This window comes from Pezoporus wallicus, unplaced genomic scaffold, assembly GCF_028554395.1.
Source record: "Pezoporus wallicus isolate ANWC-B61680 ecotype Strahan unplaced genomic scaffold, APGP_CSIRO_Pwel_v1 scaffold_6446, whole genome shotgun sequence".
NCBI classification, from domain to species: Eukaryota; Metazoa; Chordata; class Aves; order Psittaciformes; family Psittacidae; genus Pezoporus; species Pezoporus wallicus.
Window position 1 is genome coordinate 3695097 of NW_026636264.1, and position 144179 is coordinate 3839275.

At 41.2% G+C, this 144179-nt stretch overlaps 2 protein-coding genes and 1 long non-coding RNA gene across 8 annotated transcripts; 1 reads left to right on the forward strand and 2 right to left on the reverse strand.

The window, feature by feature from the left end:
- The first annotated feature begins 9191 nt into the window (after positions 1–9191).
- On the forward strand, positions 9192–57028 carry RDX (radixin). Of its 2 annotated transcripts, XM_057399704.1 has the most exons (15): positions 9192–9522; positions 17293–17364; positions 25273–25356; positions 29864–29959; positions 32127–32401; positions 35328–35411; positions 35866–36012; positions 38547–38643; positions 39322–39485; positions 40119–40249; positions 41061–41221; positions 42211–42303; positions 45423–45665; positions 46603–46763; positions 56340–57028. In XM_057399704.1, exons 2-15 carry the CDS (start codon positions 17353–17355, stop codon positions 56374–56376), a joined length of 1785 nt encoding a protein of 594 aa, XP_057255687.1. In that variant the 5' UTR covers positions 9192–9522; positions 17293–17352; the 3' UTR covers positions 56377–57028. The 2 variants fall into 2 exon arrangements, with proteins under 2 accessions (XP_057255687.1, XP_057255688.1); XM_057399705.1 differs by lacking the exons at positions 9192–9522; positions 17293–17364 and adding an exon at positions 22296–22314.
- A 7339-nt stretch (positions 57029–64367) lies between these two features.
- ZC3H12C (zinc finger CCCH-type containing 12C) lies at positions 64368–109630 on the reverse strand. Of its 5 annotated transcripts, none has more exons than XM_057399702.1 (6): positions 109538–109630; positions 86995–87761; positions 72943–73082; positions 71706–71940; positions 70745–70851; positions 64368–69985 (listed from the first exon to the last, which is right to left on the reverse strand). In XM_057399702.1, exons 2-6 carry the CDS (start codon positions 87687–87689, stop codon positions 68589–68591), a joined length of 2574 nt encoding a protein of 857 aa, XP_057255685.1. In that variant the 5' UTR covers positions 87690–87761; positions 109538–109630; the 3' UTR covers positions 64368–68588. The 5 variants fall into 5 exon arrangements, with proteins under 5 accessions (XP_057255685.1, XP_057255683.1, XP_057255681.1 ...); XM_057399700.1 differs by lacking the exon at positions 109538–109630 and adding an exon at positions 109261–109379; XM_057399698.1 differs by lacking the exon at positions 109538–109630 and adding an exon at positions 108961–109089.
- Positions 109631–135970: 26340 nt separating this feature from the next.
- Positions 135971–140271, reverse strand: LOC130594057 (uncharacterized). The gene is made up of 3 exons (XR_008970966.1): positions 140191–140271; positions 136236–136295; positions 135971–136140 (listed from the first exon to the last, which is right to left on the reverse strand). It is a non-coding gene; the product is annotated as an uncharacterized LOC130594057 (long non-coding RNA).
- Positions 140272–144179: the final 3908 nt, after the last annotated feature.

A 144179-nucleotide genomic window follows, 5' to 3' on the forward strand; every position in this document is an offset into this window, starting at 1 on the left:
ACTGCTACAAGATGGTGGGATGACTGGAGTGTTGGAATGGAAGGTTACAGGCTCTTTAGAAAAAGACAGGCCTGGCAGGTGGAGATGGGGAGTTGCTATTTATGGTAGGGATAGGCTGGAGAGTATGGAACTGTGTCTGGGGACAGGTGAGCAGTCAACAGAGAGTTTGTGGGTCAGGGTTAAAGGGAGAACAGTGATGGGAGACATTACTGTGGGGATCTGTTAAAGACCACCTGATCAAGAGGACTCCGTGGACGAATCACTCTACAGACAGATAGGAACAGCCTCACGCTCACAGGCCCTTGTTCTCATGGGGGACTTCAACCACCCTGATAGCTGTTGGAGCAACAGTACGGCCCGGCACAAGCAATCCAGGAGGTTCCTTGATTGTGTGGAAGACCACTTCCTTCTGCAAGTAATAGAGGAGCCGACAAGGAGAGGTGCCATGCTTGACCTCATGCTCACCAACAGGGAAGGGCTCGTTGGAAATGTGACGCTCCAGGGCAGCCTTGGATGCAGCGATCATGAGATGGTCGAATTTAAGATCCTCAGGACAGCGAGAAGAGCGTGCAGCAAGCTCACTGCCCTGGACTTCAGGAGAGCAGACTTTGGCCTCTTCAGGAACCTGCTTAGTAAGGTTCCATGGGATATAGCCCATAGTTGATATTCAAGGATCACCTGCTACAAGCTCAGGAGTGTTGCATCCCAACTAGAAGGAAGTGCAGCAGAAGGGCCAGGAGACCTCCTTGGATGGATAAGGAGCTGCTGAGGAAAATTCAAATGAAAAAAGAGGCTTATAAAAGGTGGAAGCAAGGACAGACGGCCTGGGAAGAGTACAGGGATGTTGTCCAGGAAGCTAGGGACCAGGTTAAGAAAGCTAAGGCCCAGTTAGAATTAAACTTGGCTAGGGATGTGAAAGATAACAGGAAGGTATTCTATAGGTACGTAGCGAATAAAAGACAGACTAGGGACAATGTAGGCCCCCTCTGGAAGCTATCAGGAGAACCGGCTCCACAGGATTTGGAGAAGGCTGAGGTTCTGAATGACTTCTTTGCCTCAGTCTTCACTGGCAAAGTCTCTGACCACACCACCCAAGTCTTGGAAGGCAGATGCAGGGACTGTGAGAATGAAGACCTTGGGCCCACTGTAGGAGAGGATCTGGTTCGAGACCATCTTAAAAACCTAAATGTACACAAGTCCACAGAACCTGATGAAATCCATCCACAGGTCCTGAAGGAGCTGGCAAATGAAGTTGCTAAGCCACTGTCCATCATATTTGAGAAATCATGGCAGTCAGGTGAAGGTCCCGACAACTGGAAAAAGGGAAATATAACCCCCATTTTCAAGAAGGGGAAAATGGATGACCCGGGGAACTACAGACCAGTCAATCTGACCTCTGTGCCTGGTAAATTCTTGGAGCAGATTCTCCTGGAGGGCATGCTAAGGCACATGAAAATGAACAAGGTGCTTGGTGACAGCCAGCATGGCTTCACTAAGGGGAAATCCTGCCTGACCAATTTGGTGGCCTTCTATGCTGGGGCTACAGAACTGATGGACAGGGGCAGAGCAGTTGATGTCATCTACCTGGACTTGTGCAAAGCATTCGACACTGTCCCACACAACATCCTTGTCTCTAGACTGCAGAGACATCAATTTGATGGATGGACCACTCGGTGGATAAAGAACTGGCTGGATGGCCGCAAGCAAAGAGTTGTGGTCAATGGCTCAATGTCCAGCTGGAGACCAGTAACGAGTGGTGTCCCTCAGGGATCGGTGTTGGGACCGGTCTTGTTCAACATCTTTGTCGCTGACATGGGCAGTGGGATTGAGTGCGCCCTCAGCAAGTTTGCCGATGACACCAAGCTGTGTGGTTTGGTTGATATGCTGGAGAGAAGGAATGCCATCCAGAGGGACCTTGACACACTTGTGAGGTGGGCTGATGCCAACCTTATGTAGTTTAACCATGCCAAGTGCAAGGTCCTACACCTGGGTTGGAGCAATCCCAGGTACAGCTACAGGTTGGATTGGATATAAGGAATAAGTTCTTTACTGTGAGGGTGGTGAGGCTATAATGGGTTGCCCAGGGAGGTTGTGAATGCTCTATCCCTGGCAGTGTTCAAGGCCAGGTTGGACGAAGCCTTGTTTGGCATAGTTTAGTGTGAGGTGTCCCTGCCCATGGCAGGGGGGTTGGAACTTGATGATCTTAAGGTCCTTTCCAATCCTAACTATTCTATGATTCTAAGATGAGGTGCCCTCTTACGGCTAAATTACCTCCTGGATTCAAAATTGCATCTTTGTGGGTCTGATGATGGTTAAACCTTGATATAAACCTAGTTCTGCAAATGAAATGTCAAAAATGCCTTGATACATTCTTCACTTGCTATGCTTGTGAGGTGAAAAAAAAGATTCTGTGGGTTTATCCACTTCACTGGTAGAGCTGTAGCTGGTTTTAATGACACATGCTTTGCTAGTATCAGTTCAGACTTTTTATTCCTGAATTCATAGAATCATCATATGGTTTAGGTTGGAAGGGACCTTAAAGCTCATCCAGTTTCAACCCCCCTGCCATGGGCAGGGACACCTTCCACTAGACCATGTTGCCCAAGGCTCTGTCCAACCTGTCCTTGAACAGTGCCAGTTATGGGGAAGCCACAGCTTCCTTGGGCAACCTGTTTCAGAGCCTCACTGCCCTCACAGTGAAAAATTTCTTCCTAATGTCTAACCTGGATTTACCTCTGTGAGAAGCCATTACCCTGTGTCTTATCACTACATGCCCTGTTAAAAGGTCTCTCTCCAGCTCCCTTGTAGCACCCCCTTCAGGTACTGAAAGCTGCTCTAAGGTCTCCCTGGAACCTTCTCCAGGCTGAACAATCCCAGCTCTTTCAGCCTATCTCCATAGGAGATGAGCTCCAGCCCTCTGATCATCTTCACGGCCTCCTTTGGACTTGCTTAAACAGGTCCATGTCCCTCTTGTGTTGGGGACTGCAGGTGCAGTCTCATGAGAGTGGAGCAGAGGGGAAGAATCACCTCGCTCAACCTGCTGGCCACAATTCCTTCAGAAGCCCAGAGTGCCTGTGGACTTACGACCTTGTACTCAGTACTAGCAAATTAACTCTGAAACAAGCCAGTGATTTCAGTGAAGACATAACATTTAAAATAAGAGTAACTGTACTTAGTCTCTACTTCTTTACGTGTTGTTACTGGGACTTTTTTGTTTGTTTCCAGAAGAGTTTTATGATTAAGAATTACATGAATTTAGCTAAAACCAACTCTGCAAAAATTGTCATCTGTTTTCTTATAACTAAAATTTCCTTCTATTTTCTTAATAGAAGTGGGTTGGGGAGACCATTGTAGAACATCCCCTTAAAATAAGTGATGGGGTGTTTCCTTTGGTTCTGCAGGCATTTTTTGATCTTGTGATGCTACTGGCATGCTTTCAAGAACATCTCATATCTGGAAAACACAAAACTGAACATTCTACTTCAATTTTCACTCTTTTTCTTTCCTAAATAAATATTACAGGAATTTCCCATTTTAAAAAAGAAGCCCTAACCACTCTATTTGGCTAGAGCTGAGGGAAAAGGTTGGACTTCAGTTCTGAGGGGTTGTAGAACAGGGAGACAATATAAAGCCGAGAATGCATTTTGCTGGAAAAGTTGCAACTCTCCTTCCACAGTCTTGTTTATTCCTGCTTGTTAATAAGGAAGCAAGCAAATGCAGTATAATTAGAAGTGGTCAGGACCACAGAATACTTAAGTGACTGATTCCTAGCAAAAAACTCTACTTTTTAATATCATTTTGTTTATTCATAAAGGTGTATGGTTGTATCTCAGAACAGTGTACATGCATCTTAGGGAAAAAAACAAACAACTAAACAAAACCCAAAACAAAAGCACAAAAGCATTTGGCTGGGCTCTAAAAGTTGTATATATTTTGCAAGCTTTCAAACACTTGCATCCAATTCCTTAATAATCACATTCCCTTTTTTTTCCCCAAACAGAAAGAGTCTCATCAAAAATGCTGTCAGGATTGGTGCCTTTAACCTGCCTAGTACTTTACCTCCTATTTTATTTCATTAAAAATACTTAATATTATTTTGCTGAAGCGAGTACCTCTATGATTGGGAATAACTGATTTCCGATGGCAGCAACGTGACCCAGCTACCGCCACATTATAACTAAAATAAATGCTGTCACTAAAAACCCAACACTGTCACTGCAGAACAACTTGTGCTCGTCATAATAATTGTAACTATGAATGAGATAAAAGCATTACGTGGCCAGAAGCAGTAACTACAGTTAGGTGTCCGCTGTTAGATGACAACTTGATGTACCAGTGAAGGCATGTTTGGGTAACAGGAGACAAGAGCAGTGTCCCATCTCGGATACAGGAAATCAGACAGCCCACCCTCACTTTAATTGCAGAGCAGCTTCATTTGTTGACTTGTCTGTTGTGCAATTACCAACAGTTATAAAAACAAATAATAAAATAGTAATGGTGGTTGAAATAATAGCTGGAACATAACGACTGCGTAATACATACTCTGTCTACACAAAATAAGTGCACAAATTATTACCACAGAGATGCAAATACTGATTCACTTATAATGAATTAAGATCCATATTTGACACTGTAAGATAAACACACTCCTCAACAACTGATTTTACTACTTGCTGTCTTGTGCAATAGTATTAAAACAGCCCTGATGCAGGCTGACATGACTGCAGTGTTTTTGCTGTAGCACCAGAGACTAAATACCTAAGAGAGAACCAAATATGTGTCACTGGAAGAAGTCATCATATGCACAAGCTGCTCAGTGGTAACGCCTTTGGGTTTACTTCTCACTCACCCAGCCCCTAGGCAAGTGCAATTTGTCTGCTTCTGGTGGGCAAGAGAAGCGATGCTCTCCTGAAGTCTTTCACCAGTTGGAATTCACTGGGCTGCAGGACAAAACTTTTGCAAACAACCTTAAGGATTTTCAGTGATAAAGGTGTCTGCTGGCCAGCCAAGATTTAATGTCAACATTAGCGGCTAAGCCCCTTCAGGTAGGTTATTAAAACAAAGGTAGAACAGCCTGACACCCAGCCAGTTGCCAACACAGCAGTTAGTTAGTAGGTTATCCTGACCCGTTTTTCAGATGTTTTGATCAGGCTTTCATGTGGTGTTTTCCTTTCTGTTTCCTGCATGTTCCTGAAGAGGAGGGAGAATTCCCCTTCCACATAATATTTTGCACACTAGGTCTGTCCTCCCTCATCAGCAATGCCCGTGCAGGGGAATATCTGGCTGAAGTGTCCTGGACATGGACTCTCTTCCCTGGAGCTGAGGCTTGTGGAGGTGCTGTCAACTGCAGGATCACAGTACTGAGGGGGACATAAGTGAGCTCCACACAGCCACGGTGCTTCAGAAAGGAAAAGGACAAATCCCTCCAGCATCATACTACATTTCACCTTTTGAATTTGATCAAAGCTGAGGCTATGTATATGCATGCAGTAAAGACAACTTGGATTGTTTAATGTTACTGCTGGAACCCTTACATATTTTCATTGAAATTTAATAATGCTTTAAAAAATACTTTTTGGCATTATATACACTTACTTTTAAATGACAGACAAATTTAACAACAGACATAAACACTGTTACTTCAGACATTTATTGTAATTTCACCAAATATTTAAAATATCTGTGGATTTATCTAATGACCATAAAATTCTTTCAATTCCTTTTGTTTCTAGCAAAGATTCTAAAAGGCAATCTAGCATACTTGTTGGGAAAATGAGTACGATTAATGCCTATTAAGGTAACATATCCTATTACTGTTACTCAAATACCAACAAAAGAATAAACAATTTGGTTTTTGACCATACAATTAGTAATAGTAAAGTTACCCTGAAATAATTTTAGACTAGGTAAGATATGCTTCTGTAAACATATTAATAGCTGAGTATGTGTGTGTTGAGTCATATGCATAAATATTCCCAGCCAGAGTGGCTGGCTTCCAGGCATGCAGACTACATCCATGTACAACTGTTCATGCAAGGGGCATGGTATGAAGGGCAGAACTGCACTTCTATCCAATCTGGTGTTATAAATCCAAGCTGAATTATAGGATAAAGACATCTTGCATACCATTTAAGGTGCCAAAAAATTCAGAAATTCCTCAAGGTGATTTTTTTTTTTCCTTAGTTCCCCTTTCCAAAATGCCTTGTCCAGTAAATGCCCTTGGATTGTGTATTTAGCTGTAATAAAAGTAGATTCTAACACACCACTGGGTCTTCACTAATGCTTTATGCCTTTGCAGGTGCATTGTAAAACAAGAGAAGTATTGGCCCCAAAAAGAAATCTTTACTTTCTAAAGTGATTCTAGGGTTGATTCTTCACATAGGGCAATCAAAGTTTTAAATTAAATGTTTTGTTTTGAATGAAAAGCTGTATTTTGGCATTATTGCTGGAAGACAAAACTTCCTATCTTGCCCTTATGGCATTCTTATCTTTATAACCTACCTCTTAAAGAACTTTGTAATTTGATAAGGGTATCTGAAAGCTCTCTTTATTGCCTGTAGTTCTTTCTATAGTTTCTATTTCATGACTAAAAAGAATAGTCTCTAACTACACTTTTGTTTTTACTGCCCTGCAATTTTACACCTGTTAAGGAAGCAAGGTGAGACGAAAGCCACATTATACTGTTGACAAGGAAGATAAGAATATTATTTACCTTGACATTTTTGAGCAATAATATTCTTCAACAGGGTAAGAGATAATGCATATCCTACAGTGATAATGAACAGATTGAAAGGAACTTTCTTCCACATGCTATCAACACTAGTAAAGAAACCATGTCCTACTGCAATAATTCTGTATTTGAGCCAGTTCACAATGGAGCGTTTTGGAAGAAAAGCGAGCCTCTAATTCAGTCAACTGAAGTAAACACATTTTACCTGTGCAGTGCACTGAACCACAGACAACTTCTTTAGCTGACTGAAGGACATAGGGTTTGGTTTTCTGTGGGTTATTGTTTTTTTCTTTTCCCTTGGATCTTACTCTGACCTGCAGGAAAAGGCTGCCTGAACAGGGGAGAGTACATGTAATACTGACAGTGAGCGGAACCATGAATCTGCAGATGCTGCAGGACCCTTCAGAAATTTAATGTACTGCAAAATACTCTGTTTCAAGACAGGATGCTCTTCACGAAGAAGAAAGAGAAGAAGGAGCCACTGTCACTTCTTTCTTGCAGCAAAATGGCATAAACAAAGCTAGAATTGAAACTTCAGCCCATAAGAGGAAATGGAACACATCTTTAATAAGACTGAGATATTCAGTTTCTGTGGTGATGACTGCAAGAGAAACAACTCTTTGAAATACACAGTAAAAGGTATAAAATCATCACAGATTAAACTCATTAACTGCCCCTGGAAGAAGCAATTAAACTAATTCTTATATAATTAATTTTGTTATAGTTTGCATTATATAGTTATCTAGTTTATTGGAATGTTATTTAAAATTCTGTCCAAATTTAAAAAAAAACAGCTTAGTCAACAGTTCCTCTGGGAGATCATTCCTTCTTGTTTGCCAGGCTGCTCTCCTTCTCCCCATCTCCCATTCATCCTAAAATGTTATTACTATTCTTTCTGAAACAGCTTTAATTGAAAATTCCTCTCACTTCTTCCCCAGCCTTTCTTTATCAGACGGCCAGAGGGCTAGGTGTATTAATAGTAGCTGCATGACTCAAGAGCTGGTAACTCAAGTGGATCCCTTTGCACTGAGCTTTGCTGTTTGGCCACACTGGCTGTTTTGCCACCAAGCTCAGGAAGCACCCTGTAAACAAAAAATAAACTGCAAAAGCACAGAGTGAGCTGGCACTGCTACAACCTCTCCACCCCTCAGGATTCTCCTTACTACTGTTTTCTTCTCCATCCCTGTTAGGACTGTGAATGAAAAAATGAAAAAACGTATATGGAAAAAAAGAGGGTGGGGTGTGTGTGTGTCCCATCCTCCAGTGTAACTCTTTCTCCCACCCGAGTGATGACAAAGGAGAAAGTGTCTCATCAACTGTGATTATTGCTCTCTACAACTACCTGAAAGGAGGATGGAGTGAGGAGGTGGCTGGTGTCTTCTCCCAAGTAACAAGTGACAAGACAAGAGGTAACGGCCTCAAGCTGCACCAAGAGAAGTTCAGATTGATTAGGAAAAATTTCTTCACCAAAAGGGTGATGAGACATTGGAACAGGCTGCCCAAGGCAATGGTGGAATTGCCATCTCCGGAAATGTTTGAAAACCGTGTAGATGAGGCCCTTAGTGACATGGTTCAGTGGTCCTGGCAGTTCTGGGGTAACGGCTGACTTGATGGTTGAACTCGATGATCTTACGGGTCTTTTCCCACCTAGTTGATTCCATGAAATGGAAGAGAACAGCGCTTTCCACTCGAACTGCATTCTGCATTTTTTCTTAAGGCTTCTCTTTGCTCCAGAGCCCTGTCAGCCGGAGCCTGGCAGTTCCCACCTCACCCCCGAACCCCGTCCCACCCACTGCGCCCGACCGGTGACGCTGCCGGTTCCCTGCACCATATCTGCGGAATCACATGGAAAGCCTATCACACCGTACCGCACCCGCCAGCACACATGCTTGCTTTTTCCTCGCCAGAAAAAAAAGAAGGACATGGTATTTCCTCATGGAGCTTCGAATGGAAGACATTCTCGCTGCCAACGGCCTCCCTTATCCGCGATCAGGCTTTACTGACGCTTTCTCTGTCTGACCGCTGTGCTAACCGAAGGGCTCTTTTTCTTCTCGTCTCCTTACTCACGCGAAGGAAGACTGAGCAGCTATTATAAGTAAACACGTGCGGGCAGAGCCGGGTTCAGGAGGCTCCCGCGGGACGCTCGCTCCCCAAGCACCAGCTCAGCCCTAGCGTGCAGGACGCTGCCAAAGGGCTCTGGCTAGGCCTCTGTACCACCGTGCCCAGCCGGGGCCTTGCAGACCATACTCTTCCCGCTATCCCTCCACCCTCCCCAGCAGCCTCCCCTCATGGCCACAGCATCAGCATCATCATCATCATCATCACCACCACCACTACCACTACCACCGGCGAAGCGAGCACGCCTCCTTCCGCGCCAGCGGAGCACTCACACCACTAGCCCCAAAGCCCCTCCGCCGGCGCCGGCACTACGAGCACGGGCTTCACGCCGCCTGTGGCGCAGGCCCAGTTGCGCCGCGCATGAGCGGGCGCAGGAGCAACATCTGAGCGGGGGAAAATCTGAGTGGCGGCGCGGCCGCCATATTGCGGATCTGTCAGCCGCCGCCACACTTGGCGCTTCGTCCCCGGCGGCGCCGCGACCGGCACGGCACGGCGCGGCCCCGCAGCGCCTCCTGCCCCGCTGCGAGGGGGAGCAGCGCGGCGGGGGGGTGGACACACACCTCTCTGCCCCGCCCCGTGAGGAGCGGAGAGCGCAGAGCCCAGCACCGACCCCGGGGTCTCGTCCCCAGCTCCTTACTCCGCTGCGCAGCGCTCTCGGGGGAGCGGAGCCCCAGGTGAGGCGGGACGCGGGGAGCGGCCGCACTGGCCCCGCAGGGCGCCGCGGAGAGCGAAGCGCGGGCGGCTGTGAGGGGAGAGCGGGGGCGTCGGGCCACGGGGGCCGCTCCTTCCGCGCCGGCAGCGGCCCGAGGCGGGAGCCCGCCCGCAGCCCTCGGGGGCGGGGGACACCGGTGCGCAGTAAGGAGACTTGTTGCGAGGGCGGTGCAGGGCGCCGATCGGGTCCGGGGCTCAGCTTCCGCCGCCGCCTGGGTGGGTGCCCCGGCTCGCCGAGCCCCCGCTGCCGATGAGGGGGCTGCGGGCGCTTTGTTGGGGAAGCCCCGGGAGCGAGCCCCGGCGTGCCCGAGCCGCGCAGCCCCCGCTGCATTATTCATGTCCCCGAGCGCCGCAGCTCTTGAGGTTACCGTAGACATGTGGCAGTCGGGTCGGGCAGCTGACTGTGGCGGTGTGGAAGAATAATAAGGAATTACTTCATAAACAAGTGCTGCGAAGCATCTGTTGCTGTCTATTGTTTTCAACAAATGCACAGTTTTAGAGTCCTTAAATACTGACCGACGTAATGGGCACAGCGGCCCTGAATGAGCCTTTGTGCATTGTTTTTTTCTTTGAATGGATTAATGTTTTCTGCAAGTCGTGGGCATTTGTAATTAACCTCGCTGCTTAAAGCCTAGCACAGATAAGGGGCTTTAGTTTCAACTTTGTGGCATTCACTTCTGCCAGTTTTCTTAATTTGAACGTGAAAAAAAAAAATAACTCTTTGGACTTTATGCCAGCCCCAGCTAATCACATCAGTTGCAAGGTGCTATTAAGCCTTTCCAGTCTATGCAACACCCTAGACAAGTATTTCATGTTCCTTTTTCTGGTACAGGCTTTTAAAAAGGTTTTTTTTTTTTTGTTTGTTTTTTTTAAACTGAGTTATGGGAGTGGCAGTCCTGAGTTTTAATTAATTCTGTCTTTGTGACTGGTTTGTGTCAAGCCTCGGACATGTCTGTGCATCTTAGTCTGGTTTGCTGTCATCAGAGGTGTTTGTCATCGTGTTTAGGTCACAGAAATGTTTTGAGGATGCATGTGTCTGCAGCACCTCACAAACCGAGGGATCACAGAAATACCCTTGTTGCTGTTAGCTCTTACACAGTGTTGGCACAGTGCTGCTGGGCAGTATGTGTTGTGAGAGAAGACTTGGAGTTGGTGTACAGTAACATTATGGCTGCTGTGATGAGGTAGTTTTCTTGATTGTTAAAGATAAGAGAAAGTAGTAACTTTATTAGGTTATTCAACTTACCAATTTTGATCTATTGATGTAGCATAACAGAGGCTGTGAGGAAAAATACAGTACAAGTGAGTGCAGTGTTCCCAGATAGGCAGCCTCCCAGCAAATGGCAATTGGAAGGCAGTGGCATATTTCCAAGCTTTGTGCCGAAGTGACACAGCTCTTCTATCAGATTGGGAGACCAGAGAGCAAAAGTACAACAAACAGCTTTAGAAAACACATGGAAAATGGCATGGTGTGACATGTCAGGAGCTGTCCAGAGAGTTTTCCTTGAATGCTGACTGAAAGAAATGGTGTAAAAGTGTTAGGAGAGATGACAAAAAGAATTCTGTCCTGACTCTTTCTGCCGTTGCAGAGGAGAGAATTGCAGGGCTTGATAAATTGCCAGAAAAAAAGTTGGTTCGCAGAAAATTAGGTAAAGCCATAGAGAGAGTGAGAATATGGATCCACCTACAAGATGCAAAATTAGAGGGGTAAGAAGTGCCAAAGTTATGATATTAGAAGGTAGTTCCTGGTAAAGAAAGTTACTTTAGCCATTGCCAGGATAAGTATGTGGCCTTTCTTCAGCATTCTTGCTCTGCTTTTTTAGAAGGGGTACTTCTCTTGGCAGAGGTAAAGAGGGAAGTTAAGGTATTACTACTTTCTATTGGATGTGTTGAATACATCAAAGCTGTCCTATTACTTTGTCTTGCATTGGGAGTCTGTGGGAGTAGAGGAAAGGGAGGATTTTCAAGTCTATAAATGTAAACAAAGCTTTATACAAACTTCTGAAGAAAGTCTGATTGTTGAATGATACTGATCCATTAAAGCAGCACTCTGTGTATCTTGCATGCTCAGCAAGTTTATCCCAGAGCTGAAGGGGCCTAGGTAAAGTTTTTCTTTTCAACATTGAAGGGCTGCATCTGTGGGTTAACTTTACCAGGAGGCTAATTCTTAACTGTGCTTTGAATTTAAAAGCTTCTTTTCCTTTCTGTTTTAGATGTTTATTGAGCACTCTGTGAAATGAAACCTTCAAGTCATGTAGTACAAGGAAAAACAAATACTGCATTGGCCCCAAAAGGGAGTTAATAATCTTTACACTAGAACATTTCGATTTAAGAACACTAGCTAGTGTATATGGACACTTCGGGTTTAGAAGTTACCTTTATCCTACAGAGCCACTTCTAAGAGACTTAACAGCATCATTTAGAAGACATGATTTTGAAATGGGATATACTCAGAATTTTGGTTATGTCATGAGTCTTTGTTAACTGAATTTTTAGAGAAAGATCTATTTCACTTTGAAACAGCAGAGAACCTGCACCAGTCACAAGCCTTAATTTCCATTTTTGCTGGTATATCGGATGTACATGGGAAGAATGGCATTCCTGTCATTGTAGGACGACTCAAAATATTAGAGTTATTTTAAGTAGTGCAGTTGTGGGTACTTTGAAGCTAAAACTTGAAGTTAAGGTTACTAAACTTAATAAATACTAACTATATGTAAATTGTATAGCACAGCTATAGCATACCAGTTTGTTAACTGGTAAAACTGCAAATATGGCATGAATATTCTTTGGCTGGTCTGCATTGCTTTTTGTTTTAACTACTGTGTTGGCAACTGCCAAGTTTTCATTTGTGCTTCTGAAGTTCTCAGAAACTGCAGTTTAGAAGGAACACTTGACTCTTCAAAATAAATTTAACTATAAATATGTTTAGTGTGTAACAATTTACCAGTTGTATTACATTTATTTTTCAAAGAAACAGCAAGCCTATATCAAGTATTTCAGGGAAGGGAGGATTGAGGAAAATGGTGGTTTTTAAGAAGGTAAAGATACAGTATTCAAATAGTATGTAAAACTCTGCATGTGATAATCTAGCACTCATCAAATCTCAGTTATTACATGTTACTTACAGAATTCAGCTCTTTGTTTTTCTTATTTTCGGTTTGTTGTTTTTTTTTTTCCTTTGTGAGCTAGATGGCCTGTTTTGGTCCGTCCGTGTCCCGTCCCGTCCCGTCCCGTCCCGTCCCCCCCCCCCGCCTTGGTTTACTTGCATCCCAGACAGCCTCTCTGTCAGTCTGAAAAAGATGTATGCAGAAGTAAAGTCTGTGACGAATGAACGTCGTTATTGGACTGCAGCGAGTGTGTCATTAGAGAGCTGTTAGTGTAGAAGAAGATTGCCCTGCAGGCATTCACAGGCTGCTCTGGAGCAGAGAGGCGTTCTTTTAGAAAGCTGAGACCAGTTAGTCAGGTACATTGGCCTGTAAGTTGCCTACTGCTGCCAAAGATCTAAAACTTTCAGGTATCACAAAAAAATGCAATGATATAGAACTTTGAAAAGAAAAAGAATAATAATTTTAAGTAAGCTCCTGTAAATGAGTGAGTTATATTGCTGTGGCTGAAGGTCTGTTGTCCCTGTCATCTCTATGTAGGAAAATAGAGACTGAAGCTCTTGCTAGAGCTTAGGAGGCACACTGCTGAAGAGATGGCTTCTGAGAGAAGATGTCAGATGGGGATCCCACTTTTGAGGGTTGGTTCTGCACCAGCTGGGCATCCTGCTCAAGCCTTCTGCCTCCTGTCCCATCCTCACCTGACCTCAGCCCCATGGCTGTGTATGAATGTCTCCTTTGAAACCAGCTGCTGCATGAACTACTTGACAGAATTTTGGCATGAAGCATTTTATTCACCATCGTCTTGCGAAGAAAGCTTTGTCATCTTTCAACAATTGCTTTATTTGTTGGCTTCTGTGACATAACTGGCAACATGGATAATACTGATATAAAAATCCCAACTGCCTTGTAGTGAAATGAGCTGAATTCTCAGCTCTTCGTTTCAAGAGAATTCTTGATGTTCTGGATGATTTTTTTGTTTGCTTGTGTTGTGGAACCTGCTGATATTTTGGTGATTTGGTCCAGAGTCCAGATAGTGCATGTGCTGTGAAGGTCTCAAGGGCTGGAGTGTTACAGCAGTAGGAACTCTGCAAAGTCACAAGCCTACTAATCCCGATTTGGAAGAGGCACCTTTGGGAATTTAAATACCAAAGTGATGAGTCTTTATGTCTAGTAGGTCACAAACTGGTTTCAGAATGAGGGAAGTGACAGGGCTGTCATTCCCAATCCTAGCTGACTGGGTTGTTTTTCTCTTACTTGCAGTGCCATTTCATGTGAGTGTTAAGATTGAGTAACTAATTGTTTCAAAGATAAAAATTTAATGAAACTGATAAGGTTTCATCCGCTAAATATAAATTTATTGGAAATGTGTAAGTAGCAGACATGAACCCCAACTCCAGTAATGACAGGGAGATGTACAATATTTTGGCAGTGATTTTGATATTTCTGGCAATGATTTTGGGTTTCTTCTGGCCAAATATTTTCCTTATATTTGTTTTGGTTTTAGTGTTAGCTGATGCCAGTAATTGGGAAAGATAGGGTGTTATTTTTCTATTCACGGCTTATTTTATTTCAACTTTTGCACAATTTTAAGATCTGTGAACTTGATTTTTATATTCATATAATACTTTGTTGTAATGCTTCTGTGTGAATATACTCTTTAGAAGTTGCATAACATTTTTAGTATGAAAGCACATAGGCACAGGCTGTTTTCTGCATTATATATAAAATGAATACCATGGCCCATGAATTTAAGTTGTTTGATTTTTATTTTTTCCATTGTAATATGGCACAAGGTCTCTGTGATCTGACATAGAAACAAATTCAACAAAGTTGTCTCTAAATTTATCAGATTTCTTTTTTAAAAAATAATCGTTAGAATTTTGTTTATTTACTAATTTATCATAGAAAAAGCTATTACAGGAAACACTTCAATAAAAAATATCTGGGCTGTTAATTCCCCCCCCCCTTTTTTTTTCTTGTTGCGCATGTACTGTGATGATTTATCAGGCCTGTGGGGTCTCTGGGGCTGACAGGCTTCAGTTCTATTGAGTTTTGCACAAGGATTCTTACTTCTAGCTTACAGCTTTGTTTTATTGCATGCAAACAATTCTGTAAACTCATTTAAATTGCATGTCTACCAGTTGTGATTTGATTACAGAATGACTGTATAAAACTTTGTAGTCACGGCTTAGATTTTAAAAATTACCTTAGGGTTTTAATATACATTTTCAAATAAGTCATTTAAAATTGGTTGGTAGTAGTTTAACAAACTATTTGGGTAAAACCCAAAGCAGTAAGTTGGGATGGAAGAATTTGCAGTGCCAGAATGTATGAGGGTCTGACAGTCATTTTGAAAAGTGATTGACATGGTTTCTCTTAAAGACCCCAGGGAGTAATCACTTGATAACACAGATCTCGGCTTTGTGCCATATGTTGGCATTTGTCTTCTGGAGACTGGACTTCTTATCAGTCGTCTTACTATGGCCCTTCTTTTCAATGCTAATATAACTGTAGGCACATAAGAATAGTTACACTACTTAATATTCCTTTTAGTGCTGTTTGCTTGGCACGCTTATAAAATGGTGCATGAGAATCTAATTTAGCTTTTGCATCGTTAATTAACTGAGTCTTAACTCTAGGGCTTCAATTTGTGTTCAGTTTTGCAAGCAGTGAGCCTCTGCTGTCAAAAAGGTGAACACAGGGATTACTACAGCTCAGAATCCTGCTTACTGTTAGCAGATATTAGAGTCAAGCTTGGTTTGCGTTTTACTTTCCTTCCATTTTTTTCTGAGGAGTACATTAGGGAAAGGGAGGGGAAGAGGGAGAAACAGTTTCTTCTGTGAACTGGAAATGTGCTGTTGAATTTTATCAAAATCCAGTGTTGTAAGCACCTATAAACCTATTTTCCCCCACCCTGACAAAAGGTTTTGTGATTAAAAAAAAAAAAAAAAAAAAAAAGGAGAGGAATTCCAGACAAGTCTATTCTTTTTTCTTTTTTGTCAAGAATGTAAGAATGTATTGAACAATATTTTAGAATAGTAGTCTTACTGCTGCTATCAAATGCTTTAGAATATCTGCTATAATTTAAAAAAAGAATACATCTACAGGATGTAATGTCTTTATACTAGACAAATGTAATATTGTGTATAGTTGTGCTACATTAATTATATCATAATGAATAGAAAGATGATGGTTTAATTTTTTTCAGGCTGATTTTTCATTAAATGAAACTTGCTCCATATCTGCATTATACCGTAAGATATGTATGTAATCTTTAGTCTTAACATTAATTTTTCTTTACCAGCAAATAATACTGATGCTTTTAAATTCTGTTTTCACCCTTTATCTCTTTTTTTCTAGCCCTTTTTCTCAAACATATCTTTACAGATTAGAAAAGGAAATACAAATTAAGTGGTAGAGCACCTTAGGTTGCTGTGCAAATGTTTTTAATATTTACTGTATTATTGCCAAGAAGCAAGGAAAAATAACTTTTTTGTAAATATATATAACTATACTTTGCATTTTTATTTATGGATGAGAATTTATATAAATAATTGCTTTTAAAAATAAATCGCTCTAAATATTTTGGGGGTTCCTTGTATCTTTTTTTCTTTATTTATTGTATTATTTGTTTTTAAGCACTTCTGAAAATTTTATTCATCTGATGCAGTCATGGAGTGTTATGATGCTGGAATCTCAGAGTATTCTGATTAGTATGTCACTTTCTTTTTTCTTACCATAAGTGTAATTCCAGTTAATACTATTTTTGAAGGCAATGCCATCTTTGGTACACTTTGCAGACCAGCAGCAGGACTGATTCATGGAAGTCATTACTTTAAAATCATGCGAGAAGGGAACAAAATGCTTGAGGTAGAATGAATTGAAAAGGAGGCAGGATGCTGTCTACCAGTATCATGGCAAGCAGTTTTTTTTCAAGACATAAAGCCTTTTTTGGAACAGAACACAACAGCAAATACCTTCATTACCACGTGGACATAACTTACAGACTTTCTGCTTTTTTTCCTATTTTTATTTTTTTGAAGAAAAGCTGTATTATTTTAAGTGGAGCAGGATTTTTTTTTTCTCTTTTTTTTTTTTTTTTTACTGTGGTGTACTTGCATTTCTCTTCATTTGGGAAAAATAAGCGTATCATCCCTTCAGTGAGAGAAAAGTATGCTTTTATAGATATGAAAGACAGTTTCTATGGTTTAAAACTGCGTTAGGTTTTTTCTTTGTTTTCATGATGTTTCAAGTTTGACTAGAGTTGACAGATTAAATTGCAGCTTTGGAGTTCCTTGTATGAATTTTATTTCTTAATGGTAAAGGTTTTTGATACTAGAAGATGCCTGATACCAAAAGCTTTTAAAAGAATTTGTAGCACTTGGGGAACTGTTGTCTCTTTATTCTAACATTAGTGGATTCATATTTTACAAAAACTAGAAAGGAGGCTACTGATTAGGCACCTGTAGACTCTGGTACTGGCTTAGTTGCTTTTTATATAAGGCATCTACTGAAAAGTGCATTTTGTATGTGTAGAGCACTTGTTTACCTGTCATGGAATTTGTACTGTTTGCTGTGATGTTTTGATTAATTTAAAAACAACCCTTTCAATTTTGTTTTTGGCAGAAGAGGACAAAGCATTTGTAGAAGACTTAAGTGGACAAGGGACTAAAGCAAACAAGAAAAATGCCGAAACCAGTAAGTAGCTGTTTTTTTCACTCATCTGAAGATCTAACAGAGTTTTCATGTTTTAGAGTGGTGATCTTATAACAGCTGTAGTTGTTTTGACTCTGCCCTTTCTAGATTTCATAAGATCTAATAATGTACAGTTGGAGCTGAGATAGCTTAATACCAGTGTGGAAAAAAGATCAAGAAAGCTTGGTAATGCAAGTTACGTGGAGCCTTACTTAGAGATGGGGCAGTACTTACAAACCACAATGAACTTGGAGCCCATTTAGCTGGCAGGAGGAATGACTTTTCAAGAATTGTTGACTTTGAGATGAGATGACATACAGTGGTTAATGGAGGCATTATTAGAGCCTGACTAAATGTCTGTGAGAATCGGTGGAAGAACTTGCTGCAGGATTTGGCAGGGGAAGCCAGAACATGTGTAGAGTGACTGCGACTACCACATAGGTGGCAGTTTTACCATGGCAGAGGGTGAAACCTAGAATATAAGTGTTAAAGGGAGGAAATAAACTGTTTGTGGTCTCCTGTTCATCTCACTTCATCTTCAATTTTCTATCCAGGGAAAAAAAAAAGAGCCCAAACCTCAAGCTTTTTTGCTGGTAATAGTTCTAGAATTCTTTGAAGAGATAATTATTCAGCAGCTTGATTATTTTGCTGTTGATGTAATATTGGTTGCTCAGGATTTCATCTGCCATGTGTTAAGTGACTTTTGGTTGTCTCTTCCCCTTGTATCCAGTGAGCAAAGCATTTGGAAAAGGAACTGAATTGTCAGGACAGGTTATTTCTATTCAACTTGATTGGTTTATGTAATTGCCTTCGGGCTTTCTTGGTTTTCTGATGTTTCATTGAGGTAGTAGGTTATGAGCAGGGCAGCAGATCTGTTGCACAAAGACATGTTTATTCTTAGTATTATGTGTAGACATATTCATACCTATACACAGAGCCCTAACTATTCCATGATTCTATGTATAGAAGGTTTTTGCTTTCAATCAGAAATTACCATTATAAATAATGTGTATTGCATGCCAGCATTTGGAACTGTTACAGGTTACTGACTAATGTGAACATGGGCCTGTTGAAGGGCTAGAAATTGTGTTCTGAGATTTGCTCTTGAACTACTGTCCAAATGGCCATACAATATAGTTTCTATAATTTCTTCTTTTCTCACCTGTGGATTGGGGGCAATATCTTGGCACTTCCTGAAGTTGGAGATAGTTACCTGTATCCTGCCCTTTTCTTACAGAAAGCTACACTATTAAGGACACGAAAATGTATTTGCAGCATATTGTTTTCTGACCTTTTTGATTCCTGGCTATGATAATTGAATAGTATCTTTGATAGACATTCTCAACTGGAAAACTGTATTTTAAGAGTGAAGCATAAAGCCACTGTGAGCACATGTGTTTCCTGAAGCCCCCAACTCCATGGTGCTGCAGAGCAGTGAGGTCTCAGAAGTGATGACTGAAAGAAAGGTGGCCTGAGTGAGGTTCTTTCTTTTTAAATTCTGTGACTGGAACCATGAAAATTTAGGCAGGCAGGGTTCCCTCTATTTTTAGGACCTGAGAAAATCATAGGAAATGCAGTTTTGTGGTTGTTCAGAAAAAAAGCATCTTTAAAACTGAGATAGCAGAGATATTGGAAGAGCTCACAATCCACCCTAGGAATGGAAATTTGCTACCAGATCTTAGGAGAGAAGCTGGACTCATGCTGAAGATGAGCTAATGTTTTTTCCTTTTATGAGGGGCTTTTTATATAAGGAGTTCTCATGTGCTGGGATGTTCTTGTATGTCTTCTGGCAAAATAGACACATGTGAGATCTTGGAGGCTAAATTAAAGAAACCATTAAAAAATGAAATTAAATTAATTACATTTCTTGGAAAATGTCATATGGATTTCTTCCTGTAAACTCCAGGTTGCTGTAATTATAATTAGTAATCAGTGAATGAAGAAGTAGTACATGTCAAAGGTTAAGTAATTTTATCTATAAAAATGAAACCTTAGATTTTGCTCTGGTTGCCTCTTTTGAATGGTAAATCTTCAGGAGCTTTTCCCCTATTTTTTTTCCTTGCTGCTGTAATCAAAACTGGAGTTCTGTTTTCAGTGTGTTTAGTTCTCTGCTTGCTGAAGAATAGAATTTGTTCAATCTTATTTTTGGTGTTTTCTTCCTAAAAGAACAGACAGAATGTTTCTCAGCTGTATGCCTTTCTCCAAGATCTCCCCCAAAAATAGAAACATAGAAACTAAAATTAGACCTCATTAGTTACATAACAGTTAATCATTTCATAGGCTAAGAAGATTAGGTTTAATTGACTGAAATATTAGTTACATTTATAGGGTGTATGAGGAGTTAAAATTACCAGCTGTTTTTGGTGGTAGTTTGCAGCATTTTTGCACAAGGCAGCAAGGCGTAAAGGAGAAAGCATTATGCTGGGTAGTAGTGGGTAGATGTCAAAGCTACTAAGATTAAAAAAAGAAGTCTTTTATTTTTTATTTATTTTTTTTTTTTAGGTTTGAACGTTGTACAATGTTGTGTATTCAGAAGGAGTAGATACCAGCTTCTTGAATGATATTGTATGTTTAAAATTTGAACAAATATGTACAAGATCAAGTTAATTTCTCTAAAGTGGTTGAATTAAAATACTGTAAAATTACTTTTTCCCTTGAGTTGTTTCCTTGTTGTTTTACAGGAAAATCTGAGATGTGTAGTGCAGTATTTGAATTATGGTTTGAATAGATTATTTGTTTCTGCAGCATAAATAGACAACTGATGTCAGTTTGGAGGGCTGTTTTTTTTCTGGTTTCTCTATTAGTAAAATCTCTTTGCCATTATTCTGTAGCCTTCTGTTCCTAATGCTGTTTAATCTTTATCTTTTTACCTTATCTTCATTAACTTTTCTCTTACATCTCTTCCAATGTCTGCTTTGAGGTTGATATTCAGAGTGTGATATGTGTATTTGTACAGTGTGTAAAGCAGTGGGACCAACACATTGCTACCCCCGATACAAATTATTTAATATGCAAATTTGATACAGTTATCAGCTGCACTAGCATGAAGAAACCTTTTTTTGCCATATGAAATTTCCTTATACCTGACAATTGGACTGTTTTTTTGTGGCTTTTACATGTGACTAATTCACACTGCTTGTCAAAACAAAGCAAAACCTCTTCCATGTAATTTGAAATGGCTTTCTTACTAATATTGATACCTTCTCAGTTTTGGGCTTACTGTTGAAAGATGAAGTACCACAATGAACATCTGCACACAATGGCTGAAGTGCAATAATAGGAAGTATTAGACTATTAAGCTATATTTTTTCAAGTCTTAAAGCAGTGAAAGAATACAACAAAAGTATAATTCTCATATAAAACGTGTGCTTTTAATATGTGCGCGTGGATGTTTATTGCTCCGTGTATCTTCATTGACTATATTCTTCATTGATTTTGATAAATTCCTCCACAGATAAATTACTTCAGATTTTTTTTATTTTTTTTTTTTTTTAATAAATGCTATTTTGTGAGCTGTGGCAAATGTCCTCATAACCCTTTAGCAACATGTTATCAAAACTTCAGTTGCTCCCTTCACAAAAATAACATGTATGTAGGTATGTGTTCTTCTCTTGACCATGCTAAAGTAATTTGAACCAACTCTGGTAAAATACAGGTGAACTCAGACTGCTAGTTCTGATGCCAAGGACCTGGGCAAGTGTTAAAAGTGATCCTATGTGAACCTCACGAGGTTCAACAAGGCCAAGTGCAAGGTCCTGCACCTGTGTTGGGGCAACCCCTGCTATCAGTACAGGCTTGAGAGGGATGAAGGGATTGAGAGCAGCCTTGTGGAGAAGGATTTCGTTGTACTGGTGGATGAAAACCTGGACATGAGCTGGTAGTGTGTGCTCACAGCCCAGAAACCAACTGTATCTTGGGCTGCATCAAAAGGAGCACGTCCACCAGGTCAAGGGAGGTGATACTGCCCCTCTGCTCTGGTGAGACCCTCCACTGCAGTCCTGTGTTCAGCTCTGGAGTTTTCAGCACAAGAAAAGACATGGACCTGTTGGAGAGGGTCCATAGGAGGATCACAGAAATGCCCTGACGGCTCAAGCACCTCTCCTGTAAGGACAGTCTGGAGAGTTGGGGTTCTTCAATCTGGAGAAGAGAAGGCTCCTGGGAGACCTTAGGGCAGCCTTCAGTACCTAAACGGGGCCTAGAAGAAAGATGGGGGATAGACTTTTTAGCAGGGCCTGCTGTGATAGGACAAAGGGAAATAGTTTTAAATTGACTTTTCCTGTTTCCCATTTTTGGCAGTTCTTAGTGGGTTTGTTTATTTTCACCCTTGGGGATTAATCACTATGAGGTGTAGAACCCGCTTGCTGCCAGCCCCACAGCACAGGTCTTAATCCAGGCAGGGTGCTCCAGGCTGCCTCTGAGTTGCTGCTGTACCCCACGTGCTCCCTCCACACCTCTGGCTCACCACATGAACCTTGACAGAGAATTTATAAAGTCTAAGTTACTCAATTACTAAGACTGCAACAGCATTTTTAAGTGTTTCCCAGACATGACTGCCATGGTATTTTAGTATTTAATATATGGCTAGAGACATCTAGTTCTGTAATTAGCAATATAAATTGTTAAATTGTGGCATCAAGGATAATGTTTGCATATAGCCAGTTTTTAACTTCAGGAAAAAGGGATGTTTTCTCAGGCATACTCCTATGAATTGCGGAATCATCTACAGAGTTTCTTGATTAGTTTACCAGAGTAGGATCCATAGAAGACATCTGTTCATAGTTCAGTGAAAATTATGTATGAATATACCAAATGAGACTTGTTGCAGTTCTTACCCTGAGCCCTAGCACAGCAGAAGAGGATTTGTGTTGTGATTGAGCAGTTGAAGGAATTGGCTACATCTTGCCTAGTGCTTTGTCATAGTTCCCAAAGGTTGAAGGAAGATGTGTGATCCTGGTGAGAGCAAGATTGAAAAGCAGGCATTATATGGGTCTTGTAGTATGAGCAGTGGTAGCCTTCCAGCACTTGCTTCAGGAAACCTTCATCTGTTTCTTTAGTCACCATTGCAAGAGCTCCTTCCCATTTCCATATTCATGTAGTAAAGTTGGTTCAGAGTACTTATGTTCAGATTAGTGTCTGTCTTCCCAATTTGTGGTTCAAATAATTTCCCTCTGTCAACAATGTCACATTAGAAGTGTTGCTTCAAAGTAGCCAGATACCAAGGAGCAGGTTACATGAGTGGCAGTCCATTAATTTACTGGGCCTTTGTCCTCTGCTGTCTTCTCAATTCCCTGCCTTTTTATAATGTGGAAACTTCCCTCATGACTCTTATTAATGCAGTTGATTAGCTTTATTTTACAGACAGCATAACTGACAGCAGGGGGTTGATTTTGTTGAGAGGGTGCTGTGTGATTGAGTTTTAGATAAGTAAAACTTGTGGGCTCAGTCTTAGGCTTTGCCAAAAGTAATGTTCTTATTTTCCAATGCTAGAAATAACTGAAGCTGTGAAACAATGTTCTAAGGTAGTAAAAGCTCGGTGTTTGCATGCCAAAAAATCTTCAGTCGGTCCAAATGTCTTCAAAAGGAGTAGTGTAGTAACACTACACTACCCAGTGTAGTGTTAACCTTGTGAGTCTTTTCTTAAATAACTCATATCAGAAAAGGTAACATTTTAATATTGCTATCATTGAATTTGTGACTTTCTTAGAAGAGCCAGAAGTGTAGATATGAATTAGCAATTGGGCTATATGTTAGTCAAATGCTCAAAGAAAAAGAAAATTGCTGAAAACTGAAGCAGTTAAAGGTGTATAAGTGAGCCAGTACTCCTGATGTGTGTTTGTATCTATTGCAGATGCAGCAGCCGTGTATTCAGATTTTATTTGAGGCAGTAATGTCCAGAAGTGACCAGAATCTAGACTGTGTTGAGCTAGCCTCTCTATTATATCTGTTATTGTAGTGTTTGAATATTTTAGTTCTTGTGAGGAATATAGACTTGCATGTAGTAATTCTTGTATTTATAGACTATGACATTTATTATAAGGATACTTATGTGGGAATTTTCTGCTCCAACTCTTTAGGAACTTGTCTGCTGCAATTAGTTGAACTTGCTGTTCTTTGTAGATCTCCTTCGATGCTTCTTGTTTTGGCAGTGGTGCTGTTAAATGACAGTCTTTGGTATTTAATAAAGTTACATTTTAGCCTTATCCTTTGTAATTTGCTTTAGGGCAGCTACAAGTAAGCAAGCTTCATTTATAAAATTGAAAAGCTGCTTTAACAAATGAACCTATTATAATTAAGGGGTGACCCCTAAGTCAACCCAGTGGGCAACTGGCAGATTTTTTTTAGCAGACTTGTTTAAAATGGGTTGTTCTGTTAGAGAACAATTTTTTTTTTCTTCTCAATATGAGCAAAGTAGGAGAATCTACAGAAGACACCTCTTCCTGACACACTAATTTTTTTATTTTTTCAATCAAAGTTTACTGTCTTCTACTCCAAAGCCTTCAACTCTTGTTCTTTATCAGTGTTTGCACACAAAAACAATTTGCTAACCTCCACTATCTTCCCTGCTTGCAGGTCTATAACCTAGAGGTCCTCAGACTCCCACTACTTTTGTCATGTATCCAGTTTATGGCCAAAGTCATTTACATTGACACTTAAGAAAGGAGTGAACAAGTGTAATCTGTTCCAGAGGGAAACTTCTTTTTAGTTTTCTTTTTTCACCTTAGATCTCCCTTCTGTATTCTTTTCTTGCAGAGACTTTTGCAGGCTCTCACTTCTCAAAGTATTCCACCTGGTGGCAAAATTATGGAAAATAGTTAGTGGAAATAGTTTACACAGGCATAGATCAAGTAGTGTAGGAACCTGTCATACAAGTCCTAATTTATTCCTGCTCCATATTTTATAGTAGAGAGAAAGAAATTAAGGTATATCTGTGTGCCTTTAGTTTCCTGTTTCTGGGTTTTGCATTTATAGCAAAGTAGATTTGAACTTTAACACTTTGTATTCCTATTCACTAAAGATAAATAAAATGTGATACCTTGGCAGTAGGAACAATAAGCCACTTCTCACTTCTAACAGTGGGAAGACAGAACCGTGCATTTAATGCTTTGTTTTGTTTAATGAGAATTCTCGCTTCTCTGTGTAACAGTTGAAGAGAAATCGGAACAGACTGTTGTACTTCAAGTAAGATAGGCTTCCAGTTTCTCCTAGAATATATAACTGCTTGTTTTAGAACAAATAAAAGCAAGGATTGTCAAGAGTCATCTAGAAAATAGTCCTCTCTTTTCCTAGGAAAAGGAAGGAGTTTATTGTATAGATGTGATTTTTCAGTCTTGTAGTAAAGTATTGAAAGGGATCGGTATTAAGGGCAGCTAGTTTCTATAGTTCCTCTTCCACTGATGAAAAACCTGTTTAGTAGTCTGTCCTGAGGTGTGAAAGCTCTGGTTCTGTATACTTGAAGATTGCTGAACCTCTTTATTTTAGAAAAGGCAGGGCAGGAGGCTGCTTGTCTTTTTATATATAAAGACCTTAAAATGGTATGTATATGACTAGGAACTTTTACATGAAGCCCACTGAAAGATAGTGCCCAGTACCTGAATGTCCCAGTGTTCTCTGAGTGCTAAGTAGTCAAGTCAGCTATCCCATTAAACTGATTTTGAACTTTGTTCCCTGCTTTGACCTTCAAACCTAGTGTTAAATATTATCCTGAGTATGCTTTAATACTAAATAAAAGATGAGAATTTTTTTTTTTAATTCAAATTTTTCATTTTTATATCTGCTGTGTTCTGTGTGGATGTAAGGCCATTAAAATTGTTGAATTTACTTACCATACGTTATTTCTTACAGGCTAATCACACTATGTAGAAGCATGATACTGTTATAGTATGATTTTAAATATTTTTTTATTTTTTGTAGATCAATGTCAGAGTAACCACAATGGATGCAGAGCTGGAATTTGCCATCCAGCCCAGTACAACAGGCAAGCAGCTCTTTGATCAGGTAACTCATTTATGTCTCTGTGTATGTATGTGTACAAGCGCATAAAACTATTGAGGGAATTAAGGCATAGTTTGAGAAAGCAGAAGTGTTTTCATGTAAAAAGTAATTTATATTGCCTTCACTATTTAATAATGAATGTAACAATAAAACTTCATTAAGGAAAGTTACCCTTTTTTTTTTTTCCCGAATGGAAGCTCTAGGTACTTTTTCACTTCCCAGATATTTGAGAAGTAATGTTGTCCTATGATCCAGTTTGAAATTTAAGTTAAAAAAAAAAGGTGGGGGAGAAAAAGCTAAGTGGAATAGCGAAAATTATGGCTTTAATGTTCTTATGGGTTGCAGACTCATTAGAACTACACATTCTCCTTTGGTAGTGTGTTTTTTAGGTGAATGAAAGTTCATTTGCAGTTTTTGTTTGAAATGACTGACTCTTAACACTTCTACCTCCCACCCCTTTCTGTAACATCAGTAGCACTGTGTCTTCAGACTTCGTGACTCTTTACAAAGACCTCCTGAAGAAAAGGGCTGTCCTGCTTTTTGTCTAACCAACACCACCATCAAATAAAAAGTACAGTATTCCATGGCACATAAGCCTCAGGCTGTTACTTGTCTTTTACCAACCTTTGCCATCTTCTGACATGCTGTGTTGGGTGGGGTGACATTCTGCTGTGTAATGTCTTGTGCCCAGGTAATCGGGTTCAGCCAAATTGGGGCATTCACAAATGGGAAACAAAGATCCAGCTCCGAATTCTTTTTCATTCTCTCTTCAGCTTTCTTCCTCAGTTCATTGTGGGGTGTTTGACATCTGACCAACTCTTACAATCAACTTCTAGAAGTTTAAATTGAAAAATTGTTAACTCAAGGAAAATCAACCTGCAGAGTTTTGTGAGAGGAGAGAAGTGTTTTCAACCTAATCTTAAATTCATAGTTCCACAGAGTAACACCAACAGCTGAACTGTGTTGCAAAACCAGCATGAAATTTTCAGACAAAAGTTATGTTGTTTGTTCATAGAAAGAGAATCAAATCACACTGTTACTGAGAGGGCTGGTCTTCAGGGTTTACTGTCATGTCCACCATTTCTGCATAGACTTGTTAATTACTGATTGCGGAAAATGACCTCCATGAATTTAGCTGTTGTCTAGTGCTCCTCTACATTTTTGTTAAACAACTTGTCCTCAGTCAGTGGTTCTTTTCAGCTTTTAACTGGTGTTTTCTGGAGTTGTTGATTTGTTTCCTATTGTGTATGTGTTTTCATCATCTTCATCTACTAACAGCATTTGATGTCTCTGGCTTTATCTTTTCCATTGCGAAAATCAGTAAAGTTCTTATTTATTGCACAAACACATTAAAAAAAAGTTGCTTGTATTTTAAAAGGTGTCTTAACACATTTATTGTTAATCCTTTTGTCTGTCCTGACAGTGGTCAGAATAGGCAAGAGGGATTCTCTCCTTTAGTCAACTAGTTTAGCATCTAGAACTTTCCTAGAAGAGGAAGAGCCCTGTGGTGGATATGTTTCCACACACTAGTGGTAATGGTGGGGATTGTTTTGTTGTTTTCAGTAAGGTGTTAATACTGAGCATCAGTACCTCTGGCTTACTATAGTTGCCATTCAGAAAGGATGGGAGGGTTGTCTCCCTTATTTCAAGCTATACCCCACTGTCCTTCCCAGGTATCTCAGAAGCCTCTTTTAAGAACTTTCGGAAGCTGACTCAATGAAATTCTTGCTGGGTTGTCTTTATGTGTATGTTTTGATTTGCCAAAACACGTCTATTGCTCTGGTTGCTTTTCTTCTCCAAGAAGTTTTTATTGCCTATTAATAGACAAGTTGAAGGATGTGATGGTTGTGTAAATCTTTTACAGTTGTGATGAAGGCTTTCCTGAAGCTGCTTAATGCATCTTTTGAGGCAGAATCAAACTCCTAAGTTTCTCATTCTGTACTTATTTTTCATATCACGTTACTGCTGTGCCTAAATGCTTATATTATCTTGGTACAAAGTTCCAGAAATGTTTTTCTCTTTCCTTTGAGCTGCGGCACAGTGGTAGATGATGCTCTTTTCTTATTTGTGGAGCCTGAAGTAAAGCAGGCTAATGTGTAAGCTGTTTTTTAGGGTTGGTTCACAAATGTGTGTAACTATGCATTGCAGTAGACAACTTGCCTGTGTTTAAAAAACATGCAGTGTGCATCCCATATGAAGGGCCGTAGTCAGCAGGTGAGAGCAGAATATTCTTTTGTGAGCATAAACACTTGTCTCCTTATGCCTTATGGGCAGAGCTGTTGAGCATGTGCAGTTCTTACTGCCGTCTTTTGCAGCTCAGACGGCTGATCAGGTACTAAGGATCAACTTGGACAGCTGCAAAGCAAAGAGTATTCTCAGTCATCTGATAAAGCCATAAATAGTTTGATCAACATCATGCAGGAGATCTGTGCCAAAAGCAGCAGCAGGTCTGAAATTTCTGTGTCAGGACACCAAGTTTAATGTTACTCAGAACCATGCTAAGAACAAGTTAATGTTGCTAGTATTTCTTATGTTCTAAAGTCAGTGGTGTAGGAATTCTAGGCAAAATAACTGTGCTTACTAAAGGAATCAGGTTGCATCCATGAAAATTGTCCATTCTGTGCTCTGGAGCTTGAAGGTGAAAGGAGAGAGGAGGAAAAAAGGTGCACACATGAATGATTGTTAAGTAATAATACAGGTATGCAAGGCATCAGAAGTAAGTTTGCACAACTATCTTGTGACAATTTCTAATTTTCAAAATCCTAATCTTGCAACCCAATAGTACTACTTTAAAATGGAGGAGCTTTGTGTAAAATTCTGTTTACTTCACATACATCTGAATGCTTCCATAAAACAGCCGTCAGTAAACCAGCTTGCCAGAATGGCCCAACCTGAGAACATACATAAGTACTGCCATACTGGACCTTTTGGAACCTGAGTTTAGTCATCTAATAAACTTGCTGGATATCTCTGATTAGTTGCTTATTGAATCTATGTGGACTTTTACTATACAAAAAACTTGTAAGATAATTCCACAGATTCATTATACTGTGTAATAAAAGTGCTTCTTTTGCTTTGCTTTGCACCTGCTATCTAATGATTTCCTTTGATTCTCTTGATTCTTATGTTGTCAGAAATAATTAATAATCATTCTCCATTTTCCTTCTACATGCCATGCCAGCTTTATAAACCTATATCATATTTTTCCTTTCCTCCCTTTTCTGTCAGTAGCCTTAGTTCTCATCTTAGCTAATGCCAAAAATGTCCAGGTCACGGGTCATTCTTTTCAACATTTCTGAAACCTTCCCAGTGCTGCAGCATCCATTTTTAAGATGATATAACCAGTACATATATGTATTAAAGGTCTGAGAATACCACAGATGTGTGTAGTAATATAGCAGCTGTGTGATTTTTCCCTTTTCAATGAGAACTTTGGTCACGTAATTAAAATTATTGCCTGTTACATACAGTATTTTGGTTTTATTAAATATCATCTCTTACTGAGGTTCATCTTCCTTTATTGTTCATTCACAGGTCCAGATCTTTAAGGAAGTTTTTTTTATGGCAGATTTTGTTACATCAGTTTCATCCTTTTTTGCAGATCACATGTGAAGTTGGGGTGGGGGCTGGGGCTTCCCTTGTCATTACACAAGTCTGTTGTGAAAACTGTTTGTTTTTTATTTCTCTTTAACTAGCAAATCCATAAAAAGACCTTCCCTCTATTGAAGGACAGTTTTGTTTCTTTTGCCTTTGGTGAGAGACCTGATTAGAAATCTTAATAGGAAATCCATGTATGGTTTGTCAGCTAGATTGTTCTTACCCTTTTTATAATTAACTCTTTGAAGAGCTCAGAATATTTGAAGGAAGTTATTCATTGTTTTATTACCTCATACTTGTCCACAAGTATTATTTTTTATTATAGTTTCACCAGTTGTCTTCTCTTGAAGTGGACTTACATGTCTGCAGGTCACTTAGAATCATAGAATCATAGAATAGTTAGGGTTGGAAAGGACCTTAAGATCATCTAGTTCCAACCCCCCTGCCATGGGCAGGGACACCTCCCACTAAACCCTGCCACCCAAGGCTCTGTCCAACCCAGCCCTGAACACTGCCAGGGATGGAGCATTCACAACTTCCCTGGGCAACCCATTCCAGTGCCTCACCACCCTTACAGTAAAGAACTTCCTCCTTACATCCAATCTAAACTTTGCCTGTTTAAGTTCCAGACATACTTTCAGAGTCCTGTTTACTACCTCATATTCCTCGGGAGCCGCTTTTGATACATGCAGTAAGCTGCACACTCCAATTGGTAGTTTCGCAACATGGTGCTTGAGCTTATTTAAAACTCTGAGATGAATGCTTCCCTATACCTGATGTTTTGCTACGACTGTTTTTTGTTTTTGTAAAGCTTGATTACATTTCAGTTTGAGATGGTTTCTGTAGGTTAATTACCATTTAAAAAATACCCTGTTGTGGCATTTACTGATGATAATGGATCATTTATCTTTAGGTGGTAAAAACTGTTGGTCTTCGTGAAGTCTGGTTTTTTGGGCTACAGTATGTGGACAGCAAAGGCTACTCAACTTGGCTGAAGCTAAATAAAAAGGTAACAATTTCCTAGTTTTTAGGCAAGTGTACCATTTGAAATATACTTTTTTAAGGCTTTCTGCTTTATTATTGTAGGTGAGCTATAGCTGGCTTCAAATTTAGTTGAGAAGTTGCTTTCATTTGTTTTAAATGACAAAATGCAGTGTTAATTTTGGTTGGTTCTAAAAAAAAACCTGCAAAGCTGCATCAACATTTAATTTGAGTAGGATACCATTTCCAGTACCATGGTGATGCATTCATTAGGAAAACTTACATTCGTATAATTATCCTGTTTTCATCTAGCAAAAAATAATGAGAATAAATATGTCACAGTTATGTGTGTGTATGGGGGGGCATATGTGAAGTATTTGAGCTTCAAGAATTTGTGTGTATACAGCTATAGATCTTCAAACAAGGCACTAATAACAGACTCCTAACCTGCTGTTTATGTATCTCTACTAGGTAGATTGTAGGACAATTTTTGTTTTGTTTGTCCCCAGTAGCACTGCGTGCTTTGTATTTCCCAGCTATTGGGACCCAGGTCATTTTACTTTAAATTCTATTTATGAGTTTGAATGGTCAGGTTTTATTTTAATATTGGCTGTCAGGTTATTAATGGCACTGTTTAGCATACAGAGATTTTTTTTTTAATTCATCCAAATCAAGAATGCCTTATTTTATCTTCAGTATTCGGAGGTAAATTAGTAGGGTAGTTCAGGAGCAAGTCCCACTGTCTGCATTTAATAATAATCTTTCCTTTTCCTCTGTGGTAAATCCAACAAGTTAAACCTGCTAACCACTAAAGCTGTCTCCTAGAATTTCATATATGTCTTGTTTCATAAGCAATAAATGTAGTGCTACAAATAATTTGTTAGCCCTGATGGCTTGCCTCCAGTGATTGGAGATTACAGGATTTGGTGCATCATTTGCAAAACTCAGTGAAGGTCTTCAGCAAGTGAAGTTGCTGGTGCTGTTCTGGAGCGGCAAGGGAGTGCTAATTCTTTTAATTTTGATAAGGCAGTTATCTTTTTTAAAAAAAGCTTGTAGCGTTTGATTCTTAAATGCATCATCATAAACTGGCTCTAACTTGCAAGCTACTATTTAAATGTGTATGGTAAATACAGGAAAGAGCTGATAAATCACAGAATAGATGTGCAAATAAGGTTTTATTACGTCAAGAGCACAACTAATTGTTTACTGGCGAGATTAAATTGAAGCACTGTATATAAGTCAGATGGACAATAATGAAAAGTGAGAAAAACATTAAAAATTGACAGCTGAAGTGTTGAGTATAGTACTTAACGCTGCCTTATGTACATGATTAAATGGTTGCATTATATTTACAGTTTTTGAAACTTTCTGTGAGTCAACCAAAGAGATGCATCATTTCATGCATGCTGACGAAGTTCCAGAGGGACTATTGGTCTACATAAAATTAAATGTGTAATAAAGTGCTTGAGGAATTGGGATGTTTGAGATTTACTTTGAATGTACCTTTTAACAATCACTGTATTACTTGATGTTAAAATTAGTTTAATTTTGAGTGGTTTTGCTTTAATCATAATCAGTGCTGAGCCCAAATGAAATGGAAATTTCTACGTAAGAATGAATTTTCATTGAAATTTGAAGTAGACACTTAAGATGACCACATCTGATTTCTTCACAAAAATCATAAGGCTTATCCATCCTAGAAAAATAATGTGATTAATGCAGTTATGTTTTTTTGCACAAGAGCAAAGCATGTATATTTACTTCAGTAGTTCAAAGGTTTTTAAAAGAATCCAACTTTATACTTCACTGAAGAAATGTGATGTAGTTCTTGCTAAAGAAACCTTGTTAGACGCTGATTTGTTACTTCCTGCAATGCATTCTTGGGTGTAGTTTTGATTTTTTTAGTATGTATTACAACTTTTTTTCCAGATCTTTATTGTGATAAGTACCAATTCACACAAGCCTACAAAAAACCTCTTAAACAGTCTTTGAGTAGTATTTCAAAATAGTCTGTTTTATCCAAGTCAGTGTACATGATTGAGTGCCATGTGAACCTTTAGTGAGTTCCACGGTGGCCTTGTCAGGAAGTACTGGCTTTCTGTGTAGAGGAGCTAGAGTTCATTACTGCTGAGCTAATTATATTTAATACACCATTTAGCACTCTTTTTATTTTTTTCTTTATTCTTCTCCCTCAGGTAACACAGCAAGATGTAAGGAAAGAAAATCCTTTGCAGTTTAAGTTCAGGGCCAAGTTTTTTCCAGAGGATGTATCTGAAGAATTAATTCAGGAAATAACTCAGAGACTTTTCTTCCTGCAAGTCAAAGAAGCAATCTTAAATGATGAAATATATTGCCCACCAGAAACTGCAGTTCTTCTGGCTTCCTATGCTGTCCAGTCCAAGTATGGAGATTACAGTAAGGAGATACATAAACTAGGCTACCTATCCAATGACAGACTTCTCCCTCAGCGGTGAGTGAGACTAGTTTTGCATCATCTGCTGCATTTAAACTTGATTACAGCACATTTTTTATAATTAAAATACTGGGTGATAATGTGTATTTAATGGTAGCTTTCATAAGAGTGTGTGTTTTGCTAGTAAAATTTAGAGGTCCTAATTTAGACTCTAAATAATAAAGCATCACAACCATAGGTTCCTTGAGAGCTGTTTCCTGGCTCGTCCACAAACATCTGCACAGATTTAGTTGAACAAATTTCCAGAGTAGTCCAAAATGATACAACGTTTCTAGCGGCTTGCTTCTGCTAAACTCATCTTCATGATTTCTGTGTTAGTGTATTTGATTTTCTTCAGTTTTTGATGGTTTTGTACACTTAAATTATAATAATTTCATGGAAAATAATTGTAAAGTGTATTGTAGAATATATTGCAGAAAAATGCTATCCTGGACAGAAAATTTAGGAACTCAGTTGTTGTCATTGAGTGTAGACTCATCTAATTGGTTAGGAAAAGTAAGCACCAAGATGATCGTTTTGTTTCTTTACGCAATTGAAACTCTGCTCCTGGCGTATTTTGGCACCAAAAGATGCATTGCAACACAAATGTACAAAGTTAGGCAATTTTGTTAGTGTAGATAAATCCATAGAGATGTATCATGGACAGATGTGTGCTAACTAAATATGTTAACATAAGTGCATCTTCAAAGAAATGAGAAACATGGAATAATTTAAGGTTTCTTTAAAAGTCATATGTTTTGTCTTTAGTTTGAAAACTAAAAGTGGAGATTTGATTGTTGGTGTAACTAAACTTGGGAAATTCATAGCAAAAACGCATTTCAAAAGACTGTGGTGTAGTATTGAAAGAAATGCTTCAGGTTTTTAAAAATCCTGGCTAAGAGCTTGGTTTTGGCTGTTTACTTCCTCCTTGAGACTCTGAAGTCTATACTCCTTTTACCTGGAAAAATACCCTTTGTTAGGAAGATGGGGAGATGCAGAATCAGTAAAACTGCCATTACTGAATATATGTGAGTTCACAAGTCTTGGTTTTTGCTCAGTTGTGATGACAGCCTGTGAACACTGGAGTGCTTGTGCATGACACAAATTCAAATACTTGGGGTATTTTTTTCAGTAGATAAATGTTCAGATGACTTTCCAGCATATGCTTTCAACTAGTCATATGCCAATATGCTGTGGGTGAGCACACAGTTTTCTGACAAATTTGCTGATGACAGGAGGCAAAACAGGAATAATTGTGTTAAAATGAATACAAAAACTAAGTACTTCATAATAACACTTCAGAATGATATACAATATAATGTCAGAAATGCCTACTTGTTTCCCAAAGTAGGCTTTAGCTTTGCAAAATTTTACTGATAAAGGTGACAAAAGATTTGCAGTTCATGTTAATTTACCGAGTCTTAGTGTTCACCTGTCAAAAGTACTGAATATTTCTTGGCTTAAAAGGGTGAACTAGGTAGTAGCCACAAGGCATCTAGTCTTTGAGTTATTCTGTTGCAGTAGTCTTTGTATACATTTCATCAGTAGTATTTTAAGAGAGAAGGAAGGGGACCAAGTAATGAGATGGCTATCACCAAAGACATTGTCAGCTTTGAGTATATCATAGAAACACAGAATCATTTGAGGTTGGAAGGGGAGCTCTAAAGATCATTTTGTCCAGTCGCCCTGTTCACAGGAGAGTCACCTGATGCCCCAAGATATTCAGTGTTTAGAAGCCATTTGACAGTGCCCTTAATAAAATACTTTTAACATTTGGTCAGCCCTGAAGTGGTCAGGCAGTTGGACTAGATAACCTTTGTAGGTCCCTTCCACCTGAAATATTCTACTCTAATTACAACAGGTTTCTCAGGCCTTTTCCAGTTGGGTTTTGATTATTTACTTGGATAGACACTCTGCAACCTCTGGGCAACCTGTTCTAGCATTTGACCATCCCTGCAGCAAAGAAGTGAAGAATTTTGTTCAAGTGTATTTCACTTGTGCCTATTGCCTCATGTCTTTCAACTCAAATTCAATTCAAAAAGAGGAAAATGCAAAGAATTTCTGTAGAAGTAGAAAATTTAACTCATTTTGGAAAACCCAAGTCACCATGAGGTCACAGGTTGCCTGGCAAGCTTGGGTAGTCCCCCTCCTTGGAGACAGTCAAAAGCTGTCTCTAAACATGGTCCTGGGCAACTAGCTGTAGGTGACCCTGCTTGAGCAGAGGAGTGGACAAGATAACCTTCAGAGGTCACTTCCAAACTCATCCATTCTGTGAAAGGAGCTTGGGAGCAGGGCTTTATTTTTCAAACTGTCATATGGCTACCAGTGAAAAATGCACTTCACTAGACCAAAAGAAACACTGCATTCATATCTTCTACATTACTCAGTCTGTTCCTTATTGTACTTTGCTTAAAAATATAAGGAAAAGTAGTAAGTTCTTGCTTTCCTGAGTAAACAGAAGGGAAACAACTGTTCTGACTTCCTTAGTAAGGTTATCTTGTCTCTATTTTTACATTCCCCAACAAACTAGTCTGCTAACTTGTCTTAATTACTACTTCCTCTTTTCAGACGACAGCAGAATGAAAGCTTCTGTGTATCTGCATACCTAGGGATTAATTTGCAGCACTGTCATATGGGGATTTTATAGGTCTACATCTTATGACTTTACTGAAAGTTAAGATGTGCCATGGTGTAATTTGTACATTACAAAGAGTACAGAATGTTATGAAAAAAGAAGTGATTTCATACTATGTTAGGAGTTTATTTGTTGAAATGCAAAGTTTCTGTGTCTGTTTGGGTTAGAGTTGAGCAGAGTACAGGAAGTAATGTTTACATTTATTTGATTAAAGCATATGTTACACTGGGTAACCAGACTTCTTTGTACAGCTTTAAGAGGTCAAATTGGTTATCAGTGTCATTTAATAGCAACATCTTCTATTCACAGCGTGTTAGAACAGCACAAACTGACAAAAGAACAGTGGGAAGAAAGAATACAGAACTGGCATGAAGAGCACAGGGGAATGTTAAGGTAATTATGTAAAAAGTGGTCCAAGACTTCGAAGGGTTTTTTTGTTATTATTAGGATGTATTCTGGGAGGTGGTATATTTGTTTGGAAATGGCTTTCTTTCATTCTGACCAGGGTAGGCAGTTACCAGAAGCTTCCATGAAAGCTTCACAAAGGTTTGAGTTTCCAGTTAGGTTACTGGTTTACCCACAGGATTTCTGGTAAGATTGTCACCTGGCTTTGCCACAGTTGCCTGCCTCTAAAATATATTTAGTGTTTCCTTAGCTCAGGGGTGAAAAGGCAGAGTGTGATGATCAGGTATTGGGTTCCTGAACTCTACAAATAACTGTGCCAACATACATATGAATTTCAAAGAGATTTAATTCATAACTAAATTTTACACGAATTAGTTATTCTGCAGTTCCCTTATTCTTACACTGTACTTCTGATTTGTCTTTTTTCCCCGTCTTTCATCAGGGAAGATTCTATGATGGAATACCTTAAGATAGCACAAGACTTGGAAATGTATGGAGTCAACTATTTCGAAATAAAGAATAAAAAAGGAACTGAACTGTGGCTAGGAGTTGATGCTTTGGGTCTGAATATTTATGAGCATGATGATAAGTAAGTGGCTGTACTCATTTTGCATTTCTTTCCTCTCTGAGATTATACAAAAAACACTATTGTGTATTCAGTAACATCTAGCAAACAGGTTCTCAAAGACCTTCTAATTTATGTGAAAGATAGAAAAAGAGAGATAGATGTTAAGTGCCATAATACTTGAATTTTAAAGATTAACTAGGGATGCAAGTGAAGGGAGAGTGAAGAGAAGTGAATCATAGAATAGTTAGGGTTGGAAAGGACCTTAAGTTCATCTAGTTCCAACCCCCCTGCCATGGGCAGGGACACCTCACAGTAAACCGTGTCACCCAAGGTTCTGTCCAACCTGGCCTTGAACACTGCCAGGGATGGAGCATTCGCAACTTCCCTGGGCAACCCATTCCAGTGCCTCACCACCCTCACAGTAAACAACTTCTTCCGTATATTCAATTTAAACTTCCCCCGTTTTAAGTTTGAACCTGTTACCCCTTGTCCTATCACTACAGTCCCTAATGAAGAGTCCCTCCCCAGCATCCTTATAAGCCCCCTTCAGATACTGGAAGGCTGCTGTGAGGTCTCCCTGCAGCCTTCTCTTCTCCAGGCTGAACAGCCCAACTTTCTCAGCCTGTCTTCATACGAGAGGTGCTCCAGTCCCCTGATCATGTGAAGTTGGTGAGAAACTGAACGTGATCAGGCAGTGTGCACTTGCAGTCCAGAAAGCCAACCGTATCCTGGGCTGCATCAAAAGGAGCATGACCAGCAGGTCAAAGGAGGTGATCCTGCCCCTCTACTCTGCTCTTGTGAGACCTCACCTGGAGTATTGTGTGCAGTTCTGGTGTCCTCAACATAAAAAGGACATGGAACTGTTGGAACAAGTCCAGAGAAGGGCCATGAAGATGATCAGGGCACTGGAGCACCTCCCATATGAAGATAGGCTGAGAAAGTCGGGGCTGTTCAGCCTGGAGAAGAGAAGGCTGCGTGGAGACCTCATAGCAGCCTTCCCATATCTGAAGGGGGCCTATAGGGATGCTGTGAAGGGACTTTTCATTAGGGACTGTAGAGATAGGACAAGGGGTAATGAGTTAAAACTTAAACAAGGGAAGTTTAGATTGGATATAAGGAGAAAGTTCTTTATTGTTAGGGTGGTGAGGCACTGGAATGGGTTGCCCAGGAAAGTTGTGAATGCTCCATCCCTGGCGGCGTTCAAAGCCAGGTTGGACGAGGCCTTGGGTGTCATGGTTTAGTGCGAGGTGTCCCTGCCCATGGCAGGGGGGTTGGAACTAGATGATCTTAAGGTCCTTTCCAACCCTAACTATTCTATGATTCTATGAAAGGAAAAGCAGTTCTGTGGGAACAAATGTACATTGCTTAATATGGATGTATGATAGTTAGACCATCTATATATGGTTTCTTTCTGTTTCACTCTTTCATGACTTCCTCTTCAGTTGGGATGAAAAGGACACTCAGAAGCTGAGCAAAATATCTGATGAAAAACATTTTCTAAGAGCAGTGACCAGGGTTTGTTATAGCTGTTGGAGCATGAAAAGCTTTGGTATCTAAAAGTGAAATGTTTTAGATATCAAAGAAAATAAATGAATCTTCTGTCCTGAGAAAGAGATCAAATATTCTGTCCTACTTGAAGAGGGGTAAAGCTAAAATGTACAAAATTTGAAGAAAATGAACAGAACAACAGACTTAATCTTTTGTTTCTTTCCAACCACTTGTAATATCTGCTGTCAGCAGCCCTTTCATGGTGATTTGAAGTTAAATGTGTCAAACACCAGATAACAGCTGTCAACTGAACTGAAACTTCATGCTCTCCATACTCTGTAACAAAATTCTGTAAGCCATAATTGCCATTAGATGGCAATGTAACTCCTGAAAGAATGAAATTCTCAGGAAACATTCTGATCATATTGAATGATCAACCAATTTTTGGTATTCCAGTAGTTAACAATCAAATACTGAAACATTTTCTAATGCTTGTAATTAAGATAGTATGAATCGGAAAAACTTTCTGTGCTCATGGAGAAAAATATTTATGGTTATGCAGTTGTATATACTGTAATGGTTCCTGAACTGAATTTATTTTACTTAAGATGCAAGGGGAATAAATTAATCCTGAACTCAGAAATGTTTGAACATGTGTCTTTCAACTGAGTTAAGCTGAAGTACGGTAGTGCTGAAGGTTAATTTAATTTCAGTCTTTGAAATGTCAGACTTCTCTTAAATTTAAATATTCTTTTCACAGAAAATTGTCAATAGCTTGTATCAGTACAGGATTGTGATGTTTAGCATCTATTTAATGGTAGTAGAATAAGTCACAAAATGAAGTTCCTTCTGTTACAGTGCAGTGTAATTTGTTCATTATGTAATTTATTCATTTGATGAAATAATGTGTAAAAAAAAAAAAAAGTCTACCAAAATATTCTTGAACTGTTATGTTTTGTAACTGTCACTGAGTGTGATAGTGGAAATAGAAATAGTTAAGACTTAGTGGACATAAATAAAATGCACATATTTGGTGCTTCTAATGAGAATTTCTTTTTTCTTTGAAGGCTAACACCCAAGATCGGTTTTCCTTGGAGTGAAATAAGAAACATCTCTTTTAACGACAAAAAATTTGTCATAAAGCCAATTGACAAAAAGGCCCCCGTAAGTAGTGTGTAGAATAGTATAACTTTGTAAATGAAGAGCTGTAAGGCTGCAGGGACTTGCTCTAGTGTTACAGCAGGAATAAATACTTTGGCATTTATTATTCTTATTAGTAGAGTAATCGGTAATCAAAAGGAAATTTTGTTTTTTGAAATGTGGTTGGTTTGTTTTTTCATTCTGGTTGATACCCTTAAGACTTTTTTCTTTCTTCTTTTTCAGTTTAAGTCAACTAATAAACTAATACTTTGATGTGTTGAAAAGCCATAGTTTAAGATGCTAAATTCCACACCCCACTCCCCCAACCCCCCCACCCCTGTGTTTCTTTCCTAGTCTTCTATTACAGCACCACATTTCGTGAGACTTCCTAGGTCACAGCTCTTCAGAAACAAAGTAGGGAATAGTCTCAAGTGGTTTAGAAGTTTTATGTAAAAAAAAAATAAAATAATGGTGTAAACTAGGTAACCTCTACATGGAAGAATCAGGTGTAATTTTTAATTTGCCTTGCAAGTTCCTGACAGTAGCTAGATTTATAGATTGTGGTGCTGGATTACTCAGAGGTTGAATGTCAAAATACTTGTTAGTTTAAATTTAACAAATGCAAGCATGTAGTAATGCCTTCAGCCTTGTCACAACTGTATTTTCACACTAATGGATATGTTGCAATTATTTTTTTGCTAGGATTTTGTATTTTATGCACCTCGTCTCAGAATTAACAAACGAATTTTGGCACTGTGTATGGGAAATCATGAATTGTACATGAGGAGAAGGAAACCTGATACAATTGAAGTGCAACAGATGAAGGCCCAAGCTAGAGAGGAGAAACATCAGAAACAATTGGAAAGGTAATTAACAAACTTACACAAAACAAAAAAATTCTTCTACCCTTTTAAGAAGTCATAGAATAACAGGCATCTTAGTATTCTAGAAAAGAGAGCTCCTTTTTTCTGTAATGTATAAGCAGATTTGTGGACTGTCATGGCTCACCTGTCTAAATTGAAAACCGTATCTTTTTTAAGCTTTCAGCATTGTAATAGTAGCTGTAAAGTTGTTTCTCATTATGTTTTTGTGAAACAGGCTTAACTCTCTGTTGCTTAATTCTTAGGGTCCTTTATACTCTACAGGTGGACCTTTAAAGCAAGTTCAGTGAAGAATGTCATGGCTTACCTTTTGTATATTTAAAAATACCGTTGCCATTTATAGCTCAGATGAAAGATCATGTCTAAAATACAGGTATAATTGTGGATTTAACTGGTTGAACCATAACCAAGCAGTTCTGTTCATAAACTGTTTTTCTGGACAATGTTTTGAAACAGCAACTTGGTGGTTCTTGTATTGTAAACTGAATTTTAAACATTTAAAATTACATGCTCCTCTGGTAGCCAAGTAAACTGAAAAATGGGCTACTAGCATCCTTAGAGTAGAATTTAATCTGTTTGAGGTTAAAAAAATTCCCCCAACTTTTATTAATTTTTCAGGGCACAATTAGAAAATGAGAAGAAGAAAAGGGAGATAGCAGAAAAGGAAAAGGAAAGAATAGAGCGTGAAAAGGAAGAATTGATGGAACGCTTAAGACAAATTGAGGAACAAACAATGAAAGCTCAGAAAGGTGAGCTCTTACTGGTCCTGGATTTCTTATATCTGTTGACAATGTTTAGTTCAGTTGGATAGTTTAGTTCCACAGTTCTCTTGGTATGTATAGGGTTTTCATTTAACTTGAGATATTCTTCTGCAGTGTTAAGGTTTGGTGTGTTGCAGGTATGTGTATATTTGTAATATAAACCCCATTCCTAATACAGCAAAAGTTTCAATTTTCTTTAGTAAAAAGGAAGCTAATGTGTACAGTTCAACTCAGAATTATGAAATGCTTACCATGCTGAAAACCTGGAGTTGGAGGGAGCAGGGAAATGGGAGAGAACAATTTTTAGTACTTCGTAAGTACTTGAGTTTAGGTATTTGAGTGTTGAGTTTAGCCTTTCATTTGGAAGTTATGTGCTCCTTCCTTTTCCTATTCTCTTGTAAGATTTGAGAATTTTTAATTTGAATCTTGTCATATATTAGTAAATAAATGTACTCTTACCAATTGCAGAAGTTTGAATGCATATGTACATGTATATATACATGCATTTGGCTGTTAAATTTTATTAGTAAGGTGATAATTTTCTTAAATACTGGGCTGTCAGAACTATCAGGTGAAATGAAGTATATCCAGATTGTGTCTTAGAGGGGAAAAAATGAGATACGGTGCAGACCTTCAGGTAACATGCTCAACAACAGCTCTTCTTGGCTTGAGACAGCCTTGTAAAGCTTTGACAGCTTTTTAGGTTACTTGATTTTGAGCATGTTACAGCTGTTACCTGTGTTATGTGTGAGGAAGAGCTGCGAAGTGATACCCTGTCTGCAAACTTTCCTTTTGGCAGAGCTAGAGGAACAGACTAGGAGAGCTCTAGAACTGGATCAAGAACGAAAGCGTGCAAAAGAGGAGGCAGAGCGCCTGGAAAAAGAACGTCGAGTAGCTGAAGAAGCTAAAGCTGCACTAGCCAAGCAGGCAGCTGATCAAATGAAGAACCAGGAGCAGCTAGTAAGAAGCTTTAACCCTATTTTGAAACAAATTGAAAAAGGTGCTTGAAAATTTAGCCCTTATTCTTGGTTATATCCATTTTGTCAAATTGACAAGTATGTGTAAACACAGATAAAAGTATGTGAAATAACAGCACAGATTGTTATGGGAAGGTTTTTAGAAAACTATATTAGTTTTACCAGTAGTTGCAAGAAAAAAATTCAACAACTCTGGAGCTATAGGAAATCAAATGATGAAGTAGACATTTCACACTGACAATTCTCACTACATTCTCTTTCAAATTGTGTCAGGCTTGCCCAGCTGAGAGCAACAGTAGCTTCCATCTACAGTCCCTTGGGAAGCTTGTTCTCTGACACAGGTCTGTCTCGAAGCTTCATGGTGGTTGTGGGGAAATGGTGACACTGTGGTTTGGGTTTGTTTTTTTTTTTTTCCTTGTTTCTTACCCCACCCCCACTCCCCTTCTGTTTCCAGCATTTACAGTATCTTCTGATACTCTGTGCCAGACTACCTCAAATTTAAGATTTGCATGTAATACCTGAGAAAGGCATGAAAATAGTAGAAGAAATGATTTCTCAACTATAAAACTGCTTTTGATCTTCTGTAAATTTAGAACGCAATTCTGAAGGCGAGATTTAGCTTAATAGTACTGAGATTATGATCCAGAATCATAATCTTATTGATGGAACCATTAAAGTTGTATTAAACTGAAACAGCCCCAAATGCTAATTTGTAACTACAACATGCTCTTTTCCCAGCAAGCTTTGGAAATGCAGAAGATAAGTGATTTTTTTCTGACTTACTTCCATCAGGTGAGAATACAGATTCATTTCCTATGTCATGTATGCTTAAATTTCTATTTTTAGCAGAGGAGCGATGGATGGGAACTAACTCTTTTCAAGTTGGATCAGAACAAGGGTTCTGTTTTCTTCCACTGCAGAACCATAATGATACCAAGTTAAAACTTCTACTTCATGTTTTGTTTTTTTCAGGCAGCAGAACTTGCTGAATTCACTGCCAAGATTGCACTTCTAGAGGAGGCCAAGAAAAAGAAAGAAGAGGAAGCCTCAGAATGGCAGCACAAAGTAATGAGCTCCTGCTGTGTGAAGTCAGAACATCAAAGAAACTAAAGGAGATGAATGCTGAAATCCCACTGGAAGTCCATGGGATTGAATCTCTCTTTCTGTTAGGCTTTAGAAAAGCCTTTCTTACAGGTTTTTGTTCTCCAGTAAACTGAAGCCAGCCTATACTTCCTTTAACTTATTTCTTAATTCAGGGGGGAATTCTCATCCTAGAGACATGGCCAAAGGTTTGAAACGGCTTCCTTACATATGGTGATGAAACCTTCATGTTGGATCAGAAAACATCAGGAGGGAGGTGTTTAACATTGTGTCTGGTGGTGAAAAAACAAAGGCACATCAAATGCAGCTGAGCAGTAGAATCACAGAATCATAGAATACCAGGTTGGAAGGGACTTACCTGTGCTGGTGATGCCCTTGTTATAACCCAGCATCCCTTTGGCTTTCTTTGCTACAGCAGCACACTGTTCACTCATACTGAGCTTGCTGCCCACCAGGACACCCGAGTACCTCTCTACAGAGCTTCTCCCAGGTGGGCAGATCCCAGCATGTGCTGCCTTCTTGGATTGTATTTTCCCATGAAGAGGACCTTATGCTTGTTCTTGTTGAACTTCCTATGGTTCTTGTTAGCCTACTCTTCCAGCCTATCCAGGTCTTCCTGAGGGTAGCTCTCCTGTCCAAACTGTCGAATTCCCCATTCAGTTAGGCATCGTTGGCAAACCATGTGAGGGTACTCTGGATCCCATCTTCCAGCCTATTTATGAAGATATTAAAGTGTTGGGCCCAGTATTGATCCCTGGGGGACCCCACTGGTGATGGGTTGCCAGTTTGAAAAATTGCTGTTCACCACCACTCTCTCGGTGCAGCCAATCATCCAGTTCTGCACCCACTGCACAGACACTTGCCCAGACTGTAGCGTGCTGCTTTCTCTAGGAGCAGGCTGTGGGAAACTGCAACAAAAGCCTTGGATAAATTCAGGTCGACAGTGTCCAGTGCTTGCTCCACATCAACTGAGGAAGTTACTTTGTCGTAAAAGGTGATTTGTTTTGTCAAGCGCAGTTTGCCCTCTGTGAATCATGCTGGCCTTTCCCAGTCATGTGCTACATTGGACTTGTGATAGCCCCCAGGAGGATTCGTTCCATAACTTTCCTGGGAACTGAAGTAAGACTATTTGGCCTATGATTTCCTTGATCCTCCTTTGAAATCCTTCTTGTAGATGTGGGTGACATTTGCCACCTTGGAGTCTTGCGGGATGTCCACTGATCTCCATGATTTCTCAAAGATGATGGAGAACAGCCTCACAATAACATTAGCTATTCTCTTAACACCTTCAGGTGGATTTTGTAGGAGTCAAGCTCCTCTGTTAGTTCATATACCAACCCTTCCTTCACTTACGGTGTGTCTATGTTCACCTCAATGTGGATTTTTGTTCCCAAGGCCTGGGGCTCCACAGTGCTTGTAAAGACAAAGGTGAAGAAAATGTTGAAAGTCTTTGCCTTTTCAGTGTTGTTGACTGATTCCCTTCTGTGTAACAGTGGGACAGTGTTTTCCTTCTGTTTCTACTTGTTTATGTACCTGAAGAACCCTTTCAAGACATGATTGCATATAAGGAAGAAATTCTTTCCTGTTAGGGTGGTGAGGCACTGGAATGGGTTGCCCAGGGAGGTTGTGAATGCTCCATCCCTGGCAGTGTTCAAGGCCAGGTTGGACAAAGCCTTGGGTGTCATGGTTTAGTGTGAGGTGTCCCTGCCCGTGGCTGGGGGGTTGGAACTAGATGATCTTAAGGTCCTTTCCAACCCTAACTATTCTATGATTCTGTGACATTTCTGACCAATATCAGTTAGAGCTGAGCTTTGCTTTTCTAACTGCATCTCTGTATACCCTGGCAATGCCCTTGTAGTTTTCAGTGGGTGTTCATCCATCTCTGGTACACTTCTCTTGGTTTTGAGCAGACTCAGATGCTCTTGATTAAGCCAAAGGGATACTTGCTCTTCCTGCTTCCCTTACCTTTGAAGGGGATAAACTGTTTTTGTGCTTCCAAGAGAGCGTTCTTGAAAATCTCCCAGCACCCACTAGGTGCTTTATCGTCCCTGGAAGCTTCCCACAGAATCCCTGCCAGCTGAGCTCTGAGCAAGCTGAATTTTGCTCTTCTAAAATGTAAAACCTTTGTCTTTGTGCTAACCTTCAGCGTGCTTGGGCAGATCCCAAACTCCACACTGTTGTGATCACTGCACTGAGTGCAGACAAGGCTGTCACTGACCAAGATTCTACTAAGCAGGTTTTCTTGTTTTCTGAGTAGCAAGTCCAGCAGTGCATCCTTCCTGGTTGGCACATCTGACATTTTTATGAGAAAGCAGTCCTCTATGCATTCCAGGAATTTGATGGATGACATGTTGAGCTGCTGTGTTGTATTTCCAACAAATGACTGGGTAGTTGAAGTCACCCATAAGAATCAGGTTTTGTTGACCTGAAGCTTGCTTAAGAAATCCAAATATTGCTTCGTTTGCCTTATCATCTCGGTTTGGGAGTTGGTAGCAGATGCTTACTGTAAGATGCCCCTTGGAGTCAACCCCTCTGATCTTTACCGAGAGGTATTTGATAGGGCTTCCACAATCCCCATAGTTGATTTCTAAATATGCAGGGTTCTCCTTAACCGAGCATGACTCCTCCTCCTCTTAGTATTTCTGGACAAAATCTCTAATTAGCTACGGGATATGAACAGTAATTGTGTGCATAGGGTCAAAAAGTGATTGAATGACTGGACAAATTCTCAGAAATGCTGGTTGAATATAAAATTCGAAGACATCACCTTTGATTTGGGAAGTCCCTGAGCCTTGATTTTCAGGTGGCCAGGAAAGTTGGAAAACAGTCAATATGGCTGCCATATTCTCTCACTCTACTGCTGGAAATAGCTGGGTACAGCTATTTCCAGTACAGCTGGTTTTAAGTCATTTGTTTTTTTACCCTCTATTCATATTTGGCAGTTTTCAGTGCATACACTAGCTGTGTTACTTATAAAGGACCGTTTCCATGTGTGAGATGTGAAGACCTCTCAGATAGTTTTTATTTTTCTGACTCTTCATAAGTCATTTTAAAAGATGCTAAGTACTGTTTATTATACTTAGGCTTTTGCAGCCCAAGAGGACTTGGAAAAGACCAAAGAAGAACTGAAATCTGTGATGTCTGCTCCTCCTCCACCTCCTCCCCCACCAGTTATCCCTCCAACAGAGAATGAACATGATGAACATGATGAGAACAATGCTGAAGCCAGTGCAGAACTGTCTTCTGATGGTGTCATGAATCACAGAAGTGAAGAAGAACGGGTAACAGAAACACAGAAAAATGAACGTGTTAAGAAACAGCTCCAGGTAATGAAGATTCATAGTTGTATCAAGATAATTCAGGCTTTGGCTTTTCATTTTTATTTGTCAAAATCTCACTGAAATGACAGTGTGCCAAGGAAACAGCCTTTCTATACATTACTAGGTTTATTATTAGTTTACCAACCAATATCACTCCTACTGTTCTGGAAGTGAAACAGAACATGACTTAAGTTGTGCTTTATAGGTTAAAAGTGATAGGATTTTGTCACATTGTCCGGTAAATGTTTCTAATAATTACATAATGTCCAGGACACTGAATGCTAAAACGTAATGCTTTCCTTTCTCAGTACTGAAATTCATTAAGTGCTATGAACAAATTCTTGCTTAAAAGTATTTGCATTTGTTTGCAGTTAAATGGTGTAAATGCAGAAACTGACTTATGCCTATTTTGGATTAATCTTATTTCCCTGAAATGGAGCATTTTATCCTAGACTAATCTTATCCCTCAAAGGATAATAATCTATGTTAGTGGTATCCCTTTGCCTGGTTATGTAATATCTGTTTGGGAAGAGAATAAATGGAAGCTACTTCTTTTTCTCACAGCAATATCCTAGTAGCATGTGTATGTAACATCCTTTCTGCTTGGCCAGTCTCTGAGCACAATCAGGTTGATAAACAAGAGCTGTCTTTAGTCAAGCAGAAATCGAAAAATAAGGTAATTCTGCTTTAACCTGCTGGTACCTTTCTGTTTGGATATTATGGTAGGAGGCCCACTTTTTCTAGTGTAAGGAAAGAACCTACGCTTTCTTCTTTTTCTCTGCAGTCTTTCTGATAGGCAGTGTGAGTTTCTGAGCAGCACAAGCATTTCATAGGTTGGCATTCAAGAGATCCTTATTCAAGTTGCAGAATAGGTGTTACCAGAAATTCCAGAAACATTGAAAAATTAGCCAGAGCACTTAAATGCGAATATTTTATTCAACAGGCTCTAAGTTCTGAGTTGGCTCAAGCCAGAGATGAAACCAAGAAAACACAAAATGATGTCCTTCATGCTGAGAATGTTAAAGCAGGCCGTGATAAGTACAAGACTCTTCGACAAATCCGACAAGGCAATACAAAGCAGCGTATTGATGAGTTTGAAGCAATGTGAGAGTTGTTATTTTGCATATATGTTCCTCGTAAAGCTGAACCACCAACAGAAAAAAGCAGGCCTTTGCAGATTTGATGGATTGCACCCGACTTTGCCAAAGCACTTAATACCAGTTTGACTAGAGTGGCTAGAAGACAAATTTAGGGGAAGCTATTCAACAATAAGGCAGTCTGTCATCCCTAGGTTTTTGGTGGGGAGGGTGTGGAGAATGATACCAGGGTGGTGGTTTTTTTTCCCTGTCATGTTTTCAGATTCATTGTTTCATATTTTTTTCTTTGGAAACTGATGTGAAGTATATAATGACTGTATATATTGCTTAAACATTAAGAAAGAGAAACAAGAATGGAGCTGGACCTAAACTGGATAGGTACTATCCAGGCAACTTTCCATGTGAAGTTTGAAGTTACATTTTTCAATGTAGCTACACCACTGAGAGTTTGATATTGCTGATTTTTAGGGAGGTTTTTTGTTTGTACTCTTTTTTTTTTTTTTGGTTTTCCCCACTCCCAAGTGAAATTCTTTGGTGTTTCATGTCCTGTCATCATTGATGGTTTTCTTTGCCTACCTGTTCACAAAGGTCTGGATGGCAGGTGGTAGTTCCAGGAAATATTTTTAAATGGAACACTACCTGTGGGCAGCACGGGGCTGCTGATAGGCTTGAGTAAGTATTGCTTTTCCTAGGAGATTTTTCAGATGTGCGTAATGTTCTAATGCAGCAAAAGAAAAGAAAACAAAAACAAAGCTTCGTGTGCAATTTGCTTGTAATTATTTTATTTGCAGTAGGGAGACCTGGACCTTTCTGGCAAGGGAGCATATGAAAACATCAGTCCCAGGGAGGGGACAGTATCCTACCTCACTACTATGTACATGATGACTGGTCCTTCAAACACCATGAAAAATACTCTTTAAGTCGACTGTGACTGCACAGTGATACCATAGAACACTAAGAGCCCTTACTCCTAGGATTTTGTTTTACTTTAAGATGCATTCATAGTGCTAAATACTGTCAAACTGCCTTTTGTTGAGTTTCAGTGTGAAAGCATTTTGCATGTTTCACAGCTGTAACCTGTCACTGGTATACCTATCTCCTGGGAGGGGTGTAGAATGTGCGTGTCAGATCTGGTTTTGGTTTCCAAATACAAAATGAAAGTTCCCAGAATTTGAGTAAAAGTGGTTGTAGCTTCAGTTTTCAGTGAAGCTAGTATTGTAATTGTCATATCTGACGCCAAGTCATTGCTATTAAGTCCTTTCCCTCTTGAAAAGGAGACCTTTATTTGAGAAATTTGCTTGGAAATTGAACTTTAGCTGTAAAGTTACTTCTGATGTGAACTGCAGTTATTCCTTTTGTTATACTACCCTAGTAGATATCTACAACAGAAGAACCCTGCTTTCTCTGAGGATGGTTCAGCTCTTTTCGTTTGGTGTTATGCACTCATAAATTTACACTTATCTATTAAAATTTGCCATTTTATTAAACATTTTTTTCCATGCACAGTAGGTTTAAATTTCTATGAACAGTCCAACTGAAGTTGTTTTTTTTAATTTTGTGGAGTTAAAGGTTGGCTATGTGGGGTGACATCATGAAAATAAAATAAAGATACATTAATATATTTTTGGTTTGTGGGGCTAAACATACCTGGTTGACCTTGAAGACTGATGTGCAGATGGTGTGCACATGCTTCAAAATGCTGCTAGGTGGAAGCTGGCGTTTCTACTTGCAGTGCACTGTAAGAACAGTTTTTGTTTCACAGGCTTTATACACTGAAGCTTAAGCAAATTTCTGGAGTATTGGAACAGTCTGCCATAGGAGGTGGAGTACTGTGCTTCCAGTGAGTTTTCATTTTTCCCTGGAAATTGTGCACTAACACTGATAACATCAGTTTCAGTGTTGGGGAAAAAAATACCAGTAAAGTTTATTGTTCATAAAATCTACAGTATATAGAGTAGGGCTGAATGGATTAGATCCATTTATAAAGCTGTGTGGATTTTTATTTTTTTTCTAAACAACCAGGAACAACCATTTGTAATACAGATTTTCACAATGAACAAAGTGATAATAGCTGCTGTGACCAGCAGTTGGGAACACTTACTGGTGTGGAAACACTAAGAATACATTTAATGATACTTGGTGAAGTAATTTTCCATGTTTTTTCCTTTAGCATCATGTTTTTGTGTTGTACAATTAAGCTACAATTCTACTATTTTGGATAACATTCATTGGTTAACAATAAAGAGATACAGTTAATTTCTCTGAGGTCCATTGTTGTTATTTGATGCCCTTTATTTCTGACAGCTTTATTAAATGCACTGAAACAGCCTCTTTCCAGAGCAGTTTACAAATCTTGATCATCTTTTGTTTCACACTCTGGTCGAAATGAAATTTAAAATAAGTAAATTTCAAATTGTATCCCTAGAGAATGGTACTCTGCTTAAGAAATTACCCTCTACAGTTGGGAGGAAGCACTGGTGATTGTCAGTTCAAAACAGGATGTGAATCATCAGAGCAAATTGGGTCTCTTGCGAAGAGAGGGTAATTTTGCCATCCTAGAGCTCTGTGGGTAACATAAGAACTTTCAATCACTGCCTACATATTGCTTAGCCCCAGGTTAAATGAAATTTAGTTTTACAGATCAATTTCGTTAAGCATTGAGAAACCTCAATATGTGGGTTGTGTTTTTCTTTGATACTGCAAGTTATAGTGGACAGTGCTGTCAAATAAATGCATAGCCATATGTCTCAGATAATGGCAATTTTATGGGCTTTTTCACCTGTTTAATACACTTGGAGAAGGCAGGAACAGTCCCATATAAATAAGTATACAAATTAATCTGCTAAGAAGCTCTCACATAAATTGGACCTCCTCTCACATGACATTCCATTCTACCTCATATTTGTTTAGCCTTGCACTCAGTACCAAGTACGTGACCCTTTTTGTTATCCCATATGGCAGAGTCGCTATGATGAATTAAAACACATACTCGATACTTTAACCATGCATGTTTCTAGCCTTCTGCCTCCCTCTTCTTGGAGCCCCTCCTGCTGAGGCATTAGATTTGAAGTTTCTCACTTGTTAAGAGTGCTCTGCTTAGGTATGTAACTTCAGACTATGCTTGAAAGGGGAGGTAAGTGCTTTGAAAGATTATTTTATTTAATTTTTTAAAATATGTTCTTGAGGTGGAGAGAAAAGTATGCGAGTAGTGCCACTATTTACAGGCCAAGACTAGTACAGTTACCCAGAATGCCACGATGTAAAGGAAGATATCCTGTCTTCTTGAAGTAGCTCCGTCTGCACATCAAAACCTGCATTTATTGTTAGTTTTACTATTGGAGTATGTCTCTTGTATACGTCTGCCTTTTTAAACCCAGTTTGGAAAGCATTATTGTGCTTTTGCCTCTATCGTAGGACACATTCTGTAGGGCTATTAAGTTACCTGCTTCAGCACCTCTGAGGAAAAATGAGATTTATTTTGATGAAAAATTTTAAACCTCTGAGGAGAAAGTACCTCAAGTATGTTTTGGGTTTTGTTTTGGTTTGTTTTGTTTTTGGTTTGGTTTTTTGTTTCTTGGGTTGGTTGGTTGGTTTTTTGGTGTTTTTTTTTTCTTTTTTTTTCTCTATTTTTGGGGGTTTTGTGGGTTTTTTTGTTGGTTTTGTTTATTTTTCACAAAGATTAAAATTATTAGTTCAAACCTTTTGATTTTCATGGAATCACGGTCTTGTTTGTGTTGGAAAAGGACCTTAAGATCAAGTTCTGACTCCCCTGCCATGGGCTGGGTCACCAGTCACTAGACCAGGGGTTGCTCAAAGTCCAGCCTGGCCTTGAACACTGCCAGACATAGGGCATTCACAACTTCCTTGGGCAGCCTGTTCCAGTGCCTCACCACTGTCATAGGTACTATACATAACTTAATGTATCTTAGCTGGGTGATACGATTTTCAGGAAAATGGAGTAAGTGTCAACTGATCAGCATACAAATGATGGAGAGGTCTTTGACCCCTCTCAGAGCATATTCTGTTTGCACTTAGAGATGGAGTGTGCCTGCAGCCAGGCTGAGATGCCATGCTGGCTACTCAGCTGTGGTGGCTAGGAGAAGTTTCTGGCCAGGTAGCATGTCCCTCTGCTCTGTTCCGGATCCTGCCAGTGCAGCACCTTTCCTTCCCAGAGGGCTGCTCTGCAAGCATGTGAGTTTTACACAACTGGTCCTTTTCCCAGTCTGGGGACCCAGTCAGCAGCAAAGGGCAGCTCAGGGCTGGAAGGGGTGACATAAAGGTGAAGAGTAATGGTAGAGGGCTGTAAGGAAAAACATGAACGTGGTGAGCTAGAATCCTTAACTGGTCCATTCTTTCACTTGAGTTAAGGACTCTGTTTACAGTGTGCTAGCGCAGCATCCATAAATTAACTATGTGTGGCCAATAATTTTTTCAGCAAATTCATCAGCCAATTTGTTGGAGGGACTTGCACTTTGCACTTCACTGAGTGAGCCCAGATCTACAGGCTTAAGGCAGTTAACCTGGCTTTGTTTTGATTGATGAAGTGCTGCCACTTGTGTTCACTTTACTATCTGCAGACTGCGAGCTGATAAACGGTTGCTTTGGAGTGGAGTTAAACTTTGAGTTGGTTTGCTTTTTCTCCCTTCCATGCAAAAAGATTGCTGACATATCAAATGTATATATTTCATTTAATGTGAATGAAGTGGACTCACCAAAGCCCAGAAAGCCTCCCCCCAAAACTCCAATCCTAAACCATCATTTCTTCACAAGAAGAGACCACAATATTTGCAGTAGTGCCTGCAATATTCTAAATATTCAGGAAGACAGTGATTGTACCACGTAGTTCATAGTTAAGGGAAAGGCAAAGTTAGCAAAGGGCAGTGGAGCATTTTGAATTGCTGGGATTCCATTAGATGTTTATGTTGGCTTTCATAAATAACATGTCAGAGTGTTTCTGTTCACAGCAGTAGGCTTTAGGCAGCAGAAGAAACGAGGGGAGATGGAAATGCACATCAAAGGAGTCGGCCTGGTTGGTGCAAATATTCCTAATGCATGTGTGTGTAAGAGTTAATGTTTCCTGGATAAGTGGATCAGGTGAAAAGAGATCAAGCTCAGAGGTAGGACAATTACATTGCTTTATTTATTTGGTTTTTGTTTGCTTTTAAACTACCTTATTTACAGGAGAGGAGTTGTTCTTATCTGAATATTTAGCTGTGAAGGCTTTTAGAAAGCCTGCTGCACAGCACTGAAAGGTCTTGAAGTTCTGAAGATCATGTGTACTCAGACTGGCCTCTGTATTATTACTTGCTAAATCTCACCAGAAGACGTCCTCTGCAGTCTGATAATTTTGCCTTAGATGGTTTCTGCACTGACAAGAGTGATGTACTTGCACAGTCCTAGCTGCCCCACTGCTTGTTCCAGCAACGCAAAGCACATATGTATCCATGTGAAACAGTAATTGGATGACAGGCTCTGTGACCACATATGTTGAGCTGTGTGGGATCTCATATCAATTCTACAGCTCCCTGTGGCCCTAGTTTTCATGGTTCTTATTCACCCTTGATTTCCTCACTGAACATGATACAGTATTTAACTTTGTGATCTATAACTTCAATTATATTCTACTAAACTGAGCTTCCAGTAAAGGGTTGCCTACAGTGTCAAATGTTTTCTTGAAATACATTACACTCATGAGTTGAAATAGTCACACTTTCCTTTTATTTAAGCAGCACATCTGATTAATTAATAATCTCTATGAATATGGTAATTGCAGTTGTATTGCCAGAAACAGATTCATTTACATCAAGGCTGAGGCTGAAAACTTTTCCGTCAAGCACACTTTGATCTTCAACAAAGTAAGTTGAGAATGTGAAAGTAACATCTGGAATACACAGAATACAGAGATCCTGTCACTGCTGGCTTTATTGCTGGGAACAGATTCATTTATGTTTGAGCAGATTTAGCATTTAGGGATTCGGGACAGCAAGCTTGATCACACATCAGAAAAATTTCTGAAAATAATAAATCTTTGTATCATTAATCAGCACTTCTGCTGTGTTTCCTGTCCTTCATAGCTTTTCTTCAGTTGAATTCTCATTTTGAATTATTCGATCTCTTGCGAACAATGTTTTGCACGTGCATCTTGCTGCTCAGTGCCAGCTGCTGTACTTCTCTGTGCCATTTGAAAACACAGCTCTTCCTCTTTCTTCTTGTGCATTTAGAATATTACAGTGGTGTTTTCAACGAAGCCAGCTGACTCCATCTTTAAATTTAGAACTAATACTACTACTTCTTGGAATAATCTGTGGATTAATTTTTTCTACATTTTCTCTTATTAAGCATGCTTAGTATATGGCACCTTACAGAAGAAGTAACTGTATTGGCTAGTTAACAAGTGCTAGTAGTAGTATGGAGAATGGAAAATGTCAGAAAAAAAGGGATGTTAATGCATGCAGAAAACCAGGAAAGATCTGAATCTCCGTGTTTATACACACGAGGTTCAACTTTGAACCTAGACCTAGTCATGCAGCACATGGAGAGAAATTCTCTGCTTTCATTGTGCAGCTTCTCTGTCCCTCTGGACAAGGCAAGAGGAATCACTGGAATAGGGTGGTTATGCACACTCAAACAGCAGAGCAGCTGGGCACAATTGCTTGGTGCTCTGCCTTTGCTTTTCTGCACAACACTTGTCTTGGATGACAGAATAATAAAATGGAAAAAGGCTTTGAACCTTGTCTGCAGGTCATGCTGGTAAAGCTGTACTCCTTTATAGCATAAGCACGGATATCTTTGCAAAGCTGGATACCAAGCGGCTCTTTAGCCCATCCTGACTTTAAGCAGCAGTAGTCAGTGTGGGGGAAAAGATCTCATAGCTGTCTCCATTCCTTTTAATACAGAGCCAGGAAATAAATTCTGGAGAACCTTCTTTCTAGTGGTGGCTTCTGTATGCTTTAGGCGGCCCTTTTCTTTTGTGTTTCTCTCAATCTTTGAACTGGTTCTTACTTCTCACCTTGCTTTACTGCTACTGGGGTTGTTTGTTTTGGGGGTTTTGATTGGGGTTTTGTTTGTTTTGTTGTTTTGGGGTTTTTTTTGGTCTTTGCTAGTGTCATGCCATTAATTTCATAGAATCATAGAATAGTTAGGGTTGGAAAGGACCTTAAGATCATCTAGTTCCAACCTCCCTGCCATGGGCAGAGACACCTAACAGTAAACCGTGTCACCCAAGGCTCTGTCCAGCCTGGCCTTGAACACTGCTAGGGATGGAGCATTCACAACTTCCCTGAGCAACCTATTGCAGTGCCTCACCACCCTTACAGTAAAGAACTTCTTCCTTATATTCAAAATATATTCCTTATCTCTTTCATCTGAAGAATAGATTTCAGCTTAGATCATTGGGAGCTTTTATGTAATTTAACTTTTTTTTCGGTATGAGAATGCAAATTAAGACAGGGGAGGAAGATTTTGCATAATTATTAGTTTAAAAACATTTAGTTTAAGCCTTAAGACTTAGTGAAAGAAATAGGTTGCATTAGCTGACAACTTACAGTACAGGGTGAAAACAAGAGGCAGGCAGCTTCCTATGCCAAGGCAGACTTTTTCTCAAACTAAGTTTATGGCAGCAAAGTACTTTGGTAAGATCCATCGGGCTTTTTATTTACTCATTCATTGACATTTGCTGGATTCTTTAGAGAGCACTGGAGAAGAGGCTAACCTGTATTTCTTTCTTTAGTCATATTTCCTTTAATTACTTCTATTGTGGCTTATTCTTTCAACTGAAGAGTAAAAATGCCTTTTTCTTCCCTAGTGATTTTGTACAACTGTGCTTCGCCTGTGACACTGCAGCTGGCTTTGCAAAAGTCTGTGCCTTAATGGATTAAACTATTTTCTGAGGGAATGGTAGAATAATTTGTTTTGCCTTTAACTAAGCTTGTAATTTATACATATATATATACATATAAAACATACATACAGCATGGTTAAAATGGAGATTTCTAATACAGTATTGTGGCATCATGTCTTGTAATGGCTGTATTAAAGTGAAATACAGGAGTTGCTACTGATTTTTATGTAAACTTTGATGTTGAATCATTTTAGAAATCAGTCTTTTTAAAGCTAGCTGTGTTTAAAAACCATATTTTTAAAATCTTAGAGCCTGCATTGTGAGCGTGGTTCAGCCCTCGATGACAGAATTGGATTTATTTACCTGGTTTCAATCCTCCTGCAAAAGGAGGTTGTTTCTGGGTTTCTCTTTGTCCCAGGAAGTATTTCACAGGTTTCAGTGGTACCTGCAGTTTCACTCGCTGCCAGAAGCCTGTTTCTCTTCCCCGTCCCTGGCCAGGAATTGCTGTCAGACTTTTAAAATACTAGAGTCTTTTTAGTACTTTTAAATCTTAACCACACGTCTTATTTGCTTGTGCTCAAGCCCTGGAAGTTCTCACTGACTTCTGTGCCAGAAAATGATTTGTGTGGGAAACAGGCTGTGGGATAAAATTTGACGTGATTTTCTACATGTTACATGCTGTAGCTGAGCTCATAAACATAAGAAAGTGTTATTCAGGGCTTTTTACGCTTGTTGAACGACAAAGAATATCTGGTAACTAAGTCTTTTTCCTGGTTCCTTTTGAATAGAATTCGGATTTATTAACACTTATAGCTGAAGTACTTCTCTAAATCAAAATGAGAAGTTCACACTGTAGGAAAGCTGAATTTAAAATACTGATTGTTCTCTGCCTATTCATAATGCAGTATATTTAAGGAAGTCATTCTCTAAAAGGAAAACACTTTCCAAGCCACTTCAACAATGAATTTTCATAAAAATCAACATAGAAAATGCACATTTTTGAAATGTATTTTGACACATTGTAAAGATTTCCAGCAGAGAACTTCAAACTTTAGAAGAGAAATACATTTGAGAGAAATTCTTTCTGCTGTCCTCACCTGTTCTCCAAAAGGCTCATGCAAGGCAAAAAACTGAATAAACTAAACCCCAGAGCCTATATAGCACAGGGTACATGTGATGTGCTAAAAGGAAGAGATGTCTGAAATCATACTGGCCGTGATTGAACGTTCTACAAATATGTCCTATATTTGGTGTATTTATGCACAAGGCACCTTACTTCAGCCACCTTTGGGAGCAGTTTTAACACACTTACATGTGTTGCACTCAGCTGTGTTTTGCATTAGCAAACTAATCCTTTAAAACTACTTCCTGGGTGGATTTTAGGGTAGGTTCTTTATAATGCAAAATTTTTCCATCAAAATGGTACTGGTATGTGCAAGAATTTGATTCTGGCATAGAAGATTAAAGAGTTGGACTTGTTCTTTGAGCTGAAAGTCAGTGAAGATGGGTTCTGGGTGCCCATGAGGGTCTTGGCCACAAGAACTATGTGTTCCTGAAATCATTCTTTTTGTGATGCTTCCTCATTCTGCCAACATCTTAAAACAAAATTCAGTCAGAAATTAAATTCAGAATAGCTACAGGAGGGATGTACAGTTCTTGCAATGTTGCTGCATATTTCTATTCGTTGGTTTTGTTTAGTATATTTTTGCTAAATCTGCTTGATCTCTCTGTCTTTTTGTGCAGGTTACAAAAGTACAATCTCTTGCAGCCCTTAGGATAGGAACAAGGTACAGAGCAGCAGAAGACCTGGGGTCTGCCAAGGCGTACTCTTGCACTTCTGTGAATATGGACGATTTGAAGCACTTTAAATAGGTGCTGCCTGGTCCGTGAAGAGTTTTTTGGAAGGACCAGGAAGTGCTGTTACAACATTTCATTAATGTTTGGTTCTCTCATGGTCTCTCTAAATCTTTCCTTTGTTGTCTTCCCAGGAGAAAATGAGCTTTTTGAAGTATTTAAGCTGTTGTTCTTCCCAGAAAAACAGGAAATAATACTAATATGTTAATCTTTACCATGTAATGGGATGTGCTACAGTGAATGATGTGATCCTACAAAGTGCTTGTAGGCTTTGCCCACAGATGATCTACTGTGGGACTGTATATCCAGCCTGGGTAAAGTCAAGTAAGAAAAGATACTGAACAAGTTTTATTGGTTTTCTACACAATTTCTAATAGCCTTGATGATACATGAATAGTGTCAGGTAATTTTCTAATGTAAAACTCCCAATTTACTATGTCTGTACATACATTTCCAGTGTAAGCACCCCTTGCTACTTGCCTTTTTGTACGCTACGAGGATGCGCATACTGTGTATATGTAACCACGTTCAATTGTGCACCCTGCACAAAAGCCTGAATAAATGAGTTTTAATGCTAATCCCATGAATCACTATTTATTTGATGACCACTGTTATTTATTGCTACTGAATGGGATTTTTTTTTCAGGTCTCTGAGAATTTTGATCCATTTTGTGGCACCAGTCCAGGTTAGTATCTTGTGCTGTGATCAGGTGAGCCATAGGAGGCTTTATTTGCTCTTGAAAGAAAAGATGAGAGCTGATAATTAAGGAAGCTGGTAATCGAGTAGATGGACACCTGTGTTATTCTCAAATTCAGCTAGCATCCCCTGGGAACATACCCAGCCTTGGAAACACTCATGTTCCTTGTGGTGCCTTCTTGCACAATAGCCTCCTGCATGGGACCTATTGGAGAGGATCCAGAGAAGGGCCACAAAATCAATCAGAGGGATGGAGCACCTCCTATAAGGACAGGCTGAGAGAACTGGCATTGTTCAGCCTTGAGAAGAGAAGGCTCCAGGGAGGCCTTATCCCAGCCTAAAAGGGGCCTATAAGAAAGATGGGGAGAGACTTTCTAGCAGGGCCTGTAAGGATTTAAACTAAAAGGGGGCAGATTCAGGCTGGCCATGAGGAAAAGGTTCTTTACAATTAGGGTGGTAAAAAAGATTGCCCAGGTTGCCCAGGTGGTGGATGCACCATCACTGGAGACATGCAAGGCCAGGCTGGATGTGGTTCTGGGCAACGGGATTAGTTGATGGTGGCCGTGCTCATTGGAGGGGGTTGGACTAGATGAGCTTTGAAGGTCCTTCCAACCCAAACTGTTCTATGGTTGGGAACTGTGTGGATAAATCCACTGGAGGACGTGGGTCTGACACAGCGGCTGCCGAAGCGTCACAGCAAGTACCTGGAGTCAGCAGCTGGTACCTGCCCAGGCAGCAGTGGTGCTGGTGCCCTGCAGGCCTCCTGTGGGCCTGGGGCAGCCTTGGTGCTGGCATTGTGCCTGCGTAGGCAGCCCCCATGAGGAGGGGCTGATGCCGGGGGACTGTGGGCAGTGGGGTCTCCATCCTGCAGGGTTTGGAGCCATGTCCCCCACAACCATGACCACGGAGCCTCCCCAGCCTCTGGGGCACCACTGGTTGAAACAAGACCCTGGCTCAGCCCTGGGAGGGCAAGGTTTGGGTTCAGGTTGCAGAGAGGAACATAGAATCCAGAGCTGTGGGATTTTGGGGGGTGCCTTGCACATCTAGGCCAGCGCTGGGGCCTTGGAACCGGCTTACTCAGCACTTGGGTGAGTGTTGAAATGGTTTCTGCAGCCTCCTTCTCCCTTTGTGACCCGTGCAGTGGGTTCGAGATGTTCCTGGTGTGCACCAGGCACAGCAGCCTCTGTGAATTTTCTCTCTGGCTAGATATTAAAGTGTTTCTGCCGCTACTGCCACTTGAAGCAGCCTTTGCCAAGGCTGTGTTTGCTTCAGGTACTAACAGCAAAAGGCAATAGTGCAAATACATCTTCAGTCCAACTGCAAAATGTTCCCAAGGATTTTATTGACTCTTGTGCTGCCTTTGCTGCTGTCTGCCTACGCTGCTTTTTGGCTGCTGTGCTCAGTGTTTGAAGCTCTCTGGTGACTGCCCTGCAGAGGGGGAATTGGGCGAGACAAACTGTGATGTACCTGATCATCCAGAACTGAAAACAGACCCGTGAAGAAAGTGTATTTGATGTAATGAAAGCTGTGGGCTCTTTCTCACCACCGGTCGTAGCTTTGTTCAGAATGCAGCTGCTCTCGTCTGCCTGTCACAGATCCATTTGGCTGAAAATCATCACAGTCTTCCATGTGGGGTGACGGTTCTGCCTGGGGGAAGACCACAGGACATTCCTCACTCAGCTCGGGGAAGGGGGTGTCAGGACTTTGCCCTGCTGAGGATGATGCTGTTAGATGGCAGACTGGTGTTTACCTGCAGGTAAATGTCTGTCTGAAGTGTTGTTGTAGCAGAGCTCTATGATGAAAAACGCTGTCCTGCAGGGGAGGAAAGAGTGAATTCCATCATGCTTTGAATAGCTGGCATGAAAGAGCTGTGCCTGTCTGTAAAGCAGAAAGCAACTTGTTCACCACTTGAAGTGGTGTTTTCCTTCCTTGTGCCCCTCACCTCTGTGCTGTCTCCACACTGGCGGGTGGCTCTCCTGCTGCGTGCACATGTCCATCATGAGCCTTTGCATTTGTGGCTGCAGCGGTGCCTGGGTCTGAAATCAGCCAGGCTGCAGCTGGCCTCGGCCGGGAGGGCAGTGTCTGGGGTGTAGACACCACAGGCTCAGGGCTGCCTTGCTGCTGCTCCAACGGTGAAGGGCAGTATCAAAAACCTACATTCTTTTTGGGGTTGTTTTCCCAGATTCTGTGACTGAAGTTCTGCTGCCACCCTGCTCTCCATACTTGATGTGCGTGCGATGTTCGGTTAATGTAGCCCGCGCTACATCCCAGCCCTGCAGCCTCCCGCAGCAGAGCTTGTGAGCCCTCAGCAGGAAGAGAAGGTGGTATCCCACTAAATGAGTTTTAAATGTCAAGAGGAAAGGGTTGGGTAAACAAGCTAACGCTCATTAGAAGTCTGATGCAGGTTCAGAGCAGGGTGGCAGCCCCATTTCCCGGCAGCACGTGGCACAGGAATGCTTTCTGGTTTTGCCATGCTGACATTTTCCTTTCTCTGAAACGATTTTGTAGACACGGCTGCCGGCCATGAGCCGCTGTGCTGCGTCCTGTGCACACAGAGTTCCAGCAGTAATGGAATCACTTTGTCTCAGGAGGAGCCAAGGGGCACTTTTCTTGTATGAAATAAACCAATAAACAGCTCAGCATCATCCCTCTGCCGCTCTGGAGCACCTGCCTCTCCTCAGCTGTAGTGACTGTGAGGAGGCCAGGGCAGAGCCGAGGGGCCAGGTTAGTGCCGAGGGGCACCGTGGTTGGTGCTTGCAGTCAGCTGCAAGTGTCAACTCACGCCAGAGTCACCGGCTGCTGCTGGAGCAGCAAGAGGTGCTGCCATGGTGTGCAAGGGGGCTGCGGTGCAGGATCAGGGAGGGAAACAAGGGCCTGTAGTGACAGGACAAGGGACGATGGCTTTAAACTGACAGAGAGGAGATTTAGATTAGATTAGATTAGACATGAGGAAGAAGTTCTTCCTCATGAGGGTGGTAAGGCTCAGGCACAGGTTGCCCAGAGGAGTTGTGGCTGCCCCATCCATGGCAGGGGGTTGGAACTGGATGAGCTTTAAGGTCCTTCCCAACCCAAAGCATTCTGTGATTCTATGAAACACACTGCCAGAGATGAGGATTTTACTACTCAATTCAGGTTTGTTTTGGTTTGGGTTTTGGTGGTGGTGGTTTGTCTGGTTTGGATTTTTGGGGGTTGTTTATTTTTTGTTGTTGGTTGTTTGTTATTTTTGCTTTTTTTTTCCCCCCTCCCCAGCAATAAAAGAGCATTTCTTATTCTGAAATTGGCAAAATATAAATTAAATCCAGGTTTGTGCATGCCTGGAAGCCTTGTATACGTGGATAAAAACCACATTTCCCCCCCCCCCCCCCCCTTGCCTCCCAAGCACCCTGGCATGGCCCCAATACAGTTTTCCCCTTCTGAGGCTCCTTTCCAAGGTGTGGAGTGTTGGGTCACCCAAACCACCACCACAGCTCCAGTTCCAGGGCACAGCTGGGATCGCTGTAAGCCGAGCCTGGCTGACGTAAGGAACCTGCTGGTGAACACCCAGCACCAGTGCCTTATTTCCCACATTCCTCTCTCTTATGCATCACTAGCTCATGTAAATTAATAGTGGCATTTAATTTCCACCATCCCTACCTGCTGCTCTTGGCCAGTGCAACTGCAAGGGGAAAAAAAAGGGAAGCAGCACTGTGTCAGCAGTGTATCTCCTGCCTGCAGTGCACATCTGAAATGGATGAAATGTGGTTTTCTCCTCTCCTGACCCAATCAATGCCTTTAAAAGAACAGCAACTTGCAGGAAAAGCAACCTCTTTTCTACTTAACTTGTCTGGGTGGAGGCTGCAGGTCAGGTCCCTTGTGGACATGCATGTGCGGTCTTCAGTGTCTTCAGACAGCTCTGCTCAGCCTGGTAAACACAGCAGAAGTCATTCACAGTTCCGAGACCATAGATGAGACCATCCTCTACTTATGCTTGGGGGATGTAGCCTCTGCCCTCCAAAACTGCGTTTTGCTGCCAGGTGAATAATGTGATCCTATTTTTAAAAGTGCAAAGTGTGCAGAGGATGCTATTTAATATCCTCATCTACTACTGCAAATAGAAGATTTCTGAATCAGTTATATGGAGACAAAAAGCCAGGGCTTTACAGAGAGACTTTAACCAGCTGGTGAGCAAAACTGGCAGCACTGTGCTGTCAGCAGCCAAGGAAACCTCACCTCAGCATCCATCTTTTCCTGCTGGAGACATGATCACGCATCCTGAGCCCTCCCTCTGTTTATACGGATGCTCTTTGCTCAAGCTCCAAGCAGTGATTCACTGAGAACAAAACAAACAGCACTTCAGAATATGAGGTATGTCCATGCTGTGAGCACGAGGGCTCAGCAAAGCTGAAGGTGATAGGAGCACCTGGGCCAGCAATAGCCCAGCCTGGCTCCTGACAGAAGCGCAGCAGAGGTGCCCGTTTGTTGGAGCGCAAGCAGCTTCACACCAGAGCCTGCAAAGGAGCCACCACCTAGAGCCAAGCAGCATGTCAGCGGTGGTGCAGGCAGCACTGGTGTTTCTGGGATGCGACCACCTTACCCTGTGAGCCAGGGCTTCCCACCTCATGCACTGCATACAGCTTCCCATCACTCCTCCACTGCGCTGCTGATGTGATCAGTCATGGGTCGTGCACACCATGATGAGCTCCAAGAGCGGCATCCCCAGGGATTGTCATATTCCCACCCGGCTGCTGGGGAGGGACCGTCACACCTTGCTCCAGTGCCTGCATGTGCCCTGAAAGGCAGCACAGTCATAAGGATAGACTCAGGGTGGGCACAGTAAAGCAGCACATGTCAGAGCTATGCAGAACACATTAAGCAAATAACCAGGGCAACACTATGGGGTTTGGGGTTGCTCATTCTGCCTGCAGTTTTATTACCTGACTTCACCCTTCACTGCATAGCTGGCAGGCTGGTCCTGCACCTGCATGTAGGGCTGGAGAGGGAGGAGAAGGGGTCCCAGCACAGTTGGTGTGGCCCTAGCCAGGCAATGCAGTTTGGCAAAACCGCAATTCAACAGCTCTGTGCAGTTTGAATAGTCGTTTCATCACAGATGAGAAAACTGCAGTATCTTCACATTCATTGGGCAACTATTCTATTCTGCTCTAAATTCCATTCACCTCACAAAATTCAGAGGTAGGCTACACAATGGAAGATAAATAAATGTGTAGCAGTACTTGAAAGCAGACAGGTCCACCCCTGCCCCATCCCTGGCAGTGTTCAAGGCCAGGCTGGACAGGGCCTTGAGCAACCCGCTCTAGTGGAAGGTGTTCCTGCCCGTGGCAGGGGACTGGACTAGATGAGCTTTGCAATATTTTCCAACCAAAAACATCCTTTGATTCCACTGGCAAAACATGTAAATCCAAATTCTGCTACTAACTGACTTATGTGGCTACTTAACCCCAGTTTTCTCAGTAAGCAACATCAGGGGGAAGTGACTATTAAATAGGATTTACTACATTAAAAATGAACTGATAATCTATAATCATTTCTATGTTTGAAACTGTTTAAATTTACTCAAAGCAGTTCTATTGTGCAGGCAGGAACAAAAAGCTGTCTGTAATTCACTGCTAACTGCTATCGAGATCTATTTATTCCTCTCTATGAAATAAAACCAGCCCATCAGTGAGGAAAATGAATCTTTATTTTGTTTTCTCTAAAAGCAGAATCCATGTACATGTTTTTCTGTATGGTTTAGAAGGTGGTTTTAAGATGTGAATAGTCACATCACAGAAAAAACACAGACCAACCAGTGCAGGAAGGAAGAGCCAGTTTGACAATTGCTTTATCAAGCTAGTGCAAACATTGTTTTTAACTGATGTTTTTGCTGGAGCGGACTTGAGGACAGTATCAAAATCTCACCTACTCAACACAAGTACAGAGAAAAGGAGGGGAAAAGGTTCTACAAAACACTATTATTGCTGCTGTAGCTGCATTTCTGTTTCCTTGCAGGATGTACTATGCTGGTAAAACAGTTTCTAACTATCAGTTTCATTAAGAATGTCATTCAGATAAATAAAAAGCAACCAACCAGCCAACCTAACGTGGTAAACTAGACTTCATCTGAGACCACGGGAAAAAAGGTTCTACAAAAGGCCAAGAGGTTTTGGTTTGCAAGGTGAAGAGTAGATTTTCCACCTTTGAAACACTGCGGATGGACGTGCTTAAACATCTGCATAGTTTTGGTTCATAAGTGTTCTAAGGACCACAGAGTGCAATCCTGGCTGAACAACCTGTCAGCACCAGTGAGATCTCACCTCCTTCTGGGAGCAGGCAGCTCCCCAGATGGGCTCCAGATGCGCTCCTCAAGGCCCAGCCTTCCTGCACTTCCACACATGCCAGCTTTACTGAGGGCTTCCCTTGCACCACTGAACTGGCTGATGTGAGTGTGCTGGACCCAGGCAGACGGGTAAGTGTGCAGGAGCCTGGGCCCTGCAGTGGCTATGAAGTCTAAGAGAGGGGATGAGAACTATTGCAGTCATTTATGTTAAAGTGTAGACAGAGTAATAAACACTTCAAGCACAAGTCATGACAACCCTTTATGACCTGAAAATGGAAGCTGGGAAACTATTTAAAGCATATTTGTACTTCAGAGCAGCACACAGTATTTGATAGTGCCTGTATAAAGATCTACCACATAGCTCACATGTACCCGTGTATTACTTTGTAAAGCACTGTAAGAAAAACCCAACATAGAGGAGGATGGTTCACATGCAAACAGACGTGTCCTGTGTGATTAGGTGATGAGATCACCAGTTTCTGATGAAACCGTAAGATGTACGAAATGCATTCTAGAATACGTCAAGATGAAGTCTGAACATCTTACGTGTTACCTAGCAAAAGGTTAGCTGGAACAATCATTTAACACAGATGATTTTAAGGCTAGTTACATGGTTTGTCTAAACAGGATGCACATGCATATTTAATCTGAACAAAATTCTTAAACTGCACTTCTCTGAAATTCACAAAGCATATAAAATGCACAATTTGACATTTATAAAACCTCAGCCCTTTTATAAAAACCAAAACAAGGCAATTGAGTTTTAAGTTTAAATCTATTGTTTTTTCTTCTCAGCAGTCTTAGTTCCTATGATTAAAAAAAAGGCAAAAAAAAAAATCCCAACCCAAACCAGCACTTCACCACAGCCTCGCAACGCAAGGAATAAATTAGCAAGAGTCACTGTAAATCAAAATAAATAACTTCTCCATTATTTTTATTTAAACAAACGGACTCTTTAATTGCACAGTATTTTAAATTCTCAGTAGCAGTGAAAAGTCATTTGGGCATTTTTCTAAATGCTCCAGAGAGTATGAAAGCATTGTGTCTCCTGTTTCAAGCTTTACACATCAAAAATACCTTGGTCAGACCATCAGCCGATAGAGCTGACAGATGTTTTGGTAGTCTCTTCCTGTGGCAGGATGCTGTGGTATGTCTCACCCGAGGCGTTCACCCTGCCAGGGCAGTCGTGCCCAGCCCTCTGCTCCAAGTGAGGTATTCTGGTTTACACCCAAAGCTGTGATGGGGTTGGAAAAGCATTCACCGTTAGCTATGATGTTCACAGAGAAGATCACCAACAGCTCGGTAACAGTCCACGCACTCCAAGGCTGTGGGAGTCCCTCTCAAGGGCTTCACCTGACCGGCATCCCTTCTTTTTGGGGTGTCACACAAACACATCAGGCTTGTGGCTCTCTCCAGAGCTCTTCTGCAGTGGAGGACCAAGCTACAATTCAGACATACCACAGAAAACAGGACACCTGAAAAGATATGATCTTACATCTGACTATTAGCAGTAGTCTTAAACCCACTTGCCAAGTATATGTGAGTGTGTGTATCTATATGCACACTCGTATTTGTCTGTTTAAAAAAAAAGACAAGTGATTAATACTGTCACAGCCTGGGACACTGAGCTCCAAGTTACGTATTCAAGGGACATACCTAAAAACTCTTAAATACTGGCAATGCACTGTTGTATACAAAACAATTGTGGGCAGATGCCTAATGTAAATGTGCATTCAAAATACTGTGAATCTGTACGCCACTGCTGATGTACCTGTAACAGCTCAGGACTGCATCTAAAAATACAGAGTTTCTGCTAAGTATCAAAACAACTCTCAAGTACTGAAGGCAAGGGAAAGTGTTGCCCTCTTTAAGAAGGTGGGACAGGCCTAATTCTGAGGTACTTAATCCTCCGCTGCAATTCTAGCACTCCGCTGTGGCAGAGGCAGTACCACTGCACTACCTGTACTGTTTAAGTAACACGGGATGTTACAGTTCAATTCTCATCAACACGATTACATTGACAAATGTAGTATTCTGCCAGTATCTTTGTATTCATATTTATTACTGGTGTCCTCTCTAAAGGTTGTTAAATATATAAACCGATTTCTTCATTGTGGAGGAGTTCACATGCAGCTCCTCATTTCACCATTATCACAGCAAAACCAAAGGAAATACCAAGGCCAGTGTTCTGTCCACAGTAAATCTGCTCTACCCAACAAAACAGAGTCTAAGGGGAACTAGCACATCATTGCACAACATTAAAACCACCAAATTACTCCTGTTCTTATACTTTTAAAGCGTTTTCAGTGCTTGAGTACAAAACACAGAACCTATGACAAGAATTGTCCAGCAATCAACACACTTTCGGGGATTCGATACTGCATTTAATGTACACAGTCAGTACTGACAACCCGGGACTGGGCGCTGCAGCACACAGTCCCACGTCTCCTTGCACCATTTTAACAACGTGGCTAAGCCTGCGCATCCAGTACTCTAGATGTACTGCTACATGTACACAGTAGGAAGCATTCTGATGCTCACGTGGTAGGGAAAAAGACAAAATGCCTCTGTTTGTTACACACACAATGTTTCTGCTCATGCTTAAAGGAATTCAACTTTCAGCAGAAGTAAATTCCTACATAAAAAATAAATGTAGAAACCCATTAAAACCACAAATATAACAACTGCATTATTAAAACAGCTGCATCTACACTATGGTGTAGTACGCAGTGTAATTCAATTTAAAACAATCTTAGTGTACAACTAAGATGAGACCCATTTCCCAGTCCAAACCTCAGCATCAGCACTGCATCGATCTCCACATTAAAACATGCTCTACCGGTGGCGACCAACCAAATCCAGGGAAAAACTGTTGGCAGAGGTGACAAGGTCCTCTCCCTAACCAGACAACGCACGACAGATGGCACAGAGCCCCTCCAGTATCGCTGCAGGGACGGGCAGTGGCAGATCCCGCAGAGCATCAGCAGTGGAAGCTGCAAGAGCACTACGTCCTGAATTGGTTTGCTGAACATGGTTCAGATTATTGGATATGTCTATAAGCACAATGCCCTTTAGAAGCATTTACTGTATACCTAAAACCTACTTGCTGCAACACATGGTGTCGCACAAGTAGTGAAAACGTCTTCGTATTCAAAGGTGCTTGGACATCATTTTTAGGCAGCATTTTACCTTTATTTTAGTTGAGTTCCCACTACAAAGATTTTAGAAGGAAGAAGATGCCAATAGTTTCTTGTTTTTCTTTTTGTTATGTGAAATTGCAACAGACACCTAAATAAATATCTACTGTCACTTTCCTACGTCTATCCTATGTCTGAAATCTCTATTTTTTAAATAAGGGATAAAATGTTGCCCAAAAGACTAGTTATAGTTATACATTTGTGTTTCTACTAAATCTACAAATCAAAATAGTTCTCAGTTAAAAAGATACAATTTGTATCAACAGTAAAAGGTAGTTTCTGGTTCTTCAGGGCCTTACTTTAAATTCCAGCAAGTACACCAAAATTATCAGCAGTAATAGTGTAAACTAGTGATTTGGTTTTTTAACACTGAACATCATTACAACGGATGGAAACCTAAAACTCTCGGCAACTGACAATGTCACGTAAGTACATCTGACATCAATTGCAAAATCTATTTCTATTGTATATCTCTAAAAAAGCTTACGAGGTGCTAGTAAAACCCATGACTTAAAACCAGAAATATCCCTTACTAATACTAAAACAGACTCAGTTTGTCTGTTTCTAAAACTACAATATCTGTGGCAAGAATCAGGCCTACGTGATCCAACAGGCCGAAAACTAACTTCAAGAACACATACAGTATCTTCTCTCCCCACAATCCTCCCCTCCCCACTGAAACAGAACGGAAAATAAGCAGTTTAAGTTATTATTCTGAGCTACAATATCATACCATAGTGCAGTTAATAAATGTTGCATATCCTCAACACACAAAACCTTTTCAGGCCAGCCTTTATAAATAGCAAGAAAAATCGAACAGTATCTTAAATATAAAACTTGCATTGAGATAATTAAATTCATTTAAAAACAGGTAAATATTTTATGAAAAGCGTATTTTATCCAGTACACTTGTGCAGCAACACAAAGAAAAACCCACATAAAACTACTAAATGGGATCTTATGATTTCAGGGCGCCTTCTCCTCACCAGAAATACATAGAGATTGGTAACAACACACAGGAAAGGAAACAGGGGAGGCTGGTTTCGGGGAGGTTCTGAGCATTTGCAGCTTCTGGCAGGTTCAAAGGGGGCTGCAAATTCCCAGCAGCTTTGAAAATCAGGCAATAAGGCTTTCACCTTATCCATAAATAGTAAACAAAAAAACCCACCAACCATTTTTTTTCCTCCTCTGATTGCACCTGATCTTACTAATAGACTGCATCAACAAAACATGTAACTATTTAAAGAAAACAAAGCAAGCAATGAAAGTGCCATACTGTAAATTACCAATATATTCTTACCCATTTCACTGTTAACTGGTAACTCAATTATTTGTTTAAAAAAACAAAGTCAGTGCTGTTGCAAATCTTTGTTTCCTATAAATAATTATAGCATAAAAAAGCTCACAAAAACAAACAAACAAACAAACAAACATAGATACTTATGGTGTTGTAAAAAGTTCAAAAACTTGGCTTGAAAATTGCCTGCCAGAAGTAGCAAAATCCTTTCTGCAGGTTGTTTTAATACCACACAGACCAAGGACAAACATTCAGCAAGTTAAAAACGAAAACAAAAATCCCAACAACATGTAACAAGGATAGAAAGTGCTGCATATAAACCCCTGATGCACCAAAGATTATAACCAGAGACCACAGATTATTTTTATACATATATATATATTAATTTAAACTGGAACATTTTCCAGATGTGAAAATAGCCATTTAAAAAATTTCAAACTAGAACACAAAACATATCTGGTACTTCCAATGCATGGGGCTATACATACAGACTCCATGATACAGTATTTCACATAAACGGATTACTATATAACCTCCTTGCTGAGAAGGAGATCCCAAATGCTATTGTAGCAAACCTCCCTCAGCATTAGAGCTGAGCTGAAAACTACTAGACACCACAAAGATGTATCATCTCTCAATAACCCAGCTGAGATTTTTCCATTAAGATGGCTGCAGCGAGCTGCTGAGCGTCCGTCACATGAGGGTTCTTCTTCATAACGATCCTCACAAGATCAGGGGGGAAGATGTTGCAGAGGTTAATGTAAACCTTCTCCCGTGTGTCTTGGTGCCTTGGAGGGTCTTGAGGGATTCCACAGTAAGGTACACGCCAGGTCTGGTCCTGCTGTTCAGGTAAGCTTTGGAAGGCAAACTGCTCATAACACGGCTGTGTGGGGTTACTTGACAAGGAGTAGGTCTGGCGGTAGCCATATGCATCCATCCCATAACTCTGCCTATCCCAGCTTCCAAGCCCATCTTGGCCAGAATAAGGCTTTCTGTGTCTTAATGGAGAATTATCATATAAACGTGAGTCTGAAATGCTGTCTATTCTCGTGGACACAAGGGCTCTCCCCAGATGCATGGTCTTTGTGTGTGATGAACTCTGAGATGCAGAGTAGTCATTGGGACAACTAGAACGAGCACCAACTGTTGGATGCTGCAGATGCACAGCCATGTACGGAACTGGAGGTTTGTGGTGATGCTTTGGTTCTTCATGACTATAGTTTTGCACTCGTGCAAGAGGCTCATGGTAGCTCTGCAGGAAAGGCTGAGTGTTAAGGCGGCCATGGGGGTGCATATGTTGGCACTTCAAGTTCTCCTCCAGCTGTGGGTCAGGAGAACTCACGTAAGAGCGATCGCTGTAACCCATGTAGGAATCACTACTGCCACAGCTAATGCTCCCTTCACTGCTGCAGTCAGAAGCTACAGAGCTAATTCTATAATCTGTGTCCAAGGAGAAGCGCCTCTCAGGACTACGTGGACCAGATATACTTAGATTTGAATATGCACTCAGCATAGAGTAATAACCTACATCCACAGGAGACTCACATTTTGGATACTGGTCATAAGGCATTGGTGTTCCGTGATTTTTGGTTGCCATCATCACTGTAGAATACTGTCCCTGTGGTCTTTGATCCTGAGGTGGGAAGTGAACTCCGGATGGAAGGCCATTAGTTAAAGGTGCAGTACTTTGGGGTTTTGCAGCAGAGGAACTTGGTATGCTAACTAAAGAAGGTACAGACCTGGTTTCCAACTTGTTTTTGGTGGGAAGCTTTTCCTCCAAGTCTTGATAGACTTGAGTCCTTATACTAGGATCTGATTGCCTCTTTGGAGCAGCACGTTTCAGCTCAGAAATGCCATCATTTTTAGTGCTACAGGGAACACTATTGCTTTTTACCAGTCCTCCCTCACTCGTAGTTTTGGCAGCTGTGCTTCTAGACATGGCACGAAGTTCATCAGCTACAGATCGCTGAGGCTGATTTCCTCTTTCTGGATGATAGTATTTGCATTTGTGTCCATAGGTACATTTCTTCCCTATTAATACAAACATAAACAGACAAAAAAACATAATCAACCAAAATCTGTTAATAATCAAACAGAAGAAATGTCCCTAATTTACAGTTTTACTGATGACTGAAAGATCTTGCAAATGGCTTTGTGTAACACAGGGTGAGATCTAAGATCTTCTCTTTGTATTTGAGAAAAAGAGGCAATGGCAGCGTGCCGCAACTAATGCTCTGAGAATGCAGGCCAACACAAACAGACACATTGTGAGCTGAACATGACACTGTCAGTCTGCCTGTACACACCTGCTGTATTGGGCCAAGGAGATATACAGGCAGAAAACTTAACAGGAAAATCCCAAGAGTCATAAGACCAGCAGGTCTCAGATCAGTCAAAATGGTGGTGTGCCTGTAGGGATGCTCAGCAGCCAAAGTTCAGACAGATCAGTCAGTTTTCTGGAAGAAAATTACATGTCTTATGACCAAATCACATTACAAAAGGGCTTTCTTGAGCCTGCAGAATTTAGGTGCTGTTTTGGATCTATTCCTACAAATGATTAATAAATTTGCTCTGTTAGTTCAACTAGCAGAGAGAAATGTTCTCTTAACTAGCACATGAAAATAAATCACCTCACTTCACACTATCAGCTCAGCATTCCAACCATTTCAACTAGGCTAAAACAACAGTGTAAAAACCTCTGTTGAAAAGCATTTTGGCAGTGTTAACATAAAGCAGGACCTTGCCCACAGTCCTGGCAGGGCACAAAACTGACAAATTAAATCAAATTACCATAGGGACATGGTTGCTTCTTATGTTCTGGTACAATAGGCTTCTTCCTAAGAAAATTGTCCAGACTTGGCCCATGGCGGCCAAGAGGATCATCAGGAGGCATAAATCTATAAAGCAAAACAAAAAGTATTGTGGAAGCAAATAAGCCTTTTCGTATTCCTCATGCAAAGATCAAGAACCTCATGACTATGTCCTACACCATAACATGCCATGCTGACATGTTTAAGACTGGGTATTTTGAGAGGTGTTTTGAAATGCCACTTTTCTGCTGCAGGTACTACCTGAGAGGTAAGTTACGGAAACAGGCACCCCTAGTCTGCTTCAGACACCTTTAGTCTAGCTCAGCTGACTGCTCTGCATCAAAAAAGCAGGGCTGCACACAACCCATTCCTAAATCAAAGTAAGGGCAGCAATACAGAGTTGAAACCCCACAAACAACTCTGCAAAACTGCTGACTGTCCATGACTCTTGCTCCAGAACCTAAGCACTCAAATCCAAGTGTCTGCTTCAGAGAGTGCAGTGGTAACTGCAGTTGACCTGTATGCCAGGGTAGGAAGACACCATAGATGTATCTAAGCAGACAGCTGAAATAAAGACCTCCTGAAGGTCATTCCAACATGGAGTTTTCTAGGATTTAGGAGTCTAACCACAAGCGCTCAGAAACGCTGGCTCAGTGTATCAAAAGAACTGGAATATTATACCATAGCATGCATTAAATATACATTGGCATACACCAAAAGAGGAAAAAAATAGCATAAACAAATGTATTGTTATAAAAAAGCCAAATCAAAAACCAAAGTTTGAGTACTTTTCATCAGAAGATCCAATCTGTGATCTACTATTTTCTCCTGTTTTCCTACATGTACCTAATGATTTGGGTGTAACACAGGAGAGTCATACAAGTCTTTGCATTGTCCCTTCCTCAGTTACTGTAGGGGCACATAAAGATAGAATGACTTACTTGTCATTAACAAATGAATACATCAGCAAGCGTTCATCTATGAACTTCTTCCATTCAGGCTTTTCATTAGCTAGATCCCTGTAGTTATCATTGGAAACAATGATGCCATCTGACTCAAAGGCCAACTTCACTATAAATCGGTCATCATAGCATACCACCCTTCTCCCTTGCACTCGGCGGGATGGTGTGAACACAAGAATCTTCTCCTTTTCTAATTTACGCAAGATTTCTTGATCTACAATAAATAAGAATAGAAAGTTGAAAAGAAAAATAGGTTTGTTTAATCACCACAGACAGATCAGATTTGAGGAAGACAATCCAAGCACTTAGGACTAAATATGATCTTAAAAGTCTCTTCCAACTTACTTGATTCTATATTCTATGTCTTAAATGGTTATATTTCAGCAGATGATATCTGGTATATAGTATGTGAAGTTACAGTCTGCAGTCAACTGGCAATACTTTCAAAAAAGCCCGCAAAGAAATCAAAACCTCCTGTTCCACACCATTTCTCTAAGACTAACACAGAGGACCTTGTTCATGCTACTGTGGTTCAAAAGAAACACGATTTATCAAAACACCTGTGAAAAACTTCTCTCACTGAAGGGGTGCTTTTAAACACTAAGGAATGTTTCAGCAAATAGGAGGGCTACACCCAAGTACAGCCAAGGATTTCCCATTACTGAGCTCCTTGGTAAAGACAGACCTCTTCCTTCTCTTTGTGGTACCCTGCAAGAAATATCTTTTGAAATAATTCCAATACCTCAAGTTAATGGAATTACTCTGCCCACACAGAGACGCGCTCTCCTGAGAAGGTGTCACTGCTAATACCCACACAGACTAAAAAAGTCTGCATTCTGTACAAGCACTTTGGCTCTTCACAAATACTAACAGCCCCCCCCCTAAAAAGAGCTCCAATGTCATCTCGTAACGAACAGCAAATAAATGTTTTGAGTTGTTTTTTTTCTTTTTTTCTTTTTTACCTCCAGTAATAATTCAGAATGTATCTTTCCTGGAATGGTTTACACATTTATATATAAGGTCCTATCAAATCCAAAGAGTTTTCTCTCTAATCCTACTAAATAAGCATATTTAAGATTTTATGTGGCTCCTTCTTATCCTACACAGTCTGTCAACCACCAATCCGAATGCATTTTCTCCTTCTTTGTGTGGAATCTGGAGATCACGAGCAGCTCTGAAAGATGGACTCAGAATACTAAGGTGGAACAGAGCTTACCTGTGATAAGAGCATCAGGTCTTGACTGTTCTTTTCTCCATGCTGGCACAAACACAGTAACATCCTTGTGGCCTCTTTCCAAAAACCAGTCTACTGCCAATTTGATTCCTCGACAAGAAAATACTTCTTTGTTCCCATGGCTGAAACACATATGAAACTTACTTATTGTATGATTTTGCTTTTCTATGACCATCAATGGAGCACAACAGAACGCCCTACAGCTGCTCTGTGGTTTCTAAAGGCAGCTGGGAGTCAGTCCCAGCCTTCCCCAAAGACTGCCTTCACCTGCAAAATGGTGTGGGATGCTGAATCTGCCCAACATTTTTAGCACCTGTACACAGATTCAGTAAGTAAGGAAAAACACAAGTAGGGAGTGTTAAAAATCCTCACAGCCAAACCAAAACTGGAGGGAAGGAATGCCATCCTGAGGGACCTTGACATGCTTGTGAGGTGGGCTGATGCCAACCTTATGAAGTTTAACCATGTCAAGTGCAAGGTGTAGGCACCTGGGTCGGAGCAATCCCAGGCACAGCTACAGGTTGGGCAGAGAAGAGATTCAGAGCAGCCCTGCAGAGAAGGACTTTGGGGTGCTGGTCGATGAGAAAATGAACATGAGCCAACTTCAGTGTGCGCTCACAGCCCAGAAAGCCAACCGTATCCTGGGCTGCATCAAAAGGAGTGTGACCAGCAGGTTGAAGGAGGTGATCCTGCCCCTCTACTCTGCTCTTGTGAGACCTCACCTGGAGTATTGTGTGCAGTTCTGGTGTCCTCAACATAAGAAGGACATGGAACTGTTGGAACAAGTCCAGAGGAGGGCCACAAGGATGATCAGGGGACTGGAGCACCTCCTGTATGAAGACAGGCTGCAAAAGTTGGGGCTGCTCAGCCTGGAGAAGAGAAGGCTGCATGGAGACCTCATAGCAGCCTTCCAGTATCTGAAGGGGGCCTATAGGGATGCTGGGGAGGGACTCTTCATTAGGGACTGTAGTGATAGGACAAGGGGTAATGGGTTAAAACTTAAACAGGGGAAGTTTAGATTGGATATAAGGAGGAAATTCTTTACTGTGAGGGTGGCAAGGCTCTGGAATGGGTTGCCCAGGGAAGTTGTGAATGCTCCATCCCTGGCAGTGTTCAAGGCCAGGTTGGACAGAGCCTTGGGTGACGTGGTTTAGTGGGAGGTGTCCCTGCCAATGGCAGGGGGTTGGAACTAGATGATCTTAAGGTCCTTTCCAACCCTAACTATTCTATGATTCTATGACTCTATGAAAACTATACAGTATAACAGGCACCATGAAGACTCAATGAGGCAAAACAGGAGGCCTGAAATACCAACATGGAAGAGTGCAATGTGTTTAGGAAATGCCAGCAGGTGAGTACTGAGCACCGGTATGCTTAGCAGAGGAGGAGACAGCAAATCCCTGCTACAGGAGTTCTGTGAGGTCCCACCCAAACAATAGAAGAGAGAGAAGGTCTGCAAGGCCAAGGGGATGGCAGGCACTCTGCAGCACAGATTAGTCTCTCTCTTTGGAGAGACTGTCCAAAATCAACACAACAAAACTGAGAATTTGCTCAGTACTGTGCTTCAGAAGGACAAATTAACTGTGTATTAAAAATGCTGCGGAGAGGCAGTTAACCAGAATCTGATCAGACATAAGCAAAACAAAAGATGTGTGCCTGTTGCACAATAACTGTCTGAGGTAAGGCAAGAGACACAATTATGTCATTTTCTAAAGGCAGATGAGTCCTCAGCCAACTTCTACAGCCAGTTTCAGGCATGACATATTACAAAAGATACAGATGAACTGGAAAGAATCCAAAAGGAAGTAAAATGATACCTATGGGTAAAGGCTGAAGGAAGCACATTTAGTTAATCTGGAGAACAAAAGACAGCCTGTGGAGGAACAAAACAATCTACAATATACAGACGGTAATTAAAATAGAGGACACTGATCAACCATTGGGTGTCTATGGAAAAGTTTTGGTAGCAGGAGGTTGCAGGGCAGACTCTGTAAGAAGAGGGGCTGTCCCACGCCAGGTATGCCCAGCTCTAGCTGGGTTCACAACAGAGAAGGGAATGAGGAACACCAAGGCTAGAGGAGGAGCAGGTACACCCCCAGAGAGACTTGCAGCCTGTGGAGAACACGAAAAGTGCAAGAAAGGAGCAGCAGACAAAAACTGACATCCCAATCCCAACTGTGCACCACTCGGTGCCCCTCTGAAGGGACTGAGCATCACCTGCAGCTATGACAAGGTGCAGGAGAGGTGTCTGGAGTGAGACTGTGATGAAGAAGTGGTGAGGAAGGATGTTTGCAGTGCAGTGAGCCTGGGAAAAGATGTTTTTCACCCCCTTAAGTATTTTAATGTTTGTCTTGTCTTGCTTCCCAAAACCTGAATCAGTAATTTAATATTTATGTTAACTGGCTATAAATTAAATTCCCCAAGCAGAGTCTGCTTGGCATGCAACAGTCCTTGGTGAGTGATATCCCTGCTGCTGTTTTGACCCATGAGTTTTCTTATTCATGTTCCTCCTGTTTTCTCCCCTGTTCTGCTGGTGCAGAAGCAGCAGCCAACCCACCACAGTTACACCAGGTAAGGGCAGAAAAGTCCTGTAACTAGACTAAGGAACAATCACGATGTACATTACATAAAGCTTTCTATCTGATCAATGGGACAGTCTGTCTATGGATTTCGGGCTCTCCTCAATGGACACTTTGTAGAAGAAATCAGCTGGCTCCTCTGGGCTGTGCATGCACAGGGGGAGACGAGCAAATTCGTGAGGTCTCTCCCAGCCCCACAGCTCTGTGTAGCAGAAGAAACACACAAGCATGGCAGCAAGCCGCTACCTTTCGGTTGGCCAGCTTGATGTGTATAGCAGGTATGCCACAATGTGCTTTCCAGAAAGGTAGAAGACAACTCCTTCATCAGGAGTGATTTGTAAAGGGGACAGTATGATGATGGATAACCACAGGGGTCCGAAAAGTTCCTCCTACTCAAATGTTTTAAGGCAAATAAAAACACCAGAAAGTTATTTAAAAATGTTTTTTTTCAGTAGGACCATTCCGAAGTACATATTTCCAGCTTTCTAAAGCACATCTCTGCTCTGTGTTCCTTGATTTTTTGATACAGTTTGAGTAATTGTGCTATGGATGAAGTGCCACAGTGAGAAAGTGACAAAGTGAGAAAACATTTAAAACAATGTTCAGATTCCAAAAGCCTGTGAAGGAGGTGGCATGAACCTGTGTCTAGGGGTGGAGAGAGAATGAGTCATGGCTAACACCTCTCACAAAGCATCATCCTCAGCAGAGGCTGTGCTGAAGGCCCCAGACAAAAGGAAAAAAAAAAACAAAACAAAAACCAAACCAAAACATAAAAAACAAACAAAAAAGAGGAAAGAAAACAAACAAACAAAAAAAATTGGCCACTACCATTATCTGGATTTAAGTGAGGAGGAACTGTGCTACTTCCTCTTCTACTGATGCTGGAGCTGGGACCTGGAAACATATTAAGATATTATAATCATTGCTGGATATAATAATCAAAAGTTTGTACATTTAAGCTGGCACAAGGAACTCCAAGGATAGTTTCAGTCCATCTTCTGTACCTACAGAGCTATTCTAGGAACACTGTAAGGAGCAAGACATCTATGTATATCACTATCCTGCTTAGCTATGGTTATAGGCCTCTGCAATAATACATTCTGTTTTCATCCAATATACCATGACACTATAATGACACTGTAGTAATAAAACACCTAGCAATTTTTTTTATTAGGCATTGTTTCATACTACCCAATTATTTGTGTTCTTGGTTGCCTGAAAGAGTAGCTCCTTTGTGTATTTCATAGCTTTCTAAAAGCAAAAAATAAAACCACATACAGATAATGTCACACGGGCATAGATGGACTGAGCACACCTTGAGAAGGATTTGGGGGTCCTGGTTAAAGAGAAGCTCAGCATGAGCTGGCAGTGCTGGGCTGCATCAAAAGGAGCGTGACCAGCAGATTTAGGGAGCGCTCTCCAGAAGCAGAGAGATTCTCCACTTCTTCTCTGCTCTCCTGAAACCCCACCTGCAGTACTGTCTTCAGCTCTGGGGCCCTCAACACAGGAAGGACATGGACCTGTTGGAGCAAGTCCAGTGGAGACCAAGTATCATCAGAGGGCTTGGAGCACCTCTTCAGTGGAGACAGGCTGAGAGAGTTGGGCTTATTCAGCTTGGAGAAGAGAAGGCTCTGGGGAGACCTTAGAGCAGCTTCCAGTGCCTAAAGGAAGCCTACAGGAAATCTGGAGAGGGACTTTTTACAAAGGCATGTAGGGACAGGACAAGGGGGAATGGCTTTAAACTGAAACAGGGTAGATTTAGATTAGCCATTAGAAAGAAATTCTTCACTATAAGGGTGGTGAGGCACTTGCACAGGTTGCACAGAGAAGTTGTGGCTGCCCCACCCCTGGCAGTGTTTGAGGCCAGGTTGGATGGGGCTTGGAGCAGCCTGGTCTGGTGGAAGGTGTCCCTGGCGATGGCAGTGGGTTGGAACTAGGTGACCTTTATGGTCCTTCCCAATCAAAACCGTTCTATGGTTCTATAATTTAAAATGCACACACACATATGCATAGAAAAAACAGCTAACAGTATTTCCAGCTATGGCAAGCCTAACTACAACTCCCTGAGGCAGCACAGAATCAGGACACTTGGTGTGCATTCAGTACTCAATGGGCAGCCATACAGCCTCCTTTGCAAGCCTGATACAAGCGGTTACTGTTCATGCTATCAGCTGGTCATGTGCAACCATAATCATACTGCAATTCATTTTAAAACAGCTGGGAAGGGCTTGTTCCAGCTACTAAATTCCAGTGAAATCACTGTACTGTTATTACTCTAAACAATCTCCATGTTTTCAAACGGATAAAACCACTTTTCACTCCTGACAGCGAACAAGTATTTTGTTAGACCACATTTTAGAAACAGTATTTTTCTTCCCGTAAGTCTGAGAAATCATTTCAGGAATGAAATCCAGGCCTCTCTGAAAGAAATGGACACTCTTACTTATTGCTTTCCATCAGGCTGGAATTCAAGCCACACTTTTAAAGGTGGAGGGAGGATCAGGCAGTTCTCTTGCCTAATATAGACTATTGTAATTCTTTCGTCCAGAAGATAAGTTTTACATATACTTAAACTTCAAGTACATTTAATCTGTAGAAAACAAACATGGGGAATGTGCTACAATCCATACTTTTTTTTTCTGCATTGCTGAGCAAAGGGATTTATAGCTTGTATAAATCTTCTTTTTCTACTCCATTTCAGACAGTCTAAGCTGGTATCTGAGTGGATATAAAGTCCAAGAAATGTTTGTGAAGAAGATGTGCAATTAGAATTTGTTCTTTTCTTCCATTTTGTTGTCATGCAGATCTGATGCTCTCCTTTTCATGATCTCTGTGTTTCATCAGCTTTATGATACATCATACGGTGAAAAGACTGAAATCATGCTGCTGCTTCTGACTTTTTTCCTTTTTTCCTTCTGAATAGTTGTAAAAAAGAGGAGAAATGTTTGGGTTGTTTTTGTTTTTCTTTTGTCAAGAAACTTTCTTTTAAAAATCTCTTCCTAATTATTAGAAGTATGTGAAAGCTCAGATCAGTCAGGATGACAGCTGCAGTCCTGGTGCATACAGCTTTAGTTCTGCTTGCTGTGTTTTACCTACCACTCTTAGTTGAAAGAAGATAAAGTACATTACTTAAGGTTTATCTACTTCTCTTTCATACCTCACATGAATAATTCTTTTTTGTCACCAGTTTTATATTTGGCCTGTTGATAGCTGTGGTTTTATTTCTGGATAAAAAAAAAAAACACCAAAAAAAAACCAACAACCAAACAAAACCCAACACTTCCTGAACAAAAATCAATCATTTTGTAGGCTAGGAGAGTTAGTAGCAAGTGGTAATACACCTGATAAGAACATGTTCATTTTCTCTGTTACCTTCCTAGCCCCCAAACTAGATTATCAAGTGACTGTCTTGAAAAGCGCTGAGATATACACTCCTAAACACTAACTACTAACAACAGTTGCAAGACTTAGGGTGTGCTCTAATGCAATATCCAAATCAACGTGGAACCCTCAGATTTGAAAGCTACAGAAAATACATACATTAATGATAAGAAACATTAGAGATGAGGTCTACACACAGGTTTTTACACAACTGGAATGTGTACACATCAATGTACCTCCCATGTAAAAGCATACTGATTAAAAGCAAGAAGAACAAAACTAAACCACAGATCTGCCTGGTAAATTTAGAGAGTTAGCAAATTATTTTCTTCTCTCATGTCACAGGAGGAAAACAGTGCTCAGTCCATAGCACAGAGGTAAGAATTTCCAACCTATATCATATTAGTGACTCATTAGCCTGGCAGTGTGGTTTTGCCACTAGCCTAATCTCCTTTTTATATTCTTTCTTTTTTTAAAGCTCTAATTTTGTAATCACAGAAATAATTTGTCCCAAAGTATTTCTCAGTAATCCAGCCTCTCATCAGTCCTGAATTAGTTCCTTATGTATATATTGGTGCTGACACAAAGTGAATGAAAACAGTTCCCAAATGTCTGGGTTGCTGTTTTGGTTTGGGTTTTTTGTTTTGTTTTTGTTTTGTTTTCCATTAGCCCATGATGAATTATACCAATGCTTCAAAGTCTTTGAAGGAAAAAAAAGTGTTGGAAGTTGTAACACCTTTCAAAACATCTTTTGTCTGTAGGGATTCCAATGTCAGGGCACTCTATGGAGTATGGCAAGTGTGGTTGCCAGCCAGACATACACGCAGGTGTCTGGCTGAGCAAAAGTCATACACTCAGCAGTCAGAGGTCAAAAGAGGCAAAGACAAATTATACTGAAAGCTGCCAGTGACAAGCTCCTACCCACATGATCATTACTTGTTGGAAAAATACTTTTATCTATTCCTTGAAGTGACTCCTCAAAATAACCCAAGAGACTAGACAGCCAGTGCCACAGGAAGATGAATTTCTGTATCAAGGCACCAAGATAAATTGTGTCTACAGAGCTCAGCAACACACAATCTGAGAAGAAGTTAATGCAGCTCAATTGTTAGTTTGTTAAATACATAAGCAATTAAACTGCCATATGAAAACTACATATGGCATAGATAAGACAAACCATCGTTTGGTTGACACAATTTGCAGTTGTGGAAAAACTTCTATGTAGACAGGGTATCAGCAAACATTTTACTATGGCCAAATGACGTGCTTCATGGTTAACAGACAGGGACCAGATTCAGTTGCCTAAACAGATATATCTTAATGCTTGTTAGGCACCTTTGGATATCTCACACTTCCTGCAGCTGAATGCCACTGTGGTCTCTGACACATCTGGGAGGCTTGGGTATATGCTTGATGCCATCAAGCACCCAGAATATCCATAGCTGAAAGGATGGCTGGGCATGAAAGCTGTGAAAGACTAAGATACCTGCCTTGAGTGGGAGTGAATTAAACTTAAAACCAACCTCCCCAAATCAGCACCTTCCTCAAACAAGTAAAAATTATGTATGCAATGGTTATCTCATACTGCATTTTCCCTTATGCAATGAAGTACCATCAAACAGTATTTAAATATATAGGCCAAGGTTTTCCAAAAGAGGAAACTGAAGTGTATCACCTCCATGGCCTGGGAATCCTAAGGGTGAAGTCTTCAGAAGAATCTATTAGCTCAGAACAAGATTAACTGATTTCAACCTGCAAACCCAGCAAATGATCAAAATAATTCAGTCCTTTTGCCTATATAATTTTGAAAGTGGTTGTCTAAAAATTGCAATACAGCTAGTAAAATATCCAATTTTTTGCTTATCAGCATTATCTTCATGCTGCGCTCTCTGTAAGCACAACAAACTGCAGCCCATACGTTTTCAGAAAAGTTTTATACATATTTATGTAAAATTTGAAACTTGTTTTTGTTGCTGTTAGCAAAGTCTAAAGGCACCCAAGGTAGCCAAGCAAAACTAACAAATATGGAACAGAAGCAAATAAATACAATAGTGAAAAGTTTTCCTATTGCCTTTGCACTAAAACCTCTGCTCCTTACTCCTTCCTTCTTGGTGACAAAAGCCTAACTTTGATTCCATCGAAGTATCACAGCAATAAACAAATTTTAGGCTGTTTTCAGCATCTCAACCTTCTCCTTGAAAACGACAAGCAAAGTAAAAGTACTGTGCAAATACACTGCAGTGTACTTCTCTCGTTAGAAGGATCTGCCTCAGCCTCAGCAGTAAAGGGAAGTCTTAAAATGAAGGGGAAAAAGAAAACCTCCAAACTTTGTTTCTGCCTCAGAGAGAAACAGGACCTTTTCCCCTCTACTCCAGACTGCAGAGGCTCAGCTGAGGAAGCTGGTTGTACATGAAGAGCAAGTCCAAGAACACACGGGAAGATAGATACAGCTGATGATCTGCTGGTGCTAGATGGACAAAGATCACCATCTTCTGCTTCCCTCAGTTACATAAAGAGAAAATTTAGAGTAACTTAAGTCTCACACACTGGGATACAGAACTACTGTTAACTGAAATGTGTTACCTGCGTAGTATCAATTTTGTGCAGCTTACACTAAACAAAGGTCCTATGCGCATTTCAATGTCAATGAATAAATGCCTTTCTTACTCATATGAACTAAGGTTCTAAGTGAAGATTTTGCATTACAACATCATCTACGTTCAAATAAACCCCACCTAATGAAGCAGGGTTAGAGCCACACAGCTCTCTGGAAAGCTGACAGGTACGGCATGATGGAAACCCGGGACCCACCCTAGTCCAGCCTCCCTCAGCTGTGGGAAGTGCCTTTTCAAGAGCTCCACAGCTGCTCTAGGGCATTTGCTGTTCAGCTCTGATTTTAAGTTTACATACACAGAAAAATAAGTCTCATCTATAAGAGTATTCTAACAAAAGGCTTTGTGTGCACTAGGCTTAATGTGTAGGCATCTTTCCTCTTCTGGAAAGGGATTAAGTCAACACCATGAAAGCTAAAATAACGAAATAACAAGACTGGATCTGAAGTATCCCACAGAAGTTAAATGGCAATTCTTTGAGTCATAGCCTGCAAAAGCCACCTTTCTGATATTCAGTTGAAAGACTGCTTTTGCTTTGTTTAACCACTTTAATCAATTCATATTCTTCTGCTAATATTGGCGCTTTAAACTAGAAATACATAAGATGTGCCTAAGCAGCCATTTTCAGTTTAAGGTATGAAAGACAATGACACCTCAGCATATAAGAAGAGCTGTCTAAGCATTTCCAAAAGGCAGATAAATAGAGAGGGAGTGTGTGTGTGTGGTGGTGGTGTGGTTTTTGTTTTTTTTTTTTTTGTTTGTTTGTTTTTGTTTTTGGATCGGGGAAAGTTGTTTGAGGCTTTTTGTTGCTGTTGCTTTTTGGTTTTTTGTTTTGTTGTTGTTTTTTTTTCAAACTACAATTTGCTAAAGCAGCTTGTCTGGAACAGGAGCAGTCACCAGACTAGACCAGCACAAATGCCAGCTCTAGCTGGCCAGAGTAAGTTTTTTTGGCCCATGCCTTGTTCTGTGCTGCCCTCACGGACACCAGAAATCCGCTCATCATGCAACCAAATATGAACATCCAGTCACATAATCAGATACATCCCTCCTCCCTTGTGTCACACCTAGCTGTTCTCCCACCCACAAAAACACTGTGTTTCATTTACAGGATTAATAGAAAAATAGAAACCACCCCGCCCGCCCCCTTCTGAATTAGGAAGCTGGATCAAGTCAATTTGAAGCCATGCTGTTACTAGATAAGATGCAGGTAGGAAAGCATCCGTGGCAACAAGACAGAGGTAAGGTGGAAAGTTAAGTCACTCTGCATGACTCATTAGATGCTTTGTGAAACTGGGTCCTTGATTAGTCATGCAATGGAGAGACAGGGCAGCATGGAGTGTTTTATCCTTCCAGAAGACAGCTGTCTCATGCTACTTGTATTATTTGACACCAGTCACCTCAACCTTCTCCACAAAACTTACTCCCCTCCCACACACATCCTTTAAAGGAAAAACAGCAGTTCTTATCTAGAATAATTATAATAATAAATGGTATCAGGTATGTGTATTACAACAAGGGAGTAAGAATATAGATCACCGTCTATGCCTTTCTGTGAGAACATACGAGGCATCTCCCCAGAATCTCTCTTGAGAAACTATCTAGTCTTGCTTAGGACACAAGCTCATTTCCCTTTAGCAACTCCAAAGTGAACTCACTGGCCACAGCTTAGAAATGCAAAGAGGAAAGAAAGACAGGAATAGACTGCCAATTTATAGGTTAGTAACTCATAACAGGAGCCACGACATTTGGCAGAAATTTGAACAAGGTTGTCTGAACCGCAGTTAAATTTCAGCATCTGCCCCCCTGCTTTGAACATCATTGCTCTGCATGTAAAAGCTGAAATCTTTCCTAAATACCTAAAAAGGTATTTAAAAAGCTTATTTACTATTACCTATTTTCTTTAAAGGGAAAGGCTAGATCCTGTTGGTAAACAACTGGTTGCACAGCTGGTGTCAGCAACAGGGACTTGTATTTCACAAACATGGGACTGGCTTTTGTTATCAAGGACTGATTTCTAAGAAAAGGTGGGATCCACTTCACCAAGCACAACAAAAACCTCTTCATCAACCAGCTGACCAAATGCAGAGCTAAAGTATCTTTGCCAATAGGCTGGCCAAGACAGCAAGGTATGAGCAATTCAGGAAGTTTATGGCATGTACTGATGATAACTTAAGATGGGTGACTGAGGACCCAACAAGGGAACCTTCTAGGCCTCATACTTACAAACAAGGAAGAGCTGGTCAGAGGTGTGAAGGTCAGGAGCAGCCTTGGCTGCAGTGACCATGACTGATGGAATTCAGGATCCTGTGAAGAAAGAGCAGGGCAAAAAGTGGGATCGCAACCCCAGACTTCAGGAGAGCAGACTTTGTTCAGGAGATTCTCATGCGATATGACCCTGGAGACAAAAGGGGCAAAGGAGGGCTGGTTGATTTTCAAGGATCACCTCCACCAACCCCAAGATTAGTCCACCCTGATGTGCAGGAAGCTGGGCCAAGGTGACAGGACAAGAATCTTCCTCAGCAACGGAGCACTGAACTGTGATATTCCCAAGCTGCTGGGCCCTAATGGGGTGCACTCAAGAGTGTTGAGGGAGTCCGCTAGTGACATCACACGGCCGCTCTTGTTAATCTTAGACAGGTTGTGGTGAATGGGGGTGTTTCTAAGGACTAGAGAAGAGTAAATATCCCTTCTATCTTGAAGGAAGGCAGGAAGAATTAACTCAGGGAACTACAGGCTGGTCAAACTCACTTTGATTCCTGCTAATGCTCCTGGAAGCCCTTTCCTAATAAATTATGTAGATTGGGTGAAGGTGATTTTGAACAGTCAGCATGAATTTATGAAGGAAAAATACACCTGACCAACCTCATGGCCTTCTATGGTGAAATGGCTGGCTCTGTGGATTAGGAGAGCAGTGGATGCTGTTTTTACTGTGGCTTTAACAAAGCTTTTGACACCGTCTCTTGTAACATCCTCACTGCCAAACTAACAAAGTAAGGGCAAGATAAGGGGACAGAGAGGCAGACTGAGATCTGGCTGACCTGCTGGACTCAGAGGGTTATGATCAGAGCCTAAAGCCCAAGTAGAAGCCAGCACTGGTGTACCCAGGGATTAATACTGGGACAAGCATTGCTTAAAATCTTCGTTAACGCTAGATAAAGGGACAGACTGCACCCTCAGCAAGATTGCAGAGGATGAGTAACCAGGAAGGGCAGTACACCAGATGGGTGCTCTGCCATTCAGAGGAACCCTGGCAGGGTGGAGAAACAGCCCAGCACGTACCTCAGGAAGTTCAACAGAAGGAAATACCAACCTTGCACCTAGGAACGACTAACACCACACATCAGTACAGGTTGAGGGCAAACCAACTAGAAAGCACCTCTACAGAGAAGGACCTTGGGGTTCTGCTGAACACTGGACTGACTATGAGCCAGCAATGTGCATTTTCAGCACAGAAGACCAACAGCCTCCAGGGATTAGGGAAGTGTTGCCAACAGATCAAGGGAGGTGATCCATCCTCTTGCTCAGCCTTGGTGAGACATCTGGAGTGCCAGGTTGAGTTCTGGGCTCCCTAGTATAAAACAGGCATGGACAATACTGGAGAGAGTCAAGTGAAGGACAATGAAGTTAATCAAGGGTCTGGAGCACCTGCCATTCAGGGAGAAGCTGAGAGCAGGGACAGGGGAAGGCTCAGGAAAATCTTATCCATTTGTATGAACACCTGATGGAGTGAATAAAGAGAACAGGAACTTTCTCACTGGTGTCCAGTGACAGTACAAAACACAATGGGCACAAACTGGAACACAAGAAATAGTGTTTAAACATAAAAAAATACCTTCCTTACAGCGAGGGCATTCAAACATTGGCCTACAGAATAGGTCAAGCCTCCATCCTTGGAGATGTTTGAAATCCAATTTGACATGGCCTTGAACTGACACTGGTCTGTGCAGGGGACTGGACTAGAAGATCTCCAGAGGTCCCTTCCAAACTTAATGATTCTGTGATTATATTTGGTAGAAGACATGTTAATTTAATTCTTGGACACAAAAAGACTGCTGTATTAATAGATCTGATCTGTTTAAAGGTCCTGTAGCATGCATAGCTTGCATTCATATTTTGCTCATTTTACGTAGGTGCTCAAGAAAGCAAACTGAGCATAGGGGTCCTGAATATTTATGCTAATACTGAATGAACATTAAGGAAAGGTGACTGATCTGGAGCTACTTCTGGAATGTGTTCAGTGCAGTCTGTGGAAGAAGTCGAACCTAAGTCTACTCACAAAGTCTGAGCTCTGCTAACTAGCTAACATTTACACAACTGTTTTGGATTTATATGTCAAATACAATATACACTCATTTTACAGTCTCTGGATAATTTCTTGGTTTAGTACCAAAATAGTGTTTGTTCAACTGGACATACTTCCTTGCCAGCTCAAATTGAACAAGATTAGGAATGACACATCAGGTAGAAAGAATTCTCAGGAACACCGATTTACAAAGAAGTAATATCCTTTCTTCATTGGCTAACACATGTACTTAAATAAACAAAACCAATAATACGGGCATAAATGAAAGCTGCATTTAAATTTAATTTGAAAAAGCCTCATTTAAAGGTAATTGACTTGATTACGAACTACGAAACTCTGGGCCTTTAGCCCAGAAATGAACTTATATTAACTAAGCTAATGAAAACCACATTAAGACTAAAATTTACCTTCTAAATCATGGTGCTAGTAATCAGATATTCCTTATGAGTTACCCAATTAGTTACTAATCAATTTGTCATTTAATCATTTCTATAGCCATTAAAAAAACTATCTCAGTATGTCTCTCTGCCATTTCCTTCTATCTCTAATCACCTATGAAGCATGAATATCCCGCCTCCCCAGAGACAAGTTTCTTGCTATGCACCTACATAACTGGGGTCAGGATGGCTGAATGCTGGAGGTAAATGTGTTATCTGTGGGCATGTAAATGAAAGTCTAGAATATAGCAATTTCAGGAATTAATGGCAATAAAACCGAACTCCAAATCTGATAACCAAGACCAATTTTACAGACAGATCAGTTACTGTAAGCCTACCAAGGAGAAGTATTCCTTAAGCCACTTAATTCTAAATCACTCTTTTAAGGAATCTTAGATTTGCTTTAACCTCTTGTATGTAACTGGATACAGCAATTGACCATAGCACTGGTTCTTATAAAAAATTAAGTATTAGACCAGCAGCAGGAAGGAAAGATTTGACAGTTGCCTACAAATGGACAATGGCATTAACCTATGGCTGTTCTAACTGCAAGTATAAATTACTGGACTCTTACAGACCTCTAGCCTGATTACAAGATTGGCATACTGTGTTGTCAACGAAGACACTTGCGAGAGAGGTAATTATACCATTCAGCGCTTGAATGGGACAAAATCATTCTGCTTCCATTTAAATATAAAAGCAAAAGCTTAATGGTCACATACCTCATTGCAACATTGCTGCCATCAATAACTATGGGCCTCAGGTTGTCACCATCTTCTGTCACATCCTCCTGCAATGGAGACTCTGACCTCTGAGACTCTATGGAAGACGCTTCACGCATTACACTAGTGTTAGCATTAGTTACAGTCTGATCAGTCTCAGTTTTATTCCCAAGTTTGACAAGTTCTCCCAAAATATCATTTATTAAAGCATCAGTACCAAGTTTATTTAGTACAAGTTGAACCTGTTCTTCAGAGTAACCCAACTTAAGTGCAAACTCCAGTTTGGTTTGATATTCTTTGACCACATCAGGGTTTTTTTTGACTTCCTTAGGTACTATCTGGGCCTCTTCTATCCTAAAGTCTTGCAAGATTTCATTTCTTTTTAGTATATGAGGCTCTAGGCAAGGAGATCGGCACACCAGTCGGTGAGTCTTAGGCAATAAATGTGATTCTGATGCAGAGTTATTCAGTCTCTCTGAATCATTATCAGAATTTGTGCCTTCTTCAGAGTCACAGCTGGAACTTCCAAAAGTCTCTTCAGATGCCTCCTTGTCCACATCTTCTTTCCTAGAATTAACCTTATCCATAGTCGGCTTCTCCACCATTGACCAAGGTACAATTGCATTTATTTGTGTGCCAGTGTTCCCCACATAAAGGTGGCCTAAGTCATGCCCCAGATGATCCTTCAAGCCCATGAAGCTGCTGCATGTACTTGACTCCACTTTGTTGTTTTTCTTGTATTCCTGAATATAAAGTGTTCCGTATTCCTAAAGAGAGAACAGAAACATTGCAACTGGTTACTCATATTGCTTGTTTTGTGTTTTGTTGCTGATTCCTCAGAACTGCATTTATTCCCTTCCAGCTGAGAAATGTGGCTTTTTTTACGAAAAACTTTTCCTAAGGAACATCCATAGCTAAGGGGATAAACAACTGATCATTTTTTTTCTGTGTGTATCAAATGCTTTTACTTAAACATTTTTAGAAACGGATTTATGAAAGAATAGAAAACCAAAGACTGCAAGTTTACCTCCTGTAACGCAGACAGAAGCATGTCACAACTTAGAGGAACTGAGATATTTCTTCTAGCTGAAGACAGTATTGTAAGAATTAAAAAAAAAAATTATAAAAAATCAACTATAAAATACAGGTACTGTAAAAGCATTTTTAACTAAACACCAACTCTGTTGAACAGAGAATAGGCATAGTACTAGATCAGCAGGCTTATGAGGCAAACATAAGACATTATAACACATAAAATGAATTAGTAACAGAAAATATGATTAAATTAAAACTTACTAGCCCTAAAAGACACTAGCAGTTCAACTGAATACACTCAAAACTATCTCTGAATTCCCTTATAAAGTGATAATTAGGTCAAGAAAGACTAATTGCACTCAACAGGGCACCGCATTAGTAACACACACAGCACTTAAGAGACATGGATTGATCTAACGGCAAATAAAGCAAATGAAAGTCTTTGCACTGATTTTAACAGACCATTTGTCAAACCAACAAGGCAACAAAATTAAAAGCTGATTTAAACTCTCAGACTAGACTTGTACAAGCCTTTTGCTGAATCAAAACTATATATAGGTAGAAGTCATGTAGGAAGAACAGAAGAAGAAAAGTTGCCATTTTCTGAACTTCATACACTTGCCACATCAGTTCTTCTGGAGGAATTTTGCATAACGGTAGTTATATACAGAAGTTAAGTACCCATTTCATCACAAGGATTACTTCCACAACTTACATTTAAAGGCAGATTGCTACCTCTTTCCCTTTTGTTCTTTTAAACAGGAATCTTTGCTAACTGCTTCAACAAAGAAAGTAAAAGATAAATGATTTCTCATAGATAAAAATGGACCATATGGAACAAATGTACTGCAAGGTTACCATGAAAATGAAGAATTTACATTAAGGGAAAACTATGGAACAAAGAGTTCTTTTACACTTCCATCTTGCAAGGCAGAATATTAAAGTAAGATACAGAGTCAAAGGACTTCACTTGAACTTGCAGACACAAACTTCATCAAGGACGATATACCAAGAAAAAATACTATGTCAAGCAGAATCTCTTGATCTATACTAACAAATAACAGGTATGTCTTAGGAACAGCCAACATCTGTCAGCAAGTTCATCAACACTCCCATCCCCTTTATGTTAGCATGTAAGAATGACCCAGTATTTTTAAAATACAGTGTAGTTTCCTCTTCTTGGAATAAGGATCTGAGAGTGCCCACACAAGAAATAAATCCAGGGGCAAGACCAGAGAGAATCAAGAAAAGAAATCAGTCTGTGGTTCAGTAAAAGCAGACTTCATTGGCACTGACTGCTGAGGTACCACTGCTGTGGTGGAGCATTTTAGCTATGGGGCACAAAAACTTACTTTACCTAAGCTTTTCTAGTTCAGCTAAGTAAATCTATCATCAGTGTTTTCATCTCCAACACCTTAATCCAGGCAAAACTCAACAGAAAGAAAATACTCTAAAGTTTTATTTAGATCTGACCTTGTTAGAAGGCAGCAGAGCTGTAGTTCATATGTATATCAATGAATACCACTTTCTCTTAACTCAAAGCTTGAAGATTTCAAGTAACACCACAGATTATAAACAACAAGAATTTAGGAAATGAACCTTTTCACACAGTGATTTATTAACTAACATAATGCACTTGATAGCACAGTGCTAACAGCAAATCACAACAATATCCCAATAAAAGGATACAGCTAAATAACCAACACTGTGGCCTTCACAGCACTGTCACCAACAAAAAAAAAAAAAAAAAAAAAAAAAAAAAAATCTCAAACAAGAAATCCCTATTGGAAGCAAGGCTGCTTAGCAACCAGCCTGTAGTTGCTAGGATGCGCTCCTTTAACATACCATCATGAATACTAGCACAGCAAAAGAATAATTTGGTATGAACAAAAGCCCATGAAAGAGAGCGGGACTTAAGTGCGTCTGGCTTCCCCTCAGAGAACAATGCAGCTGCCAAACCGATCTGGAAGCCCCGACATCATTGTTCCACCAACCCCACAATCTGCTCTGACTCGAGGAAGTCTAGTTAATGGGCAACACTTTTAAGCTGGACTGAAAAGTTGAGCTGGCTCATGTACCACTGCCACAGAATACAAGGAGATAATGGGTCACTGCCTAAATCCGTGTACTGTGAAATGTCATTTTAGTATTGAAGTGAAAGTAGAGGGAGGGTTTTTTTTGGAAGGGGGGAAGAGGAGGTTGCATATTAACAGCATAGAATAAACAAAGCTTGAAGTGCATTGACAGAAAGAGGATTTTTTTTTAGTGTTAGTTAAAATAATACATAAGTCATTCTTCAGTCACTTCTTCCTTGATGTTTAAGTGCTGTTCAGCAACTACAACTGCAACACCCTCCACCTCTGAATCCACCCAGGGATTCAAAGAAGTTGCTAGCATATTAATTTGTCTGAAGATCAGGCATTACGTGAAACATAGTTTAGATGATCGGCATATCAACTGCATAGTAAAAGTGACTGTAAACTGAGCTTTGTTCATTGTTGGGAATGTATAAGTAATCAGCCTCACAGCTATCTATTAAGTCTCCAGTCAATCTCTATCTTGCTCTAATATATAATTGCTTCTTTTGTACAGAACTCTACTTTTTTTCTGAAACAATGTAAAGAATAGGGTAATAAGGGCATCAGCTTTAAAATCTGCCACAGTATACAGTCACCATGCTATTGCTTTAAAAGCGTAGTTGAAATGATGTTTACACTTGTAAATCCAAAGCTAAAGATTTCTGAAATAGTTTTGCATGAGCAGTACCCTATTCCTGGCATCTGGCCTAAACCCTGCATTCAAACTGCATTTATTTTCAGCCAAATTTTTAGAATGTCTGTGAACTTTGTACACCATATGGATCTCTTAAAAATGCTAGACTTTGGAGCTCCCAGCACGATGTCCTTTATGAGATTCATTGATTAGAACCATGAAAATCAAATGTCACTGTTGAACACTGTTGGAATTGATTATTTTATCTTGATTTGGTTAGGGAAGAGCAACATGCCAGCCAGTCTATTTGAATTAATTTGTATCCCAAATAACCACTAGGGTACCTATATATAGGAAAATGAAGAACATGAAAACCAGAAAAGGTCATATTTATCCAAGGAGCAACATCAGATAAGAACTCCTTGCACTCATTATTTACAAAGACTCTCATTACACACATATGGTTTTAAAATATACCATGCGATATAGCTTAGAAAAATATCTGCTATGAATTCCAACTCAAGTGAGAGCCAAACAAACATTAAAAAATCTGCTCGGGCAGACTTCAACCAGAAAATCATTGTTGAGAAAGTCTCCAACTTTTGGTTATGCTCAGCACAGCCAAGTAATAGAACATGTTTTTACGAAAAAATCAACAAAACTGTTAACTCCCAATTCAGACATATGTATGACTATGTTTTAAACTATATCCTGTTTAAAACTACAGTATCTCACACTAGGTTCACTGTTAAAGGCCTAAAATACTGTATTACTGAGTCAAAGACATTTATAAAGTATAAATGTAATACTCTTGGTGAGCACTGTACTACTCCATTGTGGAAATGTAATCTTTTCCCATTTCTTAGAAGTCACCATTATTTTCCACTAACCATTAATCAGCCCATTAATTCACCTTTGCACAAACCAGAAATATTTCTCAAAGGGATGTGGGCAAGTACATCATCTAATCTTTTAATATTCAGAATATTTTCCACTTACAACTGAGCATAAGAAAAGCAATTTAATGCAAATTTAGTTCACAGAGGAAAATAACGAAGAGTGAAACAGTGTCATATGGCACAGTGTAACAGAGCTTGTGTATTCTCAAAAGACTGTCAAGTTTCCAAAGATACATTCTACAGTGAAATAGTTCAGCCCAATTTCACACAGGCAGACTTTTTCTGAGTCTTCTAAACACATAATGTAAAATATTGAAATCACAGTTTGTTGAAACACTGGTGTTACTTGTCACAAATAGAAGTGCAGAGCTGATCAGAAAATTAAAAAACCTGATTGTATCTGTTATCCAAATGATAGAGATACTCTAACAATGCAAATAAAATAATGAATATGTAATAAATGCCTACTGCTGTAGTTTCTATGTATTTAATTACCATTGAATTTCAGCGAGTGCTGTTGTCTGCATCATTCTATCCAACAAAGGAAGGATGTCCCATTGAACAGATTGGTTAATGCTCTGGGGCAACAGATGTCTACTGGAACTGCAGGAGACCAGCAACTGGTGGCCTGCCCATCTTCTGAAAACTTTCAATAGACTCATGCATATGTCCACACAATAGGGCATGTGGTAGAAATGCAAACCTCTTTTTAACCCTTTTATATGCTCTCTTTCCCTCCCAATTCATATATGAAGGTCTTTGTTTTGGGGTTTGGTTTTTTTTTTTTTTTCCTTTACAGGATTCTTGGAACACAGGCTCCTGGAGTATACAGTGTTTGTTCTTCAGCCTAACATCTGAATTCAAAATATAAAGCAGATTAGAGAGTTAAGAAAAATAGCCAGCCTAGATCTGACACACTTAAGAATAGCTTTCAAAGCACAAAATATCTGACTGGAACATGTTCCCATCCAACAGCATCCTCATGCTCTATTTTGCAGTACAGTATCTTCAGATAGCCTGCAATGGAGCTCTTCCTATTTTCACAAACACTGGAGATTGCACACATTCTATGGTACCACGTAAAAGACATTTGATTTTCTTTTTTTTAAAGCTTTTTCTACCAGTCGCAAATCAATGTATGTAATAGCTCGTTTGCAAAAAAGAGTAAATACTTATAACTTAAAGTTGAAACCTCCCTTTCTCCTGAGGGGACTTTAGGAGAATTTGTTCTGTTGATGGCTATTGCCTACCATATTCAAATTCTGGGAAATACACCATTGCTGATGCTTTTGAAAGTTCCTTAATAGAACGCACCAGGTGAGATCATTGCTCTTTAATATACTTAAGTATATTAAAGAAAACTGGTTTTCTTTCCCTCTTTTTCCAAGAGACACCCAAAGTGTGCAAATCTCAGTCGACACAACACACTAGCTATGCTGTCCAAATGCAAACTGATATGCTGAAACACCAGAAAGGTGAAATGTCCCATTTCTGCAGAGAGAAGCCCATATACTTACGTTCGCTGGAAAACACACAGACATTGGTTTCTTGTAGCTGTTCCAGAAGCAACTCCTTAACACGATTTCAGCTGCAGACTTCAGGCAAGTGAGCAGAACAATGAATGGACGAACAGATGGACCCACGATGTCTTTGCTTAACCTATTACTGAGCGGATGCGGAGCCAATCACAATCCGCAGAGCTCACAATTAGTTGGCCGGGCAGATGCAAGGCAACCTCCCCACCCTGCATCAGGTTCGGAGGTTTCTAAGATAAGCAAGTTGATGTCATTCTCAGGGTCTGCCCCGGGCAGCATGTGTATTAACGAGGGGTGTGCAGCAACAATAGGCCATACAAAAGAGACTAGCAGGCAGCTGCTGTATGAGAGCCAGAGTCATTAGGGAGCAGGCTGCCAACAAGAAACACCTGGCTTGGGCAGACTTCAGCTTCTCCTCATTGTTTCTAATTCATGAAACAAAGAAAGGAATTATTTTTGAGTAGTAAAACTTGTGAGTTCATATTAAAATATATCAGTCTTAAGGAATATAATCCCTTCTCTGATGGAAACAAAAAGTTCTTTGTAAGGAAAAATATGAAAAAGAAAGAAATCTATCGGCAGCTATTGTAGTTCTCTTTTCTTGTTAGCAAAATTAATCTTACTGGTATAAAATGTGAGGAGGTATGAAAGAAGCCCACACTAAACACTGAAATGTATTCAGAAACTGCTTTCTGAATCTACTGACACTTTTGTACATCAGTCAATAAATGTAATAAACTTGCGTTTACACACAACCCTAACAGAGTACTTCTGGGCAATTTCAATGGAAGGTGAAACTGATTAAAGTGAACGCACATAATATTAATACGAGGAATAATGGATATTTTTAAGTAGCGGCATTGAAACATTAGGGCATTTGACAGAAAGGAACTACGAACCACCCTTTTGTTCTGGAGTCAGTCATACTTATTTGCAACAGAACTTCTTCCCCTTTTATTTCACAGATCTGTTCTAGATGCCAAGATCTTCCTGTCTTTGCAATGATGAAATATTTGAACAAAAGTCAGGAGCTAGGCCACGGAGAGCTTTTTTCATTGTTTTCATTTTTAAGTAAACCACAAGGAAACACAAACTTCAGTCCACACCTCCCCTTCCTGCCCACTATTTCTAATACTACCAAGCTCTGCAATACACACATTTACTGACATAACAGCAGCAACGACCAAAAAAAGTGGAACAATGTGGACTTTCAAATAGAAGTTGCTACTGCTGGTAGCCTCAGTGAAGACAGCTCAGTACAGAGGAGGAGGGGATGCTATATTTGCAAATGTTCATCTGAATGACTACTAAAGTGTATTTACTGAACTTCAGCATCACTACATGACCAGAAGCAATACTGAGAACCACAGAGGCAGTTGTCCTCCTCTGCTTGGCAGGACAGGCAATCTGCTGGGAAACGTAGACAGTGATTTCAAAGAAGAAAAGAATATGAACAGGTTTGTTGGAACTGTTTTGAATAATTTCCCAAGCTTTATGTGGATATTAAAGTGATTCAACATAGTAAATAAAATCACATACCATCATGCTGGTATACTGATGCATTTATCATGTACCCAGATATTAAGCTGCAAAGCAGAAACCCCAATTGTAGTTTCTCAGCACTGTCCATTAAACACTCCTAAGAACAACTACTAACACCACTATTTTGGAGCTTTGAAGTCGGAGGCAGGAGGAGTCTCCTCACTAATTTCTGCCACTGTGAACACAAAGAGTGAGAGAAAGCTACCCATGAGCACAGTGGGATGCCTGATCTCCAGCACTGGATTAAGCCTCTTTGCAAACAGAAAATAAAAGCAGTGATCTGAAAAAGCTAATCAGTCCCTGCTGTGGTATTTAGACTACCTCAGTTGCTAGTATTGGATAATGTTAAGCATATTAAAACTTCTGCAGGCAAAATAGGAAGCCAGTCCAGTTCACCTACATCCAAGAACTGCCCTCAAATACAGTCAGGATCACTTGGCTTGTCATTAGCTCAGTATCCCCCTGATTAGAGCCAGGTACTTCTTTAGCAATACAAGAAATATTTGTTTTGCAGAGGACACATGTAATATGCTTTATGTGCATCTGTCACAAATTGAGAACACCGTAGCACAAAAGTGATGTACTTAGGGCCCTACAAGAATAACTAGGGCAAGTGCATCTGGCTTAAAAATTTGCCTTAAAAATAAGGTTGTAAGAAGTTTACTTGAGAAGACCTTCCCCTTCAATGTCTTCTACAGTAACAATAAGAATAGCTCACCCCTCCAAACAAGTCTCCATACTCCAAGAGCATGTCTTCAGGGAACCAGGTGTAAACTTTAGTTGCTGATTATTGTAATGTCACACCGTAGCACCATGAGCAACGTCAGAACAGATACAGTCTGAAGACTTAAGCTGTAGTTGCATGAATTAAGAAGACATTTTATAATTCTACCTTGCGCAAAATGTCAGTTACTTAAACCAGATGCTTGTTCTGCAAGTATCTTCTCAGCTCTTCCCTAAAAGAAGCTGGACTGCCCAAGGTGTCAGACTGTCCTATTAAATCAAGCTTGTGATGTCAGAAAAACATTTGTACTAAGGTTTAACCAGTGCATGAGGCTTTCTTCTGGGAATGATGAGCTCAACAAAGAAATCTCAGTAAGAAACACTGGCTCTCCATCACACCTGTGAGAGCCTATGACTTGTCACTAGAATGGACACAGTACAAATGAACAAACCAAATTCTACTTCTTTTGCAGAAACCTCCAAATCCAATAACCTGGCTAGTTCAGCAACCTCCTATTACCATATCTCAAATACAGTGAATCAGTAAGTTATAACCAGACACCAAAATACAGCAAAAGTAACAGCTCTTCAAATTTCTGCTCTTGCAAGATAAGCTATAAAAACCTCGTTCTGAGTCTCTCAGAGACTGGACTCTGTGTTCAGTGCTCATTGGGTCCCTAATGCCACGTGATTAAATGACAGACCAGCACAAAAACCTGAAATGGCTGGAGCTCAGGGATTCCATGTGGGAAGGAGATTTCCAAACGGCACACAGCAAGGTGATGGAATGCTGCAGAGAGACATGGACATGGGTGAACCTCTCAGCTGGGCAAGGGGTGGGAAGAACAGCATCCCTCTCCCCATTGCCCAGTTTGATATAAAAAGCACATATGAAGGATCAGAAAGCCGAAAGGAGGGACAGCTGGGAAATTCGGGCAGTGTAGGCTGAAGATATTAGGGAAGCACTACTACAAGGGTTAAAACCCCACCCTAAAAAAGAGCTGCTAGCTCCAGCCAACTCTTCTTGTTTCAAACAAAGCCTTATTTAAAAAGAAATCATTTTATGCAAGCATACAAAATGGTCATTCTGTAACTCAAGTGGTATTATTGCAGATAAAGACAACTTGTGCCACTGAAGTATTTCATTATCTTTTATTGCAGAACTTTATGTTAAGCCTCCAGTAAAAAATAATGTATTTGCAAGAACACACTTCACAAGCTAAATCAATCACATACCACTGCTTTTATGAAATAGAAATGAACATTGTATGCTCCAGACAAATCTCACTGATGTGGCACTGCAAAATATCCTACATTCACTGTTGGACTTGGGAGCTGCAAGGGAGATGGTTTTCTTTAATATTAGGAAGTGGCAATACAACAGAAATCCTTCTTTTTCAATTAGTATTTTAAGAGATGCAAACTATTTTAAGAAGAACACTTTGAAGCAAGTTTACTTAGTTTTGAGGAATAACTGGTGCTCTAGACTGTATCTAGACAGCCATAAAAACAAAACCCCACCACCACTCTACAGCTGTAGAGAGCAGTGAATTAAACGACCAGTAAAAATTGCCTAGAATTCATTAAAAAATGGCACTGTGGTAAAGATCAGTAACACATTGCCTAGAAGAATAACTAGCCTTAAAAAAACCCCATATTTTAAAAGGATCAACTGTATTTTCAAAAGCAGTGTAATTTCTCTGTAGAAAAATACGCACTTTCAAATGCATTGAAACAAAGCAGTGAAGAGTTCTGTCACTCCTTCAAAGACTCGGTTGTCTGTGATCATCCTTATAATTTAAAAAAGCAGAGCTGCATCTTCCAGCAGACCACCATCTTAAAAGGTTAGAATGTCTACAGTTTTTAGTATAATCCTGTTAGATGATCACTACTGACTGCATGCAAGACTTGAGCAAACAGTTGCAGCATTTATCATGTCATCCTCTAATAAGTGCTGAAGAGGAAAACCCCAAGTTTTATTGCAAGCAGTGATTACTTTTTTGCTAACCATGGGTATAAATGGATCCAGTTCTTCCTTGTCTGTGGGTAGACAAAGGCCACGACCATGAGCTGTTCATCATGAAATGACAAAGTGCCTGCCTGCAGCTGCACCTAACTGCTTACATTAGGAGCCCAACAAGCTTGAGCCATACCAGACAACCAAGGAGAAAGTACAAAGCAGCATTCTGTAATAGCAAAGCCACTGGCATTACTCGTCAATACCACACACAGAAGCAGCTCCTGAAATGCAATTTTCTGAAGCAAAGACTTTCATTTTGAAAGTAAATAGTTTTGACCGGTCAGTCTCACCTCTGTGCCTGGTAAAATCTTGGAGCAGATTCTCCTGAAGGGCATGCTAAGGCACATGAAAAACAACAAGGTGCTTGGTGACAGCCAGCATGGCTTCACTAAGGGGAAATCCTGCCTGACCAATTTGGTGGCCTTCTATGATGGGGCTACAGAACTGATGGACAGGGGTAGAGCAGTTGACGTCATCTACCTGGACTTGTGCAAAGTGTTCGACACTGTCCCACACGACATCCTTGCCTCTAAATTGGAGAGACATCAATTTGATGGATGGACCACTCGGTGGATAAAGAACTGGCTGGATGGCTGCACACGAAGAGTTGTGGTCAATGGCTCAATGTCCAGCTGGAGACCAGTAACGAGTGGTGTCCCTCAGGGATCGGTGTTGGGACCAGTCTTGTTCAACATCTTTGTCGCTGACATGGACAGTGGGATTGAGTGTACCCTCAGCAAGTTTGCCGATGACACCAAGCTGTGTGGTTCAGTTGATACCCTGGAGGGAAAGAATACCATCCAGAGTGACCTCGACACGCTTGTGAGGTGGGCTGGTGCCAGCCTCATGAAGTTTAACCATGCCAAGTGCGAGGTCCTACACCTGGGTTGAAGCAACCCCAGGCACAGCTACAGGTTGGGCAGAGAAGAGATTCAGAGCAGCCCTGCAGAGAAGGACTTGGGAGTGTTGGTCAATGAGAAAATGAACATGAGCCGGCAGTGTGCACTCGCAGCCCAGAAAGCCAACCGTATCCTGGGCTGAATCAAAAGGAGAGTGACCAGCAGGTCGAAGGAGGTGATCCTGCCCCTCTACTCTGCTCTTGTGAGACCTCACTTGGAGTATTGTGTGCAGTTCTGGTGTCCTCAACATAAAAAGGACATGGAACTGCTGGAACAAGTCCAGAGGAGGGCCACGAGGATGATCAGGGGACTGGAGCACCTCCCGTATGAACACAGGCTGCAAAAGTTGGGGCTGTTCAGCCAGGCAAAGAGCAGGCTGCATGGAGACCTCATAGCAGCCTTCCAGTATCTGAAGGGGGCTTATAAGGATGCTGGGGAGGGACTCTTCATTAGGGACTGTAGTGACAGGGGGTAATGGGTTAAAACTTCAACAGGGGAAGTTTAGATTGGATATAAGGAGGAAGTTCTTTACTGTGAGGGTGGTGAGGCACTGGAATGGGTTGCCCAGGGAGGTTGTGAATGCTCCATCCCTGGCAATGTTCAAGGATAGGTTGGACAAAGCCTCGGGTGACACAGTTTAGTGTGAGGTGTCCCTGCCCATGGCCGTGGGATTGGAACTAGATGATCTTAAGGTCCTTTCCAACCCTAACTATTATATGACTCTATGATCAGGAGACAAAATAAAAACGTACTATGTTTACCTAAGAGGATAATGAAAAATTAGTTGCCTCAGCACCGTAATTTCGGATATCCATTGTAGGCATGGCTCCCTGGGTAATGCTTCTTCCACAGTTCCGCATAATCACAGAAGCTGGAAGAGAGGTAATCTGGTCCAACTCCCCTGCAGGGCCACTTAGAGCCAGTTGCCCAGGACCCTGTCCGAACAGTGTATGAGTACCTCTAAGCACTGAGGCTCTGCAACATCCCTGGGCAACCCGTGCCAGTGCTTGGTCACCCTCACAGTTAAAAAGTCTTTCCTGATGTTCGCATTTCTGGTCCTGTCCCCAGGCATCACTGAAAAGAGCCTGGTTCTGCCTGTTTTACACTCTCCCTTCAGCTATTTATACACATTGATAAGATTCCACTTAGCCTTCTCCAGGCTGAGCACTCCCATCTCTCCCAGCCTTCCTGCATAGGAGAGATGCTCCAGTCCCTTAATCATCTTTGTGGCCCTCTGTTAGACTCTCTCCAGCATGTCCAGGTCTGTCACGCTGGGGAGCCCAGCACCGGTCACAGCATTCCAGGGGTGTCTCGCCAGTGCTGAGCAGAGGAGAAGGATCACCTTCCTGACCTGCTGCACCACCCTTCCTAACTCAGCCCAAGACACCACTGGTCTTCTCTGTCACAAGGACAGAGACTCAAGGATTTTCCCATCTTTAAGTGGATGCTCCAACTCCAGAGTGGTTAAAACCTGGCACAAACATGCAAGTGACTATAACCATACCTGCACCAAGTACACCAGGGCATATGCACACAGATGGCAGGACAAAAGTCTTGTTTCCAAGGCCAGTAAATCACGATTCTTGTTTTTTTGGGGGGAACAGATATCCAAGATCCCTGCATCGAAAGTCAGGGAAACATTTTCCTTTGCCAGGGGCATAAGCAATGTGACCATTTCCACAGGTTGACCAGTTAAGGCTCAATTTTGCAACTAGGCCTGTGCTCTGATACTCCCATGTGTAAGACCCACACCATTCTGTAAGTCTTGTTTTAGGGCCGAGGCCTCAGTTACTGCTCCCTGTCAGAAAAAAAAATGAATTAATTAAAAATACAAATATAAGGGAAAAATACAACAGCTGCCACCAGTACTGAGAGATAGGTCTAGCAGTCTTTTCAGCTTTCTTTAAAACTGCACTTAATACATATCTTGTATGTGTTTCTGCCCATCTGGGGGGTGCAAGAGCCTAAACCATTTGAAGTTATTAAGAAAATTACACAAAATAAAAATCCTTAAAAAGAGAGCAGAAAAAAAATAAAATCACCAGCCACTGGTTTTCACATTCTAGTCTGGAGACACCAAAGGGTCTATCCTATTTTTACACACTTTGCCAAAGAAATTCAAGAAAAATCCATCCTGCAGTTCAGCTACTTCGATGCAGGGCTTTCCAGCTTTACTGGAAAGTTTTAAGGGGTCTGCAAGCCAGAAAACACAGAAACCCTCTGTCATACGCTAAGATGGCTGTTGAGCAACTGTTCTCATCCACACCAGGGCAGTGCAAACATGCTGCCGATTTGCGCAACAAATGGGGGAACGGTGTTTGCTTTAGAATTCCTGCTGGAGGGCACTCTGCTTAATTTCTTTCTTAATTTTATTATTTATGAAATGAAGCAGAGACACCAAGATACAAAGCACTCTAGGAAAGAGTTTCCAGCAATACGTGTTCGATTTGATCTCTTCCCACTTCTAGAATGAGTCATGCTGTCTGGATGCTTTCTGAGCATGAAAATTTGAACTGCCTAATTAACTTTCCCTGTGACAATATTGGGTGGCCAGACAATGCCTACAACTGTACGAAGTGTACGCCGTCATGCTTAGCAAAGTACTTTTATTCAAATTTGTTCTGTCAGAAGAAAATCCTCTAACAAAACTAACATGGTTATGTGAAAGAAAAAAGTATTCCCTTCATTTAAATATAAATTTAAGATACTTAGCTAGTCAACCTAACATCTTTTATCTGTGCCACAGACTATTATTAAGAGTTTGAAAGGCTTGTCAGAGGAAAATAGGCCTCTCAAACTGTCTAGCAACATGGCCAGGTTGTGTTTCAGGTCATGCTGCTGGCAACAGACCTCCACAATCTCCAGGGTTCCTGGACGGAGTTCAAGGTGTTGGTTGGACTCTGTGTCACCCTAAATGGCTTCATAGGGTTATGCTTGTTTGAGAGACAATTCCTGTGCCTGTACCACATGGCTGCAGTTGTCATTTTGGACTGGAGCCGTCTGCAAGAGAGCTGCCAGCAGTGGATTTTCTGCAAGACTTTCAGCCTTGCCATTTACTCTCTACTGGGATGAAAGAGCCAGAAAATACATTAAATATCCAATTTTTTACCCAGATTTAGTAAGTTAAGAATCAGGGAAGAAAAAGATGGTCATGCGGTGTGTCAAGACACAGTGTAGGATTATTTCTTACTTTCTTGGAAAGCTTTTAATAGACCTGACAAGTAGCAGCAATAGCCAGATCTTACAGAAAGTGGGTTACTGTAGCTGCAAATCTAAGTTCAAAAATAAATAGAAAAAGAAAAATAGCTACACAGAAGTCTATCTTACTACCAGTCATTTAGGTAAGGCTTTCCTTCAGATTTACTGAACTCAGGAGACCACCAGGAAGCCCCGAACTGTACTATGTACTGGCTTTGAAATCCTGGTATTTTGTAAGTTACTAAAACAGCTTGCTCGCTTTTGTTTAATAACCTCATATGTCAAAAAAGAGACAAACTGTTAGTGATTTCACATAATTTTTGCAGGTCTTCAGAATCCTGGAGTCATTTCATCTTGAGCTCAGAAACTTGTAACTTTTAAAGTAGAAATTAGTATCACAGACCAAATTTCCTTACATTTAGTCTCCACTCCATCAATATTTTGTCTTTTTTTTTCTCTTAAGTTGGAAAGCTGACTAGATTTTAGAAACATGAATACCTGTAGATTCCTTCATTAAGGTTAGTATTTCAAGCCCTTTTTGGCCCCCCGAGTTCACATTGAGTCCCACCTTGTCATGAAGTTAGATCTGACAATGACAAATGTGAATGGGAAGGCTTCATTCAGAACTATTAACAATTAGAATAATTTAGTTTAGAAGGTATCTCCTGATACAGCTAGTCCAACAAACCCCCAACTCCACACAGGGTCAACTACAGTAAGTTGCTCAGCACCTTTTTCAAGTCAGCTTCTGAGCAACCTCCCCAGGCACACATCCCAGTGTTTAAGTATCCTCAGGGTGACATTTTTCTTCATCTCCAGCCAGAATATCTTCATTGTAACTTGCAACTGCTGTCTCTTGGTTTTTTTGCTCCATGCCTCAGAATACTTTGTTTTCTCCATATCCTCACATTATGCAGCTGAAGACAGCATTAAGATCCCCCTTAGTCTTCTCTTAGTAAGGCTGAGCAAACTCCGCTCTCCTAGTCTCTCCTTGTGCATGATGTACTTCACCCCCCTGATCATCCTGGTAGCAGTGCACTTGACTTGCTCCATGAAGTCAGCATCTTCACCTGTCCTTTATAGACCAAAACTGGACAGTGTTCCAAATGCAATCTCACCAGCGCCAAAAAGAGGCAAATGATCACTCTGCTTGATCTGCTCACTATGCTCCTGCTAACACTGCCTATTTGGCCTTATTACCTATTTTTGCTACATCATCTTGCACTTATCAAGGGATGAGGCTTTACTTTCCACAAAAGGATTCCATGTCAGCAGATGAACTAAACTCTACTTACAATGCCCACTGAAGGCATCCGTTTTCAGTCTGCCTGCTATGAACACTCTCCCCAGAGCTCCCACAGGCATATCGGTGAGCGTATTCAAGCTGCAGATGAACAGTTTAAACTGCTCACAGAAGTACATAGAGCACAGCAAGAAAAATCAGCCTTAAGAGGATGATGACGCTTGCTCTCACATTAATGAATTTGCCTGTCTGAGGTCTCTCTTGTGACAGCTGTATATATCAAAACATAATGGATCTGTAACATACTAATGTCTGAAATGCAGCAAGGTGTCCTGCGTGAAACAGAGATTGCTACCACAGCCTCACAAAATGTTGGAGCTGCCAGTTTTATGAAACGAATCAGGGGGAAGACCATCACAAAATACTGAACAAAACATTAAGGAGAGACTATGCATGGTATCAACACTATCAAAGCCAAAAAGCACTTCTTTTGAGTCTTGAAAAGGACAGACTGTGTAATTCCACAATTCAAACACATACTAAATCTCTGTGAAGATTTGTAGATTAATTCCTCCCAATTTATCAGGCAAGGGTGGTTTACACCAAGTTTCACTTACAACATAAGTGATGGTCAATTCAGAGAAGGTGGCAGAGAGCTCACAAGAAATAAAGTCACAATATTGAATGAGTCCTGGTAATAAAACTCCAGCTAGCAGGCACCACCATTGCAACACGTTTACAAGCCATGCAAGTCTTTTGCTGGAACCAGATGAAAGTCACATCAATGTATGCATGATACCAATGTTATTTTCTTCCACATGATGGCTACAATACAAAGCTATTAACACACAAGCAAACAAGTGGCCAGGGAAACTACAGCTGAAGCAGAAAACTCTGATTTTAATCTTTCAGCAGTAAACACAGGCTGTAGCTCACAACTTCCAAGAAACCCAGACTATAATCCCAACAGCGACAGTTCCAGAAACACTAACAAGCCCAACTAACAGTTCAACAAGAGTGGCAAAAGCCCAGTTGGCAGCCCAGCAAGAATGGCAGCAGAAGCAGCTGCTAGAGACTCGTGAACCCAGGTGCACAGCCCTGGGCACTTGCACATCTCAGCCCTTCCCCAGCCAGAACAAACCATTTCCAGAGGTGGATCTGACATTACAAATAGTAGCTACTGGAATTATTGCTGAAGGAGAAATCATCTGAGGTTTGAATGTTTTAAAGTGTAAAGGGCTTAGGGGTATGGCTGCACACTATGAGGCCCTCAGACCTTCCACTTATATGAAGTGGAGGTCTTAATGAAAAGTGTTGATGGTCCTTCTTACAAGAGAAAGGATGGGGCCTCATCCTCATCAAGGATGGGGCCATGTGTTGATATTGGAAAGGTTAAGTAAGATAACTCAGTGACTCAAACATTAGATTTACAAATGATGAAGGATTGAAGAAACCTGTTAAGAGTCAGGGCACCAACTATAATGGTGACTAAGAAAGCACAGGTATGGGGATTTATAGATACCAGCTACTTATGTTAACAGTTTGCAGAACAAAAGGAGACTTGGAAAGTAGCTTCTGTCAAAGGAAATGTAATCTGTCTCTTTTCCAGCCAAGCTCTGCTAAACCACCAAATTTCATTAGTCCTAAAATAAAAGGTCTAAGTCACAGCACAACAGAAATTTTCAGCTCATCACAAAACTTCAAAGCCTGATGAGACTGATTCTCTGATTTTGCAACTTAACACATTACTTTTTACAGATCACAGGGGAGGAAATTCACACAAATGATCATTTAAGAACTATCATGACAGTTTTTGTCAGTTAGTAAAGGACTCAAGGATTTAAGACTCTTCCCAGTCCCTGAGATTTACCTACTTGCAACAAGCACACTGCTTTTCAGGTATTTGCAATAACCTGCATCACATTTACTGCTTAACACCTCCAGCTTCACTGACTTCCCCAGTCTTCCGGCACTCCTCTGCAACTTTCAACCACCTCCCAATACATTCCTTTCATACCAAAGGAAATTACTGTATTTCTTCAATTGGAAGGACTATTAACATCCATTAAACTCTCCTGCACTCCCAACCATATAATGTCTTCATCTCTCCTCACTCTTTTTTTTCAAATACCAACTTCCTATTAAGTGTAATCCTTCCTTCTGAACATAGCTTTGGTTTCCCCACAATCCACCCTCTAGAAAACTATAATTTTAATACAGAATAAATTTTAAATACTGTGTATAATCTTGCAGAAGCTTTATGTATAGGACATATCTCGAAAGAACTCTGAACCAAATCGCTTTAGGCTAAGACAGAGGTATTGGGAGCTGTAATTGTAAGCACATAGGGGCTTTCTACATTTAAAGGATGGCAGACTCTGGGATGGTCTAGCATTCTATTTTGCATCTATCTACCCATAAACACACACACACACATATATGTGCACATATATATACACAAACAGGCATCTCACAGGGAGGAGGATGATATGTCAAGTTTTAAAGTATTACACTGGTATCATAAATCAACCAAATACAACCTTAAAATGGCGAAGCAGTCAGGAGAGGTAGTCTGACACATGTTGCGAGGCAGCCTGGAACAACCATGAATTGTGCAGTTGCAAAGGGTGAGCTTCGTTACTCCCCAGGGCAGACTTTGAAAAGGTTTTGTGTCCAGACCTTTCCAGTCAGGACAGCAAAAGTACAATTCTTAAAATTAAAGTACTGTTTCAAAACATTCTCATTCTGCAGCTATGACTCAAGAATGAATGGAGCTTGAATTTATCAAAACGCTAAAGTAACTCCTTAACCGGGGAATACAATATCCTTGCAGAACGGTGAAGTTGGTGTCAAGTGTCAAGCCCAGCACTTCCTACTAGGCAAAATACAATTTGGATTTTTGGTTCTGCAAGCTCAGCCTTTTACATAAGAAACGTGATCTAACCTGAAGTAATCAATCCTGATAGGTAAAAGAGAAACGCCTTGTTCATCTAAGCAGAAAGCCCCAAGGTTATGAAAACCTCCATCATTTTCTGCTCATCACTAAACAACATGGTAAGGAACATGCCTTCTGACAGAGCCTCAAGCTGCTACACAAAACCATTTAAAGATGCAAACCTTCACAGTGAAAAATCTCCTCTAACTCTGGAGAGTTACCTATTCCACAAGACATGCAGAGGAAAAAATATGGAGAGAAAAAATAATAAGTAAAAAAAGAAACAAAAAAAGGAGGAAGGGGACACACACACATAATGTGGGAGAAATGCCTCATAACTCTACCAGGAAAGCAATTATGAGCAGATTACAATTGATTTTCTATCTATGCTAACTGGAAATGACTACAGTTTGAGACCAGGAGGCAAGAAAAATGACTGCTTCTTGTTACACCGTCTCACATCTGCTTTTGTTATATCCTACCTTTAACATAAAATTTAGTAACTAAAATGAAGTGTCAATTCTTTCAAGCATAAAAATATGGGTTTGTTCAATTAATGGGCTTCTTCCTTCAAACATATGGTAGAAGCAGTACATTTATTGTAAATATTTAGTAAGCTTGAAGACAGGAGGCATTTTAAACATAACTATACATACGTAACACGAGATACAAAGCACCACTATACAATAACTTAAGTCTGAGGTCAGAAATATTTCAGTCTCTTGATAGAAACAACTTGCTGCAGAATTTCTTTTTCTTACTTCAGGTACAGTTTTCAGTACCACAAGACAAAACCTGAAGCATTAATTGCCTTGATCACTAATAAGGCCACTGGCTAGCTGCCATGGCAACAAACACTATGGAAATGAGTGAATGATGAAATATCTCTTGAATAACTTAAGAAAACCCAACACTTATCTGTGACTTCCTAGCTACAAGTGGGACACTGCTTCACAGAACAGCAAAAGCAGCAGAATAGTGTTTACAGGACAGGAAAAAGAGGAGGTTCACACCATGCTTCTTCTAACCTTCCTCTTCATTACTATAACCCCTTCCTACTCTTTCTTACTACCGCCACTCTCTTTCAAGCATTTCAGTTCTCAAGAATTATTTAAAATACAAGCTACAAAGAGATCCATGACTGAAACCTCTTTTAATTAAAAAATAAAGCGCAACCAGCAAAAAAACCCTACACAGACTTGAAAAGTTCAAGGTCAGATTTGTTTTTTGTTTGTTAATTTGCTTGTTTTTAAATTACTGGTTCAAACCAGAAGTTATGGATGTGATGCAGAAAATACCAAAACAGATTTTATGACTTATGTAATGAAAGAAGTCAATCATACATCTCCTTCATACTGAATATGGAATTGCTTAGCTATACGCATTTCTGACTACAACAAAAACTGACCTGAGCCAAGCAAGCTCCTTGTTTCACCTCCTGCTGACTTCAAACTATCCTTTTTCAGCTTGCTTAAAGGCTATTTTCAACTTCACATAGGATGTATAAGATTTCACAGAAGAAAATCTCATAAGGTTTTCAACTTACCTATATAAAATTGAACAGTAAACAGTTTTCATCAAATATTGAACAGAATCTCCAATCTCTTCAAGTCTCAACTGCAAGCCTAGTTTTCTTCAAAAGATTAAACAGACCTGGAATATCACTAATGTTTTTAAAGGCTGGTACAACCCGGAGAATCAGGCAGTGAAATCACTCCATTGGACTGTGCTCAGCTCAGCAGTCAGCCTGAAACGCACAATCTACACAGATGAGTCAAGTCTGGATAATTCCTTCATGCTCTGTCAGGTTGAGAGTATGGGGTTTGTTTTTAAATTGCATACCTTCAATAAACTCCACTTCTCTTTGCATTTACAGTACAAGACAACATTTTTAAAGCGTGTTTTGATTTGCAGATGCCTATAAATATGATTAGTGGAGCTCTGGCTATCAGGACCTTATCAACAATAACTGCCTTTTGAAAAGAATCACAAGTAAAGGTAAATATTAAAACCACTGAGTTACTGCTGCCCTCTGGAAGTCCAGTGTAGTAATAAAAGTGTAATAATAACTATGTTGGATTAAAACCATGAATGCAGGAAGGTTTGTGGAGAGACAAAATACTTTTAATTGGTTCAACTACCTCCATCAGGGAATAAAAAAAAAAAAAAGTTTCTGAATTCTCAAGACTAGTTGACGTAATTAATAAAAAATAAGGGGGTGGGGAGAGAAAACACAAAAACCTTTCCTTATTTCCCTCGAATAGTCGCAAACGTGCTTTAAGCTAACATAACGAATTCTCTATTCACTACAGTACACTCCTGTTGAAGACTAATACTTCACTTGAAGTATCACCAGACAGAAAGTATAATTCATTAAGATTTATCTAACACGGTACTGGAAGAAATGGTACCATGAACTCACTGGCTCACACCATGGGCAAATGCAAAGCAGTAAGCAGACAACGGAAGAGAAAGGACCCTGTCACTTAGAAAACTCAAAACATACTTAAATAGTTTATTTTCTTTCCAGATCAAAAGACTATGCTACTGCTATTCTAAGTATGCTGTTAATTGCATTAAGAGCTGCAATTATGAATTATGTCTTTGCTTTGCAAACACAGACCAAGAGGACAAGACAAACAAGACATTTCACTACATCTGCTGCTAAAGAAGTGTGGTCTACTGTTCAGTGGGATGGATTTACTTAACCCAACTTTCAGCAACACCATCGCTTAAGGGCTATTTGGCCCTACCAAAGCTACGGAAGCAGTCAGGCACAGGAGTGCCAGACAGGGCCACGGCCGGCTGCATGAGGTGCTGCACAAACACAGCCCAGCAGAGTTTCCTCCCCCGGGGGCATTATAAAATAACGTCACTGCTCCACAAATACAGCCGTACATGCCTAGCGCTGTTATGCAGACATGCCTGCAGAGTTAGGTCCAAAACACACAGGTGGATGAAAATTAATTTTTAAGATAAATTGGAACTTAAAAGCTACGGCTAGATCTGAGAATGGTGCAGCCAAAGCTTCAGAGGCTTCTGCCTATTACGGTTTGGTTAAACGGCACAAGCTGCAACTTACGCAGCCGGTTCTCTCACCCAAAGTGAAGAGAACAAATCTCTACTGTTCTCAGAGGATTCTTAAAAACAACCCAACCAAACCAACCCAAACCCAACACAAATTCGTAAGTCAGAAGCAGGGTAACAGCGGGGTAGGTAGAATACCTGAAATAACTTTTAAATCCCTTTCCAGGTCCCCGGTACTCCGGGTACGAGTGTCCCCCGGGACAGCGGCAGCTCCAGATAGCCGCGGTCGTGCACCCGGGAGCAGCCCCGCGGGCAGGCCCGGCTCTGGGCTAGGCACGGCCGCTCCCACCGGCTCGGCCCACGGCTCCCGCCGGGGTCGGCAGCGGCCAGCTCCAGGAAAACTTTCCGTAGGGGCCGGCCGCGGGGCCTGCCGAGGAGTGGGGATGCCGGCGCCAGCCCCCTGGGGTGGCGGGGCAGGGATACGAGGCTGTCGCCTACCTCCCCGCGCAGCACCGGACGCCGGCGGCTCCTCCCGGCCGCTCAGCGGCCTCCGCCGCCCCGGCGACCTCCGCCGGGCGACCTCGGGGAGGCGCCGGGGGCAGGGCCGGCACCACAGCTCCGTGTTGACACACGCGCCGGCTCGGCCCCAGCAATGGGCGGCGCCGGGGCGGAAGCGCAGAGCGGGCATTCCCCTCTCCGCCATCGCCGGGGTCCGCCGTGCATCCCACCTCGGCCCATCCGGGGCCGGGTCTCCCGCGGCCCTGCAGCCACCCACCTGCGGGCTGTCGGCAGCCGCATACCGTGAGGAGAGCAGCCGGCCCCGCCGGCGTCGCGGGCAGGAGTAGCGGTGGAAAGGTCGCCTTCACCTCGCCTGCCGCCGCGCCTCCTCCCGCCGCCCTCCTCATGTCCGGGGCGCTCCGCGGGGCTCTCAACCAGCCCATCGGGCGCCCTGCCCGCCTCCCGCCGCGCTGCTAGGAGGCTGCGCCACTGCGGCCGGGCGGCACCTGCTGCCGGGGCGCGACGGAGCCTCACAGAGGAACAGCCCGAGCCGGCGCTCGGCCTTGCGTGGTGAGGGCCCGGCCCGGCCTGGGCAGCGGTCTGTAGTAGTGGGACACGGGTCACCCGCCGTGTCATGGGTTCCTGCCGCAGGGAGAGGGCTGCCGTAGTAACACCCTTCCGAAATGCCCGCACGTTACCGTCCGCGGTGGGGCTGACCGGTGTGCCCGGCGTGGAGGATGTCCAGCCGCTGCCTTCAGGAGATCTCCGGGTGCTCGTGAACATTCACTATCTAGGTCTCCCCACTCCCTACTGCCCCTGGCTTTGCAGATGGACAAAGAGAGGCTGGAGATCTTTCTGTCAAGGATAACAAACTGGGTCTGTGGCGGAGTTGGTAGAAATCTTAATTTCCGTCCCATGCTCTAATTATGAGATGTTTCCACCCACCCCGCAGTTACTTTCATGCAGATGAAGGAATGTACCTCACACCATCCCACCCTGCCTTCTGTGCTCTTGCCGGGGTGGCTGGGCGCCAGGAGTCTGCTTAGGAGATATGAATGAAGCGCCGGCAGTGTGATCACGGCTTGCGGGCTGGTTGAGTGTGTCCTGTGCAAGACACGACATACAGCTATTGCTACTTACAGACTGGAAGTGTGTGTGTATAGTTGTTACTGTTCTACTACTGTACTGAAGTTTATAAAAAGCTCTTCTAGTACCCAGCAGAAAATGGACAAAATTTCTGCATCTAGTCTATGCAAATCCTACATAGAAATATGATCCTGAAGGGCCACTTTTCAGAGTTTATTTTTCCAACAAAATATTATAGTTTTGTCTGGACAAAAGGTTGTAGAGGAGCCCGGCTATACTGCTTTCCCATACATGGTTCAATAAACCTTTCCCCTTCAAGGTGACATAGTCTGTAAGGGTGATGACACGATTTTGTCTGTTCTCATTCAGTACAAGATCTGTCAATTTTCTCAGTGTATTTCATTCCCATCTTGAGGGTTCAGCTCATGGTGCAAGAGGCTGGCTTTCTCCTTTGGTTAGTTATTTAGCTGTGCAGAAGGAGTTTGAGATCTCTACTAAAAAAAAATGCTTGTTCCCTCAGTCCCAGATATGCCGATGTTGTTTAAGAGTCCAGAGACACAGAGTGGTGTCCAAATGCGACTATGAATATTAATTTAATAGAGGAAATCAGGGAAAGCAAGACTAAATAATTAGACACTTGCAGTGGTACTTTGCTGCTTATTGTGGCAGCCTTTGCTGGTGATGGGGGAGCATATGAGTCAGTTAAAAGCACTGCAGTGCTGGAGAAAATGGTTCTCAATTATCAGAATAAGAAATAACAGAATAATATGGAGTGAAATTGATTCTGAAACTACTTAAAGTCACAAGAGAATTTCACATTTTTTTCCTTAGTATACCAGAGTCCCAGCTGAGTTTGCCTAAAGGATCTTTTTGACCTCATCTCCTTTTGAGAAGAGATTGCAATTCTGTAAACCTATAGTACCTTTGTAATTTATTACAATGTGCTACTTACAAGCATGAGTTAAGTTTGCTCGAACGTGAGGTTTACTCAAAATGAAGGAAGCTGCTTGATGTCACTGCACTGCACATTGGTGAAACCTCATTTACTCTATTGCCTTAGGAAGCAAGTTGCTTCCCGATTAAAATACACGTTCAGTTGTCAGAATCCAGGATTTTTCTGTTCTGTGACCACAAACCCCAAATACGGCAGTAGTACCTTGGAAAGGGGGTTGTAAGCATTAAAAGACTTCCTCTGCATAGGACAATCAGGAGCTGGGGACTCATATGCCTCCATGACTTGCCCATCTCTCTTTTCCTCTGGGTTTGGTTACCTATTGTATGTCCACATTCTTTCCCACATCACCATTCTTCAGGTTTTGCTGAAACTCAGGATTTCCGTAGCTTCCCTGGGACTTTCACATGTTGCACAACACTTTCCTGGTCAGTAAACGGTGGAAAAAGTTGTTGTTAATGAATGAGAACACACTTGTGGGATTAATCATTACTTAAAAACAAGATGAGGGAAAACAGGACCAGCTGCCCCATTCTGAAACCAGAACCTCCTTTATTTCCAGAATAAACTACAATGTAACAATACAGAATAGCAAAAGTTTATAAACAATGCTTTTTCTATAAAACCGGCCTCCCATACATATTAACTCTCTTTACCTTTCTATCTTCCTTATGGTGAATGTCTTGTGAAGTTAGATTTAGCTGATTTGCATCAGCAGATTTACATCACAGTTACTATTTTTTTAATTAAAAAATACATGCGTATTTTCAAAATTTCTTTACTTTCTCAATTATATTGTGCATTTAATCTGCCATTTCTCCTTTCCCCTTACAAGCTACAGCTCTTTTCCATGATTTGAATGTTTTCTGCCTGTGACATAAAGACTGCCTCCTTTATTCTTGCAGTTGTCCAACGGGCTGGTCAGCCTCTCTAACTGAATCTACTCCTCACCCTCTTGGCCTGGGAAACCTGTGCTTTCTGCCTCCAGACCACTTTTCAGATAACCTGTGCCCCCAACTCTCTTGATCCAGCTTGTTCTTGAGATTATCAAATACGCCAAAGCAGATAACTGATTTCAGCATAATATCACTGTTAGTGCCTGTTGCTTTTGTCTTCTTGAAGAGCTGCTGCTTGACTTTAAGATCTTAAACATTAAGTCTACTTGCTGGCTTTCTACTTTAGTCGTTTGAGTACCTTTTGCAGTTAGACCCTTATCCTTTCCTTCCACTTAACCACAGTTATGGTCCCTGGTTCCAAACTGACATCCTTGAAACATCTAGATTCGTCAGTTCTTTGTTTAGCCTCCACCTGGCATTATTTTCCCTTTTCAGCCACCACATTTTGTCCATTTGTGCTGCTTCTGCTGTTATTTGCGTAGAAAAGCCTACATACCTTGTATGACAAATCTGCTATGACAATGTACATTTTGTTAATTTGTGTTACCGCAGCAACTGAATCATGCAAAAATGTAGTGTTACATTGTTTGGTATTATACCTTGATATTCTAGTAAAAATCTAGAGAAACATAGTCTGTGTGGAGCTACTATGGAGCTGCAGCTTCACTAGGTAGGCAAATGTGCCTACAGGGTAGGTATCAACAGCTGGTGGCAAAATGTGCTTACTAGGTAGGGTCCTCTTGGAATCTAAATCCAGTTCTGTTCAGTTCTGGGAGGAATTGCAGGCATGTTGCAGGAGGGGATTAGGATCCTGACAAATAGGAAGTGGTCTAGAAAATATTAGGCACAGGTTGGGGATACAAATTTAGCTGCTGAGGCTAGGCACGTATAAAAATTTGCACAAATTTAGGACAAGGAACAATTGTTAAAAAAACAATCTTCCAGAAAGGAATCTGGAGTCTTCTGTAAGTCACAAGCTGAATATGAGTCAACAGTATGTTTTCATGGCAAAAACAGTAAACATCCCAGGAGGGTGTATGTGTGGGAAGTGATCCATGCACTCTATGCAGTATTGGTAGTACATCAGTGGAAGGGCTAGTTTTGTGCACCATAGCTCAAGAAGTACATAACCAACAGCAGACAGGGTAGGTGGCAACCAGCATGAACAGAAGACTGGGAAGGCTAAAGGAGCTGGAGTTGTTCAGGCTAAAGGCAGAAGAAAGACATGCTAAGAAGTCTTCATATACTTAAAAGGCCATTGCAAAGAGAAGAATGATCTGTTCTTGGTAGGTAGGGTAAGATGTAATGGACTTAAATTGCATCAAGGACGAAAAGCTTTTTTAATGGTAACATTAGAGAAGCACAGCTTTATATTACGGAGAGTGTAATAGTGTCTCCATTACCGGATGTCTTTAAGTATGTACTGGACAAATAGTAGGTACTATTGATCTGGCATTGGAATTGGAGGATGGACTAGGTCACTAATCAAGGTCCATTCCAGACCTATTTTTCTGTGATTACATATAATCTGAGGCTTCTCATTAGTCATCATTCCTTTATCCAGTCCCATTGTACATTTTTTTTTTTTTTTTCAGGTAGGATCCCTAATCATTCCTTTGTTCTTTGGAGGACAGAAAAATGTTTTGTCCCATTTTTCTCTGAACATAGTCGAAGACGAAAGCCTTTCTCATTTTCCTGGCAGCCTGCAACGGGTACAGACTGCTGAGTTGTACTGCACTGAGCTACTGAGATAACTGTGATGATTTCATGTGAGTCAAATGTGCAATAAAAATTATTTAGATATCCATTGTCGGTCTATTCAAAGGCATTCTACATAAACACTACATAATGTTAACATAAATCTGAGATTCTTTAGACATATACTAGATAAAATTACTCAATTCATAAAATGTTAGTGTATTCTGGACCTACCTAATGCTCACAATCCTAAATGCTTCCATCTTCACTGTCAGGAACCTGTAGTAGTTTTTAGTATGAACTGTACTGTGTTACTTATTTTCTAGGCATGATTTGGTTTCATGAAGTATTGCATATTTTTTAAAAACTGTAGTTTAGCATTTACTTCTACATTTCAATTTAAAATAGCTTATACCAAGAATTGCCTTTTGTTTACTTGCCAGATCTGATCAACAGACAGCATTCCTGATAGCTTTTTATTTTTCCAACTATCTTATCTATTCTAATTAGGTATTACTCCTTTCTGCAAACTTTTGCTGTTATAGCCTTAAATCAACATGGCTGTGAGAGCAGACCCATGCATATTTTGGGCTCCCTAGAATAAAAATGCTGTTGCAATAATCGCCAATGCTGAATACATTATTTGCTGAGCTTTTAAAGACAATGATGTCCATCAGGAGTTTAAACCTACCCCTTTTCCCTTAAGGACAAGTTTGGCAAATTGTATAGTCATTTTATCCTTTCAGAGAATGAGGATTTTCCTCCTGTATTGATTTCTTGTTAAAGACTAACAGTATGCTTTTCTACACAGAACATGTGTTGCCCATGTGCATGTGCTAATCAGAATATTCATAGGTGATGTGGAAGAAGAGGTGGGTAAGAAAGTGGCAACATTTCATGATAATATTGGATTTCTCAGAGTCATAACAACTAAAATCCAACCATGAAGAGCCATTTGCTTCACGTGAGACAAAAGACATTGGAGTTGTAATGAAAATGTCAGCGTTCAGCCATGGCTGAAAGGAATAGATATCAAGAAAAGAATAGGAAACAGAAAGCATCATTAAGCCACTGTTAATGGTGATGCATTTTTTTGAATGCCGAAGCAGCTCTTGCCTGCATATCTCAAAAGAGAGACAGCAGAACTAGAAAAGAGCAATATGGATGATCAGGGATATGGGACTGCTTTGTGCTGAACTTTTTGACCTGGAAAGGACACAGCCAAGAGAGGGTATGAGAAGGGCCTGTAAAGAATGGATAGCACAAAACCCATTAATAAAGTACCTGTCTCACTATAGGACTCAGGGAGTAACAGATAAAATTGACAGATGTCAGGTTTCAGAGAGGCAAAAGGAAAAAACTCCCTGAAACTACCACTATTTTCAGCATCATAAAATCACAGATACCAGGTTGGAAGCCACCTCAAAGATCCAACCTTTCTAGGCAAAGCATGACCTAGACGGGATGTCCCATCGCCCTGTTCAGACAAGTCTTAAAAGTGTCCCATGTTGGGGAATCCACCACTTCCCTGAGGAGATTATTCCAGTGGCTGATTGTTCTCATTGTGAAAAGATTGTTCTCATTGTGAAAAGATTTCCTCTTGTGTCCGACTGAAATCTCTCCAGGACTGACTTGCTAACTTGTATCCATCGCCACATGTCTTTTCCATCTGACTCCTAATAAAAAGGGAGTCTCAATCTTCTTTGTAGCCCCTCTTTAAATTCCAGAACATGGTGATAAGCTCTCCTCTGAGCCTTCTTTTCTCCAGGCTGAACAAACTCATTTCTCAGCCTTTCCTCATACAGCTTCCCAGTCCTTCAGTCATCTTTGTGGCCCTTCTCTGGACTCCCTCAATCCTGTCCACATCTTTTTGTATAGTGGGGACCAAAACCGAACACAGTATTCCAGGTGTAGCCTGAGAAGCACTGAGTAGAGTGGGATGGTGACTTCCTTATCTGTGCTGGTGATGCCCTTGTTGATGTAACCCAGCATCCCTTTGGCTTTCTTTGCTACAGCAGCACACTGTTCACCCATATTGAGCTTGCTGCCTGCCAGGACCCCAGAGTCCCTCTCTACAGAGCTGCTCCCCAGCCATGCAGATCCCAGCATGTGCTGCCTTCTTGGATTGTGTTTTCCCATGAACAAGACCGTACGCCTGTCCTTGTTGAACTTCATATAGATCGTTAGCCTGCTTTTCCAGCCTATCCAGGTCTTCCTGAGGGTAGCTTTCCTGTCCAAACTGTCCAATACTCCATTCAGTTTGGCATCGTTGGCAAACCTGGTGAGGGTACTCTGGATCCCATCTTCCAGCCTATTTATGAAGATATTAAAATATTGGGCCCAATATTGATCCCTGTGGGACCCCACTGGTGACAAGTTGCCAGTTTGAAAAGGAGCTGTTCACCACCACCCTCTGGGTACACACAGTCAGCCAGTTCCCACTGCACAGACCCTTGTCCAGACCATAATGTGTCACTTTCTCTAGGAGGAGGCTGTGGGAGACTGTATTGAGAGCCTTGGAGAAAGAAAGGCTTTCCTTGGCTATCCACTTGCTTTCCCTTTCAGAAAGCAAGTGGATATATTCACGGAATAAAAATCCTCCTAGAGCTGTTAAAAACTGAAGTGTAGAGATCTCTGTTTCAGCAAGTCCCTAAGACAGCCCCAAACCCCGAGTTCCAGCCCTGCTGGGGCCCTTATACATTTGTTTAGTTCTGTGCTTGGCAGAGGACGTCTTCAGCTGGGTGCTGTTGAAGGAAGGTCCTGGGCTGTACTGAGACATGTCCCAGTGTGAGCATGTCCCAGCTGTGCTTGCCTTGCAAGCACTATGGGAGACACTTAGCCTGGGGAATGATCAAAAGAATGAGCAGGAGACAGAAATCTGCCTTTGATAAATCAGAGCTTTTTTAAAAATTTTTGCTTTTAGTAAAAAAAACTCTGATTGCCTACCACATCTTGTGGACACAGACAAGTGTGGACAGATGTCTGACTCCATTATCACCTCCTCCTTCATCATGAAAAGGTCAAACAAAATCCTAAGGCATGTTAAGACCACAGAATGGGTCAGTCATGCTGGGGATGGGGGAAGCAGTGAAGAAATTCTCTTGCTGTGGCTGCTGGAGAGTGAATCAAGCAGACGCAAACACACTTTCTGCAGCTGAGAGACATCACTTAGGGGATCCCTGAAGGTGGGGGGAGGGATCCCTGAAGTGGGTGAGGGCGGGGGTCATGCTCACTGTTCTCAAAATTTCCAGAGCATCATCAAGAAAGAGAACTATCCCCTGTCAATATATCCAGAGGTATGATTGAAAACTAGCATGGGAATCTTCGCCACAGAGCACAGGAAAGCAAGAATGTTTGAAAAAGCCTGACTGACAGGAATATTACACAGGCTTTCACTCAGCAGAATGTATGCATGTTGGCTTCTGGAAACCTGGAAGGATAGAATTCACCCTAAGCAGCAGCTTGTTGGAGAACCAGGAGACATTGTATAGCCAGGGAAAGAATGTCAGTACTGAGGAATTCTTCATACCTATGATCGCCTTCAGACTGGGAAGAGAACTGGGAGAAGGTAAAGCAGAAACCAAATGTCAGCTTAAAAAAAAGAATTTTGTCCCCATTTTAGGAAGGTTTTTATTACCCCATATGTTCATTTCTTACTACTGCCGTGCTGTGGTTTAAAGATTAAGAGAGAGAAAGATATGGGGGTGTAAAATGCCTTAATCTCATTTATTTACCATTGTGTGTTTGCATTTTGAAGCAATTGAAATTTGAACTAAATTAGTTGCTACAAAATTTCAATTTTTAAGACAAAAACCTTAAAACACTGAGCACTTTTTGATGCATAAATTTTACAGAATTTTCATTAAGTAAAACAATTTGTGTTTCCATCTGTGCTTGGTTGTTTTTTTTTTGATTCCCTTATTAGGAAGAAATTTTCACTCTGAAATTTCCTTTAGTTTATCTGAAGATGTTTTAAATGCCAAAGTTTAAAATGCAAGAGCACTTGGATGCTCAGATAATCAAATGTTGACCTTGGCTCTTTTATTTTATTCACAGCTGACACAGAGCATTACAGAAGATCAAGCTCTTTTCTGTCCTTCTGCAGCCAGCCTGGCTTTTGGTCACACTCTGCGGTTTCACCTGGCGGTGTTTCTTATTATAAGTTTTATAGCTCAGCACTGTAGGTAGCTGGTAGTTTTGCAAGGTGAAATGATAACCATTTTGTAGCCTTCATTTTGGTAAAATCCGATCTTACTGATATAAAAAAAGAATCAATGCTTGTGCTTTTTTTGTGGGGGTGAGGGAGGAACATGATATTGTACATAGTTCTGCTTCATGATAGCTCGGAAGTGAACACAACAGTTACCACAAACAAACAAAATGGCTTTTGGTTGCAGTGAGAATTTTTTTTTTTTTTTTCAGGAACTGTGCAATTTGCCCAAAAGCCGCTGACTGCACATTACATTTTGCATATCATTAATGAGATAGCAGTAATATTTTCTCTCCTAATGGTTGCTATTCATGATACCTCATCTCCAGAGAAATGAGATTCTCTACTTTCTGTATTCCTTCCATTTATATATTTATTCTGCCCCTGTTTTTTGAACAAAGCCCAGAAAGCAAACAAACATTAAATCATCTCAGTATTTATTTATTTGTAGTATTTGAGATAGAAGTATTATGATAGTTGGGACTGAGATTTTGTTCTCATATTTTGCATGGCTTTGATTTCTTTTCTGATTTTTGTACCCACAGAACAGTTTCCAGTATCTGTACTTCAGCTGCAAAGAAACAATGACTTTATACACTCACCTTTTTATCTGCTCCAATCTTTGAGTCTCTGGGGGCCTATTGCCCCCATTCCTGGCCACTCTTGTATGTTCTTATAAGAAGAATCATAGAAATTGTAGAAAATAGTATGAGAAGAGACATCTTTTGTCCCATCATTGTACTCCACAGCAGGATCATGTTCACCTAAATTTGTCTGGAAGGTGTTTGTCCTTCTTGAGAATTTCTGGTGGTGGAGACACCATATGTGCTGTAGGCAAAATGCTCCAGCACTGACTGGTACGTACTGTTTGAATAGATTCCCTGGGAAATGTCTTTCAAATAGTCCATGTGGGACTAATTCTTTAAGTGTTGATGTTTGCAGGTATGTATCTACAAATACTACAAGTTTCTAAGTTTCTGCTAGAAGAAATGGAGATTTGGATCTTTATTCAGTTATTTACAGATAGATGTTCAGAGCTATCTGAGATGGAAAGAGTATATTGTATATCTTATCTATATCAAAAGCAATTCAGACTGTCTCATCCATAGGACAGGTGTGGAGTGAATTTATTCCTTTCCTCTTTCTCATACCCTTTACCCTTGTTTATCCTGTTGCCTCTCATCTTCTGTGACCTACACAAGTCCGCTATTTCTTTAAATGCTGTTTATTCTCAAATTATCCTATTTGCTCCCCTTTTGACTCTTCCAGCTGGTTCACACAGTTCTCATAATAAGGAACTTGAAACTAAACTTGTGGTGGAAGAGAGACAACTTCTCTTTTAGGAGAGTGGATGGAGAACTTAATCAGAGGAAAAGCTCTCTTCCATTACATCACCATTGAAGCAAAAGCAGTACATGCAGCTCTGTAGTGCTTGCTTCAGGCTATACTCATTGTAAAGCTGAGTGCTGGATACCAGTGAGCTACAATGCCTGGTAGGAAAATATCAAAATCAGCAAGTGTCATGTCAGGAAATGTGTGCTGGCTGATCCTTCATGATTTATAGAGTCACAGAATCATGGAATAGTTAGGGTTGGAAAGGTCCTTAAGTTAATCTAGTTCCAACCCCCCTGCCATGGGCAGGGACACCTCACACTAAACCATGACACCCAAGGCTGTGTTCAATGAGGCCTTGAACACTGCTAGGGATGGAGCATTCACCACCTCCCTGGGCAACTCATTCCAGTGCCTCACCACCCTTACAGTAAAGAATTTCTTCCTTAAATCTAATCAAAACTTCCCCTGTTTAAGTTTTAACCCATTACCCCTTGTTCTATCACTACAGTCCCTACTGAAGAGTCCCTCATTGAACAACACCCCCAAGTCTTTCTCTGCAGGGCTGCTCTGAATCTCTTCTCTGTCCAACCTGTAGCTGTGCCTGGGATTGCTCCAACCCAGGTGTAGGATCTTGCACTTGTCATGGTTAAACTTCATAAGATTGGCATCAGCCCCCCTCACAAGCGTGTCGAGGTCCCTCTGGATGGCATTCCTTCCCTCCAGCGTATCAACCGAACCACACAGCTTGGTGTCATCGGCAAACTTGCTGAGGGCACACTCAATCCCACTGTCCATGTCACCAACAAAGATGTTAAACAAGACTGGTCGCAACACCGATCCCTGAGGGACACCCCTTGTTACTGGTCTCCAATTGGATATTGAGCCATTGACCACAACTCTTTGCGTGCGGCCATCCAGCCAGTTCTTTATCTATCGAGTGGTCCATCCATCAAATTGATGTCTCTCCAATTTAGAGACAAGGATGTCGTGTGGGACAGAGTCTAACACTTTGAACAAGTCCAGGTAGATGACATCAACTGCTCTACCCCTGTCCATCAGTTCTGTAGCCCCATCATAGAAGGCCACCAAATTGGTCAGGCAAGATTTCCCATTAGTGAAGCCATGCTGGCTGTCACCAAGCACCTTGTTGTTTTTCATGTGCCTTAGCATGCCCTCCAGGAGAATCTGCTCCAAGATTTTGCCAGGCACAGAGGTGAGACTGACTGGTCTGTAATTCCCCAGGTCATCCATTTTCCCCTTCTTGAAAATGGGGGTTATATTTCCCTTTTTCCAGTTGTCGGGACCTTCACCTGACTGCCATGATTTCTCAAATATGATGGACAGTGGCTTAGCAACTTCATTTGCCAGCTCCTTCAGGACCCGCAGATGGATTTCATCGGGTCCCATGGACTTGTGTACATTTAGGTTTTTAAGATGGTCTCAAACCAGATCCTCTCCTACAGTGGGCCCAAGGTCTTCATTCTCACAGTCCCTGCATCTACCTTCCAAGACTTGGGTGGTGTGGTCAGAGCCTTTGCCAGTGAAGACTGAGGCAAAGAAGTCATTCAGAACCTCAGCCTTCTCCAAATCCTGTGGAGCCGGTTCTCCTGATAGCTTCCAGAGGGGGCCTACATTGTCCCTAGTCTGTCTTTTGTTTGCTGTGTACCTATAGAATCCTTTCCTGTTATCTTTCACATCCCTAGCCAAGTTTAATTCTAACTAGGCCTTAGCTTTCCTAACCTGGTCCCTAGCTTCCCAGACAACATCCCTGTATTCTTCCCAGGCCTCCTGTCCTTGCTTCCACCTTTTATAAGCCTCTTTTTTCCTTTGAATTTTCCTCAGCAGTTCCTTAGCCATCCAAGGAGGTCTCCTGGCCCTCCTGCTGCACTTCCTTCTAGTTGGGATGCAACGCTCCTGAGCTTGTAGCTTGTAGCAGGTGATCCTTGAATATTAAACAAGAGTCTTGGGCCCCCCTGCCCTCTAGGGCTATATCCCATGGAACCTTACTAAGCAGGTTCCTGAAGAGGCCAAAGTCTGCTCTCTTGAAATCCAAAGCAGTGAACTGGCTGCACGCTCTTCTCACTGTCCTGAGGATCTTGAACTCGACCATCTCATGATCGCTGCATCCAAGGCTGCCCTGGAGCGTCACATTTCCAACGAGCCCTTCCCTGTTGGTGAGCATGAGGTCAAGCATGGCACCTCTCCTTGTTGGCTCCTCTATTACTTGCAGAAGGAAGTTGTCTTCCACACAACCAAGGAACCTCCTGGATTGCTTGTGCCGGGCCGTACTGTTGCTTCAACAGATGTCAGGGTGGTTGAAGTCCCTCATGAGAAAAAGGGCATGTGAGCGTGAGGCTTTTCCTATCTGTCTATGGAGTGCTTCATCCGCAGGTTCTCCTTGATCAGGTGGTCTGTAACAGATCCCCCCAGTAATGTCTCCCATCACTGTTCTCCCTTTAACCCTGACCCACAAACTCGCTATTGACTGCTCACCTGTGCCCAGACACAGTTCCATACTCTCCAGCCTATCCCTACCATAAATGGCAACTCCCCATCTCCACCTGCCAGGCCTGTCTTTTCTAAAGAGCCTGTAACCTTCCATGCCAACACTCCAATCACAGGAGCCATCCCACCGTGTTTCTGTGATACCTGTTATATCATATCCCTGTAGATGTGCACACATCTCTTAATTCCTCATGTTTATATCTACAATGCTTTCTAAAAGATGCTCGCAAAATTAAGATGCCGTAAGTACTCTTAAGAAAGTTTATTACCTCTATCGCTAGTTTAAGAAGGTATTTCCTTCATTCTTGAAGTCATGGAGTAAATTTTCAAGTTTGCATGTGAGGGAGGAATACTGAAAGGATTTTTTGCATATATCTAAAAAGCAAGTTGATCTAAAAATATGCTCCATTGTAGCTCAGTGTTCAGAAATATTACGCTTTTCATTTCTATTTTTATAAACAGCTTTAGATGATTTATAATAGTTCCTTAAAAAAATTCATATTACTCTAGTACATCTTATGATAGAGGATAATTGTTTCTGAATCTTCTAATTGTTCGTGTGTCAATCAGTCTATAAGACACTCAGAACAGTTTTGTGAGAATAATGGAACAAACTTCAAGTGGAGAGAGTTGTGTGAAGTCAAAGGAAATACAAAGAAAATATAAATGATCAGTCTGTGGACTGTGGGAGAATGCATGAGTATCTGCAAAAAATGTTTGTGGCAAATCCATACAACTTCGATCATACCTTGAATTTAATAGCATTATGATACTAAGAATGACCATAATGCACATGTAACCTGGATGAGTATCACTGCTTTAGAGAAATTGTCCCAGTTTGAAAGAAAGGAAACAAGATACAAGATAGAAAATCTACTTCACATACTGCTTCTGCTATTTGTGGAAGAACAAAATTTTTAAACATGATGTTTTATATCTAGAAACATCAGATTTAGCTCCTGCTGCTTTGATGTTCTGGGTCCAAAATCACCTGAGAGGAAAGACAGGACATTATTTTCTCTGTGTAGACAGAGATGAATTAGATTTTAAAGTCTGAACTGTTCTTGCACTTTGAGATCCTCAGGGCAGAGACCACTGGAGGCTTCAAGCTGGCTTTTGGATCAGTTATTCTGATGCAGTGTCAAGATCCTGGGTGAGTCCCAGCTATGACATGTGATCTGACACATGGACTGAAGGCTTTTATGTTAGAAACTTTGCAAGAATTGGTTGGGTTTGTGATTCTGAAACTGAAGACTAATCAACATCTTGATTGGATACCCTCTGCTTTATGGTATTGTCTAATAATATGTACAATTTTCTACTCACACTATATATTGCAAAGTGCTTGGAATTCATAGTTATTAATTAATAAATCTATCCTGCAGTATTCTCTTACTATTGTTACAGCTACTTGATATAGTTTTAAAGTTAAGTTATAGGCAAATCTGAATCTGTTTATTGTGATACACAGACTGCTTCTGAGTTTCTCTGTGGCCTTTCGGATATGAGCTTTGTCTTTATAAAGCTTTACATTGTTCAGAACTTGCTGACATAAAGGACAACCTTCTTCTTCCAGTTATTCAATTATTATTTATTGTTATATTATTGTTACACTTAAGGGCTTATTAGTAGTAGATTGAGAACTTGTTCTAGATGTTGTACAAACACAGAATGGAAAGAGGATCTCTACGCCCTCCATAGTGCCTAACTTAGAAGAAGAGAAAATAGATGGATGCCACAGTCAGAGGCATGTGATCTGCACAACCACTGCTTTTGGGGATGTGAAATGAGATATTTCAAGATTTATGGAGACTCACAGAATAGTTAGTGTTGGAAGGGACCTTAAAGATCATCTAGTTCCAACCCCCCTGCCATGGCCAGGGATAGCTTCCACTACAGCAGGTTGCTCAAAGCCCCATCCTACCTGGTCTTGAACACTGCCAGGGATGCAGCAGCCACAACTCCTCTGGGCAACCTGTGCCAGTGCCTCACCACCCTCATAATGAAGAATTTTTCATAGCATACAATCTAAATCTACCCTATTTCAGTTTGAAGCCATTCCCCCTTGTCCTATCCCTACATGCCCATATAAAAAGTCCCTGTCCAGATTTCTTATAGACTCCTTTTAGGTACTGAAAGCTGCTCAGGTCTCCCCAGAGCCTTCTCTTCTCCAGGCTGAACAAGCCCAACTCTTTGAGCCTGTTTACATAGGAGTGATGCTCCAGCCCTCAGAGCATCTTTGTGGCTTTCTCTGGACTCCCTCAAGCAGGTCCACATCCGTCTTGTGCTTGGGGGCCCAGAGCTGAATGCAGTACTCCAAGTGGGGTCTCATGAGAGTAGAGTAGAGGGGGATAATCACCTCCTTTGACCTGCTGGTCATGTTCTTTTTGATGCAGCCCAGGACACGGTTGGTTTCTGGGCTGTGTGTGCACACTCTCGGCTCATGTTGAGCTTCTTATCAGCCAACACCGCAAGTCCTTCTCCTCAGGGCTGCTCTCAGTCCATTCTCTGCCTACCCAGTATCTGTGCTTGGGATTGCCCCAGTCCAGGTGCTGGGTCCATATTGCTGACAAAGATGTTAAACATAGATACATAGACAATTCAGTTTTTCTCCTTTGAAAGGTGACTTTTCTACTGAAATTGTATGGTGAAAAAAACCCAAATCATTAAAACTGAATTGAAATATCTTTTCAAACCCAAGTAATCTATTTATTTATTTATTTTAATGGACATGGACTTTTCTCATCCTGATTTTGGGGGGGAGGATTTTTCAGTTCTTGAAAATTTTCCTCAGGTGGGAATGTAATTTTCCCATCTGCCTCTTCCCCAGAGGACAGGGATGAGGAAAGGCTCTTTGGATCTTGTGGCACAGCCTGCATCAACGCAAGGATGTGTATGGAAAACTCTACTCACTTTTCATCAACATCAAGGAATTTTATAGTCAATTTCCCTGATTTTGACTTCTTCCAAGTAATCCCTTATAGTGATTACTAAACATGGCACTAGTGCTTTCCAAAATTTAGCATTAACCATGCTGTAAGTGTCCTGAGTTAAAGGACAGCTTCTCTCTAGAAGCATCGTGAGAAGCAGTGTTATGAACAAACAAAAACTGGGCTCAATGCTTAGGTAGGATGTGGAAGAGGCCTTGACACTGGTTCTCTTTTTCTCTTGTAAAATGTCAGGTTAATTTTAGTTACCCCTATTGCTTTTACTTGGTGTTTGTTCAATCTGTAGTTGGTCTGAATTTGCTTCAGCATTGCAGACTACTGAACTTAAGGCAGAGTGACTCCAAGTGGGGTTGATTCTGTGTTAGCAGAAGATTTGTCATTGTTTAGACACACAGTTGTGGGGTGAAATCTCACCATCTATTTAAAAGTGACAGTGGGAAAAATTAACATGTTAGAGAGGCATAATGATTTCCGGTTTGATGTTTTAATATGTCCTACTGCAACATTTGCTGGCTGGATTGCTGGGTGTGTAATTTGATAAACTGCATATGCAAAACACGTTCTGAAAGGGTGGCATCTTAGGCAGAGGTGAAAATACAGCTCAGAAATGCTTTCTTAACCCAAATATACTTGCCACATGCTAGACTTACTTACCCTAAAAAGAGATGATTAATTTTTATTAATGTCTTGAAATCCCCAAGATTATGCCTGTATTTCACTGTCTGTACAACACATTAACTACAATCTATTGTGATTGTGTCGTGGTTTAAACCCAGTCAGGTAATTCGTTCGCTCACTTCCCCCCCCTTTCTTGCCCTCCCCCTGCTCTCGGAGGGACGGAGAGGAGAATCAAAAGAATGCAACTCCCACGGGTTGAGATAAGAACAGTTTAGTAACTAAGGTATAACAGAGATCACTACTGCTACCACCAATGATAATAATGATAAAGGAAATAACAAGGGAAGAGAATACAACACCTCAGCACCAGCTGACCGATAACTCGCCCCCCAAGCCCGACCAAGCTCCGACCGATACCTCCTCCAACCCTGCAGTCCCCCAGCCCTTCCGGCCAGCTCCCAGTTACATCCTGGGCATGACGTGCTGTGGTATGGAATACCTCTTTGGTCAGTTTGGGTCAGGTGTCCTGTCTCTGCTTCCTCCTGGCTTCCCCTCCTCCCTGGCAGAGCATGAGGCTCACAAAGTCCTTGGCCAAACCAAAACATCCTTGTTATCAGCTCTGTTCCCGAGCTGAAAGTCAAAACACTGCACTACACCAGCTACCAAGGAGGAGAAAAATGACTGCTACTGCTGAACCCAGGACAGATTGCCACTCTGGTTCAAGTAAAAATAATACTGCAATTATTTATTACAATCCAAAATTAATTTCATGCAGGTCTAGAGGAATGTACATAATGCGGAATGAAAGCTGCCTCTTTATCAGCACCAGCATGTGAATTTTCAGTAAACGAGTACATTTGGTGATGTTTCAGCTTTCATAGATGAAAGGTAAGAAAGATTTACATTTATACATAAACATGCACAGCATGGGGGAAGCTCATCTGCCTCACTGCTTGCAGCAACTCCTCAAATGAAAATGAGTACTATTAAGAGTACTATTCCAGGAAGTGCTAAGGGTCCACACTGCTCAGTGTGCCAGTGGCCCCAGGAGCAAGACACCTTAGATGTATGCCACAACACAGTCTGGCTAACAAGCTTATCTGCAGCTTCAAAGTGTTATGGAGTTGAATGAATTGTTTATTGATCGTATATGAAAGAACTCGGCAGCAAGAGGTGGAGGTTCCACGGTATACCAGAAACATCCATACTGTGGCCTAGGGACAGATACAGGTTGGTAATGAAACAACATTAGTACAATTAGTAATCCAGCAGGTGGCAGGGAGGTGGGACAAGTCTGGGCCATGTATCTGCCTTTGTACCAGAGCATTTGTGTTTCCAGTTTGGGACTGGCCTCTACTGCAAAAGCCTCAATGGATTTGTTCTACTATCTTGGTATTTGTTGAGGGGTGAGCACAGAACCACTTTCTTCCTGGGACAGATGGATGAAACATTTTGCTCCACGGTGTTCCAGATCCACGTGGTTCTGTGGGATCCTTCATGTTGGGAGTGGCAGGAATTGCTTGATGGCAGCATTAAACAGCTTTGATTTTAGCTCATCTCCATTTCTGGGTTTTGCTCCTGCTAACAGTCCTGTGTAGTGAGCGTATTCAGGGTTCTGGAACCTAGGTGTTCTGCATGAGGTTTATGTTTGCTTTGTATCCTTGGGTAGTTTCTTTCCACTGGGATTTTGGTTGGCAAAGAACCAAACTATGCCGGTTTGTTAACCGGGGCAATGGTTCCCTCCCATGTTAAAAACAAATCCCCAGGCTGCTTTTTAGAGCTATAACGTTAAGAGACAGAGCTGGGTGTTCCTGGACTATCTAATGTAATGTTAGAGGCAACCTAAAGTACTGAAATCACAAGGCTGCAATCTGCCTTCTCTATATCTTACTCAAAAGAGAATCACTTGTTCTCATACTTGCTGCTCTTTAGTAGGTAACATTGAGGCTTTAACATAAGAGATAGTTGTCTAATGTCAGGCCGTGAATTTAGTCTTAACCTCTTTCAGCACAAGGCATTGCTAACCAAAGATTAGAACCTTGCAGCTTGGGCATGGCTTAGCCATCTTGATAGCAATTTATAAGCCTCTTGCAGAAATATTATCATAATATGTACCAGGACTGACTCTAGGCACATCACTGAATGAACAAAGTCCCTTCGCTTCTCCAAATGTGTTGCTGAAGGCTATGGTTGTAGGAGGATGATACTCCACTAGTTAGGGTTAATTTTATATCCTGTCATCTGAACAGAGCTTGCAGCAAGCCTGAATGAAGCTTGCTGTTCTTGCCTCATTTTCTGTTAATACATTTTCAGGATGATGTGCTAGCATTACTGCATGTATATTCACATCACACTTAATCAGTATGATTAATCTGCAAGCGACAATCTTCTATATTAGGAAAATGCCTGGTCCTTGCCTTAGGTGTCACAACATCTCTCCCCATATCAGTCCTGATTTTAAGGATCAATTAAATGTGATGGAAATTATGTCATAGCCTGGGATTTTATGTGAGAGTAGATGAATGTTTCCTTCTTAATGTGATTTAATGTTTGGCTTGGTGAGAGTTATGTGTCTGGAAGAAGGCTAAAGTTTAAAACAAGAGAAAATGCAGCCTTCTGGTCAATTGCTTCTCATCCATACATGGCAGAAATTCATAAAATACCCAGTTTAGCTCTCTCTGACTGGATTAAGACCATCACTTCACTCCAGCTACGTGTCTGAGGAGGTTTAAAACTAGATTGCTTAAGTACCATCTGCAGTTTCAATGTGCCAGTGTGGTATCCTGCATGAGCTGTGAAACTTGACGGTCGGACTTTGGGAAGATCTAGTGACTCAGTTTCCCTGCTGCTCTGTTGCATGCTGCTAACCCTTGGCATTAGTCTGACCACACACAAGTTTGTCAGCCCACTCATGGTTACCTAAACTGTCTACTAGGAGGGCTCCAAGGAGCCTGAAAGGGAACTGGTCTTCTTCAGGATCACCCCTTATTCTGATGTATTTTTGTCTCTATTTTTCTGTCTACCCTAAAGCCACTCATAGCACTATGGATATAGGAGTATGAGAACTGCATTTTTAAAAATAGAAATTTATACCCCCAGTATATTATATTAAAGCAGAAGATGTGAGAAAGTCATTGCATTGTATAAGGCCAAATGCACAGAAATATGTGAGGTTCTTTCTTCTTGGTTCAGCTACAAAGCTCTCAGGTGGCCCACTGAATCCAGTTCTTTGATAGGTCTGACCCTCAAATATTTCTTGAGATAGATTCTGATTTGGTTCAGATTTGGTTCAGAATTACATCACCATTATTCTCCAGAAGCCTTCAAGGAAGATTTCAAGGAAGCCCTCAGGTGAACCTCTATAAAGCTCTTTGTGGTCTTTTGGAGTGCAGTTTATAACTGTAAAAAGTAGATACTGAAAATTAAATTTTATGTGAACATGTTGTTTGAGACAGAATGTTTGTGTTTATAAAAGGGTGAAAAATAGAAGTAATTACTGGTGCTTTATAGATAATACTTATGAAGATACCACAATGAGTTTAGGATCAATAGCATATTTATTGGTGCTTCTCTCTTTCCTTGTGGTCCCCCAGATGGGGCTTTCTTACTGTGATACCTGAGTGATACCATGTGGTGTGCTAGAAAGGTGATGAAACTTCAATCAATTTGTTCTGTCCTGATGGCAACTAGCATCATGGCACTCGTACTTCTCCACCTTGTTGTGGGGAATGCCTAGGGAACAGCCTTGGGATGTTTGGGTTTTTTAAAATTCTGATATTGTAAACCACAACAACTCTGGCTGCTGCAGGAGTAAAGATAGGAGCTGTGTGTCCCACCATCACCTCCACTTGTGTCAAGTTCATAGCATGCTTCCTACATCATTTTGGCCTGGGCTAGCTGATGCTGTGTGGGACAAAGCCTGGTTTAGTACAGGCCTTGGACTATCCCCTGCAGGCAGGTGGGTGAAGTTGCTCTGGTTTAGTGGAAGTGGGGTGTCTACATGGATGTAGGCTGTGCTATGCCAGCTGGTCGGATAAGAGTCCCTGAGTTGTTATATTTACTTGTACAGATGTGGTGTAATAAATAGTCAAATGAGCCTCACTAGCTGTATTTTAATTATTCTTCAGTCGTATGGGTTTAGAAAGTATTGCAGAAGTGCTATGAGAAGGAATGCACGGAGGAAGGGTGGTGAGATGCCTAGGAAATGTGCTACCAGGACCACTTAAACACTGTGGGTTAACTGGAACACTCTATTAAATGAATCTCTGCCATTTGTTTTCCTACTTTAATGTTCTTGCATGCTCAGCATAGATGACACCCAGAAAGCATGAAGTAAGTACATATAAGGAATCCTTCCCAAAGTAAATGATAGGAGTACAGTAACCATGCTATCAAGGGCATGTATTACTGCTATATTGCAAAGCATATGGATTAGTTGCTGTTGGGAATAAGTGAGTCTCATGTTGTTCCTTGTTATTTCCCTGTTTGACATAATGAAAAGCATTTGTAAAGTCCGCTTAAAAAAATGGCTGCAGTGTGCTACCACCCAAAAAGCACCTCTTTCTGCATTCAAAGTGTCCTTTTGGTTGTACCTGCAGTACTTTTAACACATGGCCTGACTGGAAGAATACAACATGCTGCTCCATCCCTGCTGGTCTGAAGGCTGCCCCTGCTCATGTAGAGGACAGACTGAACTGTGACGTGCTGTACACCGGCGCTCTTATGGCTTCATTATTATAATTCACTATGTCTCAATCAGCTTAAAAATAACAACACTTGATTGTGCCAAGTGACAATATATTTGCTTCTTGACTGTGCTCTGCTCTATATTGTCTCCCTTCCTTGTACAATGCCTGGTTCATGGACGGTGTCCTCTCAGAGTCCTTTCTGACCCTGGCATGAGCTTCCTGGGCACCCACTGCTCTTGGAGTGGTGTGTAATGGAAGATGTCCTCTGCTGGAGGACATTCTGGACTCATGCCATACCCAGGCATACTCCAGGTCCTTCAAGGTCGAAAGTCTGAGAGAGGAATATTTAAAGCTCTGAATGTGCTGGATCTTGCTTAGTGTCAGAGGAGCTCTCACATACTAGCAGCTAAATAAATACCAAACTAACTGCAGACTCACAAACATGGAAAGCCTTTCCAAGCTGAGCTTTTAGTTAAGCATCACCATTCCCAAAATATCCATCTACCTTGTCCCATGGGTCACCCCAGCTATCTACCATATTAAAGAGACCAGAAATTACTTCGCTTCCAAATGAAAATACATGGCAGGTGTCAGCATCCTTTCCAAGGTATAAGGCCAGGCTGAAAGTTTCCTTTCCAAATTAAAGGTCAAATGTGCCAGCAGAGAATTCCAGGAGCCAGAACAAGATGCCTCTGATCAGATATCTGAAGCATCTTGGCTCAGGGTTAAGCATAGGCTGGAGGAACAGGGATCTGAAGAACTTCTCTCTCTTGTCCTGCAAGATATCACGGCCCTGAGCTCCAGCTTTCTGTGTGCCATGTGGGCTCTGCCTGTTGGCTTCATTGGTATCTGTGCATTGGTATCTGTACTCGTCTCAGTATGCAGAGGGGACTAGCTGCTAGTAGCTCTTTTAAAGTGATTATTTTGAAGGGCAGCAGCTCGAGGGAGGTGGGCTGGGAAAAGGATGGGAAAGATGTTCACAAAATTACCACTTGTTGAATGTTGCAACTCAAATTTATCCACCTCAGTCAGTGCTGTTTTTTACTTTAAATTAGTGACTCGTTGTATTTTCTGGCCCTCTCTCCCCACTCTGGCCATGTCTCCATACTTTATTCTCTCACAGCAAAAGTTAGAAATGGGATTAATTTGCACTAAAGGCCGAGCTCCTCACCCTACTGCTGGCCCCAGGCTTTGAACTGGGAATGGGCAGGAGCTGTGCTAACAGTGTGGCAGCTGGCACTGGCAACTTCAGCCACAACTGAAGGTGGAGAGACAACTCACAGACCTTTAGGTGAGGGCAAAGGGAAAAGGCAAAAACAGACAGCAAAGTCTGTTTTAGGAGGCTTGGAGGAGTAGGGATGAGGATGAGCTCTGTGCAAATCTGAGGAGCATCAAGGTATTTGTGGTATCTTCTCCTTCCTGACTCACTAGTGCGATTGCCTGTGGCAAGTACTCACCTTACTTTCAAAACTGGTCCAGGATTGGGATTTTTTTTCCTGAGAGTAATTAAGATTTCAAAAAAATAAAATAAATTCTTATGTCTTTGGTGCTGACTGCTGCCAGCTTCTTGCAGATTTTTTGGCTTGTATATGCCAGGATTAGACCTTCTGTTAGTTGGTGTCCTGCATATGCTTCCTCCATGTCCACTTTATATTGCATCCTGCTAGCTAGACCTGAAAGGCCATTCAGATAAACTCCAGATGAACTTAGGAGAATGCAGTGCCTTTAGGGGGACACTGGTGGTTGGAGCCAAAGATGTCTCATCACTCATTACTCATCTTCTTCAAAATATGCCCCTTAAAGATGTCAAAAATTGGTACATAATATTTTTTTTTTAATTTGGACTTCTGTTTATTATGCATCTAGGTTTTTTGGCTAACAGAATTGTGAAAAATAAGTAGGAAATAGGTGAGCCCAAAAAATTGAATAAAAATCTTCTTTTCCTCATTGCAAAATATGTTTTCCACTAGCCGAACTCTCGGTTGGTCAGTTCCAGCAGCAGGGCTGAACTCTACTTGTATTTAACACCTCTGAATGCTCCTGTGGTCTTTACTTGCAGTGATACCCAGACATAATTTGTAGAAACAGTAGGCAAGAGAGGGGAAATTCAGTCTGAACATTTTGTCCTTGAAATTATGGGCACAAAGTTAATAACATAGTGAAAACCTTAATTAATGTTATTTTCAATCCCCTTTCTGAAGCAGAAGTATTGACATTTCTGGTGTAATATACTGAATGCACCCCCACAAAAGCTTTTGCCCACGTACCCCATTGTAGGAACCAGGGCACCTGAACATGTCCTTGTTGTTCTGTTCAATCAACTTTAAATACCAGCAGCTTTGCCTCAGCAGCAATGTCTTGGGCACGATTTGTCATGCTCTGTACACTTACTCAGTACCCTGCACTTTGCTGTGAATCTAACCTTCCTTTTTCTTTCTTCAAAGCCCTCAAGGGTGAAAAACAATTTGCTGTTAGTAGTTCTGCTTTATTAATGGATGAAGAAAGTATTCTATTTATTTCTAAAGATGTGCATTTATCTTTCATGTCCTTTTCCTTTTCTTGTTAGCTAAGAACCTAATGCAAGAGTTTCTTTTTCCCTCGGTGGATTTTTCCACATAATTAGTGAGAAGTGGCAGTTGCAGTGTTCACCATGTACTTGTGCTGCTACAAGTCACAGTCAAGCACTGTGAAAAATGTAGTGTCGTTTCCCACCAAACATTACGAACAATATCAGATCACCTACTGAGTGGCAATCTGTAAATCACTGGACTGCTCAGGTGTTGATGCAGAGTGATAATTTAGTGGTTGATGTTTTCTGTTTACTCACAAAGCATAAGTAATATAAATTTGTAGTCTACAAGATGATGTATAGGGCTTAATTTTTATTTCACAGAGTCTGGAGGGGCTGTGATGGTTTTGGTCTGTCCAAAAATGTGTCTGTCAGACACCCTCAGGAGTGATGGCTGTACAAGGCATGCATGTGGGCTAGCTTTAGCCAGCCATCTCAGGTACTAGAAGCAGGCTAACCATGATGATTGTCTTGTACTGCCCATTTGCCCTTTGTTCCAGCCTGCTGATTGAAGCTGGCAGATTTTGGAAATAAATTCCCATTAATAATAGAACTGGGATCAGAAATCTAGTCATTTCTAAAATAATTGCACCTTTAAATGGGCATCATGGGGGATAGAAAGTCCTCAACCCCTTCAGCTAGGCCTTTCAGCAATCACACTATGTTTGTATTGAGATAAAGCAGAGAAACACTCCCTGCCCTGTTTACTGTCTTCCCCAAGCCAATCAAGTAAAACTGAAGACTCTAAGGGAAGGTCATTAACTACCACACAAAATCCTGGTCCTCCCATTGAGCAGTGTCCCTTAAACAAAACAACAATTCATTGCTGCTACACCATTTCCTCACTCAATTGGTATAGAAGGGCATGTGTTGCATGGCAGCAATGAGATAGGATGCAAAGATGAAAAAAAAAAGAATTCTCAGTCATTTACTGTTATCTGTTTGACAGCCCTAATAACAGTAATTTAGTAAATGATTCAGTATTTTTTAAGAGACAGTAAAAGGTCAGTTCTTCACTGCTTAGAGAACGAGTATTGTACCCCAAATATCCAGTGTGCAGTACATGTACCATCTGCAACATCCTGCGTATAAAATCTGAGTTTAACTTCCCTGGCCAGATTCTGACTCAGGAAGAGCACAAAGGCCTGATCCCATGGTCCTTAAAAAACAAGGAAACGACTCCAGTGAACTGCAGTGTAGTAGCAGTAGAACTCTAACATGAATTAGTTAGGTTAAGTTCAACCTCTGAAGTTAAGTCAGTGAAATTGACCTGGGCATAGCAGAATAGGAAATCCAGCAGGTTATTTCTGCAGCATACCTTAGTTTTTAAGCCTGCAAACTCATCCTCGTCACAGGAGATGCTCCTTGCTGTGTACTTAGAAATCAGTGAAATAGAGCTTGCTTTCTAGTCATGCCTTTCATTGTAAATCGACTGTAATATTTAACAGCTTTCAGCCAAAGAAAGCTTTCACGCCCTTATTGAAGAAGCCACTTAAACAAGTACTTGTTGGGTTATGCAAAAAAGCATAGGAAACCAACTGATACTTATTTTAAATCGAAACAAAATCAGTATGCTTTTAAACATACATTTTTCCTAGCAGTGTCAAAGCTTTGAATATCATGGGACATGCCATACTCCTAATGCCTAGATGGGAACCCAGGTGTGACATTGTGCTAGTTTCCTACATAGCTGAGAATTATAGTTGGAAAAAACAGGGCTGTGTGGCTCCTTACAGGTCACCTAGTTATCCTTTTACCCAAGGGCAAAATGAACTGTACCTATGCCAGTATGTTCTTAAGGACAATGGAGACGGGCAGGGGGGTCAGCTGATGCCTCACTTGCTCTGAGCTGGTTGTGAGCATCTTCTGCAGATTTCTGGGCAGCTGACTTCTGGTTTATTCACTCCTGGGGTGGTTTATGTCTTTTTTTAAGACTTTCTTTCATCCCGTGCCTCTCTCTAACTGTACCCTTTCCTAAGCAGTGCTTCATCTTTCTTTCTGTATATGTGTGCCTTTAAATGGGAATTACAGAAGTATGGAAGTATATCCATTATGGAATGTATATCCAGTATATCCATTAAGGAAAAACAGAATATTTTTTTCAGATGTTGTTGGGGTTTTTTATTTGTTTGTTTGTTTGGGCTTATTTATTCTGGTTTTTGTTTCAGTTTGTTTGGTTTTGGGGTTTGCTTTGTTTTTTGCTTTTTTTTAAAGTTTATATTTTTGTTGTCTTTGTTGAAGTATGTTTCAACACAGGAGGCACCTTTCATCTTGGTTTAATTAATTCATAGTGATGGCCCCAGCTGTACTAATTCAAAGCCATTATCATGCTTCTTGGTTGTTTGGATAATACGGAATAGCTGGATGCATTGCCCAAGGAAGCTGTGGCTGCCCCCTCCATCCCTGGCAGTCTTCAAGGCCAGGTTGGATGGGGCTTGGAGCAACCTGGTCTAGTGGAAGGTGTCCCTGCCTGTGGCAGGGGGTTGGAATTGGATGAGCTTTAAGGTCACTTCCAACCCAAACCATTTGATGATTCTAAGATTGTGGCTGGATGCATAAACTGGCATGTCCCCACAGTAGGAGAAATATGGGAAGTGAATAATTCTCAGGTATAAGCCTAGTCCAACCACCCTAAGTTCAAAATAAGAAGAGAATATGGCACTTGGGACTGGTTCAATAGCCAAATAAAGAATTTTAGCATTTATAGCTAAAATCTGAAAGAGTCCCCTTGCAGTGGAATTATGAAGACGTGCAAACCCAGAGAAAATGGTATTATTTATAGCAGTGTCACAGGTGGAACAGATTAACTGAGATCATAGCCACATCATTTGAAAAAGCAGTAGGAGATCTACATTTCAAATGACAGTTTCTTTCTGCTTTTTCTCAGCTTCGTTTCAGCAGGGCTAAATTCCTGGTTTTAGGCTGATTTGCACAGATGCATTATCTGGCAGAATATAATACAGACTCCTGAAAGAATCTGGTTTCTGTAGTTGGTTGACATAATTCACAGCGTATTTAAGGCAGTAAGATTTTGGAGCAGAGGGGAAACAGAAGAAAAGATGGAAAGCAGAAGAAATGATGCCAAGGTCATTTCAAGATCACTTAAGTCATTGGAAGTAGGTGCATTGGTTTCTATAGCATTTGGGTTGGGCCTATAGGAGATAGGAGACAGTTTACTAGAGCCCTGGGCACTGGAGTGAGTTTGGCTCTGTAGTTTATTACATCTAGTGGGATTACAGCAAGAATGAATTTAGCAGAATCCCCAGCCTCTCAAACAACTCCTTGACATGCTGTCCCTTTTCTCCTTGTATTTTGCTATTCCTTCTCTGCACCCCGATTTTGGAGCATGTGGAGTAAGAGACCTTTTAGGTGAGACTGGGACAGGGTAGTGGGGGGAGCTGATGTGGTTAACGTGCTGTGGGAAAGGAGGGTAGGACATGGGAGGAGAGGTGACAACAGGAAAAGTTTACCTCGGACTCCTCTGTGTGAGAGCTGCAGGCACTATGAACTTCTCCTGATGTTCCCTGCACCTGTGAAAAGAGTGGAAGAGAGAATTTCTTCAGGCCTTTTGGACCCATGAGTATTGCTAAGCCCTTGATAAATGAAACTCTGCAGAGGCTACTCCAGCTTCTTTAGCGAGATAGCAAAAGACAAGACATGACATAACTGTCCAGCGCTCAGAGCAGGGCTCAGTTTGAGATTACAAAATCTGAATATGGGGGACTGACAGCATTAGTCCTAAGGATCCCATTGTGGTTACTGGCATCCCAGCTGAGATATGCCTGGGGTGGAGAGAGCTGCTCAGCAGCCAGGCATTAGAGACGTGTGTGCCTGGTTGGGTGCCTGCACATAGTATCACCTAAGCTGCCTGGCCTCCACCAGGCCAGAGTCATGGGGTGTTTGCCAGCCACATTTGGACGTCTTGGGTGACCTGTGGCATCCCAAACAGTACTAAATCCTTGTGTGTGGAAAACTGAGTCAACCAGTAGGTAAATATGTTAGGGTGAACTGAATTAATTCGCTGGCATCTGCTGGTTGTACTTCCTCAGGATTCAATCAATTTGTCCGCACATAGGTGCTGATCAACATGTCTTTGAGTATCCAAGACATCCACGTGGACTGGTACATGTGGCAATTATGGATCAGAACTTTTGCTCAGGCAAAACAATGTTCAGGGTTGTTGGCAGTGCTGGTGAAGAGTGTAAATTCACAGTGAATAATTATTTAATATTACGTAGTCATGCTAAGATATTGCACTCATTTCCCAGGAACTAATCTCTAACCACAGAGAATGATAAATTGACTGACATCCATTGATTTGTTTGTGGCAGTGTTTAAAAAGAAGTTATTAAAGTACTATTGTGATCAACACACCTTCACTGATTATATATTTGATCTATCTCGCTAGGCTGATTTCCCTCTATACTAATAACTCTGAAACTTTGCTTCCTCTAACAAAGAGTTATTTCTAAATCCAGTATTTCCATTACACAGTTAATTCCATCTGGTTTTGCACATGTGCTGGTTAAGGCTGAAAAGTCAGTGTTGGTAACATAGTATTATGTGAACTGCCAAATATAGATGAGGTGCCCAAAACTGCTGACTGGTTAGTGGCAGACTCTCCTCATACACTGCAAACATACAGGAGAAATCGATGTCACCAGGGAGCAGTGTGACCTGGGACATTTTCTTCACAGCTCTGAGATCTCCTCTATGGGGTATGTAGCTGTGGAGCATTGAAGCCATGGCAGGCAGACTTCACCTAACTTCAGTCATCTTGAAGTAAGGTCCAGGCTAAGTTTATAAAATAGGCTCCATCAATGGCCAGAGAGGCAGAGAAAGACATTTCAAAGGGTGATTCACTTTCCTTAGTGACTAGAGAGGGAACTTAATCATTAACCGAGGCTGGATACCTAACTTTTAGACAGCTGAAGTTATGTGACATGAATACCTCCAAAGTCCAAAATGTGTAGGAACATTTGCAACAGCTCTGGAGCCTTTTGCTCTGTACTTTGAAAATTGCTGCATCTGCTGCGATTTTAAGTAAAGGTCTATTGTCAGTAAAATTGAGGTGTCAGTAATAAGCCTGACATTTAAAATTGTGTTAATGAATTGAAAGACCTAGAGAGACCATTTAAAATTACATGCTTTTCTATCCATGCACTGAGCAGCTAATGCCGGTCTGGTTACTAATTTCTGTGTAGTTTAGCAGGGTACTTAGCCTATTATCTTACTCATTTCCTCTTGAGCAGAACTCAAGACTGACAAGTACTACTGTGCATATTGTTATCAATCACTGCCACTCTTTCTGCAGTTGCCTTAATTGTACTCCATTACTTGTACCAATATCTTGTATTCCAGGACTTTAAATAAATGGTCTTAGTTTTAAAGGTGCTAGTGAAGAAACTACTTCAGACTTTTGCATCTCTAGAGACTGTTTAATAGTGAAAACAGATTGCCAAATGAAGAAAGCTTACACTTTCGTCTTCTGATACTAACTTTGCTCTAAGTGTGATTTTAACATTGATATCCCATCCAATGATTGGATGTGTTTTGGATCATCACCTCTGATTTTAGAGTGAAGTTTGAATCTCCTAAGAGGACCTTGTATTTCAGTCATATGAGTCTATAGCTTCTTTCTGATGGATTTAAGAATCTTAATTTTCTACTTCGGGTTCCCTTTACAAATTCAGGGTCATTGGTTTAAATAAGAAAACAGAGAAAGTACTAAGAAATGGGCAATTGTTACCAACTGTGCTCTACATTTCGTTATGGTTACAAAGCATTTTTTGAGTCTTTGGAATGATCAAATACTAAAATGAAAACCTTGACTAGTACCTTTCAAAGCTGACAAACTGAGACATCTTATTTAAGTACGCACCTTGACACCCTGACTAAAATTGCTGGATTCGACAAATGTGCCAACTCCCAACCTCTAAACATCAATTCTTTCATTCAGTTGAATTAAAAATCCAGAAACACTGACCGCTAAATGTGCCAATATTATGTTTAGGAAGAAAAAGGCACATTTCTTCCTTCCTCTGCCATTTTTTTCTATCAGATTAATGAGCATTCTTGGCTTAGGTAGAGATTTTTTGTACAAGTTTTTTTTTGACCTTGAATATTAAAGTTGGCTTTGGCAAGAAATACCTGTAAGAAAGCAGATATACATATTTGGGATTTCAAGAGATTTTTAATTTTTATGTTTGTCCCTTTTATCTGGTGCCAAGAAGTGCTTTATTGCAGAATTATTTCTCAACTCCTTTCCAGTGAATATGTAAAATCCTACCTATGGCAGAGAACAATCTCTGTTTTGATAGGTATGTTTGCAATATCTTCTGCCCATTTCCTCCCCACATCCCAACTGTAGTGGCATAATTTTGCACAATAAAAGCAATTCCAGTTTTCTAAATGGCACGTAAAGAAGTCTGATTATCTCAAAACAGGGGGCTTGTCTTCACAATCTGTGTGTTATCAAGTCCAGAGAATAGAGTTGTGATATTGATTAAGGTTGCTTACGATATAATTCAATATCCAGGGCTTAAGATTTTCTTCAATGAGATGAAGAAGAAACCCACCACCCATCACTCAAAAAAATCTCTCTTAAACAGAAGTACCTGTTGGGTACTTGGGAAAGACATATAGCCTATTATTTAGTATTCTTATTTTGATGTGTAAGTCTGGCATGTGAGGACCAGCCTCTGCATCGCCTGGAGGTGATGAGTGCCTGGCTAGCAGGCACCAACCAGAGACACTCCCGCAGCTTTTTTGTTATCAGAGACTTTGATCATGGGGATGAACTTCCCAAATTCAGAACATCCTGGCAGCATCTTGACAAGATCATGGGCCTGTCTGCCCGTTAGGTCCAAGTTATGTTTTTTCTACTAATTTTCACAATGTCTTACAGTAATTGGGCCTCTTCCCTTCTCTCCCCTGTAATTTCTTTCATTAAATAACAAAGTCTGTAGCTGTCTGCTTGAAGAAAACCCCTTCCCTGCTTCTGAAGTCAAACAGACACTACTTTTGGGATAACTTTCCAGTGTAAAACCCTAGTTTGAAGAAGCCTATGATTCACAGGACATATAAATGCTACCCACTGTTCACCACTGTGGGACTTGGCTCCGCCGTCTTTTGTGATGCCTCAGAAAATCTGCCGCCATTTCAAGTTTTACCTTCTGCTCAAAATGGCCAACCAGACAAGGACTGCTGTGGCCGCAGAGACCGTGTAGTAGGGGACTAAAAAATCCTACTGGGACAATGCCTTATTTGGAGATTCATTAAGAACAATCGACCACACTGCAATGCCAGCCATGAATGCCCCCTCCCCCTTGCAATGGTGACTGGCATAATATGGCTCATGCGGGATGACTCAGTGAAATTGCAACTACAAAAGAGCATCACTGAAGAAACCATGTGTGCACCCACTGCCAACTGCTGAGGACCATCAACAGATCCATGGGACACTGCAGGATCCAGAGTGGTGACTATTCCTACTTCTAACTTCTTTCTCCTCCTCTTTCTCTCTCTCCGTACGTTAGATAATTACCCTGAGGATTGTAAGTAATAAAACAATAAAGGGTTAGGTTACTGTTACCGTGGCTCAATTGTGCTTTGTCTGAACTCAGGGATCTCAAATCTATTTCTTCATCCATCAGGATTCTTGGGAAGTGGTGTATTCTATCCACAGGCAGGTAGAGCACACCAATAAAACCATAGGTGGGCTCCACTTGGGGCTGACTGCATTGTGTTAACTGTGGGTCGCTGTCAAGGGCCAGGGGTTGGGCAACCATTGAAGCCGTGTGCTAGCAAAAACCAAGTTGGAACCTGACAACCACCTCTCTCTGTTACACAGACTCTCAAATCTGATTGATAAACACTTCTAGGGCTTTGTCATATTCTCTTTGTTCAGGTATGTGAACAGTCTTCTGTAGGGTAACATGTAATTGTTATAGTTTGACTTCCATTGTACTGCAGATTTAAATCAGTTTAAGACAGTTTAATGGCAGAAGGGCAGCAAGCTGCCAGAGGGGGAAATTATCCTATTAGATCTCTTCTGCCCAGTGAAGACTCTGTACCCACTTGCACTGGATATACTCCTTTAGGATTGCCATGGAGAATCTCTCCCCATGGATGGGAAGAGGCAAGTGGAAGATACTTTAGTTCTCAAATAGATAGATAACTGAGTTTGTGATGTCAGCTGAATGCAACAGTGGGAAGTCTTGTAGATTTCTACAGAGACTTGCAGGGAGTAGCTGCACAGTGGTCAGCATTTTCCCATGGCTGTCTTTGCTGAAATGCTCCCAGCGCCATGTGGCAGTACAGAAAGACTGAAAATCAGTCTCAGATTGTGATTTAGGAAATAAGGAAGAGAAATGATGCAGAGCTCACACACATTGGAAGCTTTTGAAAATGTGGTTTCTACATTTAGAAATGTTAGAAATGGAAAGTGGCATTCAAAATGAAAAACTATGAGAGCTTAATAAAGAACTGTGAGAAAGCAAAGAGATATAACATCTGGAAAGGCGTGTCCTCTGGGGTGAAGACATCTTCAGATAAGTGGTAGTGTAGACTGATGATAACCAGAGAAGAAACAGTGAAGATCAGTCTGAAGAAAAAGATTCTATTTAAACAATGTCCATGCACACAAACACAGGTGGAGTAGAGAGATCCATGGGTACACCAGTAATGAGGAGAATCAGCAGATACATGGACAAACATGGGCTTGGGGGAGGATCAGCAGATCTTCTGTAGAGTTTGTAGCTAATAGCCAGTAAGCACAGGAGCTGAGGCAATCTGATTTGTGTGCTTGGGTTTCCAGAAGGCTTTCAGGAAGATCCATCACTAAAGACTTTCAAAGATAGTAAGTTGCTGAAGATCAAAGAACACATTTGCTCATGGATTAATAACTCAAAAACTGGGGAAAAATTAAGTCATAGATTTAAAGGTATTGCAAAGACTTTTGAATCCTCTGTGGGAGTTATTAAATCTCTTGCTGGAGGTGGGGAAGTATCAGGTAACTATTTTGGAGAAAGTTATAGTCATACTTTCATTTAACAGCATTTCCTTCTTGAGTGACATGTGATAAATGAAAGAAATGTCTCTCAGTTGCATAAAAGGAGTAACACCTCACAGGTTCATTCAGTTTCCTCTTTTCCAGTTTCGGTCCAGTCAGGTTTTTTAGTGAAAGTGATTGTGCACTGTGAAGGCTCATGTTTCCTCTCTGCTATCTAAAAACTTAAAAACTTTACTTCATGCTTCCCCCCCCCCCGTGTACTTGACTAATTCACTAATTAAAGATGCTTTGATTTTGAAAAAAGGAAACTCTTTTCATAGAATTATAGAATTGTTTAGGTTGGAAAAGACCCATAATATCATCAAGTCCACCCATTAACCCAGCACAGGCAAGTCCACCACTAAACTATACCCCTAAGCACCCGATCTACACATCTTTTAAAAACTTCCAGATCAGCCTGTTCAACACTTGACAATACTTTTGGTGAAGAAATTTTTCCTAATATCCAATCTAAACCTCTGCTGGTGCAACGTGAGACCATTTCCTCTTGTCCTACCACTTGTTGCTTGGGATAAGAGACTGACCCCCACGTCACTACAACCTCCTTTCAGGAAGCTGTGGAGAGTGATAAGGTCTCCCCTGAACTTCCTTTTCTCCAGGCTGAACAACCCCAGTTCCTTCAGCTGTTCCTCATCACACTTGTGCTCCAGAACCTTCACCATCTCCACTGCCCTTTTCTGGACCTGCTCCAGCACCTCGATGTCTCTCTTGTCATGACTGGCCCAGAACTGAACACAGGATTCAAGGTGTGGCCTCACCAGTGCCAAGTACAGGGGGAAGATCACTGCCCTAGCCCTGCTGGCCACACTATTTCTGATACAAGCTAGGATGCTGTTGGCCTCCTTGGCTGCCTGGCCATAAGCTAGATCATGTGCAGCAGCTGTCAGTCAGCCAGACCCCCAGGTCTTTTTTCCTCTGGGCAGCTTTCCAGCCACTCTTCCCCAAGCCTGTAGTGTTCCATGGGGTTGTTGTGGCATAAGTGCAGAACCAGGCACTGAGCCTTGTTGAACCACCTACACTTATTCTTGGTCCATCAATGCAGCCTGCCCAGATCCCTCTGCAAACCCTTCCTACCCTCCAGCAGATCAACACTGCCACCCAGCTTGGTGTCATCTGCAAACTTACTGAGGGCGCACTCGATCCCCTCATCCAGAGCTTTGATAAAGACATTAAACAGTACCGGCCCCAGTACTGATCCCTGTGGAACACCACTTGTGACCAGCTGCCAACTGGATTTAACTACATTCACTATCACTCTTTGGGCCTGGCTACCCAGCCAGTTTTTAACTCTGTGAAGCATACACCCATCCAAAACATGAGCAGCCAGTTTCTCCAGGAGAATGCTCTAGAAAATGGTGTCAAAAGCTTGACTGAACTCTAGGTAGACTGCATCCGCACCCTTTCCCTCATCCACCAAGTGGGTCACCTTATCACAGAAGGAGATCAGATTGGTCAAGCAGGACCTGCCTTTCATAAACCCATGCTGACTGGGCCTGATAACCTGGTTGTCCTGTACATGCCAGTTATGGCACTCAAGATGATGTGCTACATAACCTTTCCTGACACTGAGGTCAGGCCTGTAGTTCCCCAGATCCTCTTTCTAGCCCTTCTTGTAGATGGGCATCACATTTGCTAATTTCCAGTCAACCAGCACCTCCCCGGCTAGCCAGGATCACTGATAAATTTGAGCTGTTGAAGACAAATACAATAATACTGAAAGTTGACCTGGCTGGGGATCACAGTAACAAGTATGCACTGATATGTCCCCTATCTCAGGACAGGAAAGCACCCTGCATGCAGGACAGCCTCTGGAGCTGTAGAGATCAACACCCCTGCAGCTCTGCTTGAGATAGAAGTCTGTGCTGCAACCTTCTCTCGTGGCCTCTGCCCCTTTGAATGAAGACTACCTAGGCCCTGGTGTCTCCCAAGGGTCTCCAACTTGCTGGTATACATGAGGTTTAGAGGCTGTTGTAATGAGCATCCCTCTGTGAGGATTTCTCTCAGGTGAGCCTTGTGCTGGTCAGTGCCAGTCATGCCCCAGGTGCTATAGAACGTGGTGCATTGATTGGCCACATCCTGATACATCAGGGCCCACAGTATAAGTGCTCATGCATGGACCCAGTCTGTCCTCCAGCTGCAGGAGGAGTGGTAGGAAGTCACTGACTTGTGTATTTGGGCTGGCTGGTGGTGCGGTGCCCAGAAATACTGTTTGGGCCACTTCCACAGGTTGAAACAGGGGTTTCAAACTCTGCTTTGGTTTCAGAAAAGGTGAGGGCAGGGGACTCAAGTTATGTCCTTGATGCTGAGGAGGCTGCAATGAGAGGCAGAAGAGCTCAGGCTT

What these genes read in the sequence shown, in the direction of transcription:
- ZC3H12C (XM_057399697.1), bottom strand. Translation starts at nt 93,181, where the DNA reads ATGTCTGTGTGTTTTCCAGCGAAC. An exon ending in CTGTGTGTTTTCCAGCGAAC is followed by an intron (nt 87,762 to 93,157) that starts GTAAGTATATGG and finishes TTCTCTCTTTAG; the next exon opens with GAATACGGAACACTTTATAT. An exon ending in GAAGCAACCATGTCCCTATG is followed by an intron (nt 69,986 to 70,744) that starts GTAATTTGATTT and finishes TTGTATTAATAG; the next exon opens with GGAAGAAATGTACCTATGGA.
- RDX (XM_057399704.1), top strand. An exon ending in GACAGACTTCTCCCTCAGCG is followed by an intron (nt 32,402 to 35,327) that starts GTGAGTGAGACT and finishes TTCTATTCACAG; the next exon opens with CGTGTTAGAACAGCACAAAC. An exon ending in GAGCACAGGGGAATGTTAAG is followed by an intron (nt 35,412 to 35,865) that starts GTAATTATGTAA and finishes GTCTTTCATCAG; the next exon opens with GGAAGATTCTATGATGGAAT.